Source organism: Rosa chinensis, chromosome 2 (assembly GCF_002994745.2).
Source record: "Rosa chinensis cultivar Old Blush chromosome 2, RchiOBHm-V2, whole genome shotgun sequence".
NCBI classification, from domain to species: Eukaryota; Viridiplantae; Streptophyta; class Magnoliopsida; order Rosales; family Rosaceae; genus Rosa; species Rosa chinensis.
In genome coordinates this window covers 87,075,421-87,176,575 of record NC_037089.1, presented here as the reverse complement: position 1 = coordinate 87,176,575, position 101,155 = coordinate 87,075,421, and the positions used below count along the sequence as shown (strand labels likewise).

The 101,155-nt window shown below is 39.4% G+C and overlaps 9 protein-coding genes and 3 long non-coding RNA genes across 43 annotated transcripts in view; 4 read left to right on the top strand and 8 right to left on the bottom strand.

The window, feature by feature from the left end:
• Window positions 1-6,521: 6,521 nt before the first annotated feature.
• On the bottom strand, window positions 6,522-10,214 carry LOC112184044 (thymidylate kinase). Of its 2 annotated transcripts, XM_024322341.2 has the most exons (8): window positions 10,073-10,214; window positions 9,794-9,852; window positions 8,951-9,307; window positions 7,999-8,110; window positions 7,851-7,910; window positions 7,267-7,371; window positions 6,803-6,938; window positions 6,522-6,718 (listed from the first exon to the last, which is right to left on the bottom strand). In XM_024322341.2, the coding sequence occupies exons 2-7, from the start codon at window positions 9,829-9,831 to the stop codon at window positions 6,822-6,824; spliced, it is 789 nt and encodes a 262-aa protein (XP_024178109.1). In that variant the 5' UTR covers window positions 9,832-9,852; window positions 10,073-10,214; the 3' UTR covers window positions 6,522-6,718; window positions 6,803-6,821. The 2 variants fall into 2 exon arrangements, with proteins under 2 accessions (XP_024178109.1, XP_024178108.1); XM_024322340.2 differs by having other exon boundaries at window positions 6,522-6,938.
• Window positions 10,215-11,183: 969 nt separating this feature from the next.
• LOC112189536 (transcription factor GTE8) lies at window positions 11,184-16,131 on the top strand. Of its 2 annotated transcripts, XM_024328879.2 has the most exons (11): window positions 11,184-11,487; window positions 11,758-13,070; window positions 13,158-13,206; window positions 13,304-13,441; window positions 13,724-13,782; window positions 13,958-14,030; window positions 14,861-14,941; window positions 15,037-15,152; window positions 15,243-15,309; window positions 15,464-15,594; window positions 15,682-16,131. In XM_024328879.2, exons 2-11 carry the CDS (start codon window positions 11,835-11,837, stop codon window positions 15,952-15,954), a joined length of 2,223 nt encoding a protein of 740 aa, XP_024184647.1. In that variant the 5' UTR covers window positions 11,184-11,487; window positions 11,758-11,834; the 3' UTR covers window positions 15,955-16,131. The 2 variants fall into 2 exon arrangements, with proteins under 2 accessions (XP_024184647.1, XP_024184648.1); XM_024328880.2 differs by lacking the exon at window positions 15,682-16,131 and having other exon boundaries at window positions 15,243-15,347.
• A 185-nt stretch (window positions 16,132-16,316) lies between these two features.
• Window positions 16,317-17,575, top strand: LOC112189538 (TLC domain-containing protein At5g14285). Its single transcript, XM_024328883.2, has one exon. The coding sequence runs from the start codon at window positions 16,548-16,550 to the stop codon at window positions 17,301-17,303; it is 756 nt and encodes a 251-aa protein (XP_024184651.1). The 5' UTR covers window positions 16,317-16,547; the 3' UTR covers window positions 17,304-17,575.
• Window positions 17,576-17,988: 413 nt separating this feature from the next.
• Window positions 17,989-20,521, bottom strand: LOC112189537 (lysine histidine transporter 1). 2 transcript variants are annotated; one of them, XM_024328881.2, is made up of 8 exons: window positions 20,385-20,521; window positions 20,018-20,205; window positions 19,559-19,942; window positions 19,096-19,489; window positions 18,887-18,992; window positions 18,726-18,817; window positions 18,557-18,625; window positions 17,989-18,482 (listed from the first exon to the last, which is right to left on the bottom strand). In XM_024328881.2, exons 1-8 carry the CDS (start codon window positions 20,430-20,432, stop codon window positions 18,384-18,386), a joined length of 1,380 nt encoding a protein of 459 aa, XP_024184649.2. In that variant the 5' UTR covers window positions 20,433-20,521; the 3' UTR covers window positions 17,989-18,383. The 2 variants fall into 2 exon arrangements, with proteins under 2 accessions (XP_024184649.2, XP_040369603.1); XM_040513669.1 differs by having other exon boundaries at window positions 20,018-20,249; window positions 20,385-20,411.
• Window positions 20,522-26,773: 6,252 nt separating this feature from the next.
• LOC112189411 (lysine histidine transporter 1) lies at window positions 26,774-29,093 on the bottom strand. Its single transcript, XM_040513654.1, has 5 exons — window positions 28,759-29,093; window positions 28,258-28,644; window positions 27,552-27,945; window positions 27,336-27,441; window positions 26,774-26,931 (listed from the first exon to the last, which is right to left on the bottom strand). The coding sequence occupies exons 1-5, from the start codon at window positions 28,944-28,946 to the stop codon at window positions 26,774-26,776; spliced, it is 1,233 nt and encodes a 410-aa protein (XP_040369588.1). The 5' UTR covers window positions 28,947-29,093.
• A 3,644-nt stretch (window positions 29,094-32,737) lies between these two features.
• On the top strand, window positions 32,738-35,634 carry LOC112190358. Of its 5 annotated transcripts, none has more exons than XR_005807265.1 (6): window positions 32,738-32,903; window positions 33,122-33,288; window positions 33,684-33,765; window positions 33,970-34,124; window positions 34,219-34,310; window positions 34,984-35,634. It is a non-coding gene; the product is annotated as an uncharacterized LOC112190358 (long non-coding RNA). The 5 variants fall into 5 exon arrangements; XR_005807264.1 differs by having other exon boundaries at window positions 33,113-33,288; window positions 33,687-33,765; XR_002932372.2 differs by having other exon boundaries at window positions 32,741-32,903; window positions 33,687-33,765; window positions 33,970-34,045.
• A 156-nt stretch (window positions 35,635-35,790) lies between these two features.
• Window positions 35,791-36,171, top strand: LOC112185657. Its single transcript, XR_002930378.2, has 2 exons — window positions 35,791-35,848; window positions 35,953-36,171. It is a non-coding gene; the product is annotated as an uncharacterized LOC112185657 (long non-coding RNA).
• A 10,486-nt stretch (window positions 36,172-46,657) lies between these two features.
• On the bottom strand, window positions 46,658-55,203 carry LOC112184221 (xyloglucan glycosyltransferase 4). 3 transcript variants are annotated; one of them, XM_024322488.2, is made up of 5 exons: window positions 54,430-55,203; window positions 54,029-54,337; window positions 53,536-53,940; window positions 52,810-53,439; window positions 46,658-46,966 (listed from the first exon to the last, which is right to left on the bottom strand). In XM_024322488.2, the coding sequence occupies exons 1-5, from the start codon at window positions 55,051-55,053 to the stop codon at window positions 46,958-46,960; spliced, it is 1,977 nt and encodes a 658-aa protein (XP_024178256.1). In that variant the 5' UTR covers window positions 55,054-55,203; the 3' UTR covers window positions 46,658-46,957. The 3 variants fall into 3 exon arrangements, with proteins under 3 accessions (XP_024178256.1, XP_040371335.1, XP_024178255.1); XM_040515401.1 differs by lacking the exon at window positions 46,658-46,966 and adding an exon at window positions 47,161-47,248 and having other exon boundaries at window positions 52,818-53,439; XM_024322487.2 differs by lacking the exon at window positions 46,658-46,966 and having other exon boundaries at window positions 52,756-53,439.
• Window positions 55,204-61,716: 6,513 nt separating this feature from the next.
• Window positions 61,717-63,346, bottom strand: LOC112185323 (PRA1 family protein B4). 4 transcript variants are annotated; one of them, XR_005807382.1, is made up of 3 exons: window positions 62,776-63,346; window positions 62,551-62,694; window positions 61,717-62,375 (listed from the first exon to the last, which is right to left on the bottom strand). XR_005807382.1 is itself a non-coding variant. In XM_040515490.1 (3 exons), exons 1-3 carry the CDS (start codon window positions 63,225-63,227, stop codon window positions 62,370-62,372), a joined length of 594 nt encoding a protein of 197 aa, XP_040371424.1. In that variant the 5' UTR covers window positions 63,228-63,346; the 3' UTR covers window positions 61,717-62,369. The 4 variants fall into 4 exon arrangements, 3 of the variants coding, with proteins under 3 accessions (XP_040371424.1, XP_040371425.1, XP_024179329.1); XM_040515490.1 differs by having other exon boundaries at window positions 62,784-63,346; XM_040515491.1 differs by lacking the exon at window positions 61,717-62,375 and having other exon boundaries at window positions 62,387-62,694.
• Window positions 63,347-77,799: 14,453 nt separating this feature from the next.
• On the bottom strand, window positions 77,800-78,477 carry LOC112185322 (wall-associated receptor kinase 3). Its single transcript, XM_024323560.1, has one exon. It carries the CDS (start codon window positions 78,475-78,477, stop codon window positions 77,800-77,802), a length of 678 nt encoding a protein of 225 aa, XP_024179328.1.
• Window positions 78,478-88,023: 9,546 nt separating this feature from the next.
• Window positions 88,024-95,036, bottom strand: LOC112189847 (lysine histidine transporter 1-like). The gene is made up of 7 exons (XM_040513653.1): window positions 94,875-95,036; window positions 94,626-94,784; window positions 94,277-94,403; window positions 94,083-94,187; window positions 93,882-93,973; window positions 88,389-88,457; window positions 88,024-88,281 (listed from the first exon to the last, which is right to left on the bottom strand). Exons 1-7 carry the CDS (start codon window positions 95,034-95,036, stop codon window positions 88,183-88,185), a joined length of 813 nt encoding a protein of 270 aa, XP_040369587.1. The 3' UTR covers window positions 88,024-88,182.
• Window positions 95,037-96,577: 1,541 nt separating this feature from the next.
• The window catches only part of LOC121051588, a 12,201-nt gene continuing 7,623 nt past the window's right edge, over window positions 96,578-101,155 (bottom strand). For 16 of the 20 annotated variants that reach the window (XR_005806164.1, XR_005806167.1, XR_005806162.1 and 13 more), the window contains one exon: window positions 99,665-100,658. This is a non-coding gene — a long non-coding RNA (uncharacterized LOC121051588). Of the gene's footprint in view, window positions 96,628-98,082; window positions 100,659-101,155 lie in introns of those variants that run through there. The other 4 variants (XR_005806151.1, XR_005806153.1, XR_005806155.1 and 1 more) reach the window with 4 other exon arrangements.

The following is a 101,155-nucleotide window of genomic DNA, read 5'->3' as shown; positions in this document are numbered from 1 at the left end:
GATAAGGGGGTTTTTATAAGTTTTTGAATCAAAATCTAACGTAAGTGATCAAACAAATCTGAATCAATGTAGAAGTACGTAAATGTAGGACGTAGAGATATAATTAACAACCATTAAAACAATAAGAAAATTAACAAATATAAATTTCAAATCAATCATGAACAGAGATGAATGCATACAAAGTTCTTAATACTTTTCTTAATTAATTAACTAGATGAACACATCATACTTAATCCTATTAAATATGCATTGCTATCATAGAACGCTACTCACTAACAAATGCACATATAACGCTTAAAGCTTTGTGAAAGTTTGATTGATTTAAGCAAAGCACACAAGTTGGAATGGCAATCGAACATGCAATACTCATTGTTGATTTAATTTAGTTTAAAAGTTTTCTACTTGTTAATTAAGATCTAGAACGCTAGCATCTTAATCTAGAAACAATTATATGCTCATGATTCTGAGTATGCATCTCTAGAACATAATACACATAAAAGATAGTTCGAAGCACAAAATCAACAAACAATTCTTGACATGATGTTTCAAAATCCACGAAGTCTGGAGCCTTGAATGTCCTTAAAGAGTCATCAATAAGATCATACCCAACCAGAACATCTTTATGATTAACATAAGCTTTCCAGAACAGTAAGCCATGCTTTGGAACAAAGACAGCATAATCTGGATACGGAATAACAAGAACAACTGCCTCCTGACATTTATACTAGACTTCAACCCAATTACCCATAAAACGGTTATAAATATGGAGGTAAGGTATACCCAGGTGTTGAGCTTCATTCATCATTGGTGGATATGGCATCTCCAGAATCTTAAAGCCCCCAGAATTTGCAAGCTCAAATCCATATACGGCATCTGTTGAAAACTCAAGACGATGGTCAGGTTGATCAACTTGTGATTCAATCGTTTGGGTAGTAATGTTGTAGATGTAAAACTTTAGGCCGATTGTGTCCAGAAAACAAACCAGCTCCAAGCACTGTCCCACTAACTCCATCAGATTCGAAAACAGTACAGGCGAGAGCTCTTCGACGGAAGTTTCAACCTTGGTACCGTATTTGGCTACGTACAGGATCTTTGGTGGCGCCATTGGGTTGCGGTGATGGATAAAGATTCGTTCTTCGTCGACTTGCAGGCTTCAATCCTAAACCAAGATACGCCTTTGCTCGGCAGTGAGATCGGCCACTTGCATTTGCATGGGGGTGGGTCGGTCTTGGGTGCGTTCATCTAGATGGGTACTAGATCTTTTGGTTCTGGGTTTGAAACTTGGGTTTGTGGAAATTGGGGGTTTTGAAAAACTGTGGAAATTGGAAAAAGATGCTTAGGAAAAAAAAAATAGATTAAGACATGAAGGGACAAAAATACCCTTCAAAATATGCCAGCCAGCAGCTTCCACAACGGGGCTAACGGCGCAAAGTACCAATTTTCGGTTGGGGTCAAAACTTCTGCCACCGTTCTGATATTTTCTAAATGTAAGGTACAAAAGTTTAGAATGGCTCAAATGTCAAGTATAGTACGGATGCTTTAAAAAAAAAAAAATCATTTAAGCGGGGATTGGGGTAACTTCCTGTCAAAAACGTCAACATAAGTGTTACAAAATAAATGAAAAATACATAAACAAGCGAAAATTACAAGATAAGGGGGTTTTTATAAGTTTTTTAATCAAAATCTAACAAAAGTGATCAAACAAATCTGAATCAATGTAGAAGTAGGTAAATCATAAATGGAGGAAGTAGAGATATAATTAACAACCATTAAAACAATAAGCAATTTAACAAATATAAATTTCGAATCAATCATGTGATAGAAAGAAATCAATCAAGAACAGAGATGAATGCATACAAAGTTCTTAATACTTTTCTTAATTAATTAACTAGATGAACGCACCATATTTAATCCTATTAAATATGCATTGCTATCATAGAACGCTACTCACTAACAAATGCACATATAATGCTTAAAGCTTTGTGAAAGTTTGATTAATTTAAGCAAAGCACACAAGTTGGAATGCCAATCGAACATGCAATACTCATTGTTGATTTAATTTAGTTCAAAAGTTTTCTACTTGTTAATTAAGATCTAGAAAGCTAGCATCTTAATCTAGAAACAATTATATGCTCATGATTCTAAATATGCATCTCTAGAACATAATACACATAAAAGATAGTTCGAAACACAAAATCAACAAACAATTCTTGACATGATGTTTCAAAATCCACGAAGTCTGGAGCCTTGAATGTCCTCAAGGAGTCATCAATAAGATCATACCCAACCAGAACATCTTTATGATTAACATAAGCTTTCCAGAACAGTAGGCCATGCTTTGGAACAAAGACAGCATGATATGGATACGGAATAACAAGAACAACTGCCTCCTGACATTTATACTAGACTTCAACCCAATTACCCACAAAACTGTTATACATATGGAGGTAAGGTATACCCAGGTGTTGAGCTTCATTCATCATTGGTGGATATGGCATATCCAGAATCTTAAAGCCCTCGGAATTTGCAAGCTCAAAGCCATATACGGCATCTATTGAAAACTCAAGACGATGGTCAGGTTGATCAATTTGTGGTTCAATCGTTTGGGTAGTAATGTTGTAGATGTAAAACTATTGGCCGATTGCGTCCAGAAAACAAACCAACTCCAAGCACTGTCCCACTAACTCCATCGGATTAGAAAACGGTATAGGTGAGAGCTCTTTGACGGACGTTTCAACCTGGGTACCGTATTTGGCTACAAACAGGATCTTTGGTGGCGCCATTGGGTTGCGGTGATGGATAAAGATCCATTCTTCGTCGACTTGTAGGCTTCGATCCTAAACCAAGATACGCCTTTGCTCGACAGTGAGATCGGCCACACGCATTTGCATGGGGGTGGGTTGGTCTTGGGTGCATTCATCAAGATGGGAACCAGATCTTTTGGTTCTGGGTCTGAAACTTGGGTTTGTGGAAATTGGGGGTTTTGAAAAACTGTGGAAATTGGAAAAAGATGCTTAGGAAAAAAAATTAGATTAAGACATGAAGGGACAAAAATACCCTTCAAAATATGTTAGCCGACAGCCTCCATAACGGGGCTAACGGCGCAAAGTACCAATTTTCGGTTGGGGTCAAAACTTCTGCCACCGTTTTGATATTTTCTAAATGTAAGGTACAAAAGTTTAGATTGGCTCAAATGTCAAGTATAGTACGGATGTTTTTTTTTTTTTTAATCATTTAACACACCCCCCCACTAAGTATCAATCTTTGGTCGGGGTCAAAACTTTGGGTGCTGTTCTAATATTTTCTAAATGTGAGGTACACAAGTTTAGAATGGCTCAAATGTCAAGTATAGTATGGATGATTTTTTTTTTATAATCATTTATCCCCCCTCCCCACACACATAGTACAAAAGTTTAGAATGGCTCAAATGTCAAGTATAATATGGATGATTTTCTCTTTTTAATCATTTATCACCCCACACACACACCAAGGGATTCTCTTTTTTTGGTCTGCATCATATTTGATTTCTCTGTCGTATATCTCAAGGCTCCATCTATTTTTCTATCAAACTTGCCTTCTTCAAGGGGGCGGGGGGCGGACTAGGCTTTATATACAGCCATCAAACTAGGGATGGCAAAAATCCCCATCGGGTAGGGTACCCATATGGTATTCGACCCTAATGGGGAGAAATTCGGGGAAAATTGGGTAACGGGGATGGGGATCCCCAGTATTTAAATTCTGAAATCGGGTACGGGGCGGGGATGGTATTTTGATCCCCATCCCCATACCCACCTAATAAGAATTATACGAAATACATATATATATATATATATATATATATGTTTATTGGTTAGAGCACCCACTACCTATGTACGAAGTCATGGGTTCGAGTCACCATGGGGGCAGGAGTGAAACCCTTTGATCCTCTTTTAAAAATTAAAAAAAAAAATATATATATATATATATATATATATGTTTATTTATTATATATATATTTTTGATATTATTTATAAATAAATATTTATGTAAACTTCATCTTTTTGTCAATATTTTAAATTCTGTTAATAATATGTAAAAAAAAAAAGATTCTTTTAATAAAAGATCTTTATCGACATGTTAATTTTCCTTGATTGAAATAAGAAATTTATTTTATTTTGATGTTCAATTTTAACTTCATATTTTACAATCCATAATTGTTTGTATAAATTTTTATATAATAAATTGGTAATATTGTTAATGGGGATTGGGGCGGGTATGGGGACCTAATCCCCATGGGGATGGGGACGGGGAATCCCCAGTATCTTATTACGGGGATTGGGGAGGGTATGGGGATGAAGAATGAAGTCGGGTTCCCCAATCCCCTTACCCTACCCTCCCCATTGCCATCCCTACATCAAACCTTGACTCTCCTAATTAACAACAATTCCAACTCAAATCGAAAACAAAAACAAACTAAGACAGAAAAAACGACAAAGTTCTAACTAGACCGGATTTCCGTCAGGAGTTCTTCTATGTTGGCTACCTTTTCTGCCCAGTATAAGGTGCTGCTGCAGCAGCGTTTCCGGGGCACCACATTTATTTTTCTCCTTTCTCAAGGACTTGTTTGCTCTACTCTTTTTTTTTTTTGCTTCGAACTTGGCTTCTTAATCTGGGGCGGACTAGGGTTATATATAAAGCTATCAAACCTTGACTAGATTTCCTAATTAACAAAGGACAACATTCCCAACCCAAAAGAACAATCCAAGTCTGTCTAGCTAATTCAACTCATATCAACTCAACTGAATGTGCGACTCAATCTCACAAATTTAACTGAATGTACTCGGTCCAAAGAAATAAAATAATAAATTAACAAATTAGGTAATTTTGTCATTACAAGTCTCATGGCATGCACACTCTAAATTTCAACAATCAAGAACTGCCTCAAATGAGCATGCATGACGTCATTCCAATGAGCATGACGTTTCTACAACTACAAAAGTTAAGAAATTTATGAGAAAAGCAAAACATGCAAATTGCAAATGTCATGACTATAGCACCAGGCGGAAAACCCACACAAACAACACACAGCGCAAACATCCCAGATACCCACTCCATTTGATTCTTTATGCACTCATCACAGAAAGAACCAATAAATCCTAAAATTCAACCCATTCTCCTCTATTCCCTTCAACTGCATGCAGCCACACTTTCTATTACTTCACACCGGTCAGAACAGACCAGCCTCCTTGCCGGTGCACTGGAGTTCTGGTTCTGTCTGTAAGTTTTCTTATAAATAATTAATCTGAAGCTAGCTCTGTCGACTATTAGCTCTAACTCTAGATCGGATCAAATATTTGGTACTATTTTCGCAATTACTTTGTTGTGGAATACATGTTGGTAGCTAGGTTGTTAATTGTGAATGATATTGCTTTAAGCTGTGATATATATATTTCCAACAAAACTCTTTCGTGGAATTTAACAAAGAAATCTTATTTCGTGGACTGCTAGTCAGCATGGTTTGACTTTCAGCTAGATTTGCAATCTCAATAAGTCCTTGAGAAAAATAAAATAAAAATGAGCTCATATATCACACTATTGGGATGAAGATGTTCTATTATTTGTTTGCAGCAAATGGCAACTGACAACCTATTGGGAATGAGAGGTGTAGGAAAGCCTGTTTGCTACACTTTGTGTCCACTCTATCACAGGCAGGCGCTATATGAGAATTTGGTGCCTCCGCAGCAACCACTGGGAATATATGTTATGAGCATGAGGCTGACGTCGGCCTCTGCCCATGTTATCCAATACCCGTACTAGATTTTTCCATGGTAGGACCGATGCTCGTAGACTACATATGGTTTTCTTATAAAAAGGGGACACTGTAATCAAGATAATGATGGTGCAAGACCCTGAATTGGCCACAGAACTGCACTCGATGAACATGCATGTACTCACATCTACATCAAGATCTGCAATGACATAACTTAGTTGTGATTCTTCCATGCACATTGGCAATTAATTTTCCATTACATTCATAATTCCACGGGAGACATGTAAGAGGCCAACAAACATTACATTCGCAAGTCTATTCCTACATGTAAATTCGGTTGAAAAATTCTATTTAGTTGTAAGGTCTTCGTATACTTTCTGTTGTTCTTGATTTTACCCTAGTGCATTTGCATTTAACTACAGACAATTACACCAAAATTCAAGCATATGCAAACTCCTGGCCTAGCAAATCATTACTCTTTCCACAACAAATTAAATTCAAGTCATAACTTTGGGTTTACATACGGCAAAGATTGTGATTCATCCTGCCATAAAATTTTATTCCAATCCTATATAACTTCATTTTATTTATTTATTTATTTATTTAAAAAACCCCACCCCATTCCCACCCTTGATGGGGCTCGAACTCTTGACCTCTTATATATGACTTCATTTTATTTCAATCCTATAGAACTTCAGCTTTCGCATTCATGTAAGTGTAGATGGTTAATACTTGAAATGAAACACAATAACCATTAAAATGTGTGGAATCATGACAGCGAATTGCAGAGTTGCCAAGGTTATATAATGTAATCATGCTCATTCATTACTGTCAAGCAGATGATACATAAACCATCAAGAGAACCAAGAAAAGAATTGAACTGACGACACTAGTCTTGAACTACAAGAGATTATAATATCCATTAGAATACCGCTACAAGTTTGTTCATACTCCGTGAGATCCTGAAATCTGCATAGGAAGAGGGAGATAACAAAGTGAGGGGAATTCCAACCTTGATTGGCACAAAGCCCATCTCTTCTCCTCTCACCTCACCATTTCAGAAGAAATAAAATTAACAGGACCAGAGACATGAGAGGGGTTTTCCTTCTTGGCATGTCTTTACACAATCCAATACTATCTCTTGCAACTGCTTCTCAACTTCCTCCATGGTTGAACAAGCATCTATGACCTGCATCAGGCCAAACGAATTTTAACAGCATCCAAGTAATTCAACTCACCCAGCAATACTATACTGCAAGAATGACGGTACAAACAAAAAGAATTTTATCACTGTTAAAGACCAGTTGTGTTTCATGCCCAAAAGTTTGAACAGCAAGTACAACAACCATCAATATGACTAATATAAAAAAAAAACTCAATGTAGTTTTAACTGCCCCTCATGAGGAACCAGATCACAGTCCCATTGGTGATCCAGGTGACACCCTCTAGATAGTATCACAACCAAAAGCAGATATCCAGGTTCTCTATGACAGTAAAGCAATAAAACAATAAACTACCTTCCAATTGGCACTGCAGAGGTCCTTATATCTTTGGCCAACTTTCTTCTGAAATTCAAGCTGCTCATATCTCTCACCTCCATAGCCCCCTCTTTCTGCAGCTTTCTGATAATTAGAATGCCATAGATCAGTTCAAAAACAATGGGGAGAACTACTAGGTACATCTAATTTGCAGGAACCTTATCATCAATGTGTATCTGCATGGCATAGGCTGCATAGCAACCTTGATAGTTCAACAATTATCATGAAGGGTATATATATCTCCATTGATAGCAACATAAATAGATCAGCATTTCTCATGAAGGGTATATATCCTTTATTTTGAGAAGTTATTCTTTGAGCAAATTTGATGTATGTAAACAAACTTCTGATGACGAGATGTCTGTGTGTCTCAGTAAGACATGTCAGGTTAGGTAACATACAATCAGGACACTTTTCTCACCTTAACAAGCTTAAAAGATAGTTATATCACTAGACTTTAAAAAATCACGTGACACACTAAAATACAAGTAAAAGAATTCTGGTTTAATCTTCCCATGTTTTTTCCCTACAGTTCACAATGAAACATTACACAGTTTACTTACCTCAGGTGGTATGTCAAGGTACAGAACAACATCTGGAGCCAACAACCCAATCTCAGGAGCCTACAAAAGAAAACCTCACTTTGTTCAGTATTAGATTTCGAAAATATACTTCTCTAGGAGAAACAACAAAAATCCAGCGTATCACCACCTTACACCATTCCATGTCCAGTCCTTTGGCGGATGAGAAAGCCACCCCAGAATAAGAATACCGGTCAACGACAAGAGTGGTTCCACTTTTCAATTTAGTTTCCATCAATGATCTGCATATAAATTAATAAATTATAGACTATTTAGTATAACAATCAATGCCCACCTCTTTCTTTATGCAAGAAAGAATTTTAGAAATATGAAGAATTCAAACTCTTATATTACTCAAATCAGTGATGAAACACATCACAAACCTATGATTTTGCTCATAATCTAATCCAGATCCAGTGGGAAGCACCACTCCTAAAGGGAAACAGGTTACAGGATGGAAAGCCAAAGTTAGGAAATATGATACTCGGCTTTATTCCAGTACATTCCCTCTTCCCTTTCACCTCGGAAGGGGAACTTCCAGACGTATGAATAGTGAAAATATTGGTTTCATCATTTTAGATTTTAGGGACCCGGGAAGTTCAGACTCAGAACACCTCAAATTTGCATCATTTTAAGTTTGAAGTACACATGCACCATGAGCTGGAAATATGCACTTGGACACCCATGAACCCCAAGAATCTTGTAAAACCCTACAGGTACAAGAAATTCACTTGGGCCAACCAGACAACTGCACTAACTGATTTACTGCTTACATATGCACTTCTTATCTCCTTGACATACCTTACCAATCAGCATGTTATGTTGGTTACTCAAAACAGCTAAATACAAAGTATTAAAGATTAGGTTCCGACCAACATTAAAGCTCTCAATAATTAGGTCACTGCACTAGAATGTCATGCAATTCAATGAGCCAAAAGACAATCACTGTGCATTCCACTGGTATTGTGTTTTTATTCTGAACAAGAGATATCAATTACTAGCAGAAGCAACATTCACAAATGGAGCAACTTCTCTATCATATAAATAGAAACCCACAAGGCAAAGTATAGCATAACACCAACCTCTTCTCCCACCGGTTGGCACTGAAGAGAAGATGGATAGTACGATCATCCAGTTGTGATTTGTTCGAAAGATAAGAAGATATCATTTGCCCAACACTTGTAGTCCTGTCAGGATACCTCCATAATTCCGTTGAATACCCTAAACTTTCTAAGTGTTTTACTAGTCTGGTAGACTGTGTAGTCTTCCCACAACGATCCAAGCCTTCCAAAACAACCAATGCACCTCTTGAATCCTCCTTGCCTCTTAGGCTACAGTTGTGACTATTATCTGCCATTTGAATCCGCCTAACAAAAACCTTTTGGGGCAACTTGAAAGAAAAATTCGATGATCTTCGCAGTGGTCTTGCTCCAAAATTCCTGGAGAAACAAAAGCAGTCTATCATAGAAGCTCTTAACAGTAAGCCAATCTAGACTATTTCTCTAACATACAAGGCATTCTAAAATCCATTTATCCTGATGAATCCACAAAGTTTAAAATTTCAAATTTTCCAAAAATGGATTCTCGGAAATGAAAAATAAATTGGGTTTTTTCCTTATCTAAACAACAACCAAAAAGCACACTAATCTCATTTCTTCTCCTTGCTTTCTCAGAAATCCAAACACAAAGTTTAAAGTTTCAAGGCTTCCGAAAATGGATTCTGGGAAGCGAAAAAAGTAAACCCTTTTAGCTTAAATGGGTTTTTTTTTCATATCGAAACAAACACTAAAAAGCACAATAATCTCATTCCAATCTCTCATTCTTCTCCTTACTTTCTCAACAAATCCAAAAACTGACATAAACAAAATGCTTAAGCTAAAGAAGCCAAAAAGCTGGTAACAAAAGCAAGAGTTGATGATTCTTACAAAGCCTTGCAAACTGTGAGATAAGAAGCATGGCTCATGTCCCTCACAACCTATATAATCTGATAACCAGACCAATACAAAATCATAAACACAAACTCTTTTGATGATTGTAAGCTACAAAACTGGTAAAGTTCATCGATTTTCAGAGAAAAATGTAATCTTTTTACTGAAGCGAATTTGGGTTTTTTTTTTTTGACTTTCAGAAACCAAGTAGAGTGCTCTGTGGAATCAAATTGTTGAAGCAAATTCTTAGTGATGAAGAGAGAGAGAGAAAGTCACCTCAGGATGATTACGTCGTGGAGAATTGAAGTTGTGTAAGAGTGATCTGATGATCTCACCGGCCGGTGAGGAAGAAGCTGCGGCGGATGAGTTAACAGGACGGCTAGATTGCTAGAGAACAAGTGACGGCGGGAGGGAGGCAAAGGCTTTGAAGTAACAAATTTACTGTAAATTTTTATTTATTTATTTATTTTTTTTCTAGTAATCCTCTCAAACCAAAATAAAAATTAAATGAAAACCCTTTTTTTTTTCTTTATATTTTCTTTACATATTTAAAGGGGAGACAAATATTTTAGTTTAGTTTTACTTTTAGGTTTTTTTTTTCTTGCACAAATGAGAAAGCTTAACTTGGGATTAATCATTAATGTCATTGTCTAGGGGTGAAAAAAACAGAGTTGTCATGGACGGAATGAAAAATAATGAGTTGTGAAACAAGTAGTTCTATTGTTACTAAGAGCAAGTTCACCCGTTGGGTCAGTAGGTCACCTACTATTCACTGTTTTTTAGTGTATATTTTCATTCTCTGGATCACGAAATACACTGTGCTAGTGACCCAGGGCACGAAATACACTGTGCAGGTCACCATGGTGACCCAAAACACTGTACAAGGTGACCTAGGACAAGAAATACACTGTGCCCTTGACCCAGAGGGTGAAATTAACACTAAAAAGTAGTGAATAGTGGGTGACCTGGTGACTCAACGGGTGAACTTGCTCTAATGTTTTTCCTTTCTATTTTGAACATATTAATATACAGTACATAATCCGATGATAATAGAATTGTTAATTGATCGTTTAGTATTAAATTTGAGTTACATAAAAATCTTAAATAGGTCAGAATATACCTTCTTTTGAATTTATTAGGTCATAATGATGAGATCATGTTAGGTGTGAATTACGTCAAAGTATTAAACTCTGACGAATATGCAAACGGGATATTAGCAAATTATCAAACTCAACCCATAAATAAATAGGGCCTATATAGGAGTCGGTCCATTTTAAGCCTCATCTAGCGGCTGACAAGTGGCGACCAAATATATGTCGGTTATCCAACGGTTGACATCCATTAGACCCATATTTAAAAGCGAGTCTCTTGTTTTTAATTTTCTCACCAGCCTTTTTATTTTTCGTTTCAAAAACAAGAGGGGGACTTTATTAGAGAGCCAAAGTGCAAGGACGCCTCATTTTTCAAGTCGCCGTCTTCCGAATCCGGGCGGTTCGGGTCGTGATCCGGTTACTCTCAATCGGAGTTTCTCTAGGGCTTGTGTCACTCTTCTTCTCTCTACTCCAACCTTGCTCCCGCCTCTCTTGTTTGTTTCTCTGAAGCTCTCTGGAGCTTGAGACGAAGAAGAAGGCGAGCTTTTGATCGCAAGGATGGGTCTTGAACTCAATTGGGCAACTGAGGATTAGCAACTGGTAAGTGTTTTAGGGTTTTGGGTCGGTTTCAATTTTGGAGTATTTAGGTTTCTGTGTCTTCAATTTTGAAGAGTTGGTTGCCGCTCAAAGGCTAGGGTTTCAATTTGGGATTGTAAAGATGGAGCTTTTGAACTTAGCCTAGAGTTAACTGCGGAGATGAAGAAATTCATGTGCTTTTGATCATTGTATGTTTCGATTTTAGATAACATGTTTTAGCTGTTTCGAATTTCGACTAATTCTGTTTTGTGATTTGATGCTTAATCTGTTCAGAAATCACTGATCAAAATCACACACCGCAAATCACCATTGTGAAGAGAAGTGGTGGTATTGGAGAGGTTTGTTTAGATATGGCAAAGACGAAGAGGAACAGGAACGCTGGAGGGGGAGGGTATTGCGGTGGTGTTTTTGAGCCGGCGGGTGGATATGAGTGCTCGGGTAGCTCAGGAAGAATCGACACAGAAGTAACAGTCTCAGAGGGGTCGAGTGCTCCGAAAAGGAAGTGTATTAGTTTGAATTCTAATAATCGCGACAGTTTCAGAGTGCCCACGCAAGTTCTCCCCTTGTCAAGGATGTTGTTGTCAGAAAGGAAGGCTTTGATGAACAGGTTGAGGACGGAGCTTGAACAGATTCAGGTACTTAAGAAGAGAGTTGAAACACATAGAAGCAATGGTGTTGCAGTGTCGTCTTCTAGTGATATCCTCAGCTGTAGCAATGGACCAAATGGGCTGCATGTGGAAAATTTGCAAAAGTTGTCAGCTTTGTCTTCTGGACAGAGGAAAAAATCGTATCCAGTGGCTAAGAAAGTGCATGAGTTGAATCCCGGCAATTCTGGTAGGTTCAAGTCGGTCGGTCAGGCTTCAAAACCTAGCACTGCAAGTGTAATGTTGATGAACCAATGTGAGAAGGTATTGCGACGGGTAATGACCCAAAAATTTGCACATCCATTTAATAAACCTGTTGATATAGTGGAGTTAAAGATTCCAGATTACTTTACTATTATCAAGTATCCAATGGATTTGGGTACAATAAAGAAAAAGCTAACTTCAGGATCTTATTCAAGCCCGTTGGAGTTTGCTGCTGATGTCAGGCTTACTTTTAGCAATGCTATGACCTACAATCCACCAGACAATAATGTACATATATGGGCTGATGATCTTAGTAAATATTTTGAACTCTGGTGGAAACCCATTGAGAAGAAACTTCCAAAGGCGGATCCACCAGCTAAATCTGCTCCTCATGAAGACATGGAAATTGCCAAGCCAATCCTCCCCTCAAGAAAGAGGACAATCACTTCAATGCAAAATGAAGTAAAGTCTGAGCCTGCTAAGCGGGTAATGTCAATGGAGGAGAAGCACACTCTGACAAGAGATTTGGGGTCTTTGCCACCAGAAGAAATTCCTTCAAACATCATTGATTTCTTGAGGGAACATAGTTCAAATGGAAAGGAGAATCCAGAAGATGAGATTATGATTGACATCTATGCCCTCAGTGATGATACCTTGTTTACACTTCGGAAACTCTTAGATGAGTATGCACAAGAGAAAGAAAAGATTCATGTGAGGGCAGAGCCTTGTTCAATGGAGGTATTACCTTGACCTCACTTTATTCTTGGATTCAAAGTAGATTGATATATGCATAATAGACACTTTGTTTTCAATTATTTATTGCAGCTTTTGAATGATTCAGGGTTGAGCAATTCATCCATGCAGCCATGTGAAGGTCAGATTCTTCTTCATTTGCTTCTCTATTTGAAATTCTAATTTTAGCTTATATGAGACCTTATTCTTTTCCCCTCCTAACATATGTGCATCTGTAGGGAATGACCTCGCTGACGCTGAGGAGGATGTTGATATTGGTGGAAATGAGCCCCCTGTCACAAGCTATCCTCCTGTTGAGATAGAAAAGGATACAGGCCATAGAAGCAGTAAAAACATAAGCCCAAGCAGCTCCAATGGTAATTGAATTGGTCGTGCTGTGGTCTTTCTTTTCTTAGATTTCTTATAGGAACTGTTCTTCACTACCTTTTTTTTTTTTTTCCTTTGGCTTTCTTTGTTTTGGTATTCATCTCCATTTCTTTAGCTGGAGTAGGGCTTCGAGGAGCAACTTTTTATGTCTAATTTTTGTACCGAAATAACATAATGTTTAGAACAGAAGGAGAGTGCTTTATGCTTGCAAAGAGTAATCTGAACATAAAGTTAGAATACTGAATAGTTTCTACGATCTGTATGCTTCACAGAGTCAGATTCAAGCAGTTCCGAGAGTGACAGTGATGATGATTCTAAGGTCTCAAGTCCAGTAAGTGCATAAAGTCTGACAATTTTTTTAATTACCTCAAATCTAGATCATGTACCTTTTATGGGCTACGGGGTTGATGAACTATCATGCTCTGTTGCTCTGCTTTTAAGTTTTTGTGGTACAGTGGTGTATGGTAGGTAGTTTGACTGGCATTGCAATTTAAATTCTTCTTCAGGTACTACAACCCTTCAGTTCTGAAACTCAAGCAGATGAAAAGACAACAGTTGGAAATCCCCTTGAAGGAACTCGTGAGTGTTTCTCCTTTGATCTCTAGGTGTCATGTAAAATTTTTTGATACTTAGTTCTTGTAAATTAGAGACACAAGGTTGGCTACAATTCTGTACCTAAATATGGCACACTAAAGTGAATCCTTTGAAAATGTTGTGGGCAGGGTACACTTGTTCTGCAGTATAATTAACCTTGTAACTTCTCTCGAGTCAAATACAGAGGCCATAAACCACACCATTTGTGGTAAAATTGGTTTTAATATCACAATAATTGTGATCGTACTTAGTGATCGAGTACTCTTGTTCATCCTCTTGCTCTTAATCACTTTGACGGATCTCATTATGACATTAGTTTATCATCTAAAATTGAACTTTACATTTTTTTCTTTACCAATGGCCCTTTACCTTATGCAGTTCTTTGTAAGAAAACATTAAGACCTTTCTTGATAGAGAACAGCGAGAGCAAGGATTACTGTAACTTGTAGATTCCCAAAGGAAATAGGAATAGAAGGAAAAGGAAGTTAATTTTGTTGAAACTATAGGAGTCTGCCTCTCTCATGGCTATAAAATTAAAGCTTAGAAGTCTAAAGCACTAGATAGTAATAGTATTAGTAAAATTGGAGAATTATAATAACAAGGGATGAAGTGCCTTTTTGGTGTGGAATAGAGATGAAATTATCAAAAAGAGCATATTATTTTTTAGTTCTTGTTGGATGAATGATATTTGACTGTCTTTGATGATGTGGTATGCCTATTGGAAACTGTCAGGATCATTTAATCATTTAGCTTTGATGAAAAATATTCTTCATTGGTTCTCACTAAATAACGGATTTGACAATCCATGCTTACAGAGTCTGACAGTGGGTTGGATCAAGTTGATCAAACTTCCCAGCCAAAGCCAAGTTCAGTTGAATCAGATAGCCGTCAGGATGGTAAGTGGAAGAGTTTAACCAGTTAAAAAGGCAAAACAATTAGGCTGTTGTTTATGTGGTAGCATCTTATTGCTGATCTCTCAAAAAAAATTTAGGGGACAGTGCTCCCACAGAGAGGCCAGTCTCCCCTGATAAGCAGCATAGAGCCGCTCTGTTGAAGCATCGTTTTGCTGATACCATTTTAAGAGCTCAAGAGAAAACCTTTATTCAGGTGGGATTCAAAGTTTGGCTAGTTTTATGGTAATTAGTTTCGCATATACATTTTGTTGTGGATGTGATAATTTTATCTGGCTGATATCAGGGTGACAAAGGGGATCCTGAGAAATTGCGACGGCAGAGGGAGGAACTTGAACTGCAACAGAAGAAAGGTTGTGGCCTTTGCATTTAAGTTATACTACACTTCTGTGTATGGTTTTGATCAATTCCTTTGGTTATACTCTTAAAACCACTCCTGATTTACTGAACTGAAATTGTATATTAACAAAGTTAGCTTATTAATTTTATTTGCCAAAATATGTGCAGAAAAGGCCCGGTTGCAAGCAGAAGCCAAAGCTGCTGAGGAGGCTAGAAGAAAAAAAGAAGCAGAAGCTGTAGCCGAGGCTAAACGGAAGAGGGAGCTTGAGAGAGAAGCAGCAAGACAGGCTTTGCTGCAGGTAAATCTTCACATCCCCATGTTTGCACAAGTGCAACTACTTAATTTATGTAAATTGTTATTTGAGCATCTTATGGCGTATGTGCAGATGGAGAAGACTGTTGAAATCAATGACTCTCGGTTCCTTCAAGATCTGGAAATGCAAATGCTTACAGCTCCCATGGAGCAGTTACCAGTTTCGGTAGATGAAACAAGCCCAGATCATTCAGAGGATGGTTTAGGAGGTTTCAACTTCCGGGGCAGTAACCCCTTGGAACAACTGGGCTTGTACATGAAAAAGGATCAAGATGATGAGGAAGAAGAAGGTGATCTTGTCGTTCCAAATCCTGTTGAGGATATAGAGGAGGGAGAAATTGATTAAGTAAATGCTTCTTTTCTTTTCTTTTGCTCAACTTCTGCTCTTGTATTTATGAACAAATCAAGAAGTAAAACATAGAATTTTTTTTTGGGACGAAAACGATACCAAAAAATGTCTATGCAATTTTGGTAGTGAATTGGTAATCCCAGTCAAGTTGATTTAACTGGCAAAATTACTCTCCTTCACCTCCAACTGTTTCATCTTCTCTAAACTCTGCAACGCTCACGTTGCTCCGAAAAGTTGCCGCTCATCATCTTCCGCCGTTCTCTGATGCTTAATGTTAATATGGCAGAATAACTCAAAAGATGAAGAAAAGTATCGTTAATTTCTTCATGCTCATTCCAAGTATAGAAAAGGATCCCATGATCCTGAACCGATCTTACGTCCCGAACTACCCACGGTTAAAAAAAAAAAGTAAATTTTTTTTTTTTACCATGAATGGTTTGGTTAGTCAAGATAGTGATACTGTGACATCGGAACAGTCCTTTGAGTTTCAAAACCAAGAGATATATATATAAACTGTGTCACTCATTTCAGAGTTCAAACAGAGTCAAGAGACTCTTCTTCTTCTTGTTCTTGTTCTTCTAGGGTTTGCAATGGGAACGCAGCAAAGCCCAATTCTTTCTTCCCTCCCACCCCTCCCAATCCTCTTCTCCTTCTTCTTGACCGTCTACCTCATCGCATACTTCCTCGTCTTCCGCTCCTGGAGCCCCAAGATCCGACCCGAAGCCTCCAGCTGCCTCATCTCCCTCGCCCACGGCACCCCCGCCGTCTTCTTCTCCTCCTTCGCCATTCTCTCCGATCCCTCCACCGGCTTCGCCGCCCCCAACACGCGCCTCCAGAACTCCGTCCTCGATTTCAGCGTCGCCTATTTCCTCATGGATCTTCTCCACTACCTCCTCTTCTTCCCCGGCGACGTCCTCTTCATCGGCCACCACCTCGCCACGCTCTTCGTCTTCCTCACCTGCCGCTACGTCGCCTCCCGCGGCGCCTTCGCCGTCCTCACGCTCCTCATCCTCGCCGAGGTCACCAGCCTCTGCCAGAACGTCTGGACGCTCGCCAACGCGCGCCGGAGGGACGTGGAGTTCGCCGCCAAGGTGTACGATTTTCTGTCTCCTCCGTTTTATGTTCTCTATTCGATTGTGAGGGGCTTTGTTGGCCCTTGTTTCGTGTATAGAATGTGTGCTTTCTACGCTAGCGGCGCCGCCGAGGGCTTGATTCCCCGGTGGGTTTGGGTTTCGTGGATTGTGGTGGTAATGTCTGCTATTTCTGTTAGCATTATGTGGATTTCGAATCTTTGGGTGGAGTTGTATAGAGATAGGAGTGGCAAGTTGGAAAAGAAAGTTACATAGAATATTTCATGTTGATTTAGACGGAACATTTTGCAAACTTGGTGTCATGTTTTTTTTTATCTCAAGCTTAATAACAATGTGGCTTGATTTAGCGTAGCGATTTGCAACAAGTAGCTCTGTTTCGTTGATGTCTTTCGTCAATTTTATGTTTCGATGATGTAGATTAGTGTAAATGATGACTACAAGCAATGCTGGTCGAATGGTTTAATCATGATCACAGAACAGATTCAATGCAGTTTTTTTAATGCATACGTTTTTTGTTTTTGATGCTATCTTTGTTGTTGTACTTTCAAAATTGGAAAGGGAGCCTTCTTTAGTCTTTGTTGTTCGGAATGCTGGTTAGGTTTGACGATCAGAAGGGTTTCTGAATTATGAGGATGAAATGAATAAATTGATCTAGTTGAAATCAGACCACCTACCAAATTTGTGGCACAGGGTTTTGTTATTTTTCTTATGAAGTTGTTGACTTGCAGTGTAGGTTAAAGCATGGAAATCCAAATTTGAGTGGTTGCTTTTCTTTTTTCTGCAATATCTTGTTCCTCACTTTTCCACTCTGCTTAGGTAGGTAATCATTTAAATTAGTGCCCTGTCGCTGTCATGTTGCATTCTGGTGAGATATTTAGCTTTGGTGAGCTTGGTTGGCAGCCAAGACTGTCATTATCCTGGTCTTGTTTCTATTACCTAACATATAGGAAAAGAAAGATGATGAGTTTTTGTATTCATTAGTCTTAAATTGCAGGTTTTCAGGCAATAATATGTCAATCTCAAAGATAATATTTTCTCCCCTTTTTTGTTATTGTGATTGAACCATCGACAATAGTGCTTTCTTTGTCAGCAAACCAAATCTTCTTCATGTATGATGTGCATTCCTCTGTAACATTGTTCATCAAGTATAAAGCATTATCTGTCATGTGACTAGTCCACAGATCTATTTCTTATTACAACAGTAATTAACAATACAATGGGTAGAACTCTGACAAGAGAGTCGGAAACATGTTTGCGCCTCTTTTATGTTCTTATTAGTTACACATGCCAATGCATTGGATTTCAGGGTGACGACCTGTGCTTGTACTAGTATCTTTAATTGTAGAAATGGTAGTCCTTTGCTTTAAGTATTATATTCCTGAACCCTCCAATAGGTGATAGGATCATGAGCAGGACACCCAGTGTAATGCAAATCTGAAAATGAAGAAGCCAATTTAGAAATGAAGCGGTCTAGTTTAACGTTACAAGCTGAACATGCTTATACATACCCAGTTAATGAACCAAGATAAGCTAAACTTCCGTGGCTTCCTTATGGCTAGCCAGATAACGCAAGGGAGCTGAAGAGGGAAATCAAGTTGAGACCATGACTAAAAATTTGATCTGATTATTTAAAAAGCAAAATGACATCAAGTTAAGCGATAGACTAGATGGACTTACAAAGTATGTTGTTGGCGAAAAAGCAAATCCTCCAAAGAATCCCAGAAGTCCGCCAAAGAAGGGAAAACTGATGCCCACGAACATTGTGAGTGCTGCAGTCAAATGCGACATTATAGTTTCCACTCTTGGCTCAAGCAAGTAATCACATAGCTCTTACTTACCAACATATACATTCCTCGAAATGAAGCGAAGAGTTCTTGTAGGCCTAAAATGCAGTTTCTTTACCAGGACGGTTTCTATCATGTCAAATACTGGCATTGCAAATAGCTGCAAAATGATGCAAAGGAAACCCAAGATTTGATCAAAATCCGCCGATTTATGTATACGACCTTGCATTGATTGATATAGAGAAGAAAGAAGCAGAACAGACCTGATAACCTCCAATAATATGAATAACTACGAACATGTTGGCCGTAATGATGAGCCATGAAGGTTTCTCCAAGGAGATTAGGATGTTGTCCTCGACTTTATTGCCGAAAGTATAAAATCCGATGAGGGCCACCGGGAAATAGCACAAAGCGACCACTGTATAGGCTATGAGCACCCCTCTCCACATAGGCTTCTTGGATGGCTTGTCAGGTGAAGAAGGGACTGTTGCTTGGATCTCCAAAACCACATTATGGCCGGCATAGGCAAACGCAACGTTTCCCAAGGCAGTCAAGAAGTTGAAAACTGTTCCCGATGCGTTATGAGCTGTATACCCATATTCTACATCTGCCTGAACACCCTTATGTATGGAAGCTGTCCATGCGATAGTAGAGTAACTGCATCACAGTTAACTTTTATCTTATCTTTCCTCATTGTCATTGTTTGGGAAAAACTAAATGTGGTACCTTAAACACATGACTGCTGCAGTCAAGGACACGCCGGAAATGGAGCCAAAGTTGGGGAGATGTGCAAGTACAAACTGAGCCGAGGCATAGATCATGATGAAGTAGGTGAGTTTGATCGGGTTCTTGCCTTTGCGAACTATGCTATGCACCTTCTGCAGTGTTGTTCCTCCTGCGACCATATACACAATGTCCACACCAACTTCGCAGACCAGCTGTTGAGGCACCACAATCCACAGACCAAGCTTTTCACCAAAGGCATGTTGACCCAGTTCATGGTACCTATCGAATCGCTTTCCAGGTACCATTTCATGCATCTCAACCATTTGCCATAATGTGAATAAAGTGATGACCCATGATAGTACTAAAGCAACTACACCAGGACCCCTAAAATTCAACAAGGAATTCAAAAATGTGTAGATGGAAGTAAAAAAGTGACTTAATGTTTAGTGTTAAACATACCATCCTAGATTCGACATGGCATAAGGAAGACTTAGGACACCAACTCCAACCATGGAGTTGACGTTATGGAAAGCTGAGTGCCACCAGTTTGCATTCCTTGAGGAAGTGATTGGAAGCCAAGCATCAATTTGCTTCTGCCTCTCTAGCTTTTCATCTATCTGTGATTGCTTCTCTGATTGCTCCTCCATCTGTGGTTTAGTGAAAGTCCACAGTTCTTAAACAAACTCTCAAGCTAAATCCACAATGAAAGCACCGTAAGCTTTATTCTTGATGAGAAAAGTGTGTTCTTGTGGATTAAATGGTTCATCAAAGTGAATCAAAATCTAGTCAAACTTGGCAGGTGTTTATGTATGAAAGAGAGGCTTACATTGCTCGGAATGGAAGAATTTTCGTCGGTTGGAGCTTGAGTTCCCATTGACGCACAGTGTACGTAGGCTTTAGTCGTATTGACTCGTAAAATAAGTGGCCAAGAGAGTTGGAACTTATAACTCTCTTGAAGCTGACATATTTGTTTGCTACTCATATTTGTTTGCTACTCTTCTGTAGGGTAAAATAAGTGGCCAAGAGAGTTGGAACTTATAAGTTATAACTCTCTTGAAGCTGACATATTTGTTTGCTACTCTTCGGCCAGCAAAATATCTCCAAACTAGTGCTAAATAAAAGTAGTATAGAACTTAGTGCTAAATAAAAGTAGTAAGAAATTAATCCTTAAATTTGTTTTCATGTTGGTTGGCCTCGGGTTGCGCCTCAGAGAATTAAAATATACTGTATATGTAACAATCTGCAACAAATATGCAACTTGTTTGAGGACAAGTATGAAATGATAAACAGAGAGAGAGAGTAATGTTTCTGTGAGAATAGAGATTCAAGTGTGTTTATTCATCTCACACAAAGAGGTATTTATAGGAAAATATTACAAGTGTGAAAGCTCAAAGAGTAACTCAATTTGATAACCTCTACATTCACAGCTGCAGCCTTCTATGGTGGCTGTGATGATGATAAAATGCCATGCTTGTTGCCCTTTGGCATAAAGCTTGTCACACAAGTCACAATACCTACATTATACACTCAAGTACCTATTTGTATACATGATATAGACATTTATACTATGACTCATGTTTTGTACATGTGAATCATATATACTACAACACTCCCCCTTGGATATTTCATGTCAAATAGTATTGTTTAGGTCGTGCGCTTCGAAATTGCCTCGTTAAAAACCTTGCCAAGTAATAAAACCCTGTGGGAAAAAACAACCTTGGTCGAAGGAGAAAAAGAGCACAACGCGCGTTTGAGTGTGGAGTATGTAACTGGATACTCCCCCTGATTTAGACTCCCCCTGAAGATCGTGGGAGTTCGGATAGCCTTCTCAATCCGATACTCTTCACATGTTTCTCGAAAGGGGATTTTGGTAACGACTTAGTAAATAAGTCCGCTACATTTTCCTCTGATCGGATTTGATTTACTTCAATTTTCAGAAGTGTTTGTTGTTGCTGATTGTAGAAGAATTTTGGCGATATATGCTTGGTATTGTCCCCTTGATGAAACCTAATTTCATTTGCTCAATACAAGCTGCATTATCTTCGTAAATGCATGTAGGTTCTTCTGTGGTGGACTTCAAACCACAGGTTCCTCGAATGTGTCTATTTACAGACCTTAGCCATATGCATTCACGCACAGCTTCATGTAGAGCAATAATCTCTGCATGATTTGAGGAAGTAGCAACAAGGGTCTGTTTCGTGGATCTCCAAGATATCGCGGTGCTTCCCATGGTAAAGACATAACCTGTTTGGGAGCGACCTTTGTGAGGGTCAGAGAGATACCCTGCATCAGCAAAGCCCATCAAAACATCATTATCATTTTGATGGAGGGGAGGAGGAGAACGTCGGCCACCATGGAAAGTGTCGCCGGCGTTCATATTGCGGAAGGTGGCTTTTTGCCATGTGGGATCTAATCCCATACTTCCGTCCTTTCTTTTCTCCCTGTAGGGATAAAACAAGCCCATATCAATCGTACCTTTTAAGTATCGAAAGATTGTCTTTATACCAATCCAATGGCGGCGTGTTGGCGAGGAACTATGTCGAGCTAACAAGTTCACTGCGAATGAGATATCCGGTCTTGTGCATTGAGCTAAGTACAATAATGCACCTATTGCACTTAGATATGGCACTTCAGCCTCTAATAAGCCTTCGTCCTCATCCTTTGGACGAAATGGATCTTTTCTGGGCTCAAGGCTACGGCTGATCATGGGAGTACTCACAGGCTTTGCTTTATCTTCATTAAAGCGCCTTAGTAATTTTTGAGTATATGCTGACTGATGGATCATAATCCCATCACTACGGTGCTCGAGTTCTATTCCGAGACAAAACCGTGTTTTCCCAAGATCTTTCATCTCAAACTCGGATTTCAAATATTTAGCAGTTTCTTTTAACTCATTTAGAGTTCCAATTAGATTCATGTCATCGACATATACTGCTATAATTGCAAATCCGGAACTTGTTCTTTTAATGAACACGCATGGGCATATTTCATTGTTAATATATCCCTTCCTAATCAAGTAGTCACTTAGACGGTTATACCACATCCGTCCGGATTGTTTCAATCCATATAGTGAGCGTCTCAATCTTATTGAAAACGCGCTCCGTGGTTTAGAGCCATTTGATTTGGGTAATTGAAGTCCATCTGGAACCTTCATATATATCTCTGAATCTAGATCCCCATAGAGATATGCTGTAACCACATCCATAAGCTGCATGTCAAGTTTTTCGGAAACTACCAAACTGACAAGGTAGCGGAACGTTATAACGTCCATTACGGGAGAATATGTCTCCTCGTAGTCGATTCCAGGGCGTTGTGAGAAACCTTGTGCCACAAGGCGGGCTTTGTATCTAACAACCTCATTTTTCTCATTACGCTTTCTAACAAAGACCCATTTATGGCCAACAGGTTTTATATTTGGTGGTGTCAGCATTATAGACCCAAATACCTGTCTCTTTGTTAGTGAATCCAATTCAGTCTGGATCGCATCTTTCCATTTAGACCAATCTGCTCTTCGTTGACATTCTTCAACGGAGCGAGGTTCGATATCATCGTATTCTATAATTCCTTTTGCAATATGATATGCAAAAGCATCATTAATAGTCATAGAATTTCTATCCATCACCCCATGTATACTAGTGTAATTCATGGAGATCTCTCTATTCTCTGGAATTGGTTCTTTTATTGGAGCGTCCTCCAATGATGTCTCTTTGACATAACCATAATCCGGAATATTTTCATGAGAGGGATTAATTGTATCGATGATTAATGGATTATTTTGTGCCAAACTCGCTTTCTTTCTTGGGCGAGAATCCATCGAACCAATGGGCCTCCCGCGCTTCCTGGCGGGAGCCATGGGTCTAGCCACTACATCACCCATATAGGGGACGTTGGCGCCATTCTCATGTATTCTTGAGATGGCATCATGTCCTCTAGTGTTAGGGACATCAATCCTTGCAGGCACATTTGCAGCAGGTATATGTGATCTTGTCACTTTAGCGATATCAGAAAACGCATCAGGCATTGATTCTGCTACGTTCTGAAGATCGAGAATCCTCCGCACTTCTATTTCAGATTGTGCTGTTCGGGGATCAAGATGAGACAGAGTGGGGACAAACCACGACAATTCCTGTCTTTTCTGTTGAACATTACTGTTCATGTCTCCCCCTAATGATGGGAAGACTGTCTCATCAAAGTGACAATCCGCAAATCTAGCGGTAAATAGATCGCCTGTCAAGGGTTCTATATAGCGGATAATGGTGGGAGAGTCATATCCAGTATAAAGACCTAATCGTCTTTGAGGACCCATTTTGGTGCGCTGTGGCGGCGCAATTGGCACATAGACTGCACACCCGAATATTCGTAAGTGTGAGACATCGGGCTCATACCCAGTGACCATCTGGGAAGCAGAAAATGGTTGGGTGGCAGTGGGCCTCAGACGAATAAGCACAGCTGCGTGCAATATTGCATAGCCCCAAGCAGAAATAGGGAGATTGGTGCGCATAACCAATGCTCGAGCAACCATTTGAAGTCTTTTAATGGCAGCTTCTGCGAGACCATTTTGGGTGTGTACATGAGGTACAAGGTGTTCAACCTCGATCCCAATGGACATGCAATAATCATCAAAAGTTTTTGATGTAAACTCTCCAGCATTGTCAAGACGAATTGACTTAATAGGATGATCAGGGTGGTGAGCCCTTAATTTAATGATCTGTGCTAGGAGTTTAGCAAATGCAGCATTTCTCGTGGATAATAGCATGACATGTGACCAGCGTGTCGATGCATCAACCAACACCATAAAATATCTAAATGGTCCGCAAGTTGGTTGAATAGGTCCACAAATATCACCTTGTATTCTTTGCAAGAATGGTATATTTTCTTTAGAGTCCTTTGCATAGGATGGTCTTGATCCTACCTTTGCTAAAGAGCAAGCCTTACAAAACGAATGATATGAAGTAGTTCTTTCGACCAATCTTTGGTTCGTACTTCTTTTCGTTTTGAAGAATGGATGTCCGTGTGAAGTTTTTAATATACGGAGCATCATATCACGACCTGGGTGACCCAAGCGGTCGTGCCAAAGTCTATATGTGTCAGAATCCCATAAATTTTCATTCATGACATGGTTGGATTCAATTACTCTGATAGTGGTTGCATATAATCCACTAGAGCGACACATAAGTTTCTCTAATACTCGTGTATTTCCGTAGTTATTAGAGGTAATGCAAAGGAACTCTTGTCCATTCTCACAATGTGTTTCCACATGAAGATCATTGGCTCTTATATCTTTAAAACTCAATAGGGTTCTTCCAGCCCTAGGAGCATATAGAGCTTCGATGATATTAATATTCGTGCCATTTGGCAACAAAAATTGAGCTGGTCCTCGACCATGAATCAATTGTGATGATCCTGCCATCGTAGTTATTGAAGATCGACTAGGCTTCATCCATAAAAATAATTGCCTGTGTCGTAATATAGTATGTGTGGTGCCACTATCAAGAAGGCATTCCATTTCTCCGGAAAACATACTTGGAATAATATTGCCGGAAAAAGTTGTCCAAAAATTGCCGGAAAAGTTGCCGGAAAGTTGTCCGAAAGTCGCCGGAAAAGTTGTCCAAAAGTCGCCGGAAAAGTTGTCGGAAAGTCGCTGGAAAGTTGTCCGAAAGTCGCCGGAAAAGTTGTCGGAAAGTCGCCGGAAAAGTCGCCGGAAAGTTGTCCGAAAGTCGCCGGAAAAGTTGTCAGAAAGTCGCTGGAAAAGTCGCCGGAAAGTTGTCGGAAAGTTGTCCGACAGATGTGTCGACAGCAGCTCGGCAGCAGCTCGGCAGCAGCTCGGCAGCTGCTAGGCAGGTGGCTCGGCAGCTGCTGCGCAGCTGCTCGGCAGGCCTTCGGCAGATGCTGCGCAGCTGCTAGGCAGGCCTTCGGCAGGTGCTGTCGACAGGACTCGGCAGGAGCGCTCGGCAGCTTTCGGCAGATGCGCTCGGCAGCTTTCGGCAGATGCGCTCGGCAGCTTTCGGCAGATGCGCTCGACAGCTTTCGGCAGATATCGGCAGGACTCGGCAGGGCTTCGACAGCGGTTCGGCAGCGGTCCAAATTTTCCGTTGGCCGGTTCTGGCTGTTTCCGGCCGGTTCTGGAGGTTCTGAAACCGGTTCTGAGCTTCTTGAATCAAGGGCTTTGATATGAGCTAGGGTTTGGAGGTTTTTTGCAAGTTTGAAAAAATGACTTCGATCGGATTATGAACTACCTCTCCTCTTTTCAATTTCGATTCTGATTCTAGAGCAATTTCGTGCTGATAACGTGTTTGAGGACAAGTATGAAATGATAAACAGAGAGAGAGAGTAATGTTTCTGTGAGAATAGAGATTCAAGTGTGTTTATTCATCTCACACAAAGAGGTATTTATAGGAAAATATTACAAGTGTGAAAGCTCAAAGAGTAACTCAATTTGATAACCTCTACATTCACAGCTGCAGCCTTCTATGGTGGCTGTGATGATGATAAAATGCCATGCTTGTTGCCCTTTGGCATAAAGCTTGTCACACAAGTCACAATACCTACATTATACACTCAAGTACCTATTTGTATACATGATATAGACATTTATACTATGACTCATGTTTTGTACATGTGAATCATATATACTACAACACAACTCATATTGATTAATCTTGCATCAATCTTGTATTCTTATGTTTAATTCTTTGTTCTAGTTTTTTTTTTTATAGAATGAGGCCAACAAAGTTCGGCGCTTTCGCTACCACAAGTGGAGGCTCAGGATTCAATCATCATCATTACCATTTCTGTCCCAGTCATGCAACCGATTCAGACATTCGGTGCAGGCCACCAACAAAGTGTCCTAGTCGTTAGTTTAGTTTTTCTGCACCATTCTTCTTCTGGTTCTAATTTCCCAGCTGCTTAGGTTATAATTTGCGGATATTTTGCTGTTGTGTTGCACTTTGGTGAGACCATGAACATTCAATTTGTTGGCCATAAAGAACTAGTAGTCGACAAATATCTATTTCATTGCTGCTGAAAGTGCATAAAAATAGTAAATTTGTAAAGTATATATGCATCACACTCATACAACACAAAATTAAAAAATCAACAACTCTGAGAAGAGGCCTAGAGATATCTCTTCTGCACTTCCTTGTTCAGTTCAGACAAGCCAGATGGAGACCTATTTGGGTATGTCTTCGTTGTCTTATTCGTCACATATGCTTGCATCTATATGTCTGCATTGGATTTCAAGGCCACCAATTTAACCTTTGCTTCTGCAAGCAATTTCAATTGTAGAACTTGTAGTTCTTGGCTTGAAGTATGATACTCCTTAAGCCTCCAATAGGTGATAGGATCATGAGCATGACTCCCAATGTAATGCAAATCTGACATTGAAGAAGCCAATTTTAAGAAATAGAGCTGGTTTAGTTTTAAAGAAGATAACGATACCCGATGAATGTACACATACCCAGTTAACGATCCAAGATAAGCTAAACTTTCGCGGTTTCTTGATGGCAAGCCACATGATGCAAGGGAGCTGAAGGATGACCATGAGTTGAGGGTTGGTGTCATATAAAAAACTTCATAAAAATTGACCTCAAATTATGGGCTGTCTTGGAGGACTTACAAAGTATGTTGTTGGGGAAAAGGCAAATCCGCCAAAGAATCCCAGAAGTCCACCAAAGAAGGGAAAAGTAATACCGACGAACATTGTGAATGCTGCAGTCAAATGTGACATATGAGTACTCTATGTAAATCACATACACATTCTGCCTAGCCTTGTACTTACCAACATATAAATTGCGTGAAATGAAGCGAAGAGTTGTAGTTGGCCTGAACTCTAGTTTCTTTACCAGGACAGTTTCTATCATGTCAAACACTGGCATTGCATATAGCTGCAGCAGAACAAAGAAAAACCCAAGATTTGATCAGAAATCTACTAAGGCCATAGCCTTATGTTCTAGTTTTAGTTCATATAACTAGATAGGAAAGAAGTAAAACAGACCTGATAACTCCCAATAACATGGACAACAACAAACATGTTTGCCATTATGATGAGCCATTCAGGTTTCTCCAATGATATTAAGATGTTGTCCTCAACTTTGTTGCCAAAGGTGTAGTATCCAATGAGAGCCACTGGAAAATAGCACAAAGCCACAACTATGTAGGCTATCACAACACCCCTCCACATAGGCTTCTTCGATGGGGTTTCAGGTGTGGAAGGGATTGTTGCTTGAATCTCCAGAACCACATTGTGGCCTGCATAGGCAAAAGCAACGTCGCCCAAGGCACTGAAGAAGTTAAAGACTGTTCCTGATGTGCTGGGGGCTAAATAACCATAGTCTACATCTGCCTGAACACCCTTATGGATTGAAGCCGTCCATGCAATAGTAGAGTAACTGCAATATTACAATTCAAATAAGTTTAATCTTAATGTTCCCTCATTGTCACTGAGACGAATATAGGACTCCAAAAGCTTAACCTATGACCGAACACTTTATGTCAAGCTAAAATCCTCCCTGCTCATGTATATCCTCACTAATGAGAAGGGAGAGAAATGAAGGGACGGGAGGTTTCAAACACAGAAGCTTTTGCAAACAAGATTTGATACCACATTAGTCAATGGCCCAAAAGCTTAAGGTATTAGTTATCGATGAAGCCAACAATGTATATCAACCAAACATTAGCTAATAAGAGTTAACTGCATGTACCTTAATGACATGACTGCTGCTGCCAAAGACACCCCAGATATGGAGTTGAAGTTGGGGAGATGAGCAAGTACAAAATGAGCAGAGGCAAATATCATGATAAAGTAACTGAGTTTGATTGAGTCTTTCTCGTCTTTATGAACTATGTTATGGACCTTCTGCAGCGATTTTCCTCCAGTGACCATGTACACAATGTCCACGCCAACTTCGCAGATCAGCTGTTGGGGCACCACAATCCAAAGACCAAGCTTTTCACCAAAGGCATGTTGACCCAGTTCATGGTACCTATCAAACCGCTTTCCCGGAACCATTTCATGCATCTCAACCATTTGCCATAATGTGAATAAAGTAATCACCCATGATAATATCAGAATAACTACACCAGGACCCCTGAAAAACAAGGAGTTTTTTTTTTTTTTTTGAAAGGAGTTAACAACTCGATAATTTGATATACAAATTTTTATTTCGATATCAAGTTCATTGGTTTTTTTGGGTTAAACATACCATCCAAGATTAGACATGGCAAAGGGAAGACTGAGGACACCAGCTCCAACCATGGCAGTGACATTGTGGAAAGCTGAGTACCACCATTTTGCATTCCTTGATGAAGTAATTGGAAGCCAGTCATCAATTTCCTTCTGCCTCCGTAGTTGTTCATCTATCTTTCCTTGCTTCTCCGGTTGCTCATCCATCTGTTATTTAGTACAACTCACAATCCACACTTCTTAAACAAAACCACCTAACAGTATTAAATTTTATTTTTGTTGATCGAGAAATTTTGTGTGCTTGATGGCATAGCCTTGAGAAACTTAGGGCGAGTTTTAAACAACAAAAGGCTAATGAAGAACCAATAGTACGTGGTGTTCGTCCCAAATAATAACATCATTTGATGGTGGTGCATGATTGATAAAACTTGAATTTTTTAAAATCAAATCAAACTTCAAGCAGCTAAGAGCAGGGTCCTTAAATAAGATATCAATTCCTCTTTTTGTGTGTTCAAGTCATGCATCAAGTGTATGTCCAATTCTAGAGAGAGTGAGCTTACATTGCTTGGGGCAGAAGAACTATAGTCGGTTGGAGCTTGAATTCCCATTGATAGACCGAGTAGGATGCAACTCTTGGAAGGAAATATTAGAACATGGAACATCAAAATGAATGGAGAGATGAAACATATAATGTACTACGACGCTGAGCTATGAATGTATCGAAAATGACAGAATGTTAAGCTACAGAAAACTCCGCCCTAATCGAAGTTGCTGGCAACTTCATTTGTTTGCTTGTCTTCTGTCTTCTCTATCAAATATTCAATCTGGCCTGCAAAGTCTGTCTCCAAATGCTGATTGAATCAAGTGTTATTATATAATCATATGCTTTAAGCTGTTTTGATGTTGGATTGGGGCTTGAATACCTACCTGCTTATTAAATATTACCAAATGGTCCTTTAAAAAAAAAATTACCAAATGGGTTTTCATTTGTTTCCTGCTTTCTTGAGGCCGTTATGAACTGGTCATTTCTGCATATGGACAATTCCATGCTATATGAGGCCAGAGAATGAGTCCTACACATCCTTTACCACAGCCTTTTTGTTTCCATTTCTAAGGGATCTGTTAATGTATTGACGCTCCATTTCTTTCTTGTCTTATTGAATATATTAGTGCACATGATGTATTGATGTTTTATGTTGCATATCATCTTAGTTTGATGATCCCATGCATTTCAACTGCTTTCCCGTGGCTCATATCATATCAATTTACTGTTTTTTGTTCCGGAGGAAGTTGAAGGAGAAGAAAGTTCGTCTCTGTTGCTGCGTACTCCTGGTAATTAAAGTGATCTCTTATAATTCAAGTGTAACATTTTCGATTCAAATCTTTTGTGCTAACTTCCAGGCCCGGTGTTAATGATTCCAAACTACGAGTGTATACACAGAATTATCGATATATGGAGACTTTGGCTGGCTTGTGTGTGATGGAAGTTATGTGTTGGTTGTTGTAACCTCAAGAGTTGTTAACTTGTTAATAAGAATTCTATATACTCGTGTGTATTTGACAATTGACATCATTCTAATAATTACGAATGCCTTGTTCGCCATATCTGAATCCATCTCCGCCATACCTGATCGCCGCCTGCTTAATAAGACCTTCTCTCAGTCTAAAAAGCTGGGAGAGACAAAGCGAGTTGGGGTTGAGTGTTTATATGTTTCTTTTTTATTCATGAGTTTTCAATTGCTAAAGAAGTTGTATTTCACCATTGCCTTATCGCAGCCCATGTGGAAGCAACTGAAGGTCATGACAGCAGATAACAACTCTGTGGGAATTCTAGCTCGGATGGGAGCAGAAAACAAGCAAATTGCTCCTAATTAAGGTATTAATTATTGCAAAGAAGAGTTACAACGAAGTGATACCATTGCCAAATCGTTACAAAACATATATTCCACATCTGAAAAGGAAACAATAAATTTTTATAAAGGTGTGAGTCACAATCATTTCATGTAAATTCTAAACATTATGTGTGTATATCCAGCAAAAGGCTCAAGCAAAGACATCCATTTGACTCGATTTTTGGTCCTGCTTGGCTAAATATTGCAATATGGTAGGACCTCTTATGTTGATGCAAAAGAGCAGCTTGAAATTCCCAATTAGTTGCCACCGAGCGACTTGACTCTTCCGTACGAATTTAACTCCATCTTCCCTGCTAGTCCTCCCATTCCCAATCGATAGTCATTTGCTATATTAGCACATAATACAAGATTAAGACTTAACAATTGCAAGACATAATTGAAGTGTAGAACTGTAGATTAAGTAATACATCTGTATTAAGTCTATACCAGAACTATAGATAAAGTATGAAATTGAAGAAATTAGGTAGCACAGAGACTGAAAGTTTGGAATACATGCTTGGTGCTTCTTCAAAATTAACCCCAAACAGGTCTGAACTTATCGTACTAATTAATAGAGTATGCAATATATACCAAATGACCAATCTCTTATATATGTAGTATTTGAAACTCCTGAATCCCTGATGTATGATAACCAGGTTTTTAATGAACTACGTACTTTATTTGAAGAAAGAATTGGATGAAAATCTGTGCTCCCTTTGAAATAGAACTTGATTAATAACTCACTGACGTTCCTATTAATGTAGAAAGTATGTCAGATTAGTCATTCCAAGTAGATGAATATTAATAGGGTGAGACTATTGCCACCTTACTATTTTCTTTATTCACCCTATTTGCTCATTACATATGTTTAAGGAAAAGAGATTCGAGAGAGAATGTAGATAGAGAATCGTGTGTCGTATTATTGAGAATAGGAGCCCTATATATAGGGATCACAAGTACATATTCTAATGTTACAAGGAATACTAATCCGGTAGGATTAAGAATTCTAGAATCTTCTCTCCTATTACTACTCCTAGTTTGATATGGCACACTAAGTCGAGTTTCTTTCAACACTCCCCCTTGTGCCGCTACAAACTTGGTGGTGACGTTTCATTCGTTGCCTCGTTAAAAACCTTGCCAGGTAACAAAAACCCTGTGGGATAAAAATAACCCCGGTCGAATGACATAAAGAGCACAACATGTCCTTCACTCTTCGAGATTGAACATGTAGACATCATAACTCCCCCTGATGTCGATATCTCCCCCTGATTGCTACAATCGTGGGAGTTCGGATAATTTTCTCAATCCGATGCTCTTTACATGTTTCTCAAAGGTGGATTTAGGTAACGACTTAGTGAATAAGTCCGCTACATTATCCTCTGATCGGATTTGATTCACTTCAATCTTTAGAAGTGATTGTTGTTTTTGATTATAGAAGAACTTAGGCGATATATGCTTGGTGTTGTCGCCCTTGATGAAACCTAACTTCATTTGTTCAATACAAGCTGCATTATCCTCATAAATGCATGTAGGTTCATCTGTGGTAGACTTCAGACCACAACTTCCTTGAATATGTCTAATTACAGACTTTAGCCATATACATTCACGAACGGCTTCATGTAGAGCAATAATCTCTGCATGATTCCAGGAAGTAGCAACAAGGGTCTGTTTCGTAGACCTCCAAGATATCGCAATGCTTCCCATGGTAAAGACATAACCCGTTTGAGAGCGACCTTTGTGAGGGTCAGAGAGGTACTATGCATCAGCAAAACCCATCAAAACATTGTTATCGTTTTGATGGAGGGGAATAGGATGAGGCCGGCCACCATGGGCGGCGGCTGCGCTGGCGGTGACAACATGGCCGACGATCATGTTATGGACGGCGGCTGCGCTGGCAGTGATAACATGGCCGACGATCATGTTATGGACGGCGTCCACTACAAGAAAAGTGTCTATTCATAGCATTTAGTAATAGCGTTTTTACTAAAAGTGCTATTAATTCAATTAATAATAGCTGTTTTCTTTGTAAACGCTATGAAAGAAGTTTAAAATGAGTAAAATACGGGAGCGGGATTCTAAAAGTGAAACGCGGGCTTCAAAATTGCAAAGCGCCACATCTCCCTCGTTTATAAAATTAAAACTATTTTCAACTTTGTATAAGAAAACACTTTAACTTAACCCTTCCACTCTTCGAGTCCTCCAGTCTCCTCCCTGAGTCCTCACATCTCTTTTCTCGTTCTATCTTTCTTCCTTTCTATCATGGAACATAATGGTAAATCGTCTTCCATTCTCCGTGTTTTCTTCTTTGTTTCCTCTATGTTATGGGTGATTTGGATTTAGGGAAATCAATTGGGGATTCATTTTTTAGGTTTCGAGAGTTTGAAATTGGGGGCTACGGTTTCGGTTTCTCAATTTGAATTTTGTTAACTGTTATCTTGTATATATGTTTGATTAATCTTAGTCTGGAGATATGATTAAAAGCATTAGCAGGACAACGAGCATCTTGGAGGCGCAGTTCGTGATGGCGAAGACGTCAAGGTGTCGGATCTTGTCAGCGACGGCTACTCCATTGCCCAGAATATAACCTGAGCCCTTTGTCAAATTGAATTACTGCAAACTTTTCTTGATCTCCGCATATGGCGACACCTAAATCATAGGTATTTTTTTTGTAACTTCCTCCTCTTTTTTTTGTCTCTCTTAAAGAAGAAACTTTTAAAGTTCAATTTCTTATGTTTCTTCTCAATCGAAACCCAAATTAAGTTTTTGAGCTGAAACTTTATTCTTAACAATTTCATTTAGATTTGGGTAATTGTAAACGATATAAGTTCTTGACTAACATTCCATATGAGTATAAATACATAATAGATTTGACTAACATGCAATAAGATTTATCTATCTTCATATGATTTAGGAGTGAATTCAAGAAAGATACGCATGTTTTTAGTTTGAAACTCATACGTGAATGGGGATGAGATTGGGCATATATATCTGTAGTCTCATTCTATTAAGTTTAATGTATGAAAACTATTTGCAAATTTGTTGCTTGTACCAGCAGTCTTCGTTTCACATTGTGCGGGCTATGCGGAATTTTCCTGTTGCTTGATTGTGCTATCAAAGTTTTGGACACACCGGAGGTAGAGGTTGATTTATCATTGAAAAATACAATATACGTTTAGTTGTTCTTGGAGTGCTAACTTGCAGTGCATGGAGTTAGGAAGTCTTGTGTAGTTGATAAATTAATATTTGAATTATTTGATGTGGTTGTTCTTTGATAAATAGGCAAAAGCTTGAGGTGTATTTCATGAGCAGTTGACTCCCACTTTTTGCTTGCTCCCCAGGTTTCGGTTGCTCATTTGTTCCATTCGTACCTGCTGCTTGCATTCTCATAAATACCCACCTACTTAGTGATCTTGGGTGAGTTTCTTCACTAGCATACATATAGATATCTAAAAGCATATGCAAACACAGAATGTGGAAGCCTGCAAAACTAGAGGTTAGCATTTTATAATGCTTTGTCATTCTGCCTGTAAGCTATTGACAGATGACTGAACACCTCTCTTTTCTCTCACTTCCTTCCACTTGTGCAGGAAATTGCTATTGCTGTTTCTACCCTGAATAGCCAGTTGAAGAAATTCTTAATCCATATGCGATATTCCCTCAACCAGAGGAAAACTTTAAGGTAATACCAATCACTTTTTCTTTTGTTGTTCTTTTGTTACAATGTACTCCAATTACTTCAGAAAGCTATTAGGTGGACAGAAAACTAAAAAAAAAAAAAAATTTGCTACATGTAATTTCAAAAATAGTGATTGTATTTTTGCATATCAGTGTTGCCTTTGCATATCAGTGGGGTGTTTAATGATATAATAATGCATATGGAGTTATGCGGTTACTTCCAAGGATAATTCTCCATTGCATTCAATATCTTAATTTATACCATTGTACCTGTTAAGCTGCACATGCTTTCAGGATTGTTTTCTTTACTTTCATAGTTGGTCACAGAGGTGCTGAGTTTAATTACAGTTCAGATTGCTTAGTTTAAACCAACTAAGCTTCGGGATGCCGATTTATTGTCTCATACTATGATATCACATTGCCAAGTTCTTTGCCACACTTCCAGTATCTTATTTATGCACTCTGGGACGCTTTTTGACAAAAGATGTGATAGCAGATGACCTATAATTTATTATAACTTGGCAACATACTCCTTCACTTATCTATGAAGATGCTACCTCTGTTGATGCATGAGACTGTTGTTTGTGTGACATCTTTTTGTTGATGATGCACAACATTTTGGTCAATTTTGTTCTTTGACATGGATACGACTGATTGTGGTGTGCTTTTGATTGTAGGCAGGGTCTGACTTGGGCCCAACTGATGCATTTGGTAGAGCAAGAGAAAATACTATGTGGGGCGTCTCTCTTATGATCGGTTACCTTGGGTATATTCTGGACATTTCCTTTATGGTTATGCTTTTTTGTATTTTTTTTGTCATTAGCTGTTGAAATAAACGTTAAATGGCCTTCAATTAAAACATATGAATTTATTCTACTTACATATCCAGTTATTGTAATAAGTTATTACTTTTGTTTCTACGCATGCTATTGAAAGTAGTTCCTCCTTTTTTGATACTCACACCTCACCTAGGACGGAAGTGAGATCCCTATAATGCTAGATCAGATTGCTAGGATAACTATGACATAGGATTATATGTCCCCTAGTGTGCTAAATTGTTGCAATATTTTTATGGTTCCTTACAGAGGTAAAATTATACCAAAAAAGTAAGTTGAAAGTTACGCTTTCGTAATACCACCATGTTTGTTTGTTTTTCCTTCTTATCATGATCTTGAGTTTGGTTTTAATTTGTTTTTCCTGGTTTTTTTTTTTGGCGTTTCCAGTTTATGTTTGGTTTTGTTCTTGAGTTCTTGTTATAATGCATTTAGTGCTCTCACTCTTTTTTATATGTGGATTGTTTAATGTGTTGCAATTGGGGCTTTGTTTTGCTTTGTTGCTATAGAATTCTAATATGGCAGAGGAATATATATTTAGTAATTTGTCTTGTTGAGAAATGATTAATGTAGTAACATTACATGCTGATAGAGGTTGTTTTTCTAATCAGGTAATAGAGGTTGCTGATAGAGCTACATTGTATTGAAGATGCTATTGGGACTACAATAGCTTGGCCATCTGACAAAGTTGTTATGCTTTGAAAATCTAGTCAGTTTTGGTCATGCCCTATCTAATTAATCATGCTGCTACTTGTGATGGATTAGGACACTTTTCAACTTCTCTAATCATGATTTTTGTCTTCTGTTTTGTAGCAGTCCAATATTGGTGAAGATGATGACCTCCCTCAATTCAATAGCAATGTAGTAAATTAGTTATTATGTTTTTGCAGTTTGTTAAATTTTAGTAAGTAGTCCATAATGGACCTAGACACAACTTGTTGGTTGGACTAGTTTTTGAATTTCTTGTATGCTACAAATTAATTATGTATCATTTTGAACTATTAAATGAATTATTTTGTTTATGGCTGTCAATTTTCAGTTGAACACAAACATTTAGATGATATCATTGAAATGCTATAATAAGTGTACAGAGACAATTGACAAAATGCTATAAACGTTATGGAAAACTAATAGCATTTTAACAACGCTATGGAAAATATTTTTATAGCAATTTGGAAATGCTATGAATAATAAACTAATAGCATTTTAAAAACGCTATGGAAAATACTTTTATAGCAATTCGGAAATGCTATGAAAAACTAATCAATAGCATTTTTTAAACGCTATGCTTACAGACTTATAGATAGCGTTTATGGGAAACGCTATCTAAAGCAGCAGACCTACCATAGCGGGGGCTGTCATAGCGTTTTCTATAACGCTATGACATGATACGATAGCGTTTTTTGGCCGCTATAGATGATTGTTTGTGGTGTAGTGGTCATTCCTCTTCTTTCTGTAGGGATAAAATAGGCCCATATCAATCGTACCTCTTAGGTATCGAAAGATTGTCTTTACACCAATCCAATGGCGGCGTGTTGGCGCAGAGCTATGTCGAGCTAACAAGTTCACTGCGAATGAGATGTCTGGTCTTGTGCATTGAGCTAAGTACAATAATGCGCCTATTGCACTCAAATAGGGTACTTCAGCCTCTAATGGTTATTCGTCCTCATCCTTTGGACGAAACGGATATTTTCCTGGCTCAAGACTACGACCAATCATGGGAGTATTCACAGGCTTTGCTTTATCTTCAAGAAAGCACCTTAGAATTTTCTGAGTATATGCAGACTGATGGATCAAAATCCCATCACTACGGTGCTCGAGTTCTAAACCGAGACAAAACCGTGTTTTCCCAAGATCTTTCATCTCAAATTCGGATTTCAAATATTTAGCAGTTTCCTTTAACTCATCTAGAGTTCCAATTAGGTTCATGTCATCGATATAAACTGCTACGATTGCAAATCCGGAACTTGTTCTTTTAATGAACACGCATGGGTATATTTCATTATTAATATATCCCTTCCCAATCAAGTGGTCATTTAGACTGTTATACCACATCTGTCCGGATTGTTTTAATCCATATAGTAAGCATTTTAATCTTATTGAAAACACGCTCCGTAGTTTAGAGCCACTTGATTTGGGTAATTGAAGTCCATCTGGAACCTTCATATATATATATATATATATATATATATATATATATATCTCTGAATCTAGATCCCCATAGAGATATGCTGTAACCACATCCATGAGCTGCATGTCAAGTTTTTCGGAAACTACCAAACTGACAAGGTAGCAGAACGTTATAACGTCCATTACGGGAGAATATGTCTCCTCGTAGTCGATTCCAGGGCGTTGTGAGAAACCTTGCTCCACGAGGCGGGCTTTATATCGTACCACCTCATTTTTCTCATTACGCTTTCTAACAAAGACCCATTTATGGCCAACAGGTTTTACATCTGGGGGTGTCTGCGTTATAGGCCCAAATACCTATCTGTTTGCTAGTGAATCCAATTCAGCCTGGATCGCATCTTCCCATTTAGGCCAATCCGCTCTTCGTTGATATTCTTCGACAGAGCGAGGTTTGATATCATCATATTCTATGATGCCTTTTGCAACATGATATGTGAATGCATCATCAATTGCCATAGAATTTCTATCCATCATCTCATGTACACTAGTGTAATTCATGGAGATCTCTCGATTCTCTGGAATTGGTTCTGACATTGGAGTGTCCCCCAATGATGTCTCTTAGACATAAGCATAATCCGGAATATTCTCATAAGATGGATTATTTACATAGATGATTAATGGATTATTTTGTGCCAAACTCGCTTTCTTTCTTGAGCGAGAATTCATAGAACCTATGGGCCTCCCGCGCTTCCTGGCAGGAGCCGTAGGCCTAGACACAACATCACCAAGGGTGGGGATGTTGGCGCCATACTCATGTACAGTTGAGGTGGCGTCATGTCCTCTAATTTTAGGGACATCAATCCTTGCAGACATGTTTGCAGCAGGTATATGTGATCTCGTCACTTTAGCGATATCAGAAAACGCATCAGGCGTCGATTCTGCTATGTTCTGAAGATCGAGAATTCTCCGCACTTCAATTCCGGACTGTGCGGTTCGGGAATCAAGATGAGACAGAGTGGGGATAGACCACGACAATTCCTGTCGTTCCTGTTGAACATTTATGTTCTTATCTCCCCCTAACGACGGGAAAACTGTCTCATCGAAGTGACAATCCGCAAATCTAGCAGTAAAGAGATCGACTGTCAAGGGTTCTAAATAGCGGATAATCGTTGGAGAATCATATCCAACGTAAATGCCTAATCGTTGTTGAGGACCCATTTTGGTGCGCTGTGGCGGCGCAATAGGCACATAAATTGCACACCCAAATATGCGTAAGTGTGAGACATTAGGCTCATACCCAGTCACCATCTGGGACACAGAAAAGGGTTGAGTGGCAGTGGGTCTCAGACGAATAAGCACAGCTGCATGAAATATTGCATAGCCCCAATCAGAAATAGGGAGATTGGTGCGCATTACCAATGCCCTAGAGACCATTTGTAGTCGTTTAATGGCGGCTTCTGCGAGACCATTTTGGGTGTGAACATGAGGAATTGAATGTTCAACTTCAATCCCAATGGATATGTAATAATCATCAAAAGTTTTTGATGTAAACTCCCCAGCATTGTCTAACCTTATAGACTTAATAGGATGATCAGGGTGATGAGCCCTTAGCTTAATAATCTGGGCTAGGAGTTTAGCAAATGCAGCGTTCCTAGTGGACAATAGCATGACATGTGACCAACGTGTCGATGCGTCAACCAACATCATAAAATATCTAAATGGTCCGCATGGTAGTTGAATAGGTCCACAAATATCACCTTGGATTCTTTGCAAGAATGGTATATTTTCTTTAGTGTCCTTTGCATAGGATGGTCTCGATCCTAATTTTGCTAAAGAACAGGCTTTGCAGAAAGAATGATGGGCTTTAGAAACAACCAATGAGGATTTTGGTTGAGCCACGAAGTCACAATGGACTTTAGAAGTAAAATTTGGAGACAAATAAGCCTTGGTGGCGTCAATGCCACCCTGAGGCCGCAGGGGGATGGCGGCACAGGCCAAGGATGGCCGGATTTGGGGGTGAACGGCGCCGTGAGGCCCAGGGGGGCCTTCGGTGTCCAAAAACCTATTTTTACTTCTTTTCGTTCTGAAAAATGGATGTCCGTGCGAAGTCTTTAATATACGGATCATCATATCACGAACTGGATGTCCCAAACGGTCGTGCCAAAGCCTATATGTATCAGAATCCCATAAATCATCTCTCATGACATGGTTGGATTCAATGACTCGAATAGTGGTTGCATACAACCTACTAGATCGACACATAAGTTTCTCTAAGACCTTTTTATGTCCGTAGTCATTAGAGGTGATGCAAAGGAACTCTTGTCCATTCTCACAATGCGTTTCCACATGAAAACCATTGGCTCTTATATCTTTAAAACTCAATAGGATTCGTCCTGCCCTAGGAGCATAAAGAGCTTCGGTGACATTTGAAATTGTGCCATTGGGCAACATAAATTGGGCTGGTCCTCGACCATGAATCAATTGAGATGACCCAGCCATCGTAGTCACGGAAGATCGAGATGGTGTCATCCATAGAAATAGCTGTCTATTTCGAAGGATAGTATGTGTAGTTGCACTATCCACGAGGCATTCTAGCTCTCCGGGAATCATACTAAAAAATAATAAAGTTTGAAATTAAAAAAATAAATCGAGACTTTATTAATAATAGCCAATGATTACATCAAAATTTCTTGATCAAAATCTAATCCAACATAAAAATCAAACCGTAGACAAATCGTAGTCACTTAATCTGTTCGGTAATTTCAATTTAGTTGTGACCAGGTAAGGTAAGGCGAGATTTTGGTGGAACGTTGCTCACTTTTAAAACCGTTCTCTCATATCAAACCTTTTCTAGACATCACAAGTACTCTTGAGTACGCCTAGAGGGAAAAAGTTAATACAAAAAGTTATTTTATTGATTTAAGGCATAATTGCCTTTACATAATGCTTGGAAATATAAAGGACTACACTAATCAAAATCTGCAGCATCCTTGTGCAATTCTTTGTCAGATTTGAAGTCCGCTATGGTGAGATTGACGTTGGCATCATCATCAACATCTTCTTCTTCTTCGGCAAGATAGGCTTCATGCTCTTTAAAGTCTCTATATGCCTTGTAATGCGCAGCTAATTGTTTGCTTGCATTGCATTGCTTGAACCAATGCTCACTTGATCCACATCGATGACGCATGTTGTGATTTCCTCCCCTTAATTGAGGTGCATTATTTGCACTTGGGTGGCGTCCTCTAGAGGAGTTGGCGCCATTCCCACGGCCTTGGGTGGCTCCTCCACGTCCTGGAGCCCCACGGCCTCCTCTCCCATGTTGCCATGTATTGCCACGTGTTCGTCCTTCATTCTGACGATTACCTTCCTTTGTAGGGCAGTTATACGGACCAAAACGTCCGTTGTGTCCCTTAATTTTAGGGTTCCGCTCCTTGCCCCCTCCTTTGGGTGCATTATTATAATTCGCCTCTTGAACGTTCTTAGTTCCTATAGGCCTTGAATGAATTCCTCACGAGAATATTATCATGTTTCTCAGCTACAAACATCACATTAATTAGCTGATGAAACCTCGTGATCCGTCTAGTATTGTATTCAGTTCGATATTGCCTGGATAGCAAAATAGCTGAGACGGGGAAGGTGGAGAGAGTTTTCTCAATTAGTTCTTACTCTGTGACAAGTTCTGAACATGGTTTTGAGGAGCAAAAATTCTAAATTATATTCAGCTACAGACTTGAAATCGGCGAATCGTGGATTGCCCCATTGAACTTTCAAGTCAGGGAGGAGGGTATCCTTAACATTACCAAAACGCTCTTCTAGCACAACCCATAATTCTCTAGCTTCCTTGATTGCCATGTACTCCAATCGGAGTGATTTATCCATGTGACGCCTCATCAAGATGAGTGCGGTGGCATTATTCGTAGCCGTACGCTCAAATAAGAGGTCGGGATTTGGTGCCTAAATTACGGGAATGATCCCTTTTGAAGTGAGGTTGTTCTCAACATCCGTGACCCAACTATGATATTCGGAGCCAGTTGAGTCAAGCATAGGAAAGTCAAGCTTTGGCTTTGACATCCTGAAATAAGAAGAAGAAATATATTAGTTTCAAAGTTTAAAACTTCCATGACAACTAATAAATAATAAGATTTCCGAGCTATGCTACCAAGAAATCGATTTCCAAGAATGATTGGATTAGACTGAAATAATGATGTTTATATGGTCGTTTATCGATGCTTACGGACGCTCTTAGTCTGAAGTCTTACGAACTCTTTTAGTTCGTTAATTGCGTGAATCCTCACGATTCCGTTTTCAATGATCGAACCCACGTTATAAGAAAGGTGGGATGTAGAAGGAAGAGAGGCTTTCAAGTCCCCGAAGAAAAATAAGGACAAATTAAATTCGGAAAGCGGGAACTTTAATGTTAATACTTACTTGGTTGGCGCGGTCGCAGGGTCGCCGGAGTGTCGCGGGGTTGCGGTGTCGTGAGAATGCAAAGCCGCGAGAATGCGAGGCTGTGAGGATGCTGAGCCACGAGGATGCGGTGTCACGAGAATGCAGAGCCGCGAGAATGCGAGGCCGCGAGGATGCGGAGTCGCGAGGACAGGAGAGCGTTTGCGGGAGGAGCGAGCGCGCACGAGGGTACTATTCTGATATCACGCGGAAGTGTCGCGGTGTTGCGGGAATGCCGAGAGACCGCTGCGGAGATGTCGCGAGGTCACTGCAGAGATAACGTGGGGCCGCGAGGACGCTGCGGAGATAACGTGGGGCCGCGAGGACGCTGCGGAGATGTCGCGGGGTCGCTGGTGAGTAGCAGTTTGAGGGCAGGCAAGCGCGCGTGAAGGTAGAACGCAAGCAGGGCTTGTGGGCGCTACTGGGGCAGCGAGGCTAACCTGGTAGAGTTAGCATTGAGTTGCGACGCGGGGGCTGCGGGGGCAGCAGTAGCGCAGTCAAGGCTAATCCGGTGGAGCTTGATTAATTTCTGGGGTTTTGGTTTCTAAAGCTAAGACTAGGGCTCGTGCTGATAACGTGTTTAAGGAAAAGATATTCGAGAGAGAATCGTGTGTCGTATTATTGAGAATAGGAGCGCTATATATAGGGATTACAAGTACATATTCTAATGTTACAGGGAATACTAATCCGCGTAGGATTAGGAATTCTAGAATCTTCTCTCCTATTACTACTCCTAGTTTGATAAGGAACACTAAGTCGATTTTCCTTCAACAACATCCTATATTTTAATTTTAATTATTAGATTTACCTATCTAACCCATTTCTCTTTCCGGAAATATCCTTATATGACATATCCAATTAATTTTTTTTTAACGAAATGTCTCATTTAATTTGTATCAATGTTTGTCTATTTCCATTTTAAATTTTTTTTTCTTTTAGTTTCAATTTTGTCTATTTCAATCTATATCAAAAGATTAGTAAGTCAACAACTATAGCAATGAAGAAGAGATTGATTTTTTTTTCCTGTGTTTTAATATTTTACTTTGGGTGTTCACAAAGGGTATGACAAAGATTTTAATAATCTAAGTTAACACCAATGATTTTGTGAACTGAATAACAAATTAACAATGAGAATGCAACAAAAAAAAAGTAATAAATTCAAATTTTGGTGCAGAAGATGAAGATTAATGTTATCCAATGACTACTTAATTATCTAGTTAATTGATTTTTTTTTTTTGATTGGGGGAGGTTAGCGTTAGAAAGTTAGCAACACACACACCCTTCGGGGGGTATCCCAGCAGAGCCAAACTAATCCCTTCCGAACGCCACGGGGCAATAAGCACCCATTAGCTAACTACCAAGGCCTCATAGGGATTCGAAAGCCAGACCTGATGGGACCTTTTACCACCCCACTATCCCTAGTGGTTAATTGGTTTATTTATTTATTTAGAAAATTAGTATACTTAATAGTCATCTTACAATTGTGTAATATAGTCTTTCAATAATTCAAATATTTGTATTATGAACTAAAACATTATAGGGTGGCAATAGCCGCACCCATATTCATAATCAAATTTTTATTTTGGGTTTTTTACTTCAACAGTGTCTGAACTCTTCGAGGACTTTTGAAATGATACCTGAACTTTCAAAGTTATCAATGTGATACCAAAACTCATTTTTTTGTATCAACGTCATACCTGCGGTCGATTTCCGTCACAGAACCGTTAACTATGACCACGTGCCCAGCACGTGAGGCACAAAATAAGGGTAAAAATGACACTTCCCACTTCCTTTAGTTCTTCACGGGGTTTTTTTACTTCAACAGTGTCTGAAATCTTCGAGGACTTTTGAAATGATACCTGAACTTTCAAAGTTATCAATGTGATACCTGGACTCATTTTTTTGTATCAACATCGTACCTGCGGTCGATTTCCGTCACAGAACAGTTAACCATGACCGCGTGCCTAGCACGTGAGGCACTTAATGAGGTTAAAAGACTAATTTACCCTCAAAAGTATTGTTTTTTATTTTTATTTTTCTTTCTTTCTTTCTTTCTTTCTTTTTTTCTTTCTTGTTTTTCTTTTTCGACTTCTTCTTCTCTCTGATTTGTCCGCTCCGATTGGAAGCCATGGCCGTAAATTAGAGCTCACCTTCTCTCTCAACCACCCAACCCTTTCCAAGCACTGCCTGACTACAACCACATTAAACTCAGCTAGATCGATATATATGGCTACTTTGCAAAAATTCAAGCTCCTCGCCACTCAATGCCCCGTCGTCACCTGAAGTCCCACGCGCAGCCCATCCGCCAGCCCTGCATCCACCTCCGTCGCCGTAAAACCCTCATATTGTTCCTCACCTGCCCCAACCGCTGCCGATTGCCTCACCAGAGTACCTCGTCCGATGCTCCCACTAAGTACTGATATTACAGCCGCAAATAACCAAAGGTCGGTTCTTTTTTGGACAAATTGATTAGAAGCTGGAATCAGTGAAATGATCATTGCCCCATTGTTCGATAAATCATATACAAATAGATATAGTTATACACAGACACGCAGTCGCGGAAAAATCAGTTTTGGGTTTTCTCCCATCATCACCATCCTTCGCCTTTTTGCCGCTGTTGAGAGAGAGACTCTCAGTCTCCTTCACTTTTGCAGATTTTGATTCAATTACAAAGACACGGACTATTTTTGAAATTCATGAACTTATGTTGTGATGTTAGTTGCGGTGAGGAAACCGAGTGCCACCTCCTTCATATCTTCAGCAAGCTGCACAAGAAGGTCTAGATTGCAGCAGACCATATTCTCTCTCTCTCTGATCCCTCTATCTGAAATCTCAAGTAAATTCCAAGTCTCATATCTAGAGGCCTAGAGTTGTGAAACTGTCTACACCGCTCCGGCCTGTAATAAATTCAGAGAAGCAAAGCCGTCAAGCAAGCTGTGCTTGGAGAACACCGACGAGATGGAGTCTCCGGTGGTGTCCGTCCATTAGAGAATTGGATTCAAGTTTTTCTTTGGGTTTTGCATTTTGCTAGGAAATGTCATCATCCCATCTGATTGCATTTTGCAGATGAAAAAGGAAATAGAAATGGAGAAGAAGAACTGAAGGTATGACGGGACACTTGAAGAACTAAAGGAAGTGGAAAAGGTCATTTTTACCCTTATTTAGTGCCTCACGTGCTGGGCACGTGGTCATAGTTAATGGTTCTGTGACGGAAATCGACCACATGTACGACGTTGATACGAAAAAATGAGTTCAGGTATCACATTGATAACTTTGAAAGTTCAAGTATCATTTCAAAAGTCCTCAAAGAGTTCAAACATTGTTGAAGTAAAAAACCCTCATATACTTTTGAGGGTAAATTAGTCTTTTAACCTCATTAAGTGCCTCACGTGCTGGGCACGTGGTCATAGTTAACGGTTCTGTGACGGAAATCGACCGCAGGTACGACGTTGATACGAAAAAATGAGTCCAGGTATCATATTGATAACTTTGAAAGTTTAGGTAAAGTCCTCGAAGAGTTCAGACATTGTTGAATTAAAAAACCCTTTTATTTTTTATGTTTTCCGAAAAAGTAAATATTTCATACTCTGTTAACGAAGTGGTTAGAGCACCCACTACCTATGTACGAAGTCATGAGTTTGAGTTACCATGAAGATAGAAGTGAAACCTTTGATCATCTTTTAACGAAGGAAAAAGAAAAAAGAAAAAGCATACTCTGTTATTTAGAACTCAATGCAACCATTGTAATCGATCATAGAGTTTATATGTCATTGTCATATTGTCATGCCATATGACTTTGTTTTTTCATTTGCATTTGATTAAGTACTTAATTTTTGTATTGGTGGTGTATTAGATCTACATCAACTCAAGACCTAAAACAAATTTAGAAAGACAAAACCAAACAGAGGTTTTACAACAGTCAAACGTTGAGTCAAGGAATCACGTGAAGATTAACAATGAACACTACATGATATAATTAGGAGGAAATTGCAAACACGGGTTGCAAGACATATGAAGAAGCAACCTTTTGCATGATGTGCACACTATTTGACATTATGCGCGCGCGCATATATTATACGAAGCAACGCAACCACAAAACAAAGAGGTGTTACACATTTCAAATATGCACGTGTATCTTTGTTGGGGACGAGACACCCATTGGGGTGAATAATCAAAACTAGTTATCAAGATCCATGTGTTATGCATTCAGTTTATTTTCTTTGCTTGTGTTGTAACAAAACAAAGAGGTGTTAGACATTTCAAATATGCAAGCGAATCTTCGTTGGGGATGAGACAACGGTTGGGGAGAATCATCAAAACTAGGTTATCAAGATCCATGTGTGATGTAATCAATTTATTTTCGTTTGCTTTTGATTGTAACATCCAGAATAGTTAGTAGTTCGATTCTAACAATTACAAATTTCCTGTGCACTTCAATTTTATAAATTACACTATTTCTATTCTACCTGGACAGGCCATTGGTAAGCCTATCTAAGCTATGCTTGGTACAAGGCGATTACGCAGAGAGGGAAAATGGGCATGCAGAGAGAATTTTAGTCCGCCCGTTGTGGCCGATCAAAGCAAACTACGGGCCGAGCTAGAGCCTCCGGCTCGATTATGGTTAGGGCCCAATAGGCCCAGAGAACCTAATTTCTTCGGTTTAAATCCTCATATATTTAGATGCTCTCAGACATGCAACATGCCTGCATATGAACTCACAAACTTGCCCACCAAATAATTCAGATTCGACCAAATGGATCATTTGTCTTCTCCTTCATCGCTGCTTTGCTGCGTTTGATTAAAATCCAATCCATCAAACTCTCAGAGTTTAGGTAATTTTCATTTTCCTTTCTGGTTTGTTTTTGTTTTTTGTTCTTTGGTCCTGTTGAATTGTTGATGATGTGGGTCTGTATTTGTTCTTATGTGAAAGGGTAATGGTAATAGTTGATAAGGATTGAGGGGGAAACTCTATACTCCACAAAGCATTGAAAAATATCTGAATTTCCCTTTACAAATTGTAATTATTTCATCACTGATTACATATAACATTATACAATTAACTTAATTTTTATATCATATATGCCAATTTGCCATTCCCTTCTATTTCAAATGGGTAATGGCAAATGTGTCTGCATGTAATCGAATCCAACTCTGAACACCAAAGAGCTGCAAATATGTCTCTTAAATTTCAACATATCTGTCAAGAAATAACTGTGGAGAAATTTCACTTTGTTTGAAGCTTTTAGCTAATCTGCTGATGGAGGACACCTATCCTTTCCGTCCTTATCAATAATGGGCCACCTACAATTCTACCAAGGCCAGAGCATATTAGTCAACTAAATTAATTTAGCACCTGTGGTGATTCTTATCATGACAGCTAGCTATTTTGTCTTTTGCTATTTCAATTAGTTATGTACTGTGACCCAAGCCATTTTGGAGGCATCGAAGAAATGAAGTAATATTATATTTCCTTTCCTTTTCATTTTCTCTGTTCATCTGTTGTTCTGCAAATTGCATCCCATCATCTGCTCACCTATTAAGTCCAAGCTTTTGCGCCTGAGGACAGGCTTTAGTCTTAGGGGGGTGCACTTGATGGAGGACACCTATCCTTTCCGTCCTTATCAATAATGGGCCACCTACAATTCTACCAAGGCCAGAGCATATTAGTCAACTAAATTAATTTAGCACCTGTGGTGATTCTTATCATGACAGCTAGCTATTTTGTCTTTTGCTATTTCAATTAGTTATGTACTGTGACCCAAGCCATTTTGGAGGCATCGAAGAAATGAAGTAATATTATATTTCCTTTCCTTTTCATTTTCTCTGTTCATCTGTTGTTCTGCAAATTGCATCCCATCATCTGGTATCAAAGCCATGACCCTGCGTGGACTGCAAAACCCCACCCCATCCGTCCCCTTCTCCTCCGTCCTCGTCAACTCACCACCCCCAATCAACCCACCACCCCCAACAGTAGATCACCCCTCTTCGTCCTCCACTGCATCCGAGACCCAAGCTCTCAACTTTCAAAACACCATAGAATTCCTCCAAAATCAGAATGAGGACCTTCACCACTCCTTCGAAACCTTTCAAAATCAAATGTCTGCCCAGTTTGCAGCCTTGCAAAACACGGTGGTCGCCTCCTTGGTTCATCGTCAGCAACCTCCGGCTAGCTCTGCCTCTAGCTCCCCACAAATAACTTTTGGATCTCTGAACTCACCTTCCCCCATCTCTACGCCGACAAACGGTGCCTCTAGCTCACCTCCGTTGCCTATAGGCACTACCACCACCACTCTACCACCGCCCACCGCCACCACACCTCAACCACAGTCCACTCCATCCTCTCTTACCCCTATCTCACAGCCCCAATATTCATGGCCATACCCACCTCACTTCTACCCACAATCACAGATTCATCATTCCCAACCTTCACCTGGGTTTTCTTACACCGCCGGCCCCTCGAACTCGGCCACCTATTCCACCATCACCAACACCACTCACTCTGTGCACTCTGACCCTCAATCACAGCCCCTATTGTACCACACTTTACCTCCTTATAAACACCAACAGCCAACCCACCCACACCCAGATTACTCTTTTAAACCTCCAAAAATCGACCTACCCCGTTTCACCGGTGTTGATGCCATGGACTGGATAGCCATGGCTGAGCGATACTTACGGGTTAACCGGATTCCCCTGCACGAAAGAGTCGCCATAGTATCCTCACACTTTGGGCCTGTTGCCTCCGTCTGGATGAACGCGTTCGAGCAACGTCACCCATACGTCACTTGGGATCAATTCCTCCCAGCCTTCCTGGAACACTTTGGCACAGGCAGCACCACCGATCTCAAATCCCAGCTCACTCACCTGCAACAAGACAATTCCGTGGATGAGTTCATTAATGAGTTTACGAAACTCTCTTGCCGAGCTCCGGAATGGTCCGATGAGCACCTGCTACACATTTTTCTCGGTGGCCTGAAATCTGAGATCCGTCACGATGTAATGGCCATGGAGCCACGCTCATTGTCCCATGCCCACCGCCTTGCCAGGCGTTACGAGGCAAAGGTCAAGGACCTCCGTGCTGCCACGGGCCGGAATTTCCGCTCCCATCCTTGGTCATACATGGGAAAACCAGTCAGTGGTCCACACCACAACTCCATATCAGCTACCACTATGGGCCAGGGACTCACCCCGCCACCTCAGCCACCCAATGCAAATTTTATATCGACCGGTAGACCTGCAGGTCCGTTCAGAAAATGGTCCCCAGCTGAGCAACGTGATAGAAGAGACAAAGGGCTCTGCTACACATGTGATGAACCGTATTCAAAAGGCCATTTTTGTAGAAAGCCATTTTTGGCCATCCTAGAGTCGCCGACACCTGTCCTTACAGAGGACCCGCTGGAATTTTATGATGCTGCTCCAACTTTGGAGGTTCCGCCTAGTGAGCCAGAGGACATCATTCCTCTCCACACAATCACCCACTCAACCATTGGAGAAGTGATGCGCATAGAGGGCTCTCTACTTGGCAACCCAATTCGGATTTTTATTGATTGCGGCTCGGCATCGAATTTCCTCAACCCCACTGTGGCACAACGACTGGGCTTAACAATTCATCATGATACGACCCTCCGGTTTACCTCCGCTTCAGGCCATCATCTCAATCCGGCAGGTACAGTGCATGACGTGACCGTCACCATTCAGTCATATCACTTTACAGGTGATTTCTTACTTCTTCCGGTCGCCGGCTGCGACTTGGTTCTCGGTGCTAAATGGTTGGATACCTTGGGATTTATCGGCTGGCATTTTGCTGAGAAGATCATGATCTTCATTGCCAATGGTGCTCTGCATACTCTGCGTGGAATTACTCAGTCAACAACTACTACGAGTAATCAAGAATTGCTGGCACTCCTTCCTACTGAACAACTTGACTCGGTCACCCAACTTATAGAGCCGGCCACTGTGACTTCTACCCAACCCATTCCTTCCTCTGTCCAGCAACTCTTGGACCGGTTTCACGATTTATTTCAACCTCCAGTGGGCCTCCCACCTCCTAGACCCATTGACCATCAAATTACACTAATTCCTAATGCGGGGCCAGTGAATGTAAGACCATACAGGTATGCCCATTCTCAAAAGGAGGAATTAGAGACCCAAGTGCGTGAGATGCTTGCTAATGGCTTGATTCGACAAAGTTCTAGTCCATACTCTTCCCCGGTGCTCTTGGTGAAAAAGAAGGAAGGGTCTTGGAGATTTTGTGTGGATTATCGAAATCTCAATGCGGTTACCGTTAAGGACCGGTTTCCTATCCCCGTAGTCGATGAGCTTCTCGATGAGTTACATGGGGCGAAATTTTTTTCCAAGCTCGATCTTCGATCGGGCTATCATCAAATCCGGATGAAGGCAGAGGACATTCCAAAAACTGCCTTTAGAACACATGATGGCCATTATGAATTCATCGTAATGCCATTTGGCCTCACCAACGCACCGTCTACCTTTCAAGCCTTAATGAATCAAGTGTTCAAGCCAATGCTTCGTAAGTTTGTACTTGTTTTTTTTGATGACATTCTAATTTACAGCAATGACTTACACTCACATGTCACACATCTTGAGATGGTATTTGAGTTACTCAGGGCTCACAACTTGAAGGTCAGACTATCCAAGTGTTCCTTTGCCCAATCCAAGGTTTATTACTTGGGCCATGTAGTCTCTGCAGAGGGTGTGTCAGTAGATCCTTCTAAAGTCCAGGCAGTACAAGACTGGCCCAAGCCCAATACTCTCAAAGCCCTTCGCGGCTTCCTCGGGCTCTCCGGTTATTATCGTCGATTTATCAAGGATTACGGGACAATCGCTCGTCCTCTTACTGATATGCTACGACGGGACAATTTCATTTGGTCTCCTACGGCGGAGCACGCCTTCCAGCAACTAAAACTTGCAGTTATTTCAGCTCCAGTGTTAGCCCTCCCTGATTTCACTAAACCATTCACTGTGGAAACTGATGCCAGTAGTTTGGGTATTGGTGCCGTTCTCACCCAAGACAAACATCCGGTGGCCTTCCTCAGTAAAGCTCTATCACCAACGCATCAGGCACTCTCCACATATGATCGTGAGATGTTCGCAATCATGTTTGCTATTGAGAAGTGGCGCCCCTACCTATTAGGTAATTTCTTCACTATTCTCACAGATCATCAAACTCTTAAACATCTTCTTGATCAACGAATCTCCACACCTTCTCAACACAAATGGTTGTCCAAGTTGTTGGGGTATAATTACTCAATTGAGTACAAGCCTGGCAAAGCCAATACAGTTCCGGATTTGTTGTCACGCCGCCACGAAGTTATGGCTATTCAATCGGTCTCTGCCCCAATTTTCGATGGCATCCAATTAATTGATCGAGCTTGCATTTCTGATCCTGAGGCTCAAGCTATTACTACGGCAATATCCAATGGCACTCCAACAAAGAAAGGTTTCACAGTCGCCCAAGGCAGATTACTCTACAAAGATAGGATTTTTGTCCCTGCAACCTCAGATTGGCGTGCCAAAATACTTCATGAGTTTCATTCCTCATTTCAGGCAGGTCACTCAGGTTACTTACGCACTTTGATTAGAGTTTCACGCAACTTTGCTTGGCCCGGAATGCGGCGTGATGTCAAAACCTTCGTAGCTGCTTGTGATCAGTGTCAACGACAGAACTATGAGTCCATACACCCTCCCGGCTTGTTGCAGCCTTTGCCAATTCCGGATGAGGTATATGTTGATATTGCAATGGATTTTGTTGATGGTTTACCCGTCTCTGATGGTTACAATGCTATTATGGTGGTTGTGGATCGTTTGTCTAAATATGCTCACTTTATTGCCATCACTCATCCTTACACTGCTTCACATATTGCTGATATTTTTATGAAAGAGGTCTTTCGACTACATGGTATGCCTCGCTCTATTGTCAGTGACAGGGACCCCATATTCATAAGCCATTTCTGGACTGCCTTCTTCAAGTTACAGGGTACACATTTGTGTAGAAGTTCAGCCTATCATCCTGAGTCTGATGGTCAGTCAGAGGTAGTGAACAGATCCCTTGAGCATTATTTACGTTGCTTTGTATTTGACAAGCCCTCTTCATGGAGTTCCTTGCTACATTGGGCTGAATGGTGGAATAACACCACTTTTCATTCCACCATCAAGATGTCACCCTTCCAGGCTTTATATGGCCGACCTCCACCTTCGTTGTCCACTTACTTGCCAGGCACAACTAAGGTGCATGCAGTGGACACTTCCTTGCAAGCCAGAGACCAACTGTTGAAGGATCTCAAGGATCATATGGCAAATGCGCAGAACAGAATGAAGCAGCACACGGATCAGCGACGGACATAGAGGGAGTTTACTGAGGGAGATTGGGTGTTCTTGAAATTACATCCATATCGCCAAAAGTCTTTGATCAAGAGACCTGCACACAAACTCTCCCCTCGCTACTATGGCCCCTTTCAAGTGGCAGCAAGAGTTGGGAAAGTAGCATATAGACTGACACTCCCAACACACTCCAAGATACACCCAACGTTCCACGTTTCCTTGCTTAAGAAGCGCATTGGTGATTCCATTCCAGTTTCCACTACACTGCCACCGTTTGATAATCATGGAGAAATTCTTTGGCAGCCTCTCAAGGTGCTCGATATGGGGGTCATCAAAAAGAAGAAGCGTGCAGTGACTACTTGGCTTGTGCAATGGAAAGGTTTACCAGTTGAAGACGCAACATGGGAAGAGGCACAGGTTATGGCAGCAAGGTTTCCCAGCTTTTGCGCCTGAGGACAGGCTTTAGTCTTAGGGGGGTGCACTTGATGGAGGACACCTATCCTTTCCGTCCTTATCAATAATGGGCCACCTACAATTCTACCAAGGCCAGAGCATATTAGTCAACTAAATTAATTTAGCACCTGTGGTGATTCTTATCATGACAGCTAGCTATTTTGTCTTTTGCTATTTCAATTAGTTATGTACTGTGACCCAAGCCATTTTGGAGGCATCGAAGAAATGAAGTAATATTATATTTCCTTTCCTTTTCATTTTCTCTGTTCATCTGTTGTTCTGCAAATTGCATCCCATCATCTGCTCACCTATTAAGTCCAAACCTACAACAAGAAATGACAAGCCTTGGAAAAGCAAGAAATAGAAGTGAACTCCATGTTCTGATAGGAAACTTCTTGCTGATGCTGTGAGTAGCAGAAAAGCAAGAGCAAGTTCCTTCCTATAAATCCCATTTTTCTTCTTTTTCTTGGGAGGTGCGGCTACTTCTTGTTCCTTAAGTTTACATAACGATTCTAAACCAGACTCAGAGTTCCTCCTTAGGATCTTCTCATCATTTGACGATTCCCTTTCAGCAAACGCTAACAAATCTGACTCAGATGATCTTCCAGTCTTCTTTGTCACCACCCACTCATAAGAACTTCCCAGCTGAAATAGGCCGGAGACCATGGCATTGAATTTTGTGACAGACATTGTGTTTTCAAAGAGTAGGTATGGGACTAGGAAAGGGAAAGATTTTGGGGATGGTAGAATGTTGAGGAAGGACATGAAAATTGGTACATAGCAAATTACCCAAAGAGGTAATTCAGTCTCAGGTATGAACATGGTCAATGGAAGTATGATGCAGAACAACGTGAATGAGTAAAAGGGAAGAATTAGCTTCCTCAAAAGAAAGAACAGAAATATTAAGTTGGCCTTCTTGAATATAGATATCTGCACAATGATAATTTAAAAATTGTTACAAAAACTTATATAATGTGACAGTTTTTGGAAGTAATCAAAAATTCAAATGAAGGGTGAAAAACCAACCTTGGAAGTTAAGATAGCAGGAAGGCATAATCTGAAGAGCTGCATCGGACCTGAATGCCATCGATGCTGCTGCTTCTTATAAGTTTCATAAGACTCTGGTAATTCACAGAGGGCTTTTACATCATTGAGGAAGATGAATTTCCACCCATTCAAGTGTGCTCGAACTGCAATGTCCATGTCTTCAACTGTTGTTCTCTCTAGCCAACCTCCTGATTCTTCCAGGGCCTTAATTCTCCAAACTCCTGCAGTTCCATTGAATCCGAAGAAATTGAGAAAGACACCATTAACTTGCTGCTCCACTTCAAAATGGAAGCACAAGTTGATGTTTTGCAGCCTTGTAAGTAAATTCTCATCCTTGTTCACAAATGACCACCTAGCCTGGACTAGTCCTAATTCTGGATTTCCCTGTGAAAAGTTTAAAGATTGTTAGTGGCTACTTAGAAAACACTGCATCTATTTACTGACATATTATAATAATTAGTCTATCAATCACCTTGAAGTGAGGAACAGTGAGTTTAAGGAAATCAGGATTGGGTGTGAAATCAGCATCAAAAATTGCCACAAACTCGTAGTGTTTGACATACTCACATCCCATGGCCGATTTAAGATTCCCAGCTTTGTAGCCAGTTCTGATCAATCTGTGCCTGTAGATTATGTTAATGCCTTTCTGATTCCATGCCGAGATTTCATCTTGGATTAAATTCTGTAGAACTATGTCGTCCGAGTCGTCCAAAACTTGAATCAAAAGTCTGTCCCTAGGCCAATCCATCTGGCATGCGGCGGCAATGGCTTGTTCGTACACCTGAAGTAATTAAACATACCAGAAGCAACATGAGAATCCAACACAAAAGGACCTTTTTTTACAACAGAAGTACAGCTAGTTTGTTCTGTTACCTCTCTCTCATTGCACATGGGAATCTGAAGAAGGACCATTGGGAAGCTAGAAGGGTCTTCAACATCATAAGCATCTGGCTCAATCCTAGGCTTTACCTTCTTGAACTTGATCCAGAAACATCCAAGACACAAAACCAATCTATCAAGAGACTGAATCAGGAACAGAACAATGCAGAATTTAGAGAGGAAGATGGCCACTGGTGCAATATAGTCAACTCTGAAAGACAACCAAGCCATATAGGACCACCGCACCAGACCCTGAACTTCCCAAGATGGATGATGAACCAGATTTAAATTCCATTTCTTGTAATGAGCAATAACTTCAACTCCCAAAGCCACAATTGACAACATAAGAAAAGCCTTGATGAATCTGTACAACTTTCCTCGATTCCTCGGCTCCTCATCGCTCATATCCGATAAAGCAATGCGTTTTCTGAATGCCATTGGAAGCCATGAAAGACAAGCAAAGATTCTGTTGACTTTGAGAAGAAGAACCCATGTGAATTGCTTGGGGCTCGCTGCTTTCTGCTTCTCAAAGAAAACAGAGGACTCCAAAGACTTTGCCTTTGAGAAAGAGTTGTTTGGCTTCTGGATTGTGATTGCAACTGAGTTGTTTGGAGCCATAACCAACAAGGAAAGAAGCAAAATGATGAACTGGGTATTATATGCATGCTATGAAAGGAAAGAAGCCATGAAAATAAATCTGGGATCTTTTAGAGCATGAACTCAGTTGAAGTATATATAATAGAGGACAAGGAAGATACAGAAACTACGTTGGCCGGTAAGAAATGGAAGGTCCAAGTCCAGCTTCAAATTCATAAACAAATCCATTTATGGTAGGGTAAAATCTTTATATGATACCTGATTTATCACGAAATACACTTTTTTGTACATACAAATTTTTAAGGAGTCTAGTGATACCTGTATTATCCCTCTGTTAGCCATTTTAGTACTTCCGTCAATTATTCTGTTAAAGTATGAGTAAAATCGTAAAACACCTATTTTTATAGGTACCACCTTGAAAATTTGTAGGTACAAAAAGTGCATTTTGTGATAGTTCAAATACTATATGAAGATTTTACCCAGCAAATTACCTGAAACAGTAAAGGTTAGCATGGCAATGGTGTCAAAAAGAATATGAATTGTTTACAGTAACACGGTGTGATAGATGAACAATCAGCTGGTTTTGACATGCATATCAGTTTTGGTTTGTCTAGTAAACTGATGAGGAAATTAGTTTAAAGAGTGACAACCATGCTCCAGATCACTTATTCCCCACCATGGAAAGTGGTTATTGTCTGCTCATTTGGGCACGTACACTTGAACAGAAAATTCGGTTTCTTCTCTTTAAAAATAGGTGTCAGTCATCTCTATACTGCAGTTTAGTTTACTTTATCTTAACTAATTTTGGACTTCCTGCTGTAATCTGTCTTGCTCACTGGCGCGTCTGGGGTCCCATTGAAAGTAAATCACGGTTGTTGTAAGTTTTGTTTGATCACTTAAATATAGGGAAAAAATGTCCGATAAATTATTTGCGAAATATATATGTATCATACATAAGATTTTCATTTACGAGATAAATATTTGCTAATATTCTTTATTGATCTAGTTAATTAGTAACTTGTTTTAACAATGTCTTTATTAGTGTCTCATTAAACGCAAATTGTCTTCATTTTAATTTACCAATTAATTATTTAGTAGAGATTATAACCTCTAAAAATAATGAAAAAATCATACATCCGTCCGAAATAATCTAAAATTTAGATATCTATCGTTGATTTTAATTCGTATTTTGTAGACATTTGAAAATTGGTAACACTCCAAAGAGTATGGATGTTCATATTGTACCTAATGTACCTAATCAACAAGAAAAAGTATTCCCACTGACAACTTTGCTTAATGTATTCCATTGATGCATGGATGTCAAACATGATTGAATACATGAACTGCCTGAGGTCTAGCTGAAACGTATAAATCAAATCATGAATACAGAAAGTCTTGAGAGTTAGATAGAGAAGTCAAAGCAGGCGCACGTTAAGGCGTTATTCTTGGACGGCGTAACAGCAGCAGAAGCTTATATACAACCAAATGACCAATCCTAATCCTAACTCTTACGCATGATTGCTGTGAGATTGCTGTGAAAGGGAACCATATAAGCGCCGTTGACCATTTGACTTTTCTCTCGCAGTAGTATAAAGCCATAACATGGGGACGACAAATGTTGGAGGACTTATATGAAGGCATGGACTTAAATTTAGTCATTTAGATTAGCAGGCGGTGGACAGGAGGATCGATGGGTCAGTTAGCTTATAAGATATATGTATAAACGTCCAAGTTAGAAGCTTACAATTTTCTTATATATATATATATATATGGGCTCTTCCATTAAGTGATCCATTTTTTTTTATCTTTTCTAGGGATAGGGCATTAGACCAACTTTTCAATCATATTTCGGCATTTCAAATGTTTAGTTTTGAGGTCCTAATGTGTAGATCATTTCTGCAAATTTCCAGCCAAATCGGTGATCATTAAGGTATCAAACTAGAATAAATCAATGGACGAACCAAATCTGTCAAACTTGAACCGTTCATACTTATAATCTTAAATCGTCGTTTTGAATGTCTTCACGATAATCAATTTAATTAGCTGAAAATTTGCATATTGATCTACACATTAGGACCTAAAAACTAAACGGTTGAGATGTAAAAATATGATCGAAAAGTTGGTCTAATGTCCTATCCCTATAAAAGACCAAAAAAGGGATCCCTCACTAGAAGGGCCCTGTGTGTGTGTGTGTGTGTGTGTATATATATATATATATACAGATCCTATCCAAAGCAGAGGTCTGTTTTGAAATTAACGTGTGAAGTTCGAGTTTTGTGTCACTTTTCGGTCACATATCCACATCTCGATTGTTCAGTTTTTAGGTACTATTGTATAGATCACCTCTGCAAATTTTCAGCCAAATTGATGATCGTTAAAATATCTAACTCGCTTAAACCAATGGACGGACTGAATCTGTCAACCTGAACCGTACTAGCTTTAAGGGAGTTATCAATACCTTAACGATCATTATTTTAACTGAAAATTTGCATATATATATATATATATATATATATATATATATATATATATATATATATATATATGAAAAAACACAGAGTAGCTACTAGGTATATTCATTCATAATTTCATATACATTCAAACCCAGTATAATTAAATCAATAGAAATGGGTAGTGGCCATCCATATATATGTATATTTTCCATGTGAGCCAAAACAAGTACAGGCTCTTTCTGGTGGAATATATAGATCCATGATCAGTTTCACAACCCAGCAAGGCGAGCTCTCAGTTAAGACGGTATATTATTTGCCGACACAGTAACCCTAAACCAAAAGAGATACAGTAGCAAAGGATGGGCATATGGCACAAAATGTGTATCTTAATTTTGTCTCCGCAGTCACATGGATTAAGATCACTATGTAGGCTTGGCAGTCACACTAGCACTACAAGTTCCATGTGAGTTTGATTAGCTATGCCCTGGACTTCGCTGTACAAGTCAATAAATATAGACCAATCATTCAACATGTAGAATTAACTAGTTTATATAGTACTACTGCTACACTACTTCACTCCCTATCAGACTGGGATTGGTCTTTCTAAAACATCATTATGTTAAGGGGCTGTGACCACTTACCAAATTTCAGCTTAAAAATTGTCCACTTACTCTACTGACAGTTTTTTAACTCATTTATCCAATCTAACATTTATTGACAGTTTTGTCCCTATTAATTAAATTGAAATCTCTCTCCTCCCGGACTCTCTCTCTCTCTAAACTAAAACTGAATGATCTCTCTCCTCTCAGACTCTCTCATATTCAAAGCTCCCTTCTCACGGCCTTCATCCGCGACGATTCTCTCTCCTCACAGCCTTCATCGGTGACGAGCATGGAGGCGAAGACGGCTCTGATGTCAATTCCGGCGAGGAGGTCGAAGAAATCATCTCTCTCTTCGTCGTCTCTCTCTCTCTCTCTCTCTCTCTCTCTCAGCCTTCATTTGCAACCAGTTCTTCGTCGTCTCTCTCTCTCTCTCTCTCTCTCTCTCTCTCTCTCTCAGCCTTCATTTGCAACCAGTTCTTCGTCGTTGGCCGGGTTCGACCTGAAGATCCGGTGCGCCGATCAGAGCTTCCTCTAACTCAGTTTGGTTCTCCGTCGAACAGGGGTAGATTTGGGTCTGATATGTAGGTAAAAAAGAGATCTTGAAGAAGAGAGGTTGAAGAAATAGAGGGTGTGTGGTTGTAGGTCTGCAACTTGCTAGCATATGGTGGGATAATTATGGTGGTGTGGTTCGGTGGGTGAGTAAAATAGAAATGGATTGAGTGAAGTGATGGCGGTGATTGCAAGAAAAATAAAATAAAAGAGATGGATGGGGTGGCTGGGGATGAGGAAGAGAGAGCTGAGAGTGAGGTGAGGTCGTGGTGTTTAGTGTGTGTATACTGTGAGCTCCGAGAATGAGGAAGGAAAAAAAAATTACATGTACAATTGAACATATATATTGATTAATTGTGTCTATAGTGTATTCATTTTGGTTCACTTGAGGGCAATAATATGATTATTGGAGGGTAATAATATGATTATTGGGGCAATAATATGATTATTAGGAGGCAATAATATGATTATAAATTGATCAATTGTGTCTGTAGTGTATTCATTTTGGTTTTGGGAGTTTATACAATTCACTGGACGACAATAATATGATTATTGGAGGCAATAATATGATTATTGAGAGGCAATAATATGAGTATTGAAGGGCAATAATATGGTCACCGGTGAACGGTAGCCGGATTCAGGTGAACAATCGCCGGATTCCCATCACCGGTCGCAGGAGTCCGCAGCCCGCCACTGGTCACCGGAGCACAGCAAGGTGGAGGATGACTTTTCTCTCTAAGTGAGAAAGAAGGAGAAAAAGTCCCAAAAATAAATAAATAAAAAATAAAAAAAGAATTAATTGGGTAGTAGGGAAATAATCCCTTAGAGTGTTTTGGGTAAATGGGGTTAAAAAACTGTTAGTGGAGCAAATAGGCAATTTTGTTGTTGAAATTGGGTAAATACATATATATATATATATATATATATATATATATATATATATATATATACAGATCCTATCCAGAGCGAGGCCTCGCTCTGAAATTAAAATGCGAGGTTGGAGTTTAAGGTCACTTTTCGGTCTCATATCCATATCTCGTTCGTTCAGTTTTTAGGTACTAATATATAGATCATCTCCGCAAAATTTCAGCCAAATTAATGATCTTTAAGGTATCTAACTCGCTTAAACCAATAGACAAACTTAATCTGTCCAACCTTAACCGTACTAGTTTTAAGGCAGTTATCAATGCTTTAAGGACCATCAATTTGGCTGAAATTTTGTAGAGATGATCTATACATTAAGGACCATCAATTTGGCTGAAATTTTAAGGCAGTTATCAATGCTTTAAGGACCATCAATTTGGCTGAAATTTTGTAGAGATGATCTATACATTAGTACCTAAAAACTAGAACGATCGAGATGTAGATATGAGACCGAAAAGTGACCTTAAACTCCAACCTCGCACTTAATTTCAAAGTGAGGCCTCGCTCTGGATAAAATATAATATATATATATATACACACACACACACACACATACTATATATATATATATATATAGGGATAGGGCATTAGACCAACTTTTCGATTACATTTCAGCATCTCAACCGTTCATTTTTTAGGTCCTAATGTGTAGATCACTTCTGCAAATTTTCAGCCAAATTGATTATCATTAAGGCATTCAAAACAGCAACTTAAAATTATAAGTATGACTGTATGAACAATTCAAGTTTGACAGATTTGGTTCGTTCATTGATTTATTCTAGTTTGATACCTTAGCGATCACCGATTTGGCTGAAAATTTGCAGAAGTGATCTACACATTAGGATCTAAAAACTGAACAGTTAAGATGTTAAAATATGATCAAAAAGTCCGTCTAATGCCCTATCCCTAGAAAATACCAAAAAAAGTTATCCCTCACTAGAAGGGCCCTGATATATATATATATATATATATATATATATATATATGGATTAAATACTGTTTACTCCCTATACTTATAGGGTTTCATCGTTTCAGTCCCTGACCTTCGAATTTCATCTAAAAAGTCCCTGAACTCTCAATTTTCTCCCAATTGGTCCCTGCCGTCAAAATTTTCTGTTAAATTTGTCAAAAATGCCTATTATGCCCTCACTTTTATTTATTTTTTTAAAATTTATTTTCTCTCTCTTTTATTTCTTTTTTTCATTTCACCTCTTGAAGGTGTGTGGATTGGAACCATCTTGATGAAGAGATGAACAAAAGGATGCGAGAAAGTCGGAAGAAGAAGAAGTAAAAGAAAAAAAAATTCAAAAATAGAGGAAGAGAATTTTTTTTTTGGAAGTAATTGAGGGTATAATAGACTTTTTTAGGGGAAGATAACGGAGTTTTTGACGGCATGGACTAATTAGGAAGAAATTGGGAGTTCAAGGACTTTTTAGGTGAAATTCAAAGATCAGGGACTGAAACGATGAAACCTTATAAGTATAGGGAGTAAGCAGTATTTAACCATATATATATATATATATATATATATATATATATATATATATATATATATCGAACCTTCATGTTCGGGGCAATCCTCGAAGATTGTGTTTAAAACTTTAAATCGCATGAGCCATTAATCATTGGCCTAAATAGCATTAAAGTGCAGACTAATCTAGGGTTATCTAGCTGATTTTTATATTCATCCCAGCTGAGCATCGGATCGGAGATTCTGATCAGCATTTACAGTAAGTTTATACAAAGCTCGTCGGTTTAAATTGCGCACCATCTTCATGTTGCTTGACCGATCGGTGTGTTGCAGGTGTACGTTAGGAATTTAGGGTAAAAGCTTTAATTTATGGTGTAACTCTAGAAACTGGATTCGATCTCCAAGAGTTTAACTCTAATCCCTTGAGCAACTATATGGGAAGCAAAAACATATTCAATCATCAGGTAGACTACCTATCTCTTGAATCCAAGAGTTAAACCCCTTGACTCCTTGAGCAATCATGTGTACGTGAAACAAAAGTATGCTAGATCATCACATAGACCAGTGTCCTTTTGGTATATCCAATACACTCGCGTTGGTAACAAAAGTTCTGTACTTATGTATGGGGATAGAACACAACTTGTTGACACTGAATATATATATGTACAATGTAGTCGCACTCGCATCAAAATGAAAGCTACAAATTGGCCAGGTTACAAGTTATATCGATGTCTAGCTACCTCGATCATTTCTACATCATTATCATGTATATGCATATTTCCGATAGAGTAAATGATACATAACAAGAGAGGTTTAATACGAGTGTGTGCTGTGTGCCCTCACCAAAACACAACACTCATCCACAAGTTCGACAAGCTAGGTCGAAATACTTCGCCAGCTATATATCTTCATGTGTACACTACTACAATTATTGGCAATGGCCACAGACACATTCGTGACATATTTGGGCCAAAGGACACACATGTGCGTGTCAATAGGTAATTGCCACGCTGCAGCCACTTTTTTTTGGGTCAGTGCCCTGTAGAGGGGTTGCTTTCCCCTTAATTGTCTCAGTTTTGCTGAGCGTGGCTTCTTTGCAATTCTGACATGGTGGGACCAACGGGTAGGAATCAGAGTCAGAGTTTCAATTGCTTTTTTTTTTTTTCCGGTCAACAATTGCTTCTATTCTTGGTCCAGTATCCAGTCCTATTGCTTCTTTGCAGTTCCGAAATTGAAATTGATCAGATTCTTGATATTATTCATTTTATTTCAACTTTCTGGGGATCGATTGCTGGAATCAACTTAGGTTCAATCACTGCCATGGTTTCAGCCTCCTACTCAGTGCTGAAATGAAATTGGGGATCTTGGATTAGAGATGATAGGCATAGACCCATACAAAATTCAATCAATAAGCCATAACCAGAAAACCATAGACAACAAAAATCATCCAATTTTTCTCCCGCATATATATCGAATAGAGCCATCAAAGAAAATAAAATAACAAACACTAAAATGGTACCTGATTGTGTTGTCGCTGGAGCTTCTCCATGGTCTCGGGTTGAAGCACGAGGAACGAGTTTTGATGGTCGATGGCTTCTTTCATCCGAGGTGATTCGCAACCTTGCTCTCTACAAACACAGTATGAAATCTCTTCAATCCCTTGCTGCAAAGAAAAACCACAATCGCATAAGAAATAAAGAAATCACAATCCCTAATTCAAAAATAGAGGGTCGGTTATACATACTAACACACCCCGACGGAGGTGAGGAAGACGATGAAGACGCTGAGGCCGACGAGGCCTTTTAGGGTTTGGGTGTCGGAGAAAGTCCGGCCGAAGATAACGAGGGGCTGATCGGAGGGGCGGCAGTGGTAGAGGAAGAGACAGGCGGCGAGGAGGCCGAGGGAGAAGGGGTGGGTGAAGAGGGAGACGGCGACGATGAGGGCGACGACGGCGAGGTAGTTGACGCGGATGCGGAGGGTGGCGTCGGAGAAGGACTCGGGCTTGGCGAAGGCGGAGCGGTCGGCAAGCTCGGCCCAGGGGCGGCGCTGGGAGAGGCCGTTGCGGACGGTGTCGGTGATGTGGTTGATGAAGGCGCGGAAGGCCAGGGTGGCGATCTGAGGCTGGGAGGCCTGGGACTCGATGGATCCGGCGGCGGCGACAGAGGTGGTGGAGATCGGGAGGACGGTGGTTGACATTGTCGGTGGATCGGGATCTGAAATTGTATCAAGTATTTTTGTGAAGATCTGGAGAGAGCTTTTTGTGTTTATAAGGGAATTTGTGATTGAAGAATCGGAGGAAGGTCGATGGAAATAGACGTAGTAAGACAAGAGAGAGAGAGAGATGATGGTTTATTTTTCCAGAAGAAGAGAAAGAGATAAGAGTCTGAGGGAAAGAGATAAGAGTCTGAGAGAAAGAAGAGAAAGAGATAAGGGCGTACAGAAAAGAAGACCCAAAAAAATATTAAATAATTGATTTAAATAAAATAATAATAATAATAATATTAAATAATTAGGCACCCATGCAACATTAAATATAAAGGTGGGTATGAGGTCTATATCCACAATTTTTTAATTATGTGGCAATATGTGTGTGGCCTTTGCCCACATGTGTTGTGGTGGTAACAAGAAATCGATTAGATCAACAAAAGGACTACTCAAGCATATATATGAGTCAGCTCGGCCACAGCAACCCTAAACCATCAGATCGATCGGTAACATGCACTAGCCCAAAACCGTGAATTATGCAACTAGCAGAGGAGGATATATGGCCGTTTTAACATGCAATTCAATTTGTCTCTGTTTAACATGGGGAGTCAAATGGATCACTACAAAGTTCCATGTCAGTTTGATTAGCTATACTCCTAGACTTCTGTATAGAATATGTAGAATTAAGTTAAGGGTTTTTTACTTTAACAGTGTCTGAACTCTTCGAGGACTTTTGAAATGATACCTGAACTTTCAAAGTTATCAATGTGATACCTGGACTCATTTTTTAGTACCAACGTCGTACCTGCGATCGATTTCCGTCACAGAACCGTTAACTATGACCACGTGCCCAGCACGTGAGGCACAAAATAAGGGTAAAAGACTAATTTACCCTCAAAAGTATATACTTCAACAGTGTCTGAACTCTTCTAGGACTTTTGAAATGATACCTGAACTTTCAAAGTTATCAATGTGATACCTGAACTCATTTTTTCATAACAACGTCGTACCTGCGATCGATTTTCGTCACAGAACCGTTAACTATGACCACGTGCCCAGCACGTGAGGCACAAAATAAGGGTAAAAATGACCTTTCCCAGTTCCTTTAGTTCTTCACTTGTCCGGTCGTACCTTCAGTTCTTCTTCTCCATTTCTATTTCCTTTTTCATCTGCAAAATGCAATCAGATGGGATGATGACATTTCCTAGCAAAATGCAAAACCCAAAGCAAAACTTGAATCCAATTCTCTGATGGATGGACACCGCCGGGGACTCCATCTCGTCGGAGTTCTCCAAGCACAACTTGCTCGACAGCTTTGCTTCTCTGAATTTATTGCAGGCCGAAGCGGTGTAGACGGTTTCACGACTCTTGGCCTCCATATCTGAGACTTGGAATTTACCAGAGATTTCAGACAAAGGGATCAGAGAGAGAGAGAGAGAGAGAGAGAGAGAGAATATGGCCAGCGGCAATCCAGACCTTCTTGTGCAGCTTGCCGGAAAAATGACGGAGGCAGGCCACGCCATCGTGGCACTCAGCTTCCTCACTGCAACTAATATCACAGCATAAGTTCATGAATTTCAAAAATAGTCTGTGTCATTGTAATTGAATCAAAATCTGCAAAAGTGAAGGAGACTGAGAGTCTCTCTCTTTCTCTCTCTGCAACTCGCTTTCTCTCTCTCAACAGCGGCGAAAAGGAGAAGGATGGTGATGATGGGAGAAAATCCAAAACTGATTTTTCCGTGACTGCGTGTCTGTGTATAACTATATCTATATGTATATGATTTATCGAACAATGGGCCAAGGATCATTTCACTGATTCCAGCTTCTAGTCAATTTGTCCAAAAAAGAACCGTTCTTTGGTTATTTGCTGCTGTAATATAAGTACTTAGTGGGAGCATCGGACGAGGTACTTCAGCGAGGCAATCGATGGCGGTCGGGGCTAGTGAGGAACAATCTGAGGGTTTTACGGCGGGGAAGGTGGATGACGGGGATAGCGGATGGGCTGTGCGTGGGGCTTCAGGAGATGACGGGCATTGAGTGGCGAGGAGCTTGAATTTTTGCAAGGTAGCCATATCGATCTAGCTGAGTTCAATGTGATTGTAGTCAGGTAGTGCTTGGAAAGGGTTGGGTGGTTGAGAGAGAAGGTGAGATCTGATTTGCGACCATAGCTTCCAATCGGAGGGGACAAATTTGAGGGAAGAAGACGTCGAAAAAGAAAAACAAGAAAGAAAAAAAGAAAGAAAGAAAGAAAAAACAAAAAAAACAATACTTTTGATGGTAAATTAGTCTTTTAACCTCATTAAGTGTCTCACGTGCTGGGCACGTGGTCATAGCTAACGGTTCTGTGATGAAAATTGACCGTAGGTACGACATTGATACGAAAAAATGAGTCCAGGTATCACATTTGATAACTTTGAAAGTTCAGGTATCATTTCAAAAGTCCTCAAAGAGTTCAGACACTGTTGAAGTAAAAAACCCGCTGAAGAACTAAAGGAAGTGGGAAATGTCATTTTTACCCTTATTTTATGCTTCACGTGCTGGGCACGTGGTCATAGTTAACGGTTCTGTGACAGAAATCGATCGCAGGTACGACGTTGATACAAAAAAATGAGTTCAGGTATCACAGTGATAACTTTGAAAGTTCAAGTATCATTTCAAAAGTCCTCGAAGAGTTCAGACACTGTTGAAGTAAAAAACCCTTAAGTTAATTAACTAGTGCATATATATCATTCGGGATTGAGGGTGGGATTTGCTCCCTACATCGTTTGGTTCCGAGGAACTAATATCGCTTAATCCCTTATTTGAATTAAAAAAAAAAAACTTGTCCGTATATATGGTATTGCGTGCAGCTACACTACTTCACTTCCCAGCGAGCTGGAATTAATTAATGGCCTACCTTTAATTATGAGCAGGTAAGTCTTCAAAGATCGTATTTACGTTGATGACCCGACCCATTAATCATTGGCCAAAAATATCAAAGTGCATACTAATCCAGCTGAATTTTTAATCCCAATTAACCAACAAATCCATGGGTTGTGACTTGTGAGATTATGATCAATCAAAGTTAATCATTAATCTTTATACACCTAGCTAAACCCTGGACCCTTAAACCTTTAGAGATGAGTAAAAAATGGAAACCCATCTGCAATGAGTTCTTATTCACATCAACTTCAAGAATCAAAGCTTTTCCTCTGGGGCATTATATGCATTTATCTTGCGTTAATTGAGGTCTGTATTTCCATAGTATAAAGTTAATTCAGACTCGCGCGGACATTTTTTTCTTCAATCTTCCTTTCTATTTTAAATACATATTTGAGCTTTGTTATGTCTGCAGCCTAGGCTTGCAGCTACCATGTTAATACATTCATCCAGTTTGTACCATATCAAATCTTCAGGAGATAAGATGCGACACTAAGAAAAAGTCTGAGGCTTATGATTGTTTAAGCCTATATATGTGCATGTATTCTGGGTACGTACAACCGTACAAAGTACAAACTGATAGAAGAACTGAATCAGATTGAGGAAATAAACAACTGTCTTTTTATTTTTTGGCTTATAATGATTTTTCATTGGCTCATAAATAACAAACACTTGCTAACATCTTTGGAGGACCAACAGTCCAATACCGACATACCACTATTGTATATTGTGGTTCATTTGAAGTATTAACAATCTAGACTTTGTTGTAGGAGAATAGAATTGTGTGTTATCATTGATAATAGGAGCCCTTTAAATAGAGAGTTACAAGGTATCCAAAAGGTAATAGAATCCGATTACAATTGAATACATAAAACACATTCCTATTACAACTCTAAACCCTAGTTTGTAGAGGCACACATTATGTTGATATCCTTTAACACTCCCCCTTGTGCCGCTCAAACTTGGTGATGACGTTTTGATTGTTGCCTCGTTAAAAACCTTGGCAGGTAACAAAAACTCTGTGGGACAAAAATAACCCTGGTCGAAGGACAAAAAGAGCACAACACGTCCTTCACTCTTCGAGATCGAACATGTAGACATCATGCCTCCCCCTGATGTCAATATCTCCCCCTGATTGCTACAATCATGGGAGTTCGGATAACTTTTTCAATCCGATGCTCTTCACATGTTTCTCGAAAGTGGATTTTGGTAACGACTTAGTTAATAAGTCCGCTACATTATCCTCTGATCGGATTTGGTTCATTTCAATATTTAGAAATGCTTGTTGTCATTTCGATGGAGGGGAGGAGGAGCACGGAAGGTGGCATTTTGCCTTGTGGGGTCCGATCCCACTCTTTTGTCATCTCTTTTCTCTGTAGAGATAGAACAAGCCCATATCAATCGTATCTCTCAAATATCGAAAGATTGTCTTTATACCATTCTAATGGAGTTGCGTTGGCGCGGGGCTATATCTAGCCAACAAGTTCATAATAATTGAGGTGTCCGGTCTTGTATTGTGCTAAGTACAATAATGCGCCTATTGTACATAAGTAAGCACTTCTGCTATTAACACGTCTTCGTCATCATCCCTGGGACGAAACGGATCCCTTTTAGGGCCAAGACTACGGACGACCATGGTGCATCTTTGACTTTATCAAAAATGTCGCTTGACACGGTATACAAGTTCTGAATTTAGACAAAACTGTGTTCTCCCAAGGTCATTCCTCTCAACTTTGATTTCAGGTGTTCAGCGGTTTCCCTTAATTCTCAAGGGTTCCAATTATGTTTATCAACATAAACCGCGACAATTGCAAATCCGGAACTTGTCATGGAAACGCGTGAGCATAGTTCATCATATCCCTTCCCAATCAATTAGTCATTTTAGTGAGCATTTCAACCTCGTTGCAAATGCGCTCCGTGGTCTAGAGCCACTTAACTTGGGTAAATAAAGTCCACAAGAACCTTCATTATATCCGTATCTAGATCCCCATAGAGATACGTAGTGACCACATTCGTAAGCTGCATGTTCAGTTATTTGGAAACTACCAAACTGACAAGGTAGTGGAGTGCAATGACATCCATTACGAGAGAATATGTCTTCTCGTAGTCGATTCCAGGACGTTGTGAGAAACCTTGCGCCATAAGGTGAGATTGCCATCTCTTTTTCTCATCACGCTATCTAACGAAGACCTATTAATGTCAATAGGTTTTATGTTCGGAGGTGTTGGCATCTCAGGCCCGAAATCATTCCTCTTCGTTAGTGAATCCAATTCAACCTGGATCGCATCTTTCCATTTAGGCCAATTTTCTCTACGTTGGCATTCTTCAACGGAGTAAGGTTCGATGTCATTGGTCTCAATAATTCCACGTCCTCATGTACACTAGTGTAGTTCGTAGAGATCTCTATATTTTCAGGAATTGGTTCTAACATTGAGGCGTCCCTCAACGATGTCTCTTGGACATAACCACAATCCAAAATATTCTCATGAGACGGATTATGAGTATCAATGATCAATGGATCAAGTTGTGCCAAACTCGCTCTCTTCTTACGGCGAGAATCCATCGAACCTATGGGTCTCCTACTCTCTCTAGCGGAACCCATGGCCTATGACGCCATTATGCCACCTTTGTGGCGTCACCATACTACCATCCATGGTAGTGGTGCAGTACCCATCTTCTCTGGGTGGCACCATGTCCTCTTGTGGGGACATCAATCCTTGCAGGCATGTTTGTAGTAGGTATATGTGATCTCGTAACTTTTAGGGGATCAAGATGAGACATAGTGGGGACAGACCACGACAATTCCTGTCGTTCCTGTTGAACATTGACGTTCTAATCTCCCCCTAACGACGGGAAGACTGTCTCATCAAAGTGACAATTCGCAAATCCAGCGAAATAGAGATCGCCTGTCAAGGGTTCTACATAGCGGACTTATAGTTGGAGACTCATGTCCAACAAATATATATATGCATTCGTTGCAATGACTCATGTTGATGCGTTGTGGCGACGCAATTGGCACATGAACCGCACACTCAAATATGCATAAATACGAGATATTAAACTCGAACCCAGTCACTAGCTGTAACGCAAATAAAAGTTGAGTGGCTGCTATGAGTCGTAGACGAATTAGCATAGCTGCATGCGATATTGCATAACCCAAGCGGAAATATTGGTGCACATTACCAATGTCTGGGCTACCATTGTAGTCGTTTAATGGTGGCTTTTCCGCGAGACCAATTGGGTGTGTACATGGGAATATGATACTTGATATCAATACCCAATGATATGCAATAGTCATCGAAACTGTCGATGTAAACTCTCTAGCATTATCAAGTCAAATTGACTTAATGGGATGATCTGGGTAGTGAGCCTGTAGCCATATGTTATGTGCTAGGAGTGTAGTATAAGCAGCATTACGAGTTGATAATGGCACAACACGTGACCAGCGTGTTTGCGTATCAACCAACACCATAAAACATCTATATGGTCCGCAAGTTGATTGATCAAATCCATAGAATTCCCTTAGATTCTTTGTGAGAATGGAATTATTTCCTCAATCTCTTTTGCATAGAATGGTCTCAATCCTAAATAACAGGCTTTACAGAACGAAACATGGGCTTTATAATCAACCAATAAAGGTTTTGGTGAAGCCATAGTGTCACAATAGACTTGAGAAGTAGATAGAGGAGTTTATGGTGTCAATGCCATGTATTTGCCGCAGGGGGTAGGTGGCACCGGCCATGTATGGCCTATCTTTGCACAATCATGGCGCCATGAGGCGTATGTGCAGCTCCTCGAACCAATTCTTGGTTCTTACTTTTCTTCGTTCTGAAAATGGATGTCCGTGTAAAGTCTTTAATACACGGATCATCATGTCAAAGCCTATATGTGTCAAAATCCCATAAGTCGTCTCTCATGACATAGTTGGATTCAATAACTCAAATAGTGGTTGCATACAACCCACTAGAGCGACACATAAGTTTCTCTAATACTCGTTTATGTCCGTAGTCATTAGAGGTGATGCAAAGGAACTCTGTCCATTCTCATAATGTGTTTCCACATGAAAACCATTGGCTCTTATATAATAAAGTTTGAATTAAGGTATGTCCAAGATATTAAGTAAAAGAATTGACACTTTATTAATAGCCAATGATTACATCAAAGTTTCCAAAGTCTAATCCAAAATAAAATCAAAGTAAGACACATTGTAGTCACTCTATCCGTTTGGTAACTCCAATCAAATATGACCAGGAAAGTAGAGAGAGATGTTGGTGGAGCGAGGCTCTCTTCAGTACCAAGAATCTCAATGACTTTCCTATACATCACATTTTATTGGGTCTGCCACATAAGAAAGAGTTAATACAATTGTCATTTATTGACTAAGGCAAATTGCCATTACAAAAGTTCTTGGAAAAATAAAAATGACTAATCTAATCAAAGTCTGTTGCATCCATGTGCACTTCATCTTCAGCTTTGAAGTCCTCTATGGTGAGATTGACATCTCCACCATCTTCTTCTTCTTCTGCAAGGTACACTTCTTCCTCTCTCAGGTCCCTATATGCCCTGTAGCTTGCAGCTAGTTCTTCGCTTGCCTTGCATTGCTTGAACCAATGCTCAATTGATCCACATCGATGACACTCATCATTGCGGTTACCTCCCTTTAATTGAGGTGCACGTTGTGCACGTTGCGGGCGTTCCCTAGGAGGGTTGGTGCCACCACCACGACCCATTGAGCCACCATTACGGCTGGGGATACCACGACCCCCTCTCCCACGTGTGGCATTACCACCACGTGTATCCACACCAAACTTGCGGTTTCCTTCCTGGTTAGGGCGGTTATATAGGCCCATACGTCCCTCTTGTCCCCCATTCTTAGGGTACCGCTCCTTGCGCCCTCCTTTGGGTGCATTATAATTCGCCTCATGAACGCTCTTAGTTCCAATGGGTCTTGAATTATAATTCCTCACGAGTATGTTATCATGTTTCTCAGCTACAGATATAATATTAATAAGCTGATGGAACCTCGTGATCTGTCTAGCATTGACTTCAGTACGGTATTGCTTTGATACCACAATGGCTGAAACGGGGAAGGTGGAGAGAGTTTTCTTAATTAGCTCTTGTTCTGTGACAGGTTGTCCACAAAACCTCAACATGGACTGTATGCGAAGAGCTTCTGAATTATATTCAGCAACAAACTTGAAGTCAGCAAAGCGCAGATTGTTCCATTGAACCTTCAAGTCAGGGAGGAGGGAATCTTGGACATTGCCAAAGCGCTCTTCTAGCGCTACCCATAGCTCTCTTGCATCCTTGATCGACATATACTCCAATCTGAGTGCCTTGTCCATATGGCGTCGCATCAAGATAACTGCTTGAGCATGCTTTGTAGATGTTCGGTTGAACATAAGATCCGGGTTAGGTGCCTGGATTATGGGTAATATTCCCTTTGAAGTGAGATGGTTCTCAACATCGGTTACCCAACTGTGGAAATCCGAGCCTGTTGAGTCAAGTATGGGAAAGTCGAGTCTAGGTTCATTCGACATCCTGAAAATAAGAAGAGAAGATATATTAGTTTCGAAGCTAAACTTCCACGAAAACTAAAATAATAAGATTTCCGAGCTATGCTACCAAGAAATCAATTTCCAAGAATCTCTTTTGGATTAGACCAACAATGATGTTTTAATATGGTCACAATTTGATGCTTACGGACACTCTTAGTCCAAGCATTGTGAACGCTCTTAGTTCACACGAACACTCTTAGTTCGTTAAGCGTGAATCCCCATAATTCCGCTTTGTTAAATACTCAAAATCATTTGGCAACATATATTCCAATATTATGCAGAAAATAAAAGGAATTTAAATACAAGAAAGCAACAACCTTAATTATAAAAACTTACGTGATTGTTCTTAGCTTGAAGACACGCGCGTGTTGATGCAGGCGTGTAGTTAGAATCTAGTCGGAAATTGGCAGTTGGTGGCTGCCATTCTCCCTTCCCCTTTTTTTTCTTCTTCTTCCTTTTTTCTTTTTCTTCCTTTTTTTTTTCTTCCTTCCCTTTTTTTTTCTTCAGGCCCAAGCCCGCTCCTCCCTCCTTTCCTTTCTTTTTTTTTTCTTTCTTTTTTTTTCTTCTTTTTTTTCTGGTCAGCCGGGTCCCTATCTTTTTCTTTCGGTTTCTTCTTCTTGCTTATTTCTTTCCTCTGTTCTTCTTCTGCGTCTTCTTCTTCTGGTCTGCAGCAATGGGAGGTCTGCAGATGCGGTCCCTGGGCGCTGGAGACGGGGGGGAGGTGTAGGCGTCGCCGGCCGAGCTTGGCTGCTGCAGGCAGGTCGAGCACGGGTTGGATGTGTAGGGGCTGCGATTGTGCGAGGTTTGCGGGGGAGCGTCGCCGGCCGGGCTGGGCTGCTGCAGGCAGGTCGAGCTCGGGTCGGATGCTGCAGGCTTGCAGCTTGCGGCTTCTGCTGCTGCTCGGCCTCTTTTTTTTTTTTTTTTTTTTGTTTTGGGTTGGCGGCAGAGAGAAAAGTTTTTTTTTTCTTTTTTCTGAAGCTAGGGTTAGAACTCGTGCTGATAACGTGTTGTAGGAGAATAGAATTGTGTGTTATCATTGATAATAGGAGCCCTTTAAATAGGGAGTTACAAGGTACCCAAAAGGTAATAGAATTCGATTACAATTGAATACCTAAAACACATTCCTATTACAACTCTAAACCCTAGTTTGTAGAGGCACACATTATGTCGATATCCTTCAACAACAGACTTCATGAATGCTGTTTCTAACGTACTCAAAGCTGAAGATATATACAGCAGGATGAATCCAAAGCCAAAGTATTTATCATATGTGATCATGCAAAGTTAAACACATGATAGCTATCATTAAAATTGCAAATCATCAACTGTAGCCTTGGTAGGGCAGCGTAAAACTAATGATTGATCCAAATTAAAAGAAGCAATGGAAGAACATTTATAAGAACTTTTAAGTCATGTGTCAAATGCACACAAATAAATACCACTTGTATAATACAAAGATCTTACAGCTAGAAACAAAAACCACGTACACACAGCAGCAAGAGGATATAAATTATATCACACAGGCCAAAGTCTCCATAAGTGGATAATTAGACGCTTCAGGATAATAATCTTCGTCAACTCGTAAGAGAGAATCATCAACTCCGGCCTTGGGAATTAACTCGATAGATTTGAAGGTCTTGCTCTCAAGATTATAAGAAATTAGTTTACCAGGCGTATGCAGCAACAGAGACGAACTTTCCTTTTCTTCATTATTGTCTAGACCAAGAAAGAGAACAACAAATTGTCCGTAAACGAAAAGAGGGAAAGCAGTGCACAAGGGATCAAGATCAACATGGTGTTGGAAAATATTTTGAACTTTGTCATTATCTTAAAGTATTCAGATAATAGTTTTGATTTAATGAGAAACTGATTAACAGAAATGCATATCTAAAACTCTATCCTGTTATCAATTTGAAATTATGTCTCAAATTGAAGTAGGAGATTTATCTGTTAATGAACCTGATTAACATTAAGGATATATACATGATAAACATCAAGTATCTGCGGATGAAATCTTTAGGAAATCTTGGACTCCTTATGGGATGAGCACAAGATAGATACTGGGCTCTATATATATATAGCAGATTAAGTCCCTGTGTTAACTACACGTTTTTAGCATTGAGCTCAGTCCCATTCTGAAAGCTTAGAGTAGTATAACATAGAAGACTTGTTCTTCTCGTTTGTTTCTGGTTCTGTGTTGGTGCATTGAAGTTTCTGGAGTTAGCAAGCTTCTGGAGTTGCTGTGCAGAGTGCAGACAAGGGACGTTTGTGGTTGTCAAGCTGTTGCTGGGTTTTTGTTACTGAAGAACAGAAGAGATGGCTGCTGGACAATATATTGAACCTCTAAACAATGGTAATCATAATGTCCCACTATGAGATTTATATTCTGTGGCTATTGTCTTTTGTGTTCTTTTGATGTATTGCTTTTGTTTTCTTTACATCATTTGGTCCTACACATGGTACTTGACAAACCAGCCAGAGTAGTCTCTTCCCATCTCCAACACTTCAAATTTAGTAAGACAGGGCTGAAAAGGATCAATAAGATGCAAATGGCGCCCATCACCAGACTCCCGAAAGTATCTAGATTTCCTCTTGCAAATGTTCTTCTCGTAAAGGTGAGGAAGACTATGAATAAAATCGTCACGTTCTTCATCTATGTGAAAGTATGCTACCTCACCATACATGCCTAACCAATTAATTGCTCCATTCTAGTATAGCAAGCGTTCATGATAGGGGATGCTAAATGACCTCTTAATAAAAGGATCGAGAAGCCTCCAACTTTGAGTTTTAGATGAATATATCACTAAGTGAAAGATAGTGCATTTTTTTGGATCCATCAATGGTCCGAAGACAGATCGACGAGACCACCTTGTAATGAGGTGATTTGGAAGGGTCAAAGGCCAAAGCAATAGAGATGATATGGTGTTCTACTTGTTCACCGGTAGCGGTGGTAACAAGAGTAGCTGGAGGAGGAATAAGTCTGTACGTGGAACTGATTGGTTGTAGGATTGAGAATAAAATATGGGGGGTTTACATTTTCAGAACGAAAAAGACGACACAGGAAGAGGCCATTGCAGGACTGGATAATTCTGATTTCATCATGATATTGGTTTTGAGCAAAGTTAAGAGGATTGAACGAGGTTGAACCAGACCGAGATGGGCTTTTGTTACAACAAAGATTGTGATCAAAATGAAGAGGGTCGACGGGAAAGGTCTGGCCAGTTTTGGTATCTTAATCATGGGGAAGTCTAAAGTGTGTTGATGTTTGTCATACATCAACTTTTTAATTAATATATATTAAATTAAATTAGTTTGTGAAACCTATTGTACATGTCAACATATTATCCACTTATAATTTGACATGTGTACTTAAAAAAAAATTATCATACAAAGTACTCATTTATTCTTTTATACGTAAATCGTTCAAAAACTTGTAATGAATATCGTAAATATAGTAATTACTTTTATTACAACTATAATTATCATTAAATACGTCCAATGTGGTCTTTTGTTGTAAAATGCCTCATCGATTTACAAAAGAAATGACTCTAATTACAAAAAGAACAACTGGATTACAAGAATAAGGACTTGAAAAGTTTTAGGTCTAATATAATTATTTACCATATAAACAAAACATTTGTTGTAGCATTGGTAAAGGGATCATTTTTTTTTTGTAAATGGATCATTTTTTTTTTGAAATAGAAGTTGAATTCATTAGATCAACAGCAAAAAGGCTGAAGTCTACCAAAACTTACATAAGAAATCCGGCAAGAAAATCCGGAGTAACCTACCTAAGCTAAAGCAAACCTTTAAAGATCACTGGGTCGCTCACAGTTAAGCGAGCCTATATAAGAATGGAAAAACCTCGCCTCCTACGGAAAAGAAATCATTCAACTAGCCCTCACTTGCCAAGCACGCAATTGTGGTACAAACAAGAAACTAGAAACGTCATAGAAGACTCATAGAGCTTAATCCAACCTCACACAGGCTCATACCCTAAGACATTAGGGCCCCATTTGCCTGGACCCGAGCCCAAGCCCGTAGGCCCAAGCCCAAGTCCAGTCTTGTCTAGCAGAAACAGAAACAAAAACAAACAGGCCCAGCAGCCTAAGCGCAGGCCCCTGTCCCATCAACCCAAGATTGAGCCCAGGCCCAGAGACCCAGGCCCAAGCCCAAGCAAACAGAGGAGGAGCCTCACACCGCTACTCCGTTGCCAACGCCGCCATCATGTCCTCCGGCGGCAAAACTTCCGACCACAGCTTTGGCGGCCGGCCTTTCCAACAGTGCAGCAACATCGAACACTTGTTACCACTCAGCTCGCGGTGAACAAACGTCAATCCAAGCCAACAGCCGATCGGAACGAAAGGAGAAAACCGAGCCTGCACAAAGGACCGGCCGGAAAATAAAATCCCCGCCGCTCTGCTATCAAATCCAACCTCGACGGCTTCCCCTGCGCCTCGCCTGTACGACTATCGGTTCAGCGTTGGTGCCCCCCCCCCCCCCCCGAGATCTGTCGAGTAACCAGATCTGTCGGTGACCCCCCAATATCTGGTATTCTGTGTTGTCCTTGACCCCCGACGACGAGCTCCGTCGGTGCTGACGCTGATAGCACCCGGAAGGATGTTCCGCCGCCACGCTCTACTCAACCCCTAGGGCTGCTTTTTTTTTTTTGATCAATATTTTTGTAAATGGATCATATTCCATGTAATTATCATAAAAACAACCATAATTACCACTTTATATACCTCAATTGTTGTAATTTATAGTAAAATGCATTGTCAAATGAGTAATTCTCTCATGGATGATGAGATTTACACAAGAAAAGTATTAGTTACAAAATATAGAACTTTAATACACAATTAAGGACTCGCTCCTCATTTACAATATATATATAAAGTTTTACCACTTTGACAGCAATTCGTTGTCACATTAGTAAAATGGTTCTCAGACTTGTAATATAAAAAATTACCACAAATTAGAGTTTGATTACTGCTTCTACAACAATTCGTTGTCAAACTTGTAATATTAAAGAATTACCACAAATACAACCTTGGTTATTACTTTGGACCTCAATTGCCGTAAAATCTAGAAAAAAACATTGTCAAATAAGTAAATAACTCCTAAAGGACAGTAGTTACAAAATAGACAACCTTATTATACCATAAATGACTCACCGCAAATTTACTTAAATATATGAAGTTTTACTATTATAGCAACACATTCATTGTTTTATTAGTAAAGTGGTTTTGAAAACGTGTAATAAACTAATGATGAAGTATTAACACTTATTATAACTAAGTTTTTTTTTTTTTGAACTGAGGAATGGGGTTCTCTATTTGCCTTTCTCTTCCAACGTCCTTCTTCCTTCTTCATCAAGGCTGTGGAGAAGAAGGATCCCAGCGGAACCAAGGTTACCAAGTCTGCAGCCAAGAAGAAGTGAATTGTGCGCTTTGCAGGTGCAAGTGAAGGCCATCTTCAGTGTGGTTATAATAAAGCATGGGTGGTTGCTACTAGTATTTTCAGTTGGTCTTTAGTTGTCATAGCCTCAAGTTTCCTCCGTCTTGGTGTGGCTGTTCGCAGAATTGGGTGCTCGATAGGCGGTGGCGAGCTTACTTGTGTTTTTCTGTTATGTTGTCCTAGCTATGTTCTGTGACTATTTTCTTAAGCAGCTTTCACATGCTGCCTGGATATTGTTTACTTCTATATAATATATATAATATGGACTTAATATTGTGTCAGATTTTATGCGTGCTCTTTTTTCAACAGCAATGTTTGTCGCTAATATGATGTTTGCATAATTGCATGTAAAAACAAGTCAAAACAGGGGTTTTATATGGGACTCATTTTGAATGCTAGTGCAAATCAGTTTCTTTTCCCAAAATTACTACCTGACTACTTAACCTTAAGGAGGTTCTAACTTCTGTCTTTCTCTTCAGTGTGCTTCATCCCCAAACAAATGCAAGTAAATTTGAAAGACCTAGAGCTCACCGGTAGGGTTGAACATCAACAGCGTTGAGCAAACCGGGAGAAAGATGACATGCCGTCACTCTTGGTGCTAATTAGATATGCTGCTGCAACAAGGTATGCTATAAAGTCAAGTTTTTTATTAACCTTAAGCTAGAGCCACCATCAAAGCCTTCACCTCTAACATCAACAACGTAAGCGTTTGAAGGTGGTGTAACAAAGTGCTCAGTCCTTTCGGGAGACTCAGAGAAACTAAGCATGCCCTCTGGATGCTTGGCCATAATTCGCAATGCCTCAAGTACTTCCATGGCTACTTCTTTCATGGAAGGTCTTTCCTCCCCTCTTTCCCTTATGCATCTATATGCCAAATCTGCCACTTTTTCCACCATTTCTATGTCTCCCACAAGAATTTTTTCATCCAGAATTTCATGCAAGTCCCCGATGTCGCCCTCAATTGCCCTAGCAAAGACATATGCCAGGCTTCTTTCTGCCTCAGGCCTATGGGGAGTAGCTGCCCTCCTGCTTGTTATTAGCTCCGCTAAGACAACTCCAAAGCTGTACACGTCGCTTTTTCCTATTAATGTGTTTGAATGAAGACATTCAGGTTCTATGTATCCGAGTGTCCTTTGCATTTTAATGCACCCCCGGAGTGGTGAAAATCCGGAGTCTGTCAGTTTTACTATGTATTTATCATCTAATAGTATGTTCATTGTCTTCACGTTTTTGTGTATGATTACGGGCTTGGAAGTGGAGGAGTGCAAGTATGCCAGTGCAGCTGCGGTTTCTACAGCTATTTTCATTCGCAGTTGCAATGAAAATGGTGATGATTCTCTCCCATATGTGTGGTTATAAAGAGTGCCAATATTGGAGAAGTACTCGTAAACCAGTAAAGGCTTGCGTGTCTGTAAACAACAGCCTAAGAGCCTCACCACATTTTTGTGGTTGATCTGAGAACGGGCAATCACCTCATTAACAATTCTTGCAGCATTAACTACTTTCAACTTCTTTATGGCAACCACTGTTTTATCTGGCAGTATCCTTGGTAAACTGATCCAAGAACTCCTTGACCAATTTTCTTATGGGGATCGAAATTATTTGTTGCCTTCTGAAGTTCTTTGAAAGTAAAGATTTTCATTCTTCTCTCAGCATATGCCTCATGATTGGCCAATTGATGTTGTAACAATATATCCTCTTTGTGACTAAAGTACTTCTGCCTGAGTTTGCTGCCCTTCATTCTTTTCATCTTTGCACGACGTATCAACCAAATTCCAAACAGCAGAACAAAGATGCCAACAAAGATAGCTGCACACACACATGAAAAATTACAACCAATTACATCTGTTTAATTTCGTTTATGCAAATTCTAAATGTCCATGGTTGGCTTGATGTTAAAAACAGTTAAACGACGGAAACAAAATGTTTTAAACTGTTCGGGGGATCTCCATTTCTTCCTCCTTCTATCGTCTTCTCCTCTTCAAATTAGGGTTTTCTCTTAGAACAAAATTAGACAAAAACTGAATGACTGTTGTAAAAAATGGACGAGTAATCTGGACGGGGACAATATTCTTCTTTTAATCTTCTTCTTCTCCTTTTCAATTTAGGGTTTTCTAATTTTTGTTTTTGGATATGTAATTGGGAATCTTAAAAAAAAAAAAAAAAAAGTAGATACAGGAATTACCTGGTAAGCAGGTTACCACTATTGAATATTCCAGACCATCAGATATATTCAACTTTTAATTAAATCCAACGGTCTAAAATATTCAAAAAACTTGATGTATGGCATACGTCAACATATACTAGAATTTTCCCGTAATCATAATCGAGAGGATTACAAGAAGGTAGCAGACCCAGATGGGTTTTGGTTTTCATGGTTAGTACTACTAGTTCCACGCATGTGAATCATGTGATCATGATCATCAAGAGGGATGAAACGAAAGGGGTGGTGGGATGTGTCACAGAAGACGGCGCAGATGGGAGTGTTTGGGTTTTGAAGGGTGTGGCGGTGACAGAATTTAGGGTCGGAAATAAGAGAGAGCCAATGCTTGGAGACGCATTTGAAGCGGACCAGTGGTTTAGCTGGCACATGCACAAGGATTTCGGTAAGGAGTTCTTCGATGTCGGCTATGGTTTCTGCTATGCTGCTGCTGCGGCAACGTTTTGGGTGGAGTCTTTGCACCATCATGGACCTCTCTAAACTTAGGAGGAGGGTACGTTTGGTCCTTCTGCCTTCTTTGAGGGAGGCTTTCTATATATCTATTAATTGAACCTTAATCAATAACTCCCATTGAACAAAGGAGAACATTAATCCTAATCAAAAATGAAAATTCTGCCTTCTTTGAGGGAGGCTTTCTATATATCTATTGAACCTTAATCAATAACTCCCATTGAACAAAGGAGAACATTAATCCTAATCAAAAATGAAAATTCTGCCTTCTTTGAGGGAGGCTTTCTATATATCTATTGAACCTTATTCAATAACTCCCATTGAACAAAGGAGAACATTAATCCTAATCAAAAATAAAAACTACTAAAAACTTGAAAGAAGGATCGACCTCTTTTGTTCCTCTAGGGTTTAGGTATAAAGATTTTGTATTGATAAGAGTAGGATCAGAGTTTAGGGATAAGACTGTAAGCTCCCGGGCGCCAATGCTAGATTGCTAACAGTCAAGTGTAAGCTATGAATCATGGAGTCAAATTGCACTTGAATCCGAAGCAGTCAGTTTGGTGAGAAGGTACATCTTCACTCCATTAGTGTGGCTCTAGAGTCTTCCTTTTTCATGATTGCAGGTCACACATAAAGGGGCTAATATTTGATTTGGGTGCTTCCAGACGAAATAACTCTATATTATTCAGATCCATCCTTACACTCAATTTATCTCTTTCTTACTCTCACTCTGTATCTCATTCTCTATCACTCACCAGTGAAACCCTAGCTAACCTCACCTTCAGATACTTATCCTTTCGCTCCTTTAGGTACCATTTCTTTTCTTTTATATTGCTTTGATTATCTATTGTAACTTAGGTTTTAATTATCGGATATATGCTTTGCAGCTAGCTGATCACGTTCTACTGTCTTCGTTGGGTGTTCTTCAGAAGCGAAAATTTGAAAAATAATGTATTGATTGTATTCATAAAGACCTATGTTTGACTCCAAAACCAGTCTGGCCTGCAAACAGTCTCTTTTGAGTGCGTGGGCGTGCCAGCACTGTGGAGTGCAGTCGTCGAGGCGTTCCTTGACCTGACTTCTGAATCAAACATGCACCATGGATGAGGAGAGCACCAACCTCGTCACCAGATTCTTTTCTATGCCTTTTGGAAAAGGACTTTCGCCTTACGGATAAGGACTTGTGGTGTGATCTCTTGCGTCGCTGAGTCGATACTCAACGTTGTAGGTTGAGCAGAGCAATCACCAGGAAGTAGGAGAAAACACGGGTTTGCTAAAGCATGACTTTAGCTTCGCTAGGTTGCGAGGGCATTACCCTTGCTTTGCTGGTTTCAACTAGGTTGAAGGTAGGTTTGCTCTAGAAAGGCTTTGATAATCTGAAAGATTGAGAGTTGTTGTCTTCTATATCGCCTTTAGCCTCTATATGTATATAAGCTGCAGATTCTCCTTCCTAATAAGAATAAATACTATATTTTAGGCCACAAACCTTGAATCAAATCAAAACTCTTAATAGTCTTGATAACTATTATATGCAATAAGAGATTATTATTTGCCTCTGTACGTAGCTAGAATATAGGCAAAGATTAATTGCCTCTTGGACGTAATCCCTTGGATGCGAACGGTAGGATATGCACGTCTTAATTGCATATATATCTTCGCGAAGCATAATAATTTCATAGCTATCCTTAATTGCATGCATGCACATATAAAATAGCCCTCTTCTGTTGATGTTCGCGAGCAAGACTAAATAGATTCTTTGCATCTTTATTGGTAGCGAATAGCTGATGGCCCACCATGCTATTTCTTCCTTAATTGGTCCACCGTGCATGAGCAATTATATATATATATATATATATATATATATATATATATTCATTGCTTATTGCCATCAATGATTGATTCCTTAATCAATAAGAGTCTATGCTTGTACGTCCACATCCTTCCCTCCTGCTCAATGTTGGTAAGCAAACCAACTATCCTTAATTATCAAATATTTGATAATTAATATTTGATAATTAATAGTAAATCAAGGAATATCACAATTCACTCCGAGATTGCTTGATCTCCAAGCAGACTTTACTTAGCCACTAAACAATATATTTCGAACTTGTCGAAAATATATGACTTGAGCCACGGATATTGGCCCGGATTCTCTCGAGACGCCCTTGTCGGGAAAAAATGTTCATTTTGAGTTCAAACACCTACAAATTAAATTTGTAGTATACACCTAAGTTACCAAGAAGAAGGCAAATTAATATTTAATTTGTTGGGTGTTCTTCGTTGGTTGTCCTCTTTTTTTTTTCAGCCAAATTAATATTTGGTTTGATTCACACAATTATGTATGTTTATGCAGGGCTCTTTTAATAACAGACTTTTTTTTGTTTTTTTTTACCATTTTAAATCGTCGTTTGTGTGACTCATTTTTCAACCACGTATTGATCAACATCTCGACCATTTAATTTGTAGGTCTCTATGAATAAATTATGTTTTGTTGTTCCTTACTTTAACGAATATTAATTTGGATGAACATTTAAAAAATAATTTATTCATAGAGACCTACAAATTAAATGGTCGAGATGTCAATACGTGGTTGAAAAATGAGTCACACAAACGATGATTTAAAATGGTAAAAAAAAAGTCTTCCATTAAAAGTCGATTTCCGATTTGATTGATTTTTTACACAGATGATCTTTAAAGGATAATTTAATATACAGACCGTTGGATTATAAATTTATTAAGTAAAAATATGTTAATCGACAACGGGGGTGAATATACCTAAAAATTGTTCAACATATATAATAGTGTGAATCAATGAATAAGTAACGAACAATTCTTAGGTTCACCCCTAAGGTGAATGAGCATATTCACCCTCTATTGTCATTAATGCATTTTGACTTTATAATTTTCTAATCTAACCATTCATGTTGCATAACATTATACAAAGATTAACTCTGTAAAAAATCAATCAAATTGAAGACCTTTTAGTTATTCATTTCTATGAAATACATGGACGGTTCATCATAATAATAGTAAGTGTTCTTAGAACCATCCATTTGTTTGATTCAATTGGATAATTAAACGAAACGATTTCTAATTCGATTGATTTTTTACAGAGATGATCTTTAAATGCTAATTTAAGATATAGAGTGTTGGATGATAAATTTATTAAGTAAAAGTATGTTAATCGACAATAGAGGTGAATATGCTCGTTCACCCAAAGGGTGAACATAAGAACTAAGTAACCAATCTGATTGTATCCACCCACTGACTGTCGACAGTGGATTAATCCAATTGTATGATTATTCAGTTGGGGTGGAGGATAATCTTTGATTGTGTTTTTGGGGATAACTGCCGGATGGAAGAGGTGAAACCCCACTTCTTAGATTTTGCTTTAGTTTTCACTTTGGCATGGTCGATGCAGTTTACAAACAGTAAACATAAAGGAATTGGAGGCTTTGTTTGTGCTTGCTTCTATAGAAGTAGTTTTGTTACATTGCGTTTCTACACGGTTCTTCTTCTATTGAGATAGAGTCGAGAGAGAAAGAGCACTAACTGGATCGCTGGAAGCCCTTTTGATGGAAGCACGTACAATTATTTTCATAAAATTTTTGAGTGGTTTATGTGAAAGCACTTGAAGTGCATCGATCTTTCAGAAAAAACATATCAAGTACTTATTGAAAACCTACTACAAATTGCTTTTTTAACTTAAAGTCGTTCCTCAATATTGTTCACTTAGTTGATAGCTGACCAAAAAATTATGTTCAACCATCCTTGGATGTAAATCTAACGATGGAAAAGAAAATAGTTTAATTTAAAAATAAATATTTCCACCATTGGATTTACATCCAAGGGTAGTTGAGCGTAATTCTTTTTATTAGTTACTAACCAGATGAACGACATTGATCCTTCTAAATCTTTTTTTTTTTTGAACACTATTAAAAACTTTGTGATACTCTAAAAGTATTTTTGCCAGTTTTGATCATGATATTGGTCTAGTGTTAGAGGAGGCTCTGGGCTTTATTCAGGATGTCATCTATGAGGATAACTGTAATGCCTTTATTATCGCTTGGTTTATAGTTATTACGTCCCCCTCGATGCGATCAAATATTATTTATAATAACATGCACGTGGGGATGAGTCTCCCAGCCTGACTAGGTTCCTGGGTTCCAAACCCCTTTATTATCGCTTGGAACTTTCTCTAGGATCCAACTCTATTTTCATGCCTGAGGGTATGGCCGAGAGTATATGTACTCTCCTTAATTCAACATCAGCTAATGGTAAGGCCCATACACACAACTTCCTCCTTATTTCTGTGCAGGGAAGATTGATTGCACCACCTTCTCTGCACATTAAAAGACTAGAGGCACAAACACTTCATTATCACGAGTGTAATCACGGAAGGCAAAGCTACCAGCTTGCGCTTATGGTACATAGCAAGTTCCTTTAGCAAGACCCAAATGTGCAGGAAAGATTGTCCTTCTTCAACTGCAGGAGATACATATACAGATGCAGCAAGCTGGCCTTTGAAGCATGGCCAAGCACCATGTCCAAATTATTAACATTAGCTTCTCGAGTGGCTACCAAGCTGCCTAGGTGTAATACCCGATACCAAAAAAAACGCATAAAAGAATTAAATGTTTGAGTTAGTTATTTTCTTTTAGTTAATAATTGACTACTATTGATTTGGAATTCGAATTGAATTCTATCTTCGTATATGCTATATGATTAGGCTTCTAAGCTTATTAATTTTGTACTGACACATAGCAAATGTAAATGGTGACACATAGCAAATATAGATGACAAATGGACGAAGATAAAGAAGGAAGAAAATAATGAAATCTGGAGAAAAGGGGAAGGTTCCAGACTCTTTAGGGGGGATGGAGAAAGAGATAAAAGGTTCTAGAACGAGAAAGAAAAAAAAAAAAACAACTCACCGCCTCCATCTCTTAGTCGGTGTCTGGAACCCTTGGGAGCATTCTCTCTCTCTCTCCTCTCTAGAAGAGGTATTTGAAGACTCTTTCTAGAGATCTCAGGGGAGCTCTCTCTGGATGGAGATGATCTAGCTTTTGTTGTTCGAACCCTCTTCTTCGTTTTTGTAGGGGGAGGGATGGAGGTGACGATGGGGTTTATGGAACGCGACACCTCTCACCCAAAACCCTATCGGCCTTCTGACTTTGGCCATTTTTTGACGTCGCCCAGATTGCCAAGCCTGAATTTCAAGGAGCTTTGCTCGTCAGCTGACTTTGACAGCTAAACGCTCCATCTTTTGGTACTCAGGTTATCCCGACTTATTCATGAAAGTTGCTCAGTATTGCGTTTTCTAAACTATGTTCAAATTTTATGAAAGTCCAACGATTGGATCTTCCCAAATCAAGGTAAAACTAATGGTTCTTCATACAAATTTCTGTGTTGAGATAAAGTGAAGAATTGACTCCAATTGGCGTTTTCATGTTCTATATTCCCTTTAGAAATCCGGATTTATTTTCTGTTAGTCCGGGTTGGGGTATTACACTAGGCCTCATCATGGGTCGGGCTAGGGCCAGCCCTACCCTAAATTTTAGGGCTTAGGGCAGGGCTTTGACCAAGTCAACAAAGCTTAGGGCCGGGCTGGGCGGGGCCAAGGCTTCAAAATACAAGCCCTTACCTACCCTTAAGGCCCATTCCACAAGGGCCGGGTCGGGCTTTTGTTTAACTCACATAAAACCAAATTTCGCTGATTATAACTGTAAACGATAAAAAAAAAAAAAAAAACTGAATACTGACGCGCCTAAAAGCAAGCGCGCAATTTAACCCTGAAATATCGTTAGTAATATAAGTAAGTAGGGATCGTTCTATTCCGGGGATTGAGGGTACACCTGTCAATGTAGGACAAACAAACAATTAAAATTAAAACAAAGTATAATATTCACAAAGATATTACAAAATATATACATATTTACGAAAAAGGGAGGATTTTTGGTTTTTGGATTTTCGAAAATAAAACTAAGTTAACAAAATAATTAAAATGCAAAAACATCAAAATACGAATGGAATGAGAGAACAAAGATCAAAATCGAAACATATGATTAAAATTGATTCAAACCCTAATATTGTTCATCTAAGTCATGAGAGAGGAGTTGATCATGTGAAACGTTAAAAGCAAACAATTTCCCATATTTTACTTTTCAATGCTAATTAATCTAAGTGAAAGCACCTAGATTAATCCTATTAAACATGCAATCAAACCCTAGAAAGCTAGTCAATAATGTCATGTTTAACGCATTACACATAGAGAAAGGCTATCAACTCAAGTGTACAACTTAGTATGGAAAAGTCCACCTAATTGCAATCCTCGTTAATTAAATTCGATCTTTGTCCAAAACCTTTACTACTTTGGTTCAAGTTTACACAAAACGAAAAGTCGATTTCATGTTCTTAAACCTAGCAACAATTATGCATAAACCCTATAAGTGTCGACCCAAATAAGATTAATACACAAGGGATATCTATAATGCAAATTTAATTAAACAAACCCACATAAGCAACTCTCGAAGAACAATAATATGAATCTGAAAATTCTCAATTAATCATAAAAATTCCAGAAATTAATATTTGTTCAAACACATGTGTCAACTAGTTCATAACCAACGAAATTCAAAGCAAAGGTTACAAAGGAGAATCGGATTACACCGTGGATGAAGATGAGATGGATGATAAACGTTGTGGGCTCTTGAATCTTGAAAGCAAGCTTCAAGGATGGATATGGATGGTGATGCTCACGGCTTCTCTTCTTCTTCCTTTGGCCTTGCTTGAACTCGTGGAGATGACTAGAGGATGGATGGGAAAATGGAAGGGAAATAGAGAGACAAAGAAGATGGAATAGATGAAGGAATGTGTGTTATGGATTCAGAAATTGGTGATTGAGAGTGAGAGGAGAAGGTGTTTAAATAGGGAAGAAAAAGAAGAGTGAAATGATGAGATGAAGAAAAATAATGAAAGTGGAGTATGAGAGTGGTTTGTAAAATATGTAAAAGATGAGGTAATGATGAAAGCAAAGCATGAAGATGAAGAAATGTGGAAGTGATGATGATCTTTTAGGGTAGAAAAATTGTATCCAAGGAAAAAGAAATGCTTTCTTCATATGGGTGGGAAACATGAATATGTGGTGTTGAGCTGTTTTCAGGTCAGTTTCTTCCCCTTTATTCCTTCAATTATTTCTCCATCAAAACTTCAGAATGAGCCTTCGACTTCTTCATAAAAAATGTTCCACTATGAGTGTAGATCATCCTCAAAAATTTTCAGAGCTTTATTCCATGTGGTTGGGCCGGAAATGCTGCTGGACCTCTTACAGGTCCAGTTTTCCGGTTTTGCTTCTGTAGAAAATTGGGCTGATTGTTTGAAGGCCTTCCACTCATATTTTTCTCTGGTACTCTTCATAAGAAATGATCCTTTGGGTGTCTAGAATGGATCTGGAGAGTTTCAACTCATTTCGAGTTCATTTGGTCAGGTGGCCGCTCCTTCTTCCTTGCTTGGCTCTGATTCTCCTAGCCGGAGTAAGAAAATATTCAAGGTTGACTTTTTAGTGCATTTTCATTCTTCTCCATCATTTCTAGGTAATTATGGACGTAACACTCATTTCTTCTTCATCTACTCCAATGTACCTAAAAATAGAAATTAAGTTAAAAATCGATTCGTTAAGGAATAACTAAGCAAAATGTGAGGAATTAACATTTAAAATATCACATTAAAATGCGCCTATCAAATACTTGAGATTGCAGAACCTGAGTGGCTGAGTTGATTACAAATAATTACAACATATACTCACATTCTCAGTGATCAAGTTCTCTAACTGAAATTGAAATTGAAATTGCACAACCACTGAGGCACTAAGCCACTGACTCACTGAGGGTACAAAAAGTGAAGCAGTGTTTGATACAAAAACTGATGAGATCAAGTCTTCATCAATTCACAAAAAGTTGTTATCTTTGATACAAAAACTGAAGGATAGCTTGATTTTGCTAGTTAACATTCCTTCATCTCTTACTAATCCATATTCATGACAACCAAACAAAGAACCTGCACAAAACCAAACAGATAATTTAGCTGACATATTTTTTTATTTCTTTGTAGAGAGCCCTTTGAAAACTAGTCCCAAGGTGACAGATTTTTTTCCCTGATACATGGCGACGAGTATTCCACTCCATAAACAAACCTTATTTATTTCTTTGTCCACAGCTTACTTGCTGCTCAAGCTTTCTTCATCACGTTCATCAGAAACGGCTCCGTGTTTCTTTTCTTTTCTTTTAAAAACTACTACTACCCTTTTCCAGGCTTTTCGCTTGGAAGGATGATGATCAACTGCTTAAGTGTAGAACTCGTAGGTCTTGGCTTGAACTATGATTGATCTCAGCCCTCCAATTGGTGATAGAACCATCAAAAGAACACCAAAGAATATGCAGATCTGAAATTAGCAAGTCAAAATAAGATTAACTCAAATATATGCAATCGAAAGGAAATCAAACGCATGCTTAAGAACAATAAAGTATAAATTAACCAAACTCAACATACATAGTTGCACCACCAGGATAAGCCGAATCTCTTTGGTTTGTAGATGGCAAGCCACATTATGCAAGGGAGCTGAAGATATTAACAAGTTCATTAAACATGTGAAAAAGAAAATCAGAATATCTATTTTATTTCATTAGAATTTAATGGAATAGATTGTGAGCTTACAAAATATGTTGTTAGGGCAAAAATCAAATCCTCCAAAAAATCCAAGGAGACCACTGAAGAAAGGGAATGTGATTCCGACAAACATGGTAATTGCTGCAACAAAATGTCAATATTGTATATCCATCTTGAACTCGAAGCAATAGCATAAACTTGATGGAATTAAGGTCAAACTGTTAACTGTATAACTTACCAACATATGAAGTTCGTGTAATGAAGCGAAGCATAAAAGTTGGCCTGAAATAACAGGCTTATGAACGTTTAAGCCCATACTTGTGCATGTATATCTGGGTATAACCGTACAAACTAATCGAAGAACTGAATCAGATCGAGGACATAAACAATGCTCTTTTTTTTTTTTAGCTCATAATGATTTTTCTTTGGCTCATAAATATGACAAACACTTGCATCTTTGGAGAGCCAACAGTCCAACACTGACATACCACTAATTGTATATTGTGGTTCATTTGAAGTATTCTAGACTTCATGAATGCTGTTTCTAACCCAAAACTTAAGTTATTTACTTATTTACAGCAAGGATGATCCCAAAGCCAACATATCATGTGTAATCATGTAAAGTTAAACGCGTGAAACCTATCAATAAAATGGCAAGTCAACTATAGTCTTGGTAGGCAGCATAAAACTAATGATTGATCCAAATTAAAGAAGCAATGGAATAACATTAACAAAAACTTAAAATGATGTACAGTGTCAAATGCACACAAAAATAATAGGACTTTTCTGTTACAAAGATCTTACAACCAGAAGCAAAAACCACACAGCACCGCAAGAGCATAGTATCACACGCAGGCCAGAGTCTCCATATATCGATAATTAGATGCTTCAACTCGTAAGAGAGAATCATCAACTCCGGGCTTGGGAGTTAAATCAAGAGATTTGTAGGTCTTGCTCTTAAGATTATAAGAAATGAGTTTGCCAGGCGTATGCAGCAACAGAGACGAACTTTCCTCTTCTTCATTTTCGTCTTGATCTAGAAATAGAACAACAAATTGATCAGACAGTTTCCACCGGCATATGGGATCAATGTCAACAAGGTACTTGACAAACCAGCCAGAGTAGTCTTTCCCCATCTCCAACACTTCAAATTTAGTAATACAAGGCCGATAAATATCAACAAGATGCAAATGGTGGCCGTCACGAGACTCCTGAAAGTATCTACATTTCCTCCTGCGAATGTCCTTCTCCTAAAAGTGAGGAGGGTTATCAATAAACCCGTCGCGTTCTTCATCTATGTGAAAGTATGCTACCTCACTAAACATGACTAACCAATTAATTACTCCATTCCAGTATAGCACGCGTGCATAGAGGATGGAAAATACCCTCTCGAAAGAAGAAACGAGAATCCTCCAACTTTGAGTCTCAGATGAATATATCACTATGTGATAGATAGTGCCGTCTTCAGATCCATCAATGCCTCAATGGTCCGAAGACAGACCACCTTGTAATGAGGTGATTTGGAAGGGTCAAAAGCCAAAGCAATAGAGATGACATAGGGTTCTACTCGTTCACCAGTAGCGGTGGTAACAGCAGTAGCTGGAGGAGGAATAAGTGTAGAGAACTAGTTGGTTGTAGGATTGAAAATAAAATATGGGGGGTTCACATTTTCAGAATGAAAAAGAAGACACAGGAAGAGGCCATTGCAGGACTGGATAATTATGATGTCATCATGATATTGGTTTTGAGCAAACTTAAGAGGATTGAAAAGGGCTGAACCAGAGCGAGATGGGCTTTCGTGATCAAAATGAAGACGGTTGACAGCAAAGGTCTGGACAGTTTTGATGTCATTATCATATTAGTTCTGAACAAAATCGAGGGGATTACAAGTAGGTGAACCCGACCCAGATGGATTTTGGTTTTCATGGTTACTAGTATTACTACTAGTACTACCAGTTCCACTCATGTGATCAAAATCAATAGGAACGAAACAAAAGGGGCGGCAGGATTTGTCACAAAAAACAGCAGAGACTGGAGTGTTTGGGTGTTGAAGGGTGTGGCGGTGACAGAATTTAGGGTCGGAAATAAGAGAGAGCCAATGCTTGGAGACGCATTTGAAGCAGACTAGAGGTTTACCTGGCACGCGCACAAGGATTTCGGTAAGGACTTGTTCTATGCTGGCTACGGTTTCTGCTAAGCTACTGGAGCAGCGTTTGGGGTAGATTCTCTCCTCCTAAATTCTAAATGAGGAGGTTTGGTCTTTCTGCGTTGTTTGAACAAGGCTTTTATAAGGCTACAACGAACCTTATTCAACCACTCCTGATGAACAAAGGAAAACATTAAATCCCAATCCAGATAGAAAAATTACTAAAAGCAGGACAAGCTCCTCGTTCAAATCCCCACAACACAATGAACACAACCCTCAAATCTCCCTTTCTATGTTAAATATATAATTGAACTTTTTTATGTCTGCAGCCATATCAAATCTTCAGAAGATAAGATGCGACTCAGAAAAAGTCACAGGCTTATTAATGTCTAAGCCTATAGTTGTGCATGTACTCTGGGTACAACCGTATAAACTGATCGAACAACTGAATCAGATCGAGGGCATAAACAATGCTCTTTTTTTTTTTTTGGCTCATAATGATTTTTCTTTGGCTCATAAATATCAAACACTTGCACCTTTGGAGGTCCAACAGTCCAACACCGACATACCACCACTAATTGTATATTGTGGTTCATTTAAAGTATTAACATTCTAGACTTCTTGAGTGCTGTTTCTAACTCAAAGCTGAAGATATATACAGCAGGATGAATCCAAAGCCAACGTATCTATCATCAGTAATCATGTAAAGTTAAACACTGATAGCTATCAATAAAATTGCAAATCAACTGCAGCCTTGGTAGGGCAGCGTAAAACTAATGATTGATCCAAATTAAAAGAAGCAATGGAAGAACATTTATAAGAACTTAAAATGAAGTCAAGTGTCAAAATCCACACAAATAAATAGCACTTTTCTAATACAAAGATCGTACAACAAGAAACAAAAAACCACACAGCAGCAGCAAGAGGATATAAATTATTTCACACTGGCCAAAGTCTCCATATATGGATAATTAGATGCTTTAGGATAATAAGCTGCGTCAACTCGTAAGAGAGAATCATCAACTCCAGCCTTGGGGGTTAACTCAACAGATTTGAAGGTCTTGCTCTCAAGATTATAAGAAATGAGTTTACCAGGAGTATGCAGCAACAGAGACGAACTTTCCTCTTCTTCATTTTCGTCTCGTTGGAGAAAGAGAACAACAAATTGTCCATAAACAAAGAGCGGGAAAGAAGCGCACAAGGGATCAAGATCAACACGGTACTTGACAAACCAGCCAGAGTAGTCTCTTCCCATCTCCAACACTTCAAATTTAGTAAGACAGGGATCAAAAAGATCAATAAGATGCAAATGGTGGCCATCACAAGACTCCCGAAAGTATCTAGATTTCCTCTTGCAAATGTCCTTCTCGTAAAGGTGAGGAGGATTATCAATAAAATCGTCACGTTCTTCATCTATGTGAAAGTATGCTACCTCACCATACATGCCTAACCAATTAACTGCTCCATTCCAGTATAGCATGCGTTCATGATAAGGGAAGCTAAATACCCTCTCAATAAAAGAATCAAGAAGCCTCCAACTTTGAGTCTCAGATGAATATATCACTACGTGAAAGATTGCCCCGTCTTTGGATCCATCAATGGTCCGAAGACAGACCACCTTGTAATGAGGTGATTTGGAGGGGTCAAATGCCAAAGCAGTAGAGATGATATAGGGTTCTACTTGTTCACCGGTAGCGGTGGTAACAAGAGTAGCTGGAGGAGGAATAAGTGTGTGGAACTGATTGGTTGTAGGATTGAGAATAAAATATGGGGGGTTTACATTTTCAGAACGAAAAAGACGACACAGGAAGAGGCCATTGCAGGACTGGATAATTCTGATGTCATCATCATATTGGTTTTGAGCAAAGTTAAGAGGATTGAATGAGGTTGAACCAGACCGAGATGGGCTTTTGTTACAACAAAGAGGAAGAGGGTCAACGGGAAAGGTCCGGCCAGTTTTGGTATCGTAATCATAATCGAGAGGATTACAAGTAGGTGAAGCAGAGCCAGATGGGTTTTGGTTTTCATGGTTAGTCCTACAAGCTCCACGCATGCGATCAAGATCATCAAGAGGGATGAAACGAAAGGGCTGTTGGGATGTGTCACAGAAGACGGCGGAGATGGGAGTGTTTGGGTTTTGAAGGGTGTGGCTGTGACAGAATCTGGGGTCGGATATAAGAGAGAGCCAGTGCTTGGAGACACATTTGAATCGGACCAGAGGTCTAGCAGGCACACGCACAAGGATTTGGGTAAGGAGTTCTTCGGTGTTGGCTACGGTTTCTGCTGTGCTACTGGTGCAGCGTTTGGGGTAGAATCTCTGCGCCATCTAAATTCTAAATTCTAATTGAACAAGGCTTTTATAAGGCTACCGAACCGACCTTGATCAACAAGTCCTGATGAACAAAGGAAAACATTAACTCCGAGTCCAAATAGAAAATTACTAAAAACATAAGTAATTACTAAAAACATTAACTCCGAGTCCTAGCTAGCTCCTCGTTCAAATCCCCACAACACAACCCTCAACTTGCTGGAAGGGGACCTCAGACCGAACCCAACTTCAATTCAGCTCACTTTTCCTCAACTAAGTGTAAAGATTAGAAATTGAATCGAGGTAAATAGTCTATTCCAATAAATTATGGAAATTCAAATCTCGTTGGGGAATATGTAAATGAATCAGTGAGGAACTAACCGAATTGATTGTGTGGGCTGCCGGCTGTCCGGTCGCGGATCCTTCCTCTACTAATAAGGGGAAGAGTATTCCACTCCATAAACAACCATTGTCCACATCTTACTTGCTGCTCAAGCTTACTTACTACCCCCTTCCAGGCTTTTCGCTTGGAAGGATGATGATCAACGCCTTAAGAGTAGAACTCGTAGGTCTTGGCTTGAACTATGATTGATCTCAGCCCTCCAATTGGTGATAGAACCATCAAAAGAACACCAAAGAAGATGCAGATCTGAAATTAGCAAGTCAAAATAAGATTAACTCAAATATATGCTATCAAACGGAAATCAACGCTTGATTAAGAACAGTGAAGTATAAATTAACCAAACTCAACATACATATAGTTGCACCACCAGGATAAGCCGAATCTCTTTGGTTTGTAGATGGCAAGCCACATCATGCAAGGGAGCTGAAGATATTAACAAGTTCATTAAACATGTGAAAAAGAAAATCAGAATATCAATTTTATTTCATTAGAATTTAATGGAACAGATTGTGAGCTTACAAAATATGTTGTTGGGGCAAAAGAAAATCCTCCGAAAAATCCAAGGAGACCACTGAAGAAAGGGAATTTGATTCCGACAAACATGGTAATTGCTGCAACGAAATGTCAATTTTAATTCATTAATGTATATCCTGCTTGAACTCGAAGCAATAGCATAAACTTGATGGAATTAAGGTCAAACACTGTAACTGTGTAACTTACCAACATATGAAGCTCGTGAAATGAAGCGAAGCATAAAACTTGGCCTGAAATCCCACTTTTTTACCAGTAGAGTTTCCATCATGTCAAACAATGGCATTGCATAAATTTGCAGCAGAGCTAGTAGTGTCAGACTAAATGTTTGAGAACAGAAAATAAAATTCAAAAAATTTAGGCAATCCTCGATCCGTCCATCACCTGATAGCTTCCAATAACATGGACGACAACAAACATGTTGGCCATTGCAATTAGCCATTTGGGTCTTTCCAATGAGACGAGGATGTTGTCATCATTTGAATTTCCATATATGTAATATCCTACTAGCTTTTATCCAAAAAAAAAAAAATATCCTACTAGCTTAGAGGCATTTCATCAAACATGTTGGGGGCAAGACTAAATCTAACTTGGAACAAAATTAACACAAAAAGCTAATGGGTTCCTCTCAACACCCCTATCGCGTAGTGAGTAAAAGCCTAACGAAAATATCACACCTCAAGGACATGACAGCTGCGGCCAAATGCATTGGAGAATGAGTTGCTGAGGCACCACAATGTAAAGACCAAGCTTTTCACCAAATGCATGCTGACCCAATTCGTGGTAACGATCAAAACGTTTCCCTGGAACCATCTCATGCATCTCAACCATTTGCCATAGTGTGTACAATGTGATGACCCATGAAAGGACCAAAATAACTATACCAGGACCCTGAATTACACAATGAGATCAATCAAATTAACTGACATCAGAAGTTATAAGGTTTAATATGTTGCTTAATTAGAACATGGAATAATTAACAAAACATCCAAGCTCAGCCATGGCATAAGGGAGACCGAGAACACCAGCTCCAACCTCGGCCGTAACATTGTGAAAAGCCGAATACCACCATTTTGCATTCCTCGAAGAAATAATTGGAAGCCACTCATTAATTGCCTTTTCCTTGGCTAATTTTTCATCCATCTATCAAAAAAGGTGAACACAATTTAGTGAATGCAACCGTGTTGGATCGCTTTCATGAGAATCAACAAAAAAATGTACACTAAATTGAGCACTAATCATTATTGTTTTTGAAAAATTAGCTCCGTGGTGAAAATCAAAGTTGAAGTACAAGACAAGGTGCCATAGGTAGACCTGTAAATGGACCGGATTTGGATCGGATCGACCTAAATCCAAATCCGTTTACTTAAAAAAAAAATTGATCCAAACCCGCTCCGTTAACCCGGCGGATCATTGATAACTCGTTCCAAATCCGTATCCACCGGATTAATGAATACCCAATCCGCTAATCCGACCCGTTTATAATTTCAAATATTTTAAAATTTTAAATATTAATATTAAATTTATATCATGATATCTCATAAGATATTAATAAAATATTAAAACAACATGAAAAGTATCGCCAAAAGTAAAACTACATTATCAAAATTCTTAATGGTTCTTGAAATCTTGGGTGATGGATTGTCCCTAGATTTCTGCAAAAAAATTGTATTTAGAATTTTTTTATATTTTATATATTTTGAAAATATTTATATATTAATAAAAAATAATATTTTATTATTATGAAAACGGGCTGGATCATTAATGGATCGGATCGACCTAAATCCATATTTGATCCGTTAAATAAACAGGTTAACGGATTCGGATCATTAACGGATCAACAGATCAAAATTTTCAATCCAAACTCGTCCAATAACCACGGATCTAGAGCGGGTTCGGATCAAAATCCGGTCCTTTTACAGGTCTAGGCTCGTAAGCCCTGGGGTAATTTTTTTTGACTTTGTCAAGGGGAACCCAAAGGCTTCCTAGGCCCAAGATAAACCCCTTCGACTCATATGAAATGCTCCAACTGTGCATTGCAGCACAGTGCCTGGCCACTTTGACAGCTTCGGGATTCGAACCTAGGTTGTGGAGCACACCTAACTAGGCAAGAACCATTAGGCCACTTGCAGTGGTTGCCCTGGGGTAATTAGAACAACCGAACCAGAAGCAGAAGACCCTCAGGACCTTATGAGGTCTCATCTCGATCAGACTTCGAGCAGAAATAAAGCCATAAGCTAAAACAAAAATGGGAAACCAAGTATATATAAGAGGAGAAGACATAAATTCCTCTCATTTAAGCCTAGCTTAATTGGCCTCATTCTTTATGAAACAAACAGATGCAACCTCAACCCAATATAAACAAAGATCCATCAACATCATTCCGAAAGTTTCAGATAGGAATCGAGAAGAATGCTAGCCTCTTTTTGGCCGTATGTAAATTTTATCGGCACCGTTCTGAGTTTCAGATAGGAATCGAGAAGAATACTAACCTCTTTCTGCCTTCTTTTGATGAGGATTTCATACTTCAAAGAGTAAGGATCCAATCACTCCTAATGAACAACGGTAAACATTAGTGCCAATCATCGAAAATTACTACACACATAAAAGAACGATCGACCACTTTTGTTCCTAGTTCCTAGTTTAAATCCACGTTGTCCTTTAGCCACTTGTGGCCGGTGCTTGCTTCGTGGATTGGGAGAGCTTGCTTCGTAGCCGGTGCTCCACAAAATGCCTAGTACATTCCCTCCATATGTTACAGGCCAAACAATTACAACACAATAAAAGGGAATAATTATTTTCAGAACAAACAGTGACACTAACCCGACTGGGGATCCCTGACAATAACCCACAGGACAGTAGACATTCTTGTACTGAATCGACCAAGGATCTCCCAACAGAAAGCCCCCTCGAATTTTTGAAGAATCTCATGCATTGGGAGTAGGCCGACCCTTGGAACAACTTTAAGTTACCGCAGTAGTGCTTTGTGGAAATATAACAACGTACGTGTATACAAGATTTACTTGCAATCCCCGAAGTCATCCTTTTAAGAAGCAAAGTGTGTCCCCTCGTTTGACGGTACAAGTGGTTGTTTTCCATTTATCAAGGTAAAATGGCAATCCTCCACCGCTGTTGGTGCTTCTGTGCCAAGCAGTGTCCCATCCCTTTTCATTATGCAAAAACAAGCAGTGTCCCATCCTTCACACGACTTATATTTTCATTGACACTATAATTATAGAAAGCCCTATCAAGCAGTGTCCCATCCTTCCCCTCCGATTATTTCATCAGGATGTAAAATGCAGCTTAATCTCCGATAGGAACCAGTGGTGAAGTCAAACATAATTGAGGTACAATTTGGTTCCATAACGTGGATTGCAATTCTCTCAAAGAATAGATACACACCAACATACAAAAAAAGAAATATTATCAATTAATGTACGATAAGTTGATTTTGTTATTACAAAGTGGGAATACTTCTCATAGATATCATCATTGCAAGAGTTGTAGTACAAAAGAATCCCCTCACTTAAACCTAATGAAGGTATTTCAAGAAACTATTTGACCAAGAGGTCTGATTTGTTGTTCAAAAATCAAAATAGAAGCAACACTCTTTGTTTCAATAAAACAATCATCTGGCAGATAACATCACTGTGAAATCCAACTCCACATTTTATGTCAGTTTACATTCATTGTTATAATAGCAGGCAAGTTTAATTCTGTTTGAGGCTTTGAGCTATAATTTCTAATCAATCAAATCCAACGAAAAGTTTCCAATTACTGAATCTATAAGCCTTGCCATCTTCTTCTCAAAATAAAAAAGACATAAATGTACTCTTATGATTACAGAAACCAAAGACTAAATTAAGAGCAGGAAACTATAGTACAGATCCAATTAAAGGCTGAACATCTGCATTGAATGATAGCTAGGTACATCTAATTGAATTCTTTGTGTAGTTGTGCATAGTTAAACGCAGGAAAGTTAACAATAAAAGTATAAAACTGAAAGTTAACCACATAGCAGGTAGGTAGGGTAAATTCATCATTAATCCAAACACAAAGAAGTAATGGAATAGCATTTAATAGAATTTCAAATGAATACAGATGCCAAATAAACAGGGTAAATTCATCATTAATCCAAACACAAAGAAGTAAATGAATAGCATTTAATGAAAAAATAAACAGAGTTTTTTTTTTTTTTCTAATACAAAGATCTTACAACCAAAAGAAAAATCACATGGCAGCAACAGCAGTATGATAAATTTATTAAATTCCATCACACACAAGCCAGTGTCTCCACCGCTCCACGTACCGATAATTTTTTTCACCAACTCGTAAGAGACAATCATCAACACCGGCCTTGGGAGCTAACTCAAAAGATTTGAAGGTCTTACTCTTAAGATTATAAGTGATGACTTTGCCAGCTGTATGCAGCAACAGAGATGAACATTCCTCTCCTTCAATTTTGTCTTGAGCTAGAAAGAGAATGATAAATCGATCCAATCAAAACCAGGGGTAAGCAGTGCATATGGGATCAAGGTCAACAAAGTACTCGACAAACCAGCCAGAGTAGTCTTTCCCATCTCCAAAACTTCAAATTGAGAGATACAAGGCACATAAATATCAATAAGATGCAAATGGCGCCTGTCACCAGACTCCCGAAAATATCTAAATATCCTCTTGTCAAAGAGTTCTTCTCTTTACAGCGAGGAGGAGGATCTACAACTCCAATACACTCTTCATCTACACAAAAGTAAGACAACTCACTAAACATGCCTAACCAGTGAATTGCTCCATTGCAGTATACAACACGTTCATAGAGGATTTGAAATTCCCTAGAGAAAGAAGAGTCAAAAAGCTTCCAACTTCAAGTCTCAGACGAATATATCAGCATGTGAAAGTGCCGGCCACATTTTGGTCCGTAGGCAGACCGCCTTGTAATGAGGTGATTTGGAGGGTCAAAAGCCAAAGCAATACTGATGATATAGGGTTCTACTTGTTGACCAGCATCGTTAGTAACAGCAGTAGCTGGAGGAATAAGTGTGGAGAACTGGTTGGTTGTGGGATTGAGAATAAAATACCGGGGGGGGGGGTGGGTTTCACTTCTGTTGCACTCAAAAGATGGCACAAGAAGAGGCCGTTGCAGGACTGGATAACTCTGATGTGATCATTGTATTGGTTTTGAACTACACTGAGAGGATTGAAGGGTGAACCTGACCCAGATCTGGGTTTTGGTTATCATGGTTATTACTACTGGTATGATGATCATCCAGAGGAAGAGGGACGAAACGAGAGAGGGGGGGTGTCACAGAAGACGGCAGAGATGGGAGTGTTTGGGTTTTGAAGGGTGTGGCGGTGACAGAATTTGGGGTCGGAAATAAGAGAGCCAGTGCTTGGAGACACATTTGAAGCGGACCAGAGGTGTAGCTGGCACACGCACAAGGATTTCGGTAAGGAGTTCTTCAGTGTTGGCTATGGTTTCTGCTAAGCAGCAGCTGCTGCAGCGTTTGGGGTAGAATCTCTGCACCATTTTCGATTTTTCTAAAAATCACTCTAAGGGAGGTTGGTTTTATACAGCCATAGAACCTTAATCAACCACTCCTAATGAACAAAGGAAAACATTGATCCCAATCCAAACAGAAATTTACTGAAAAAATTGAAAGAGTCGCGACCCCTTAATTCAAATCCGAGTCCAACTGGGGATGGCAAAAATGAGTGAGAGTACCCACAACCCTCTAGTACGGACCCTTAGCTTCAATTTGAACTACTCAATATAAAGATTATAAATAGGAGTAGCCATCCATAAAGGTAACCAAGTCAATGGGAAATCATTCATATATCTCCATAGATGAATGAGTGAAGAACTAACCATAATTGATTATATCTCTCCCGCCGGCATCCAGGGATTGAAGAATATCATCGAGGAAGCATCTCCTCGCCACCCAACTTTCGCTTTTGGCTGTAGAGTTCCTCTGGGGGTTAACGAAACTCCTTTTGGTTTTCTGCGCTTTGTGTTTACTTTTGCAGTAGATGGGCTCCTGACTTTGGGTCGTCTGGTTCAGCTTGTACTTAAACACGCCCAACTGGCTGTCGTGAGTTTGGGTCATCCTTGTTTTGTTCTTCGCTACTTTAACATGTATTAATTCGGCCGAAATTTTGAAAAAATTCTGGGTGCTTCTAAATATACTCAATATTTCAAAAAAAAAAAAAAAGGATATACCCAACAAAATTTTTAATACACTCAACCAAGCTTATTTAGTTTTAAACTAGCAAAAAGGTCCGCGCAATGCTGCGGATTCTTTACTTCCTGAATTTTATACGTCTCCGAACTAAATTGATCTAGAAGAAAGACATGCCAGTCCTCCGAAAAATTTGTGAAGGGTCAAAGTTGGTCTTCATTTTGGCACCCTAGATCTGCAGTTCTGTTGAAGAGAGTATGAATACTTTTAAAGTTTTAAGCATCTCGATTCTTAAAGTTTGAAGGTATCTTGAACTTGGAGTAGGGCTTTATAAAACATGCCTTTGCTTGTGAGGAGGAATCCTTGAGTGGCAAGTCATCCCTCGTCGGAAATAAGAATCGAAGCACCTCCTTCTCCGCTTCAAAGAACTCGCCTTCTCCCTTCGTTTTTCTTCTTTTGACCCTCCTTGGCAAAGTACTTGTCATCAAACTTCTCCACATCAACACCGGAGATGTCAACCTTGGTTGAAGTTCCAATAACATAAGATTGTTTCACCGGTCTAAGAGGAACACCATTAATCTAAATGGCCCTGGATAGGCAGAAACACAGTAAGCAAAATATTGATATACAATACTTGAAAGAAAAATAGTGTTTAGGCATGAACAATTTGATGAAAAGTCGACAGGCACACCAACAGATATTACTCCAATTAGCTTTGTAAAAAAGACATCAGCAGATTTTTGCCCGACAGCTGATCAGTTCTCTAGAACTTGATATCAAGCACTCTAACAAAAATGAATCACTTTAATCCCACACGTTAAACAATTAGCTTTGTACGAAACACACATGTGAGCAGGTTATCAGCTGAATAGTTATCTTGAACTTAATATCAAGTTCTCCTAATCATTTTAATCCCACAGGTTAAACAATTAGCTTTGTACGAAACACGTATGAGCAGGTTATCAGCTGAATAGTTCTCTTGAACTTAATATCAAGTTCTCCTAATCACATTAATACCACAGGTTCTGATAGTTCCCAAAACAAAATTAACCAGTAGCACAATGACACACAAACATAATGAACTAA

Coding starts and splice junctions, on each gene's coding strand:
- LOC112189536 (XM_024328879.2), top strand. CDS start 11,835: ATGGCAAAGACGAAGAGGAACAGGAACGCTGGAGGGGGAGGGTATTGC. Junction 13,207..13,303: donor ATCCATGCAGCCATGTGAAG/GTCAGATTCTTC, acceptor GTGCATCTGTAG/GGAATGACCTCGCTGACGCT. Junction 15,595..15,681: donor CAAGACAGGCTTTGCTGCAG/GTAAATCTTCAC, acceptor GCGTATGTGCAG/ATGGAGAAGACTGTTGAAAT.
- LOC112184044 (XM_024322340.2), bottom strand. CDS start 9,831: ATGAGCCATGCTTCTTATCTCACAGTTTGCAAGGCTTT. Junction 8,111..8,950: donor GCCAACCGGTGGGAGAAGAG/GTTGGTGTTATG, acceptor ATTTATATGCAG/ATCATTGATGGAAACTAAAT. Junction 7,372..7,850: donor ACCTTGACATACCACCTGAG/GTAAGTAAACTG, acceptor TCTAATTATCAG/AAAGCTGCAGAAAGAGGGGG.
- LOC112189411 (XM_040513654.1), bottom strand. CDS start 28,946: ATGGATGAGCAACCGGAGAAGCAAGGAAAGATAGATGAACAACTACGG. Junction 27,946..28,257: donor GCAGCAGTCATGTCATTAAG/GTACATGCAGTT, acceptor GTAATATTGCAG/TTACTCTACTATTGCATGGA. Junction 26,932..27,335: donor TTCACGCAATTTATATGTTG/GTAAGTACAAGG, acceptor CTTCAATGTCAG/ATTTGCATTACATTGGGAGT.
- LOC112184221 (XM_040515401.1), bottom strand. CDS start 55,053: ATGGCTCCAAACAACTCAGTTGCAATCACAATCCAGAAGCCAAACAAC. Junction 53,941..54,028: donor TCACTGTTCCTCACTTCAAG/GTGATTGATAGA, acceptor AACTTTTCACAG/GGAAATCCAGAATTAGGACT. Junction 53,440..53,535: donor CTGCTATCTTAACTTCCAAG/GTTGGTTTTTCA, acceptor ATCATTGTGCAG/ATATCTATATTCAAGAAGGC.
- LOC112189538 (XM_024328883.2), top strand. CDS start 16,548: ATGGGAACGCAGCAAAGCCCAATTCTTTCTTCCCTCCCACCCCTCCCA.
- LOC112189847 (XM_040513653.1), bottom strand. CDS start 95,036: ATGGATGAAAAATTAGCCAAGGAAAAGGCAATTAATGAGTGGCTTCCA. Junction 94,785..94,874: donor TGGCTGAGCTTGGATGTTTT/GTTAATTATTCC, acceptor TGTGTAATTCAG/GGTCCTGGTATAGTTATTTT. Junction 88,282..88,388: donor TATCCTGGTGGTGCAACTAT/GTATGTTGAGTT, acceptor TGCTAATTTCAG/ATCTGCATATTCTTTGGTGT.
- LOC112185323 (XM_024323561.2), bottom strand. CDS start 63,227: ATGTCAACCACCGTCCTCCCGATCTCCACCACCTCTGTCGCCGCCGCC. Junction 62,695..62,783: donor TCTTCCTCACCTCCGTCGGG/GTGTGTTAGTAT, acceptor TTTTCTTTGCAG/CAAGGGATTGAAGAGATTTC.
- LOC112185322 (XM_024323560.1), bottom strand. CDS start 78,477: ATGAAAATAGCTGTAGAAACCGCAGCTGCACTGGCATACTTGCACTCC.
- LOC112189537 (XM_024328881.2), bottom strand. CDS start 20,432: ATGGGAACTCAAGCTCCAACCGACGAAAATTCTTCCATTCCGAGCAAT. Junction 20,206..20,384: donor ATTCTTCCATTCCGAGCAAT/GTAAGCCTCTCT, acceptor ACTAAACCACAG/ATGGAGGAGCAATCAGAGAA. Junction 19,943..20,017: donor GCCATGTCGAATCTAGGATG/GTATGTTTAACA, acceptor GTTGAATTTTAG/GGGTCCTGGTGTAGTTGCTT.